Source organism: Podarcis pityusensis (genome assembly GCF_964106645.2).
Source record: "Podarcis pityusensis genome assembly, chromosome: 5".
NCBI lineage: Eukaryota > Metazoa > Chordata > Lepidosauria > Squamata > Lacertidae > Podarcis > Podarcis pityusensis.
Genome location: NC_138032.1, coordinates 74,269,523 through 74,377,540, shown reverse-complemented (window position 1 = coordinate 74,377,540; position 108,018 = coordinate 74,269,523). Strand labels below are relative to the sequence as shown.

At 41.7% G+C, this 108,018-nt stretch overlaps 1 protein-coding gene across 2 annotated transcripts; it reads left to right on the top strand.

Moving 5' to 3' along the window:
• Window positions 1-43,328: 43,328 nt before the first annotated feature.
• On the top strand, window positions 43,329-97,587 carry CABCOCO1 (ciliary associated calcium binding coiled-coil 1). Of its 2 annotated transcripts, none has more exons than XM_081005069.1 (8): window positions 43,329-43,597; window positions 53,931-54,031; window positions 54,599-54,768; window positions 56,887-57,031; window positions 63,354-63,426; window positions 91,874-91,996; window positions 92,997-93,131; window positions 97,290-97,587. In XM_081005069.1, the coding sequence occupies exons 1-8, from the start codon at window positions 43,424-43,426 to the stop codon at window positions 97,362-97,364; spliced, it is 996 nt and encodes a 331-aa protein (XP_080861195.1). In that variant the 5' UTR covers window positions 43,329-43,423; the 3' UTR covers window positions 97,365-97,587. The 2 variants fall into 2 exon arrangements, with proteins under 2 accessions (XP_080861195.1, XP_080861196.1); XM_081005070.1 differs by lacking the exon at window positions 43,329-43,597 and adding an exon at window positions 50,563-50,698.
• Window positions 97,588-108,018: the final 10,431 nt, after the last annotated feature.

The window sequence follows — 108,018 nt, the reverse complement described above, 5'->3', positions numbered from 1 at the left end:
CATAACCACATGTAGAGATTTCTCTGAATCCTTCAACTTCCCACCTTCCCATCCATGGGTCTTGTTGTCAGCATTTTCACCTGCATATCATTACCTAACCCATATTTTATATCTTTCCATGTTAGCCATTGCATTTGTTACATTACAAGTGTTGCTAAAATCCTCCTAATGTTTTCATCTGCTTACAGTGGTCTCCTAAATACATTGTAATTTTTCCTCATTCTTTCTTGAAGTTGTTGTCTTCTTGGTTCCTGAGCTTTCCGGTCAGTTTTGCCATTTCGGCATATTCTAGCAGCTTAATTTGCCATTGCTCTCTTGTGGTGACTTTGTCTTCTTTCCATCTTTGGGCTAGTAGCATCCGTGCGGCTATTACCACATACATGAAAAGTCTTTTCTGCTCCTTTGTAATGCTGGTACCTACAATTCCTAAAAGAAAAGCTTTGAATTCTGCTCAGAATTCAATGTAGGTCTTTCAGGACAGGTGTTATATGGTCTCGGCAGTCACTCCCAGTCAGTCACTGCCGCATTCAGGATGCTGTTTTGTTGCCGCAGCTCCAGTCAGATTCAGCTGCCAGATTGATAAGCTTTTGTGTATGAAATGGTCTGTGCATGGAAAGGGAGTGCCCTTGCCACAAATTATTTGGGGCCATCCTTGGGAGGGATTCATACAGAAACACAGGATGTGGGCTCCTCTGAGGACAGAGAATTCTTCCTCTTTCAGACTCCAAAACAAGCCTCTCCCATGTGCCTCTAGATTTAATTTTGGGGTGTGTACCAATGCTGTATAAAGTCTGGGAAACGCTGTCTTAAGTACCCACGGCAGGTGGTGGAGGGGGACATCAGTGTTGGAAGTTTTTTCCTGAGGATTAAATTTTAATATCAAATAACTTGTTTGAAGTCCTACCGTTTCTCTGCCATTTGCAGCCGAGTTAATAACATATGTTCCTGGAGGATTACAGTCAATGATTAAGAAAATTAGGTTTTGTTTGAATTTAATTTAGTTATATAAAGCTGCTACAATAATTTACAGCTTTGATATTTAATATTTAATAAGCTGGTTCTTCAAAGAATCCTCACAGTAATTGTGTCATTACATATTGAAATATTATCCCCATAAGTCATTTATATTTGCTAGTTTGAGAGGCACGTTCATCAACTCGATTGGCTCAACATGAACTATCTGATGAAGGAGCCTCAGCCTTATAGGTCGGGGGGCTGTTCCCATTCCCAATGCTCAATATGTCATAAGCCACTTGAGAGGAATTTTGCAGCAAACACTTATTGCAATAAGACGCTGCTGCTCTGTTTCCTTCGCCTCTAATCTCCTTTAATTGTGGCCTCGTTTTCCGTGACCACTAGAACACGCTGTTCGTTTGTCAGTCTGCTAACTTCTTTTTCTTTTTCACTCTCAGATATCTTCCCCATAGAATGCAAGTGGAACAAACGTTAATATATACCGTCTTTTTTGCTCTATAAGACGCACTTTTTCCCTCCTAAAAAGTAAGGGGAAATGTGTGTGCATCTTATGGAGCGAATGCAGGCTGCGCAGCTATCCCAGAAGCCAGAACAGCAAGAGGGATCGCTGCTTTCACTGCGCAGCAATCCCTCTTGCTGTTCTGGCTTCTGGGATTCAGAATATTTTTTTTTCTTGTTTTCCTCCTCCAAAAACTAGGTGCGTCTTGTGCGTCTTATAGAGCAAAAAATACGGTATTTGTTTGGCTTGTTCTGGGCATTTCAACAGTCCTCAGGTGAGTTACTCATGAACACCAAGGGTCACCGCTGAGCTTCCAGTTGACTAGCCCTTTTTCCAGCGGTTGCTCACCAGAATCAGAAAGTGCCAAGAGCGGGGATGTTTGAGGAACCAGATCTTTGCAGATTTTTGATATGAGCTGACCTAATCCACAGATCCTCGGCTAATGTACAGATAAGAATGCAGCTGTCCTTTGGGTTTTGTGCAATGTGGTTTGCTCGAAACAAAGCAATACAAAGTACCAAAATGCATATACGGATGTTTATTTAGGATAAAAAAAATTTATAAGTGGCTAATTTATGAGAAAATGTATTTAGAAATATACAGGATGTGAGAAAATATGTTCAGAAATGTGTATTTGGCTGCATATTTTTATATGAATGTTCATGTTTCTCCCTCAGACCCATGCCCTTAAATCACAGGAATGTGATGGATTTACCAATGAGTTCATGTTAACCTGACTGGGACCTGAACTAGTAGGTGGGCCACCAGAAACAGCACGTGAAATACATATGAAACTTGCACGGTCGGTTTCTAGTTAAGATCCTTATTTCCATCAGGGCAGCTATTACAGGATGCCAACACCACATTGTAAAATCCCCACACTGTGAATCAGGCAACAGTGAAAAGACATCCCTTTATCACTGCCTACTATAAAGCTTCTGGATCTGCTGGACCCCCGTACTCTGGGGAACTCGTTTCTGAAGGCAGCCCTCAAACTATGCCAGATTATCTCTGTGCTTAACAGATGCCTGTCTATCTGTATCTGCCATCTTGCGCTGGACAGAAAAGTGCCTGATTTAACACTAGATGCATAAACCCTGGCCATATGGCTCATACCAAGAGCAGTGTGTTTGTGTGTGTGTGTGTGTGTGTGTGTGTGTCTTTTGAAAGTAACTGTTGAATAGCTTTTTGCAAAGATTTGTCGAGATGTGATGTTAATGCTTAAAATTAGGAGTTTGGATTCAGTTATTTTTTTGTGCATCCAGACAGGAGAATTTTGTGGCTCATAGCTACTGCCATGATGTTTTAAAAAGGCCAATAGCGCTTTTTTTAGAGGGGGAGGGGTGCACAGCATGTAACCTGACGGTGCTAAGATGCTTTCTCTCAAAGTGCAACTCACATCAGAATGTGATTGAATTCATAAACCTACAACACACATGGTTGCAAATACAATTTGATGAGGAGCCTTTAAACAAACTTCCCATGAAATCTGGAGAGACACCTCTTGAGGATGGTGGAAGTGGCGGCGGGGGGGGGGGGGAGAGAATATTGCTGCATGAGCAAACCTCATTCTGCACATGCAGCAACTCAGTTGAATCCCACCCATAGTATTTTAGAGAAACAAAAGCATTCATACTAATGCTACATAGGAAATAGATTCTGAAAGCTTGAAGCAGCAGGAGTAGCTGAAGTCAATGATAGTGGCAGTCCTTCTCTCCCAGGCCACGTGGAAATGGGTCAGATAGACAGCAGGACCCAAATCTTGACACAGCCTCATCCACAGCACACACTGCCACTTAGGCCTCTCAGTGGCACCTGCAGCCACCAGCCTGCCCCTTGCAGGCCAGTGTGCTGAGAGCCAGTGTGGTGTAGTGGTTAAGAGCGGTAGACTCGTAATCTGGGGAAACAGGTTCGCGTCTCCGCTCCTCCACATGCAGCTGCTGGGTGACCTTGGGCTAGTCACACTTCTCTGAAGTCTCTCAGCCCCACTCACCTCACAGAGTGTTTGTTGTGGGGGAGGAAGGGAAAGGAGAATATTAGCCGCTTTGAGACTCCTTTGGGTAGTGATAAAGCGGGATATCAAATCCAAACTCTCTTCTTCTTCTTCTTGGGGTCTTACATGAAAACCAACAGTGAGCATGACAGCCTGGATAGCTCAGTTGGTTAGAGTGTGGTGCTGATAAAGCGTGTTCTCTTTCATAGAGAGCACATGTTGCAGTGGGGTCTGACAGGCCACCCCTCTGTTGCTGGGCAGGTTAGTATGGATGACCATCCGCAGTGATTGGGCGGTTGGGTTACTGGGCAAATTTTGGTGTTGCCATTTAGGGGGACAGACCAAAGGTTATAAAATCAAGTCACGCAGCACTGACTGGGCTCTTTTGCTGCGTGCATCGGCTCACCCGCCCACCCTCCCTAATCTAGGGCTATTGAGTTGACCTTGCTATGGCTGTCATGGGGTCGCCTGCTTTGGGGGCAGGGGCCTGGTAAGAATTTTGTCGATTTGGCTGATTGGCTGGTGCCATTTGGTTTTTGCCTACTGTGTAGCAAATCGTCACAACTTGTAAGGTCGCGGTTAGGCATTGGTTTGGGAATTGGTTGGTGGAGGGGTAAGGATTGGCGGTGCCTGCCCCTCCAATGCTGCTGCGGAAAGGGAATTCCGTTAAAGGAATCCAGGGGCTTGCCATTCTTTCGTCCGTACCCCTGAATGGGGCTTAGGGCCGCACAAGCCCCCGGGAGCATGGGGGGGGATGAGGGTCTGGTGCCCGGCTCCATGCTCTCCTCAATATTGTTTTCCCTTACTGGCTTTCGCTGGAATCCGGAAGTCAGTTCCGTCCCTGGGCGTGGGGGACAGATAGTCATAACCAATGCCTAAGCAACCACTCACATTTATGTATTTTAATAAAGTTGTGGCCAAAATTATGCCAAAAACATTAAACAAAAATTATGTGTGAATTGTGAATTATTTAGGGGTGGCTTGGGGGACCTCGACACGCAAGGCTGCAGATTCAATCCCCTGCATATTCCTGCATTGCAGGGGGTTGGGCTCGGTGATCCTCAGGGTCCTGTGATTCTAAGAGTCAAGGACAAGCAAATGTAGTTGTGGCAAAAGACAACTGCATGATTCTGCAGCTTATTGCTGCTCACGTAGAGATACAATGTCGAATTGGTTCACTATGAGCGCAGTTTGATCAGTACTGATAAGGCCACGTCTCTTATCCATGCTGATCGCTGATGCCACAATTGCTATGAGTCCGTCCAAGACCATTATATATGCTGATTACTTTTGAAATCTCCACTGTGAGCTGTAAATTATCAGCTGCAACACCAACAGCCCACAAATCCTGTATCCTATGCACTTCCTCACACAGGACATGTGGGATACAGGATACTGCTTGGAAGTGACCTTTGGTTCACTTTGCTTCCAGTGACTGAATACAATGGAAATAACTGTGTGCATTTTTTTAAAAAAAAGGCAGCCCCAACAACCAGCATATTGAAAATATTTCAACAAATGTATTAATGTGGTACACTAGTTTTCCCCTGTTACTGGCAGTTATATAGCACATTAATGAGAAAAACACCTTTGGATGCTGTACAGTCGTACCTCGGGTTACATACGCTTCAGGTTACAGACTCCACTAACCCAGAAATAGTACCTCGGGTTAAGAACTTTGCTTCAGGATGAGAACAGAAATCGCATGCTGGCGGTGTGGCAACAGTGGGAGGCCCCATTAGCTAAAGTGGTACCTCAGGTTAAGAACAGTTTCAGGTTAAGAACGGACCTCCGGAACGAATTAAGTACTTAACCCGAGGTACCACTGTACTCTTAAATATCATGGGAGCAAACCAGACAAGGTTAGTCATGATTATAGCCTCATTCATACACACAAACATACGGTGACAAACCTGTTTCTGGACTGCACCAGGTGGGAATATTATAGGTGAAAGCTCACCCATACAAGCAATTTTCCCTCAGTGTAGAAAACTACCATACTGGGGAGAAGGATTCCAGTTTAACCTTTCCAGTAACATGCTTGCTCTTTATATGTGGGGAAAGTTTGTTTGTTTGTTTGTTTGTTTGTTTGTTTGTTTGTTTAAATAAATAAATAAATAAATGCCGGAGCATATGACATCACCGCCTCCCACTATCGGTAGCATAGGGATGGGTGAATCAGTCAATTTCAGTTTTTGCATTGTAAAACTCGAGACAAGTGCAAATTTTGAATGTTTTCTGTGTTCCAGTTTATATATTGTTTCAGTCTCACGTTCAGCTTTTCCTTTTGAGGGGACGCCAAGTGAAGACTGATGGGACCCTCCTTTGTCCTTCAACAATCCCTAAGCTCCTTGAGGGAAGAGTGGGATCCAAATATTCTTGTGATGAGCATATAAATTGTGCTTCCTCGATGGTGGGTAGTAATAATAATAATAATAATAATAATACATTTTTATTTATACCCCGCCCTTCCCAGTTCAGAAAACCAGGCTCAGGGTGGCTAACAACAAATTTAAAACACTTAATTGATGCAACAAAAATCAGCATAAAATACAGTATAAAACGTGAATAACAATAAATTCAGAATTCAAAAATCAATGTGGGGGGGGGGGAATCCATCCAATAAACATTAGATGATCACCAGGGCTAGCTGGCTAAATTAGTCCTATTTGGACCAGCGAGGAGACCAGGGGAGAATTAGCTGTGGGATCCCAGAGCGGGTAATCTTCATAAAAGGGGAGGGGGAGGGAAGGGAGGGAGGGAGGGAGGGAGGGAGGCATAAAAAGAGGCATAAGGTAAAGCAAATCATGAAACAATTAATTATCTAAAGTGGTTGCTAATTCTGAGGTAAGGAAAGAGGTGCCTAATTACCATTATTGAATTATGTGTCATTTCAGGAAGCATCCAATTTCCTCTGAGACAGACGAATACTAGAATTTGATGGAATGATAACATCAAAATTACTTCCATGGGTTGGGTTTTTTTTTACAAAAAACAACAACAACCCAAAGAACGTTTACTACAAGAATATTTGCTTTGTTACCAAGGAGATAAATCAGTTATGGGGAAAGAGAGGAGGAAGAGAGAAATAAATTCATTTTGCTGCATAATTTCCAATTTAGAACTTCAAATTCATTGAGAGAGGTGTGTCCTTTTAAAAATAATATGATAGGGAGCGTGCATATCAATAAAATGCACTGCATATTATTGATAAATAAAATGCATAAAAATAATATGATAGGGAGCGTGCATATCAATAAAATGAAATGCTATGTCCCAGTGGGCAAGAGTTTTTCCTCCAATATCCGTCCTGCATATGCAAAATGCTAGAAATATTAGTTGCCTATTTTTGAGTGCAGGATGAACACTTTAAGGAACTGGAGATATAAATCAATGCCATAGAAAGGACTAGGTGTGAAAGAAAGAGAAATGAAACCGGCATCTAACTTACCAAACAAAACAAATTTGATACTGTGAGAAATATCGGGTACCAAAAAAAACCACCAAAAAAACTTTGACATATTGCTATTGCTGTTTTGGTGGATGGTGTCAGGGAAACAGTTTTTGAATCTGATCTGTATCTCTGTAGCTTGTTTGCCCATGTATTTCAATCTTGCCTTGATTCCCTGTAACCTTTCCTCCTGCCTTTATTTGTCTTCTACGTATTTTGCCTGAGATAAAATAGTAATTCGGTAGATGTCATGTACAAAATGAAAGGGCAGAGTATAAAACCTGCCAGCTTCCCAGAACGGCAATGATTAGAGTGAGGGAGCTGAAAGAAACTGTATTATAAGCGATTATAACATTTATCTATTATTTATCATTTGTTTATGTTGCTCCATTTATATGTCAGAGTTAAAGATTATGCTGGCATTTCCACAGTTGATGGGCTTTCTGCTTTGCTGGTGGATAGATACAATAAATGAGCACAGATTTTGGAGCGATGTATTAGCACATTTCACAAATGTCTTTCAGTCTGTAAACTTATACGTTAATACTGCATTATGGGGAAGTTTCATTAGCGACAGAGCTATTTGTAAAAAATAATTACAGAAAGCACAGTGGTTACAGGCTAGTAAAATCCTTATTAAATGGCCTTCCTCTCTTGCGAAGAAGTATGACCAGCCAAAGAAACAGGCATTGCACAGATCTGGGGCAGCAACTGAGAAGGCCCTGTTTCTTGTGGAGTCCACTTTGTCCTCTAACGGAATCTGAAATATGGCTTACTTAGCTGCTGGATCTCTGGGGAGGTTTTGTGATTTGTGTTACCCACTGCCCTGGCTTGCTCCCCAGAGAGGTCACTTCAGGGCTGCTAATGCAGAAAAAACAACATGGGGTGGGGGCAGCTGTGATTCTCCAGCAGTTTGACTTCATGCCCAGAGGCATACTCCATTGTCTCTTGAGACAGACAGATGCTAACAGAGACAAATTTTGAAATTGTTGCAACCCACCCTGGAACCTTATGGGTGTAATAAATGCTGAGCCTGAGAGCTGGATGAGGCTGGAGGACCTTGTGGCAGTGGGGCTGAGGATCTAATGTTGGGTAGCACATCTACTGCCTGAGAGGCACACATCTTAGATTTGACTTATGTATGTGTCCACAGAGCACATGTTCCAAAAAACATGGCAAGTGCTCCAGTGCTCTCCCTCCTCCGGAAACCAAACCCAGCTCACACTTCCCCTGTTATATCTCCCTGCTCAGGGAAGTGTGGGATGCAAAGCACTATTTTGGGGCACACAGTATTTTGGGTCTTATCTGACACCACTTTCTAAATGTCAGTGAAAGGGGTACAAATCAAAGAGGCTGGAACGAGGCTATTCAGGATTCATAGCCAGAAAGCTCATGATAAATAATCCAAACACGACGTGCTTAATGTTTGAGCCTTCTTCCTGCAATTGTATACACAATAGCCCTTATCTCCATCCTCTAGGACAGGGAGAAAATAGCTGCAGCACTGGCAAACGTCCGGGGAGGTCCGGGGAAATAAGTGTAAGGAAGATAGGCTATGGAAAATTAACGTGTTTTTAACTGTTTTATTTTGTATGTTTCTTTTTATTTTTTACTTTTTTGTTATATCTTAAAAACTTTATACTTTTTTCTGTATTCTGTATTTTCCTGCATTTTTTGAAACTTTAATAAATATCATTAAAAAAAAAAAAGTCTTCAACCAGAGACTCAGTTTAGGTATCTCTCCTCCCCACAATTCCTCCCTCGAGCCATTGCTATTCTTATAACAACAACAATGCTTAGGACTTAGAATGTAGCAGGTTTTTTAATGTTCCAAGTGCTGGGATCATATTATCTCTGAAATTACCGTAGTAAGGGTAGCTCAACATTATTATTGTCACGTCAGAGATAGAGGCTTCGGATGACATTTAAACCAGAGGTGTCCTGCCTCAAGCCTGTGACCCACTATGCTACCGATTTTATATATGTATTACGAAAACCTCGCTGTGCCTTTTTGCTAAAAATGTTTAAAAACGAGGTAACGTGGGGCACAACACGCACCCAATGTTGATGACTGGTGGAGGTTCTGATGGTGTTTTGGTGCCCCCAGTGGCAGAGGGAAGCAGTGCTGTTAAGGGGTCTCCACCACGCCAGAGAGACCCCAACTCCTCCTAGGCAGTAGCAGATGGGGGGAAACCCAAAGAAGGTGTTGTTGAGATGGGGTGCTGGAGGGTTCAGACCCACTGGTTCCAAAGCCCAGCAGATCCTCCATGGATCTTGATCCTCAGAGTCCTCTGTTATACCAGCTTATAGTTGGCATAGTGGAAGGGGCTCATAACCCACCTCCTTTTCTGCCCTGGCCAACCAAACAGGGCTTGAGATACTGCAGTGGATTCACCACTCAGCTCCTCTGCAGCCTCCCTTAGTGGTGCTCTGTTGGACCACAATACGTATTAGAGGCCCCATTGAACACATTGGTCTTCTGAGCATACCTGCAGAGGGCTTTGCCAGTTTCGACTGTTCAAATGAAATACCAATTTTTATTTTTCAGTATGTCCAACTATATGTGGCATTATTCGTGCTTCTTAAAAAGCATGCTTAGCTTGGCTGCTTTTATTCCCAAGAAAAAAACAGTCTTGGAGCCCTGATCAGAAATATACTTCCCTTCTCTAGCAGGAGCTTGTGCCTGCTTTCTGCTGAAAATAGCCCCCCTTTCTTCCATTTGCCCCCTAAATGTAGAAACACACATTGAGGGCCAAACAGGAGCCAGCAAAGGGCAATCTTCAGCTGAAAACCAGCACGGAGTCGCAACCAAGATTGGGAGCATGTTCTGAATCAGGGGCCCATCTTCAAAATAAAAGTGCAGTGTGTAGTTTGTCCCTGTGACACCCACCCACCAGGACAAAAGTGTCCCCCAAAATAAATAAGCATGCCTTTAGCTCTCATCCTCACTGATTAAAATTGCCTCCCCTTGCAGCAGAACTAAACTAAGCTTAAATTGATTAATTGAACAAATTAAACCAATGACATTTGGTAGTGCTTTCTTTTAAATGGTTCAGATTCCATAATGTGCATCTTCTTTGCCAGTTCTAATTGGCAGACAAGATTTCTCCATTAGCCTTCTTTCACGACAGGGACTCAGCTTCAGCTAATTTCATGCGCTGCAAAGGATGCATGGAGTGGAGAGGCTCCAGAGACCACAAACTGAGGAAAAGAGCATGAAAACAATGTGTTCTCATTGATTCGGCCTACAATGTTGATCCTCATCTCTGTACTATCTGGAGAACGTCCTAAAATTAGGCATGAGCTTACTGTTTAATTGTAAATGAAAGCTTAATAGTTACAAGAAATAGCTGGAGGAGATACAGTATTAGTGGAATGGGCCTGAGAACCAATGAAGCTTTTATAATTCTTCAAGGCAATAATCTGCGTCTGTCGTAGTGATATACCCAGAATCAGTTAACAAGCCATCCATATGAGATGGATACTTTTAATGAGCTCAAATGTGCTTTTAAATGCCATTAAGGGGAGGGGGGGAAACTTCTATGCAAAGAAGGATTGCAAAGGATTATGCAATCCTAAACACAAATATTAGAAAATAACATTTCAGCTCAGTGCACATCTACTCAGAAGTAAGTCCCATTGAGTCCAAATGGACTCATTCTTTAGGTATGTGTGTCTAGGATTGCAGCCTTAGCCCATTAGAAGAAAGAGGCTTCTAAGTAGGATTGCACTGTCACAGTGCAGTCTTATACATGTCTACTCAGAAGCAAGTAATTGAGTCCAACAGAACTTCATGGGAAGTGGTAATATGATTCTCAACCTTAGAGTACCAAATTAGCAGCTTCCTGGCATTCTTCATCTCTAGTTAAAATTCTTAATTAGATCGTGGTCACTGCAGGGGAAAGTAGCTTTTAGAAATAAAATCGAAGCATTATGACTAATGCTTTACAAATTACCATAAAGTAGTGGAGATAGAATGATTTCTAGGACTTTGCAATTAGGAGATGCCCGTGATTAGTGGACTTGTGAAACTTCTGCCAAAGAATCACTATGCCTCAAATAGCCAGAACAAAAACTGAATGTTGTGAATCTGAGAAGAGTGATTTATTAGGAGTGACAAAGAGCTGACTTGCTCCATTATTACCATTACTTTTTAGAAATAAGTGTCTATTATAAGTTTTTATGAATGCATAAATTATACTAATGCACTGGCTGTCAATGGCTCTTATTCCCTGTTCAAGGATTCCTTTCTTCGGACTTCAGTTACATAGGAATCCAGACAATGTATGAACTAGTCGGAAGTGAATATTATTTTACGAAGATGTTAAAAAACACACACACCCCAAAAATCTGCTTATTTGCTTTTGGTCTTTGCATCAGTGCAGCCAAGTTGGCAGTGATGTGCAGTGTGAGCCCTTTGAATCAGCTTAAAAACCAACCACCAGTGGTTTGGGCAATCTATCCCACTGCAAAGCAGTTCATACTGTCAAGCGATGCAGGTGGATCAGTTTGTTTCCTTTTTCTCAGGTTCTCGTTCTTCCAATCTCAAATGTGGTTCTCCGCATTTCTGCAGCAATCTCAGAGCAGCCTATCTGGAGCATAGCTGTCAACGTTTCCCTTTTTTTAAAGGGAAATTCCCTTATTCCAAATAGGATTCCTCGCAAGAAAAGGGAAAAGTTGACAGCTATGATCTGGAGCCCCCACCTCCATAGCACCAACCTCTCCCTCATTTACTTGCAAGCAAGCCCCACCTGAACGAAACGCTCAGCTCTCAAATAAGTGTGCCTCTGAGTGCCGCTTCACCGCCTCAGGCTTCCCCCAAAGGATTCACCGGAATAGCAGTGGTCCTTCAAAATGTGGACTCCATCAGGAAGTCAAATTTCTTCAGCAGTTAAATTGCCCAAAGTCTCTCTCTCTCTCTCTCTCTCTCTCTCTCTCTCTCTCTCTTACTCTATCAGCTATTCACTCCAGAAACAAACACATATGGAATGACGGCAATTTACCCAAGAAAAATGAACGTTTCTGAGGCAACATAACGAAAGAGGGGGAAGCTTGAAAACTGCCGTGAAAGGCGGAGACAGGAGGCCAGGTGTCTCCGTACTTTCTGGAAAAGTTACCAATGATGTCATTGTTTGGAAAAGTTATTATATTGAAACTAATACCCCTAGTGCGTTACCGTAAGAACTTTAAAATTTGCAATTTCTTTTCGAACCAAGGTAAACGCTGAATATGTTGTATGCAACATATATACAATAAATGATACTTCTGAGGAGGAATGTAGGAAGGCATCGTTTTCTGTTCTGCCCTTTTCTCTTTGCACGCAGCACCACTTCTCTTCCACTACAGTTCATCTTACACCAAAAACTGTGTTATTCGTCTTGTGGTGAAATTATGTATCTTATGCAATTTATGTAATTATTTACATCAGTTAGGTTGTCACCACAGTATTCCACTCCATTCATTCCGGGGCAAAGAAACCATAATGCAAATATGGAGGGAATAATCAATTATGTTTCATTAGTGGACTGAAAGCAGCGTCAACAGCGAATTCCAACCAAACTCACATGCTTTGCCTTTTGCATTGTCGTTGACCTACCTATATCAAATTCCCCTCCTGCTTAACCCTGTCCCCACACTAAGTTTGAGGGTGTTCCCATTTCACCATGGCTAAACTGTGTCAATTTATTTCATTTCATTTTGCTTTCTGCCCTCTCAGAATGTGTGGACGTTTTCACCCCTGTTTCAAACTTACTCACACCCACAAAGGAAGGGGATGATTTTCACAAACTGCTGCTATTTTTATTTAATCTCATTTGCACAAGAATCCCAGCTTTTAACTTAACCCCATGTGAGCCAAACGAAAGCTTGAACTAAACCTGTTCCCAAGGATAACATTATTTCTTCCTAACCTACTTCCTCAGTTCTGTTCTTCTATTATGGTGTGATATAAAAACAGACATGTTATTGCCATCCGTGATGCACTTCAGTGTCTGAAAATACCTCAGAGGGTAGCCACCGTGCTAAAGAGTTTCTTCCTACACACACACACACACACACACACACACACACAAATTGATTCTTCAAATGATTCATTGAGTGCTTATGTAACACTAGCATACAACACATGGCTTTTTCCATTACAGTACACATGCCTTCAAATTACAGCACATAAAACAATTACAAGACGTTTCATTGAAATTATATTATTTCATCAGAAGCTTAGACTGGAAGCAGGTGAACCTCATACGAATGATGCATGGACCAGTTAATGCTTAGGACCGGGAGATGCTCAGCAATCTTTAAAGAAGAGGTAGCTTGTGTAACACCAAGCAGTGAGAGAGCCATTAATAGCTTCCTCAAGTAACACATCAAGTACAGAATGTCTGCTTAATGAAATGGAATGTGAATCAGAGGATTTGATAAAGCAAAGAAATGTGTACTTTCAGCAAACTGCAACAGAAATTATTTTATGACTTTCACATTTGCACTTCACAAAGGGGCCTAAAGATTCAATCCCTGATTCAAACATGAGAGTAATACAAGCTCAACAACTCTGTAAAGCCAAGTTTTGGGGGTTTTCCCCCACAAAGTGCTCTGAACACTGTTAAGTGTAGTGTATATAAATGCTAAGCATTAGTACAATTGAAACTTTGGACTGTTCTCTTAGCTGCTTAGTTTCTTGGAATAGTCTAATGCTCCATCTCCTTACGGCCGGGCCATAACATTAGGCAAAGTGAGGCACCCACCGCAGGCAGCTGGTTTTGGGGGGTTATGAAACAGCAGCAAGTTTCTACTTATTTAATGTACTATTATTGCATGTTTTACAGTGGGGGGGAGGGGCATGTGGGCCTTTTCCCCTCAGGTTTTTTGTAAGGTCCGCTTGATGGAGCTGGGTATAGAGCTAGGGAAGGGTGGAGCTTGATGTGTTGAGGGCCATTTTCATTCAAACAACAACAATTTATTATTTATACCCCACCCATCTGGCTGGGCTTCCCCAGCCACTCTGGGCAGCTTCCAACAAAATATTAAAATACAGTGGTACCTCTGGTTATGTACTTAATGCCTTCCGGAGGTCCGTTCTTAACCTGAAACTGTTCTTAACCTGAAGCACCACTTTAGCTAATGGGGTCTCCCACTGCTGCCACACCGCCACCACACAATTTCTGTTCTCATCCTGAAGCAAAGTTATTAACCCAAGGTACTATTTCTGGGTTAACGGAGTCTGTAACCTGAAGCGTATGTAACCTGAGGTACCACTGTACAGTAATGCATCAAACATTAAAAGCTTCCCTAAACAGGGCTGCCTTTAGATGTCTTCTAAAAGTCTGGTATTTGTTGTTCTCTTCGACATCTGGTGGGAGGACGTTCCACAGGGCAGGTGCCACTACCGAGAAGGCCCTCTGCTTGGTTCCCTGTAACTTGGCTTCTCACAGTGAGGGAACCACCAGAAGGCCCTCGGTGCTGGACCACAGTGTCCAGGTAGAATGATGGGGGTGGAGGTGCTCCTTCAGATATACTGGACTGAGGCCATTTAGGGCTTTAAAGGTCAGCACCAACACTTTGAATTGTGCTCAGGAACGTTGGAAACAAGAAAAAGTGCATCCTTTCATTCATAGTGGTGGCAGACACCGACACTGAGAAATCCAGAAGGCTCACTGAAATATGGTCTGATGCACTGGACAAATTTGCTTGCTTCGGTCCTCAGCCTTAGGCTAAGCAAGAGCTCAGAACTGAGGTTGTGATGCTCCTTGCAACATGTTTTAGAGACAGAGAGGGATTATGATGCATCTGCAAAGCTGAGCAGATGTTTCTGGATGACTAATGCATATCACTGGCTCCTGACCAGGCTAATGAACTGCTGCATTCTGTAAGCAGCTAACCACTGAAAGGCTTGGCTAGAGGCCAGGTATATACAGAGTTCATCTTGATAAGGCCTTTGTGGACATGGGAATGGCATTTGGGGAGTGAACTGGCTCTTGAGATCCTATTCTAAAAAGTTTGGACTGTTCTGTAGGCTCAAGAAGAGGGGCCCTGGAAAGTGGTGTTCTCCAGTATGGTGCAATCGTCTGTGAGAGACTGTTCATGGGGAAAGCTGGTCAGTTTCATGTTTCTAAACCGCCTCGAACATTTCATGAGAGGGTAGCCATTGAATAATGTGGCAGTTTTAGACTTTGAGACTTTGCCTCACTTCATTATCAAAATATAACAACAACAACAACAAAAAGACAGTCTATGAACAGTAGCCTTAAAAGGTAGCCTGCAGATTGTATATATTTTTATGGTTAGTTTCCAATGAGCACAGTTTAACCAACGCTGGCTATACTTTGCCAGGACAAAAGCCACTGTATTTAAGTATACACTGCCACCAAGCCTAGCTGGAATAACTTCAGACACTCGCCAACAGCCTGCAAAGTTATGCAGGTCTAGGACTACGGAAAACAATGGTGGTAAGGTGCATGTAAGCATGCACAGGATTGGGCTGTTGGTGTTCTTCAGGTGTGCAAACACATCCTGCCTGTATCCCTTAACTGCTGTTAAAAATAAATAGTGTTAAGTTGTGGGTGAACATATCAGACGACACAGCAATTCTTCAAACAGCTCTTGTTTATTCACAGGCCAGAACAGAACTGGGCTGATGGGTTCAGCCAACCTACTTATATAGAGCTCAACTACAAAGCAACAGTAACAACTTTCTGTAATTATCCAATCACTGAACGTCACTTTCAATTCCTTATTTGCATATGCGGACCTGAGTGAAAACTATCTACAGTATCCCCCTGCTGGCCCAGGGTGAGAACTTCAGTACATAACAACAACAACAATAATGACATATCACTCTGGAATGCAAGCATTGCCTATATTTGGCAGGTTCAGGAGGTTATAAAGCTGAAATAATAGAACATGGATTGTTCTCCTATTTTTTCCCTATTTACAAATCAGTCCAAGGAGCATGTGCTTCAGGTCAGTCCTGAAGGTCTGGCAAGAGCAGAGTGCTCTAGGTGGGGCTTCCAGGCACTCTCCGATACAAAACAGTGCTTGGCTGTGCATTTAACAATTACCAGAAAACAAAGAGTTACCAGCTTTTGATTCTGAACGTTCTGCTACCTGGACAGAGCCCAGCAGGGCTGAAGCTCTGGGTCAGAATGAAGGAGCTGTGCAGGAAAGCAGCTTGCTTTGCTCCCACCATTTCCTTTTCCTTCTGGATCTTAGCTACAATCTCTACAGAGCCTGTGTGACCAAACTACAGAGGAACTACACACTTAGCTGCTGCACTCAGAATGTGAAACGGTATACTGAGAGATGCCCCGCACACCCTCATTCCTTAATACACCGACCTGGCCTCAAACTGGTGGTTTCTCTCTCACACACACACAGTCTCTCTCCTACACCAACATCTGCTCATACTTTCTAATAAGGGTGGGAAACCCTGTGGTCCTCCAAATATTGCTAAACTCCCTCTTCCATCATCCTTGGCAATTGTCCTTGCTGGCTTGGGTTGATGGAAGTTGGAATCCAACAACATCTCGTTTCGAAAGATGCACCAAGTGTCCAAATTTCTAACTTTGGCACAAGCAGTTCTGGCAATTGGTCAAGGGTCACTGCTGTATCAAGAACACTCGCATATGTGCCCTGGGACCAATTCCCCAAACACAAAGGAGAGTTTCAAACCGAGTCACCCCTTTCTTTAGTGCAAAACAGCCCTGCTGTATTTCAGCCTTTCATTAAATGTCTGATATAATTCTCTGCTGAATACAACCACCATCCTGTTCACTGAAATAGGGAACGAAACAGGCCCTTCATTAACAAAAGTTTTATATATATATAAAAAGGAAATTGTTTACCTGTCACCTTCGATCCACTTTATCACAGTGCCCAAGGCCTTCCCTCACAGAATGGAACTCTCCATTTTCTGTGAAGTATATTGCACGATAGCAAAGACCTGGGAGCGACGAATTCAATATGATCAAAACCTTTTATATAAAGAAGAGATATGAGGGTGGTGGGTGTTTTTTTTTTAAGGGTTTTAATCCATCTTTTCAGACAAATGTTGTTTCCAAAATCTCCCATCAGAGGTTTTTTTCTTCTTTTCTCTCTTTTTAAGAGAGGGGTCCTGCCCTCAGGCTTACAAGTTACAAAAACCAGACTTACAAGGAGGAAAGGGAGTGCAGAGGAAAGGGAGGGGGAAAGAGGTCAGTTTGACAATGCCACAAGAGTGGGGTGAATCAGGAGGTGTGCATATCCATTCAGGTCCAGGCTGTTCTTCTGTTGTTGGTTGATTTTCTTTTGCTTGCTTCCTTGCTTGGATGAGCTACTACAGCTGACCCAGCAGCCCTTGCTCTTCCTTGGCACTTGAGTCCTGGACGCCTCCTGCACCCATCCTTTGCAGCACTGAAGAGACTGCGTCCTGTGCCTCCCCTACCACAAGTAGGAATGGTAGTGGGGAAGGCCTCAGAGTTCACCCTAAGTACGCTCTTATCAAGTTTGCTGATCATACAAAATAGTTTAGGGTGGTTATATTGCAGGTATTGTGCAGTTTGAAGCAGTTGGATGCATAAAAACTGACTCCTCTTGGAATAAAACATTATCCAGACCCATAATAATAATAACAATAATAATATTAATATTATTTATACCCCGCCCATCTGGCTGTGCTTCCCCAGCTACTCTGGGCGGCTTCAAAAAAATATTAAAATACTGTAATACATCAAACATTAAAAGCTTCCTTAAACAGGCTGCCTTCAGATGTCTTCTAAAAGTCTGGTAGTTGTTGTTCTCTTTGACATCTGGTGGGAGGGCATTCCTCAGGGAGGGCACCACTACCGAGAAGGCCCTCTGCCTGGTTCCCTGTAACTTGGCTTCTCGCAGTGAGGGAACCGCCAGAAGGCCCTCGGTGCTGGACCTCAGTGTCCAGGTAGAACGATGGGAGTGGAGACACTCCTTCAGATATACTGGACCAAGGCCGTTTAGGGCTTTAAAGGTCAGCACCAACACTTTGAATTGTGCTCGGAAAGGTACTGGGAGCCAATGTAGGTCTTTCAAGACCGGTGTTATATGGTCTCGGCGGCCCCTCCCAGTCACCAGTCTAGCTGCTGCATTCTGGATTATTTGTAGTTTCTGGGTCACCTTCAAAGGTAGCCCCACATAGAGCGCATTGCAGTAGTCCAAGCAGGAGATAACCAGAGCATGCACCACTCTGGCGAGGCAGTCCGCAGGCAGACAGGATCTCAGCCTACGTATCAGATGGAGCTGGTAAACAGCTGCCCTGGACACAGATTTGACCTGTGCCTCCATGGACAGCTGTGAGTCCAAAATGACTCCCTGGCTGCGCACCTGGTCCTTCAGGGGCACAGTTACCCCATTCAGGACTAGGGAATCCTTCACACCTGCCTGCCTCCTGTCCCCCAAAAACAGTACTTCTGTCTTGTCAGGATTCAACCTCAATCTGTTAGCCGCCATCCATCCTCCAACCACCTCCAGACACTCACACAGGACCTTCACCGCCTTCACTGGTTCTGATTTGAAAGAGAGGTAGAGCTGGGTGTCATCTGCATACTGATGAACACCCAGCGCAAACCCCCTGATGATCTCTCCCAGCGGCTGCATGTAGATGTTGAAAAGCATGGGGGAGAGGACAGAACCCTGAGGCACCCCACAAGTGAGAGCCCAGGGGTCTGAACACTCACCCCCCACCACCACCACTTTCTGAACACGGCCCAGGAGGAAGGAGCAGAACCACTGTATGACAGTGCCCCCAGCTCCCATAAATATTATCCGAAGTTTACTAATCAGAACTTCTTCTAAACAGGTACAAAAACAAAAACTCGATACATCCAAATAGTTTCATAAGACATATGGTTGTCAAAGCATAGGCTCAGCATCTTCTTCTTAGAAATATAAAATAATTCTAAACAGACCTAGAATCAATTTTCTCTCTCTCTTGCCGCCTCCATTAGCCTGCATTCCACCCTGTGGTAAAGAATTGGAAAATAAAACTACTGACTTCATAAGGCCAGGACACAAATCTATGATACAACTGCACGTGTACAGTTCTTTGTCACCTCACTTCAGCAAAGTTATTTTAGAGCTGTAAAAGGTTCAGAAAACAACAACCATAAATGATCAGGGGGTGGAGCAACTCCCCTATGAGGACAGGTGACAACATTTGGGGATTATCGTTTGAAGAAAAAGAAAGTAAATTGAGACATGGCAGGGGTGTATAAAATTAGGCATCATGTGTAGAAGGTTGATAGAGAAACATTTTTCTCTCTCTCTCTTTTTTTAAAAAAAATATAATTTTTATTAACAGGCCAATCAAATCACATTATTTCCAAATCACATTAGTTCCAGATTATACAGCCAGATTTTAAAATTTTTGTTGGGGGTACCCATACATCAAGCTCCGAAAGGGGTCCAAACATCACTTATATTACTGCTTTAATTAGACAGTTCTATCCAGTTCTGTCCAGATAGTCTCTTTGTTACTTTCCTCATCTTCTTGTTGTTATCATATATTCCTTTCTTTGCGATCTCTGATAATCTTCACAAGCGGGTTGAAGACAAACATCCTCTGTGTGGGTTTTACACTCTCCAAAAATCATATCACATAAGGACAGACGCCATTCCACACCTCCGTAAAGAACTTTCCCTCAGTCTGTCCGTTGATTTCCCCAGGCTTGCCAAACATATCTCAGAGGGCTCTGCCAGGTCAAGATCACATTCCGAAAATCCTTCGCATTCCGATGACCCTGGTCCTCCTCCCCCCATCCTTCTTAGACAAGCCCGTCTTAGCGAGACGCCATTTGAAACTGCGTCATAAAACTTTCCTCCATTCTCCGATGTTTACCAATCCTCTCTCTGAACAATAATTCACTCCACACAGTTCTTAAATTCCTGCTTGTGATTATTTTTCTCCCTCTCAATAACACTGGAACTTGAGGGTTTCTGATGAAGCTGAACGTTGGCATGTTTAGAACAAAAGAAAGTAGAATATACTGGACCCCATTGTGTTTGTTTAAAAAAGGGCTATCTAAGGCATCTAACTGTTGGAGATGCAATAGGGATAATGCTTCTCTAAAACATATGTTTTTTCATTGTTCTATATTGAAAGATTTTTGGCAGAAGGTAACTGAAACCATCAATAGAACTGTATGGAACACAATATCCTCCTGAATTATATACGCAGCACATGAATGTGCCAGCTCGAATGGCTTTTAAAGAGGATTACGGAAATTAATTGGGGTAGATGCTATCAGTGGCTACTAGCCACCATATGTCTAGGTTCTGCTTCCACTGTCAGAGGCTGTATGCCTCAGAATGTCCAATGCTGGGAATTGCAGGTCAGGTAGAGAGCTCTTCCCCCCAGATCCTCCCTTCAGGCTCCCTATAGGCATCTGGTTGGCCACTGTGAGAACAGTATGCTGAACTGGATGCTGGCCTGGTCCAGGAGGCTTTTCTTATGTCATCATTGGCAAGCCTAGGTGCTGCTACAAATGTTTAGCTTATCCGCAAAGAGATGATATTTTGAACATCTTGCAGCCATCATCTTCGGTAATCTCTTAGTACCTCCTACCTGGTTGATACTGCCAGCAGCATATGTTTGTCTCAAATATTAAGTCATGCGTGTCTAAATATACACAAGCATTACAGCGAAACTCCAAATGGCTCATTAAATCAGTTATGATTCCTTTGGCCTTGGCTAATCTGGTCCCCTTCCCCCCTCCCAAATTAATTAATACATGGGTGTTTCAGACCACCAAACGCATCGCTAGTGGATTTGCTTTGAAACCCCTTTTCATGAGTTGATATTTATTGTGTTAAGCTAAGTGTCAGTTATGTGAGCCAGAGAAAGGGTGCAGGGAAAGAATTGTTTTTGCACAATAAACCATTAATAACAGTAATAACAAAACCAGCTGCGTCTGGTCACCATTTCTCATTTCATAGGGTAAAATTAAAAAACATGGACCACTTTTTAAAAAGAGAGAATATCACACAGCCTGCAGCATCACATAGGTACATTTTTTATCTTTCCTTTTTACAGCGAACTAGCTTGGGACTCTTTCTAACAGGAAAAGGTCTGACCTCTTTTTTCTTTGTGAATATGATTAATTTATCACCCACCAACATAACTGTAGAGCTAGAATATGTGTCCCTGAGCAAGAAAAATCCTTGCTGTTGATTTTTGCACAATTTCAGTTCACGTCCCCTGTAGAAACATTCCCTCAGATGCAGGATTGTCTGTATTGTATCGCATTTTAAAAAATGATACATCAAGTTCCTTCAGAAAGAAAGGAATGTCTGCAAAAGATGTAGAGAACACAATGAAACACATACCCGGACTGAAGTATTTCTGCATCTATGACAAACGTCTGAAGGAACTGGATCAAGCAATCCTTTTAAAGTTCAGATGCTGAAACTGATACATTTTCATCAACCTACTAAGCCAAATAATCATTATAATTTCTCTACTTCATATGCCCAACATTATCTAAATAGCACAGAGTACACTGGGCTGGGCTGATTGGTTCTAAAAGAAACAGTGTATAGAAACAGGAAAAGAAAGTGACAAGAACACAATAACGAGAAATTCCAAGGTGACATTGTGCTTGTGAGATAGTACCATTAGGGTGAAATAGATTTGGAATCTGTCTAGATTGACAGGAGAGCCAGTGAGATGCATTGGGTAAAATCCTAGAGTCTGAGTAGGGAAACCCAAATTCAGATATTCACTTTGGGCCAATCCACAAGTTACAGCGGCATTGTAATTTCACATTGGATCAATAAAAGCAGAAGCTGGAATTGAAACGTTTCCCTCACTATGAGCGAGGGTCGCAGAAGAACAGGATGCTACAGCCCTTTCCCTTTTGCCATCACTCAAATGCGTCACCGACACTTCCCTCTGTAAACTTCCTTTCAGGCCAGACTGTGGGCTCTGAGCACTGTTTAGACAAGCCAAAAGAGGAAATTATTCTGTCCATTTCTCATTGGCTACCAGATGAGAGCTGTGGAGAACAATGGGATGATTCTGACTGAGACAGAGCGAGTGAAGAGCAGACATGACGGAATAGATTCAGTGTGGCATCTCAGGATTAAAGAATGAACTTTTGAGCTATGTAGTAGTGAATCATAATCTCAGCTGACAGAGTCTTCCGGAAGTTTACATAAAACCATTAAAGAAAGAAGGGGGGGTGGAGGTGCAGAGGAAACGGGGTTGTATCCAACGATGATTCACTCACAATGTTAAAATTAATGGATTCAAATTAGTCATGTACATTATTTTCAATCTGTCTGCTCTGAGTAGGGCTAGCACTGGATACAACCCAGGTTGTTATGAAGGTAATGTTGTACAATTGTGCAATTACATATTGTGGCCAGACGTCGCCTCTGTTACATGCCATCCCAGTCTCCGAAGGTGTTAGATTCCGGGGTACCAGGTGTGTTTACCACGGTCTGTGTTTCCTTTTGGAACAATGAGGCATTGTGGAGACTGTTGTGTTTTTATGATATATAGTTTATTTACGCGTAGATACAATCTGTGCCTAGATTGAGAGAGTGCAGAGCATTCACAGCCCAAAAGGTCCTGTTCCTTTAACTGCTGTAGCCTCAGATTCCAAGCAACTCCAAACATTGTTTCTGACCCTCTCTGTGGCATAAAACAGACTGCCCACCTCATGCTCTGCCCCCTCCTCCAGCGGCATTAGCCACTCCTCCAAGTTTGGTGTCATCTGCATTCACGGGTCATTCCTTCACCTGTGTGAAGACGCTGAACAGCAATGGGCCCAGGACAAAGCCCTGCAGTAGCTCAGTGGAGCTTTGCTTTCATTCACATGTTATGTTCATGATGGGGAACCTGTGACTCTCCAGATGTTGCTCCACTACATCTCCCATCATCCCTGAACATTGGCCACACTGCCTGGAGCTGATGGGACTTGGAGTCTGACAACAGCCTAGTATGCTGAGGTTGAGCTGTAGAAGGTTCAGATTCAAATTTTGGCTTGGCTCGGCTCAAGAGAGCAGCAACTCTTCACCACAAAAGTTGTCAAAATGAAATGTGTTTATTGTACATAACCTTCAGTCCCTTGTGGGGAGAAATCAAAACTGGCCAGAAATTAAAATAGTGAAAATAAGTAAAGACTAAAGTGAGGTATAAAAAGAGAGATGCATATCTCTTTAAGGAAAGATGAATGCCCTGGTTTGTCTGGGTGCATTTGTGTGTGCCTCTGAACAGAAATGTGGTCCTTAACACACCAGAAAAGGACTTCCTATGTTTTATTCTTCTCTGGCAACCTAAGATGGCTACACTGAACAGAATAAAATGATTTTTAAAAAGAGGGGAAAGCATTCCAGAGTGTTTTCATGCACACACAAAATGGCAATCTGCAGCAGAGCATAGAAGCATATCATGGCCAGCAGAGGACTCCCAAGCCACAGTCACAGTGGGGGAATTCCTTCAGCGAGATCCAGCAGCAGAGAAGGGAATGGGTTTACTGCAGCAAAGGAAGAAAAGCAAAGAAAGTAAAGAAAGAAAGTTGGGAAGCTGAGAGGAAGAATGACAAGAACATGGGTGCTGCAGTTGGAACTTGCAACTTTCAAGCCAGGGCAGAAATTCAGGAAGATTTCCAGTTCTTTTAAAGACAAAACCACACATAGTAGTCCCAGTTCAGAACTGTAGGATGCATTCCTGGCAAAGTTTTTCCTTTTTCTTTAATAATATCAGCACATCAGCATCAGGTAAGTAACTATCTGGTTATGTTGACTGTCATCTCCATCACTTGTGTGTATATAGGGATAGAGAGCCACTATGGACCGAAGTCTCCCCCAGCACATGTGGAGACTGCAGATGATACCCCAAATAAATATTGTAAGCATGACTCCTCATGGCCTTCTCCAAAACCCTGTCGCCAAAATGTATCTAAAAATAATTGTTGAAAGTGAATGTGGAGGTTCCCATCAGGCAAAACCCCTGAGAACTTTCATATGGATCAAGAAGAATATCAAGAAGACTAGTAAAATTTCTCAGGGGTGGGGTTACCACATAACACTATCCTAAACTGATTGTGATGGTGTAGAGTAGAACTTTGGTAGAATGCATCTGTTCCTCTCATTGTTAACACTGAGTTGGAATTTAAAAGCCTTCCTGTTCACCTGGGCATTTGACGATGGCTAAAATATATTTCTCCTGGAAACCTTGAAATGACTAAGCTGTGGGTCTATTTGATTTTCTTTAAATGTTTTCAAAGTCCTTGTACTGTTTTCGCAGTTTTGCTGTTTGCTCCCTTGGTTTTCTTTGGGAAGAAGGGAGATAAAACAGTATAATGGATATATTATAATATAATATAAAGCTGGGCTGTGGCACACAGGCTAAATCTCTGCACGGCACCCATCAGGTCCCGTAATTAGGACCAGCTTTGCACTTGATTCCTAGTCAAAGCAGAGAGGCATTTGCCCCAGGCATCTGGGCAGGCTTGGAAGTAGTGGCAAGGAGAACAGAGCTGCGTATGTCCATGTGGTCAGCCTTGCCTCCCCTAAGTTCCCCTGCTGCCTTTCATAGAATTGTGGGATTTGGGAGGGACTCTGGGGGTCATCTAGTCCAATGCCCTGCAATGCAGGAATCCTGCCCACAGTTGTCCCTGAGTGGGTTCGAACCACCAATCTTCTGGTTAACAGCTAGGCACACTGACCCATCGCGCCACTTGGGCCTGGTGGGAGATTCCGCCTGTCACCAGCAGTGAGGTAAGCTTCAGCTGCCGGTCCAGTCGGCTTCTGTTTATGGGGGTGATGATGCCTTCTTGGCCTGCATCTCAGTCAGGAAAATGTATTGGGCCTGCACGTGCCCCAGCTGAAAGAAGAAGGAAGTGGCAATTGCGATCTCAGTATTCACCCACCCACAACATCATGGGTCTGGTGTGGATATTACACACACACACACACACACACTCACCACCCACACACCATTGCCAGGATGGCCTGCAGCTGTTTCTATCTGTTCTCAAATGGACGCATGGCAGGGTAATTCAGGCTATTTCAAAAATTCAACCAGCTGAAAATGCAACCCTTGAAAATTTGCCCCTCCCCAAAGGCACTTGATCTAGAATCAAAAGCTGTGTTTACAATGCCAACGATGCTCCATCAACATGCACATTGCCAGTAGCAGAAGCATATCCCAGCATCTGGCTTCTTTCGTGTTGTCCTTTCCCATTCTTTGAACGCCATTTGCTATTTCACATACAAATTGAAGTGCCTAATCTTATGATACAGTTAAATATTCGTGACATTATTCTTTTTTTTTTTTTTTGGTAAACCAATATGTGGATGTGAAAAGACATGGAGTGAAAGAATGTCAGCCGAATCGGAATATTTGTCGTGCTGTGCGTTCTCCTAAGAGTTGAGTTGTGTGCTAATGATTTTTAACATCTCAGTTTTCCCTACCATCAATTATTTGCTGAAAGCCATCCAGATTGGCTTGTACATGCCATTGTGTGTGCAGCATGGAAACATGAATTAAAACTGTCAGTCTTTTGATCTGCATGCCAGCTCAACAGTGTAAATGCTTATTGTAAGTACTTATAAAGACCTCTCTGTGTTCTTCAGAGAACCAATTTTTTTTTGCCCCTGTGCCTGTTTTTATCATTTTTCCCTCTAACACTCCTTTTAAAAAATGACATTTATTTGTCAGTAGGAGAAATAATCTTGTCAGATGTAGTTCTTAATTATAGATTCTGAGCTATGTGTTTTATTCCTCACTTCAGGATACAATCAAACAGCAAAGAAACCATGTGTAATATAAATTAACTATTAGCTTCAGCATCTTTTAAATCCTCTGCAATTACTATTAAATCTCTTTTTCACTTGAGGGTGGTGGTTTGCTAAATTTTATGGCTGTGATTTGTGCTCAGACAACCACTTTTTAAAAAATGAGAAAAAGTATTTTATTATCATAATGCATTTGCCCCCACAAAACACATTCTGGTCTTGCGTTATTACACTGAATATTCCACCACAGAATAAATGGAAGGCATTTTCCAGCAAGTTTCATGGTTCCTCCTAAGCCATTCCTTCATCACACTTCATCTGTCGCTTTATCCATCTCAGCGATATCTAGAACTGAACTGAACCATCTTCCCCATGATGAGATAATACAATTTTTCACAGCAGCTAAAAGATTGTGCAACATTAATAGCCCCTTGAAAGTCCTCTTCCAAATAATTCAGAAAGAACATCGCCACACCAGAGCTTAGCCTTATATTTGCTTTTCGAAACATTAGCCCTACAACTTGAGTCCAATAAACATGAACACATCTCACCAAACGAGATTAAAAAACAACCCTGCTTGACAGTTACAGCATCTTCAAGGGAACCTATTTACCAGGGTGGCTAACCTGTGGTTCTCTAGCTGTTGCTGAACTACAGTTTCCATAACCTCTGACCATTGTCCATGCTGGCTTGGCCTGATGGGAGTTGTAGCTGGCGGCATATGGAGGCCAACAGGTTAGCAACCCCTGTGATGCTCAGCCTGGAATGTTGGGGCAACTGAAAACCACAGGTGGGGAGCATTCTCTTGCACTTGACTCCTACAGGCATCTGGTTGGTACTATGAGAACAGGATGGTGGACTAGATGAGTCATTGGCCTGATTCACGAGGCTCTTATGTTCTAATACTATAAACTAATAGCAAACTCAGAAGTTACTCCCACATGTAGAATTTTACCTGTAGAATGCCCTTTTCAGGCAGCTCACCTGTTGCCAGCCTGATCTCTTTTCAGCACTGGGCAAGGACCATTTGAGTTGCCCATTTGTATCACCTGAGCTGGCTTTGTTGTTACTGAATATTTCTTTATCACTCTGCTGGTTTTCAAACTTGGGCTGTTTCATTAGCTGGACTGTGGCCTTGAATCCTGACTCAGATTCTGAAAAGAGCATTAGGGTGCCACCAATGAAAATGAGAAAACATTAATCTGTTGGTGCAATACCGGACATTTTCAGAGATCCATCTTCTGATCCAGAAATGGTCTGTCCATTCCAAAGTTCTGCAGGGTCCCAATGTGCACATGGAACTCTGTTCAGTGATGTGTCATGCAGTGTCCTATGTGTGTACCACCATTGTATCTTAAGAGCTTTCTCCAGCTTTGAATGGCACAATGCAGCCTGTATTTGCCTAGAGATCCCTATTGCACTGAAATCCTGCATGTCCAAACAGAATATTTTGAAAAACATCAGCGATACATTTATCAAAATATGCACTTGCCTATTAAGAACTGGCTATTCTGGGATCTTCATGTTAATTTATCTGGTTCCCCCTCCCACATAATATTCCAAGCCAGAACAGCAGGTACTAAATAGTTTTCAAAATCCTTGCCTTGGACACTATACTATTTTGCCTTTTATAGGAAAAGTAGAGTACCCAAAAATGCAGTTCGATTATGAATGCTGTCTCTTGCTCAGTTTATTGCAAGAGAAATGAGGTCTGGTAGTTCTGTTTAATACAAAATTCTCTTGTAATTCCGTCGGCCAACTTCTTTTGATCCCAAAGATAACTTGCTCTGGAACATTTCAGGAGAAGAGAGGAGAATGGCTCTCTTTTTTTGGAAAATTCAAAAGCTAAACAGGGTGAAAGTATCCCTCAGCAGTTTCTATTCTTCTATCACAGTGGGCCATGATTCACTAAGATTTCATGTGCTGGTGAATCACTCAGGAAACCAGCCTCTTCTGAGTACTGTATATAAAATTGTTTTAGTGGTGTTTCTTGTCCAAATTTAAACAAAGAGAATACAAACGATCTTCATAAGATCTGGAGTGTATAATTGCATGTCCGATTCATAAGCTGGGCTTTCCATTTTGAAAGTTTTAATAAACTTGCAAAAATTGGGCTTGTAGCTCAGTCATCATCATCATCATCATCATCATCATAATTTGTACCCCACCCATCTGACTGGGTTGCCCCAGCCACTCTGGGCAGCTTCCAACATATATAAAAACATAATAAAACAACAAACCTTAAAAAGCTTCCCTATACAGGGCTGCTTTCAGATGCCTTCAATGGATCCAAAGAGCTATTCAAAGGTTTGCAATCTTCCTCTGACCCTTTTGAATGGCAGATCCCTGATGCCATATCGCAAACTGCTTTTGAAGCTTCCCTCATATTTGAAATACATTTCCATGCAGCGCGGGGGGTCCATTTGCCAAGAGCAAAGCGAAGCAAGGTGCCTACTGGCTTTTGAAGATGCACCTGTTTGCACAGGCATTCCCTTAAATTCTCAACCCGATTCTCCTCTTTTAATTGCTCTTTTAGTTTTATAGGATTCTTTTATTGTGCACTTTAATTATGGGTGCTTATAGTTTAATTTTTTAATTGGATTGTTTGTGTGTTTGTGTTTTATTTATGGATGTTTATATTCCAATGTCTATGTAACAGGTTTTTATACTTTGTAAACCACTTAGAAGCCTGTTTTGTGTTAAGCTGTATATAAATTACCGTATTTTTTGCTCTATAAGACTCACTTTTTCTCTCCTAAAAAGTAAGGGGAAATGTGTGTGCATCTTATGGAGCGAATGTAGGCTGCGCAGCTATCCCAGAAGCCAGAACAACAAGAGGGATTGCTGCTTTCACTGCGCAGCGATCCCTCTTGCTGTTCTGGCTTCTGAGATTCAGAATATTTTTTTCTTGTTTTCCTCCTCCAAAAACTAGGTGCGTCTTGTGGTCTGGTGCGTCTTATAGAGCGAAAAATACGGTAATTAATACACAACATTATTATTTTACTACTACCAAAGGGACATTCCTTTTTTCTCTTGACTTGAGTCTCCAGTTTTAATTGCTGTGCCGTTTTAATGGGATTACTTTATTGTGTGTTGTAATTATGGGTGCTTGCGTTTTAATGGGAAATATGTTGTGTTAATGCTTATATGTCTGCGTAACTGCGTTTTTATACTTTGTAAACTGCCTGGAAGCCTATTTTGACATTTGCAGTACGAAAATAAACAAACAAGGCTGTCTCTGGTGTCAAGGGAAGAGCAGTGGGCTGGCAGTCAGGAGTAGCACCAGGGTGTCAGGGCTGAGGAGCAAAGCCTTGACACCAAAACACACCAGAAGCAAGAAAAACTTTGCTGTTCAGGCAGACCCCCAAGCCAGACAGGAAGACTTGGAAGCTCCAAGTGACCAGCCTAGGTGGTTGAATCCAGTGCATAGCTGAGGAATGCTTCACTGCCCTGGAAAATACGCCAGATGGCAACTGTGGGACATACATTATCGAGGACTCCAGGGCTAGATCTACATAGCTATTAAAAATGCTCTGAAAACGCCCTGCAAAAAACCGCTGTGAAGCTCACAATTGAAAATATCATTGGGTTGCCATTTCAGCTCTATAGCATTTCAGCTCTGGTGTCACAGTGTTATAACGCATTTATAACAATGCATTTTGACTAATGTAGCTGAGTCCCGGGTTCCTGGCCACTTGCACATCACCCCAAAAGAGGACACATTTGCTCAAAATTTCCAAGTGTATAGATGCAAGTTTAGAAATATCTGATGCAATTTAGAGAGAAATACAACACATCTCACCATAGTCGGCAAGACTGTGACCAGGTGACCTGTGTGCTTGCTCAATCTGCAGTCCAACTGCTAAATGTTGATAAGACACTTTAAGGCTCTTAACCTCCCTGCTTATGAGTCTTTATCGTTAAACTAAACTTGGACCAGGCAGTCCTTCAAACAGAGAATGGTCTTCCATAAGGTAGACACCTAGCGACTGTAAGCCTGACAGGTGGAAGTTCTTTCTTGTGCTTTTTAAGAACAAGGACCTAGATGTAAGAGAGGCAGATCCCATCAGATCAACACTCCCTTAAGGGACAGATCCATTCAGCACCTGATCAGGGGCAGAGTGCGGAGGAGATGCAGAATGGGTAAGGTGCCTTTGTGAATACAGGCAAATCCCATATGTCTGGTGTTACATTCTGGGCCATTGTGCACCTGCGTGAAATCGCATATAATTGGAACAACCATTGAAAAAGCCTGCAAACACCCCATTCAATCTCCTGCCCCATCCCCCATCCCACTCCTTTGTGATATTTTTGTGACATTTTCGGGTCACTTCCAGGTAAGGCGTGATGCACGTGTGTGTGGTTGTCCCCATATCAGACACGATGCCTGTACCTCCTTCTGTATTTGCCTCCTCATATTAAAGTCTTGCCCCTTGGCTGGAATCAATAAAATATACAGCAGAGTCTTCTTTGTTGTAGCCCCCATCCTGCAGAACTCCTAACCCTAGGAAATCAAACTGGTTCCATCCTTTCCTAATTTTCAGCCCAAGATTTTTGCCAGGCTCTAATTAGCTGGCTGTGTTTTACACGGCACTGAACTTTGGTTTTAGTCTGATCTTACCAAAGGAGGTTTTCAAAGATTTTGTTTATAATGTTGCCTATTCTTCTGGAAAGGAGATTTAAACATTTCAAAATAAATAAATAAGATATATTTGAGCAAAGCTCTGTTTTTTTTTTTTTTTTAAATGCACACCATATACTTGTTGCTAAGCCTTTGCAACATTTTTAAATAGATTTATGCCCTCATAGGTGATTCTGGTGTTGGGTGCTGTTGCATTCCTTCTGTGGCAGTTAATCCTGATGAGAAGGTTCTGGCACAGAAATGAGAGCCTATTACATAGTCTGTCGAGAATTATATTGTATTGAACCTGGTGTCTGATGCAGAATACATTAAAAATCTATAGGAAGCAGGTAATTGGGAGGAAAAATTAATCCTCCATCAGCCTTTGGTTGCTCTTCTCGCAGCAAGTGTATTGTTCCCCTTCAGAAGTTTATATGGGCATAAGTATTTCACTTTAATGTTTCAGAATTCATTGACTTTTCAATAGCATTTACGATTCAACATGACTGATGTTTTCTTCCTAGCTGGCATTGTATTTTTTAACCACAATGGCTGCAATCCTGCATAGTCGAGCATACAAAGACCACTGAAATCAATTGCAATTAGGTTTATTAAGTTCCTGTAAAAATTTTAATATGACATGTTTCTTAAGGAGAGAGGTCATTAAATAATAGTTTTAGTACGCTGCCTCATTTGTAGGAACAACTCGCCATGATTAAATTCTCTTCCATCTGCATTTCCACAGTCTCCTTTCTCTTTTTGTTTCAAAAAGCACACTGTGCTAGCAGTTCTGATTTTTAAGCAGATTTCGTCACATGATCTTGGTAAGTAGTTCTGATTCATTCTGTAATGACTCAGATACTCCTGATTCCGTGGAAATTTGTGAAGTTTCATGCTTGGGAAGCAGTTTTCAACACATGAAACACTTTCTGCCTTTTATCCGTACCCATGCCAGTACTTCATGGATCACTGCCTTGCCGTGGCGAAGGGGCTTGAATAACTCAGAGAAGCTATGAACTATGCCGTGCAGGGCCACCCAAGATGGACAGGTCATAGTGGAGAGTTTTGACCAAACGTGATCCACCTGGAGCAGGAACCGGCAAGCCACTCCATTATCCCTGCCAAGAAAACTCCATGGACAAAGGCAACAGGCATATAAAAGTTATGACGCTGGAAGATGAGCCCCTCAGGTTGGAAGGCGTCCAACATGCTACTGGGGAAGAGCGGAGGACAAGTACAAGTAGATTCAGAGCTGATGAAGCGGCTGGGCCAAAGCTGAAAGGACGCTCAGTTGCGGATATGCCTGGAAGCGAAAGGAAAGTCCAATGCTGTAAAGAAGAATATTGCATAGGAACCTGGAATGTAAGAACCATGAACCTTGGTAAGTTGGATGTGGTCAAAAATGAGATGGCAAGAATAAATATTGACATCCTGGGCATCAGTGAACTAAAATGGACGGGAATGGGTGAATTCAGTTCGGACGACCATCATATCTACTACTGTGGGCAAGAAACCCATAAAAGAAATGGAGTGGCGCTTATAGTCAACAAAAGAGTGGCGAAAGCTGTACTGGGATGCAATCTCAAAAATGATAGAATGATCTCAATACGAATCCAAGGCAGACCTTTTAACATCACAGTAATCCAAGTTTATGCACCAACCACTGGTGCTGAAGAAACTGAAATTGACCAATTCTATGAAGACTTACAACACCTTATAGAAATGACACCAAAGAAGGATGTTCTTCTCATTATAGGGGATTGGAATGCTAAAGTAGGGAGTCAAGAGATAAAAGGAACAACTGTCAAGTTTGGCCTTGGAGTTCAAAACGAAGCAGGGCAAAGGCTAATAGAGTTCTGCCAAGAGAACAAGCTGGTCATCACAAACACTCTTTTCCAACAACACAAGAGACGACTTTACACATGGACATCACCAGAAGGGCAGCATCAAAATCAGATTGATTATATTCTCTGCAGCCAAAGATGGAGAAGCTCTATACAGTCAGCAAAAACAAGACCTGGAGCTGACTGTGGCTCAGATCATCAGCTTCTTATAGGCAAATTCAAGCTTAAACTGAAGAAAGTAGGAAAAACCACTGGGCCGGTAAGATACAATCTAAGTCAAATCCCTTATGAATACACAGTGGAAGTGAGGAACAGGTTTAAGGATTTAGATTTGGTGGACAGAGTGCCTGAAGAACTATGGATGGAGGCTCGTAACATTATACAGGAGGCAGCAACTAAAACCATCCCAATGAAAAGGAAATGCAAGAAAGCAAAGTGGCTATCCAACGAGGCCTTACAAATAGCGGGGGAGAGAAGGCAAGCAAAATGCGAGGGAGATAGTGAAAGATACAGGAAATTGAATGCAGATTTCCAAAAAATAGCAAGGAGAGACAAGAAGGCCTTCTTAAACGAGCAATGCAAGGAAATAGAGGAAAACAATAGAATGGGAAAAACCAGAGATCTGTTCAAGAAAATTGGAGATATGAAAGGGACATTTCGTACAAAGATTACCATAATAAAAGACAAAAGTGGAAAGGACCTAACAGAAGCAGAAGACATCAAGAACAGGTGGCAAGAACACACAGAGGAATTATACCAGAAAGAAATGGATGTCTCGTACACCCCAGGTAGTGTGGTTGCTGACCTTGAGCCAGACATCCTGGAGAGTGAAGTAAAATGGGCCTTAGAAAGCACTGCAAATAACAAGGCCAGTGGAAGTGATGATATTCCAGCTGAACTATTAAAAATTTTAAATGATGATGCTGTCAAGGTGCTACACTCAATATGCCAGCAAATTTGGAAAACTCAGCAGTGGCCAGAGGATTGGAGAAGATCAATCTACATCCCAATCCCAAAGAAGGGCAGTGCCAAAGAATGCTCCAACTACCGCACAATTGCACTCATTTCACACGCTAGCAAGGTTATGCTTAAAATTCTACAAGGCAGGCTTAAGCAGTATGTGGACCGAGAACTCCCAGAAGTGCAAGCTGGATTTCGAAGGGGCAGAGGAACCAGAGACCAAATTGCAAACATGCGCTGGATTATGGAGAAAGCTAAAGAGTTCCAGAAAGACATCTACTTCTGCTTCATTGACTATGCAAAAGCCTTTGACTGTGTCGACCACGGCAAACTATGGCAAGTTCTTAAAGAAATGGGAGTGCCTGATCACCTCATCTGTCTCCTGAGAAATCTCTATGTGGGACAAGAAGCTACAGTTAGAACTGGATATGGAACAACTGATTGGTTCAAAATTGGGAAAGGAGTACGGCAAGGCTGTATATTGTCTCCCTGCTTATTTAACTTATATGCAGAATTCATCATGCGAAAGGCTGGGCTGGATGAATCCCAAGCAGAATTAAGATCGCCGGAAGAAATATCAACAACCTCAGATATGCAGATGACACAACCTTGATGGCAGAAAGTGAGGAGGAATTAAATAACCTTTTAATGAGGGTGAAAGAGGAGAGCGCAAAATATGATCTGAAGCTCAACATCAAAAAAATGAAGATCATGGCCACTGGGCCCATCACCTCCTGGCAAATAGAAGGGGAAGAAATGGAGGCAGTGAGAGATTTTACTTTTTTGGGCTCCATGATCACGGACCTCCAAACTAATTAAGTTCTTAACCCGAGGTACCACTATATAGTTACTTACCTCCTTGGCTTGCGGGGAGGGGCATGCCACAGAACTTCATCCCCTCAAACATTTCTCTGATCTAAATAGGGACGTCCTAAGGAAAAGCAGGAGATTCTGGGATCAAATCAGAAACCGGGATGGCTTCTGTAAATCCGGAACTGTCCGTGGAAAATAGGAACAATTGAAGAGTCTGTTATGGCATTAGATTGTGTGGCCTAGAATAAAACACAATATATAAGAAATGAAAGCAGCAATGGAAATACAGTTTAAAATCATACAGCATCTAGCACCGCTAACAGGCAGAGAAATCACCATGTGGTCCGCCATTTTCAAGTCATCTGTGGAGAGGAACATTTGGGAACGAGCAGCATAGACAATGTTAGGGAAGATGTGAGCTGGAGTGCTCCTGCTTTCCTCCCTCACATAATTAGTACTGTGTGGTTCTAAACAGTGCTAGAAGGGTTTGTTTTAGACTGGGTAATGAGTTCCTGGCAGAGGTGAGATTCAAATCAAAGACTTCCTGACTTCATAGTTTCTTAGCTGCTACGCTACACCAGTTTCATCAACGGATGAAATACTTCATGTACTCAGTTTAATTGGAATTTCAGGAAACATGCCTGATGCCATCTTTCTTGCTGTAGAAGAGTATATGTCTCTTGTATAAAACAGACAGTGCCACAGTGGCAACAGTAAAGGAGATGCATGGCATGCTTCTTCCTGAATTTGAGAAGCAATGCCGTCAAGTGACACCCAAGTTAGGGATGCTGCAGTCTCACCTTGTACAAATTTATTTTCATATGCCACTCATTTGGAATGAGATCAGTGAAATCAATGCCCATAATTGCATGAATGCAAAGGGCTTATTAGAATTGGTAAAACCTGTTTGCAGTATAGGCACCGATTCCTAGGGACTGATGCAGTTTTGGGTGCCCAAAATATATTTTTTGAAGGAGCCGGGCCTCCTCAATATTCAGAAGACAGGACATCGTGTGACGTTGCGTTAGCCCACCCCCAATTTTTTGAAGAAGCTGGCGCCTCTGAGTGCTCACTGGAAGGACAGATCGTGAAGCTGAGGCTCCAATACTTTGGCCACCTCATGAGAAGAGAAGACTCCCTGGAAAAGACCCTGATGTTGGGAAAGATGTAGGGCACAAGGAGAAGGGGACGACAGAGGACGAGATGGCTGGATAGTGTTCTCGAAGCTACCAGCATGAGTTTGACAAAACTGCGGGAGGCAGTGGAAGATAGGAGTGCCTGGCGTGCTCTGGTCCATGGGGTCACGAAGAGTCGGACATGACTAAACGACTAAACAACAACAACACAGACATGTGGTTGAAGACTGTGTGATCTGCACTGCCTTATCTCATTGCATGGATGCAAAGGCTACCTCTTGTAACAGCAGCTTCAACATCCCGCTTGATCTGGATTCACATGCAAAATAGTGTTTGATCATTTGGGATTCTTGTGAAGCATTCATAATCTATATACAATAATCATAATCTGAGCCTGGCTTTGGATGGGGAGGGCAGGATATAAATAAAAAATTATTATTATTATTGCAACAAACAGGTGCATTGTAGGATTAGGAGCTATTCTTTGCTGCCTTTGAAATATCCAGCTTGAATTAGGTTCACGTTCTGTAAAACCGAAAACCGAATGGTTACAGGGTGGGTTACAAAAATATCACAATTAAAACAAGAACAAATGATAAGAACAAAAAAATAAATAAATCATAACATAAACCACTAAACTTCACCACTGGCAAAGTTAACAAAACAAAACAGCTGCCATCCTTTGTCTATTTGTAGCTGGAACTTGTCTGCATGCATCAACGGGGGCTGAGACAAATCTATTTTGTCCTGGGACATCAACTCAAGTTCGGTTTAGCAAGGTGTTCTGAAAACAGGAAAAGTGAGAAACTAAGGCTGTGTACACAATGTAAATTTAAAGCACATTGCTCCCTGCCCCAGTATCCTTGGAACTGTGCATGTCACAGAGCTACAATTCCCAGTTTTTCAACTACAATTCCCAGGATACTTTGCGGGAGACGGAACTTTAAATGTATGTTATGTACATGACCTCAGTTAACTAAATGCATGAAGTACTGGGTTGTTGCTCCTGTCTAAAATGCAAAAGTGTGTGTGTGTGTGTGTGAGAGAGAGAGAGAGAGAGAGAGAATATCGACCTGCTATGTTCAGGAGCAGCTACTAAAAATATCTGAATAATGTAAAACTTAATATGACTCCTGTACCTATATAGCTAAATTATATTTGCACGTTGAGAAGTGACATCCTTTTCAATATTGTTATTAAAAATCATTGGAATGATGCCACATATATCCCATCAGAATCAACAGGTCTCGCTGTAAAACTAATGATATAATCCATTATGGAAGATAGGCTGTGAAATTCCGTTCCTGAATTATACTCACAAATAGAAGATGAGATAGAAAAAATATTCCTTTAGGAAATATCTCGTCATGACTGAACAGTTTCCTATTTACATTTGGGGTAAATCAGTCTCTGCTGATCTTATATACATACCTATGAAAAACGAAGGAGGGTGTCTCATACTCACACTTTTAGAGAAATTTATTTACTTATCCTATCAAGAGATAGGCAGATCCGTATCACACTGCTTAATGGCCTGGAAAGATTACAATGGCATACGATTTTTGCCTCTGGCCACATAATTGTGAGTTATTGTTGGAGAAGCATTTGCTTGACACACAATAATAGTAACCATGCTGAAAACAATTGGCTATCACAGCATTGTTTAAACTACATTTTAATCGCACAAGGCAAGCAAGTTCTCTTAATAGCTAGTTAAAAACAGAATAAGTGTAGCCAACAGGGCTGTTGTTGAAAGGCTGAAGCTTTGAATGGGTTGCTGTAAGATTGGAAGGATGACAAGTCATGTTCCACAAAAGTGTTCAGCATCACCAAACTATGTATTACAATAAAATTAGGAACATGGGAAGCTGGTATAGGTAAGGTAAAGGATTCCTGGACAGTTAAGTCCAGTCAAAGGTGACCGTGGAGTGTGGCACTCATCTCGCTTCAGGCTGAGAGAGCTGGCATTTGTCCATAGACAGCTTTCCGGGCCACGTGACCAGCATGACTAAACCGCTTCTGGTGCAATGGGACACCATAATGGAAGCCAGAGCGCACGGAAATGCTGTTTACCTTCCCGCGAAACTGGTAGATACCAAGTCAGACACATTGGCAGCAGCTTTCCAGGGTTTCAGGCAGAAATCTTTCCCAGTCTTACCTGGAGACACCAGGAATTGAACCTGGCACCTTTTCTATGTAAAGCAAACAGTGTACCACTGACTATACAGGCCATGATTTGTGTATATTTTAATAATGGTTATTAAAGAAAAGCTCATAATGGCAGAGAAGCAATGGCATTGATGCTGCTGCTTACCTGAGTCTCCACCCCACCCCATAGGCATGGAAGCCACTTTTGGCAGTTCAGTTTGTCCTCTTCATGCCGACTACCAGAGTTAAAGGACATGAAGGGCTTAAAGAGCATTTGTTAAACTGACACAACTGTTCATGTGAATGTGACTCTAGAATGACATGATTGGTATGCAGTGTAGAAAAAGAACAAGACGTTCACTTTGTGAGAAGGAATGTCAAGGAGCTAGGAGAAAAACTTTTAAGTAATGACTCTGATAATGAAAATGTTTTGCTTTTTTCCAGTGATTGACAGTTTACCTCAGAGACACAATACCCTGCATTCAGCAAGGGTGTGTGTGTGTGTGTGTGTGTGTGTGTGTGTATCACGGTCTCCTATCTACTTCCTTTCATCAAATAAATAATACTAAGGTGACGTTGAAGATATTTACAGCAGCTATGAATTTCTCCATGCAACCCTTTCTGACAAGACTCTCTCTAAGTATTTTTGTCACATACAAGTTCCTACGGCACTGAAATGAGGCATGCTAAGAATAATATCCCTAGAATATCTCAATTGGCCCCAGTGTTCCTAACCCAGAGATGAATTTGATCCTATGACAGTAAATGTACTAAATCAGATTCCATACCAAACAGATGACTCTTGGAAGAGAAGATGAAGAAAAGTGCACTAATTGACAATGACATCACCCCACTCTGAATCAAAATTATGGCTTCTAGATCCACTTTACAGCTAGTTTCCTTTTCCCAGACATCAGTATTGCTTCTTTATGAACTATCTCCATCATTTACAAACCATCAAAGGAAGTTTTAATAGGACTTTGCTTTTCAGTTTGGCAACTGCTGCTGTTTCCCCCCATAGTTGCACTGTTTGTAGCTGTGGGGGTTTTTTTTGTTTAAATAGTAGTTTAAACATACATTTTAAAGGCATTTGCATGAGCCTCTGCACTTGCGTCCTGAGACTTGTCACTTTTCAGCCAATAAAGTTCTCAGAGGACTCTAGACTCTGTCCTGCTCCGAGAACCTTTAACAGAAGAGTTGGGTGTGGGTTTAGAAGAATCAAGCTAGTTCACCATGAAAGACCACAGCAAGCAATAGCATCCAGCTGTGGCTGCAAATCTACACATTTGTGGGAGTGTCTTAATTACCGTATTTTTCGCCCCATAGGGCGCACCAGCCTATAGGGCGCACCTAGTTTTTTTGGGGTGAAATAAAGAAAAAAAATTATTCCCCCCCCCCCCCAGGCGCGGGGCTGGGGCTGGGGCGGGGGAAGCCCGAGCTTCCCCCAACCCCAACCCCCAGAACAGGCTGCTATCCGCAAGCCTATTATTATCGTGCCAGTCTCCCTAGGCTTGCGGAAAGCTTCCTGAATCTGGAGAGCGAGAGTGACCCCTCTCGCTCTCCAGGCTTCAGCGAAAGCCTGCATTCGCCCCATAGGACGCACACACATTTCCCTTTCATTTTTGGAGGGGAAAAAGTGTGTCCTATAGGGTGAAAAATATGGTAATTCAATGAGCAGAAGTGCCCATTTCCAGTTACAGCCAATCAGATGCCTCTTGAGGAGCCACTGGTCTTGAGAACTTTAAAACACACTCGGAAGATATAGAAGCAGCAAAGTGAAAATAAACAATAAAATTATGAAAAAGTTAAAATACAATGATTATATACACATATATTATTAAAATAAAATGTTTATATACACATATATTATTGATTATATAAAACTTCTGACAGAAGTTTAAAACCCAATTTCCACTAAAATTGAACTGAGTACAGCTGGGCTGGATTTTGATAGCCTCAGGTCCACTCAGGAGCCAAATGTGTCCCTCTTGCCATAGCAGAAGTCTGGAGCTTCACAGCAGAATGAGTGGGAGATACTCAAATGTAGCTAGGCTGGCTTGCCATGTTCTGAAGTTTTGAAGTAATTGATATGAGAAAGGGGACTCTGTAGGACCATTAAGTCCAGAGGCTAACATTAGCCAACTGCAAAACTTCAGCCAGTGTGGTGTAGTGGTTAAGAGGGGTAGATTCGTAACCTGGGGAACTGGGTTCGCGTCTCCGCTCCTCCACATCCAGCTGCTGGGTGACCTTGGGCTAGTCACACTTCTCTGAAGTCTCTCAGCCTCACTCATCTCACAGAGTGTTTGTTGTGGGGGAGGAAGGGAAAGGAGATTGTTAACTGCTTTGAGACTCCTTAGGGTAGTGATAAAGCGGGATATCAAATCCAAACTCTTCTTCTTCTTCTTTGCCCACCTTCTGGCAAGCGGATTAGTGCTGTTAAGGGGAACAGCTTCAGTACCATCTCCTTCAATGTGGCAAGGGGGTTCTCACCTTACCCTTGTCAAGAGTGGCATTGCAACAGCTGGGATGCTGTCAGTGCCAGGCCTAAGGTGTCAAATACAAACACTGCATACCTGGGAAGTGTTGTCTCTTACATCTGTTAACAATGAGGACAGAGATGAAAACTTGATTCCATATGTGCTTCTTTGAAACTGATGACTATGCATAATGAGGAGCAAATCTGTGTTGCAAAGCAGCCAAATATTGTCAGCATAACGTAATATTGTTAAATATTTTCCATTCCGTTAGCATCACATAGCTGCTTAACACAGAAAGAATCACACACCTTTTACCTCGGGAGTACCATGTGTCACTGGGATGTCTTCTGCTCTTCCAGAGTCATGGGATGGGATGCAGAATATGTTGGTAGAACAGCCCCAGGAACCTCAGTCAACTACTAAGGGCTCATGTCTGCTCCAGATTGGGTTTAACTTGCCACCTACTCTTCCAGTTCAGTTTTTACCTATTAGTGAGCATCATTTGAAATTTCCCACAATGCCCTGATGTAGCATCACTCTGGGGAATTGTGGGAAATTCTCAATGGCAGACAGCTCATGGGTGACCGTTGAAGAGGCCATGGGGAGCCTCTAAAGCAGGAGTGGATAACCCCCAGTTTGGGCGCCTGATATTCCCACCAGCACCAAAGAATCTTTCTACCCCCACCACACAGATTTTGGCGCAAGCAACAAAAAGGGGAAGGGAAGAAATCAAAGTAGAAACAATGTTCAGATTGGTGGAGCCCAGCACCCTGATGGGGGTGCAAATTGGCTTTTCCCCGGTCATCAGATCAATCATTTGAGTGGAAACAGAACAAAAATCCACTCTCTTCAACTGATCTTTGTACGGACCTGTGTGTGTGTTTTCTGTGTATACATGCAGTATGAGGTAGCCATATCCAGTTTTGGTCATACCCACCACTGGTATAAGATTCCATAGGGGGTTGGCTAAGGGCAAACAAAGCCCTTAGCCAAGAAAACGGTGAGTCATCCCTACTCTAAAGCAGGTAGACCCACCAGGGGAGGGTGCAGAGCAGGGTCAATGAAAAATGTGGGTTGGGTAGGGGCCCAAGGGCTGGATAGGTAGGCCTGGATTTGGCCCCCAGAGGCTGAGCTTTTCCACATGACAGGCATTGGGATTGTGTATGGGAATTAAAGAAGCCAGACAGAGGATCAATAAGCAAATGGGGAGTAGCAGAAGAAGGCAGCATCAGGACAGGAGTGTTGAACAGAGTCAATAAAGGAATGCCTCATACTTCTGGAACAATTCAGCCCTCAGCCATGCAATTTTTAACTAAGAAAGACTACCTTTTTTTCTTCTCAAAGGTGAGAGTCATCGTCTGCAATTTTGTCTAACAAAAAATATATCCCGCAGCCACACTGGATAGACTTCTCAGGATCTCTGCAACTCCTTCAATAGCTGCCATTGTTTCTGAACAGTGGGCCACTTTCTGAAGGTTGTCATCAGAGGCTCCATCCTGTGCAAAATGCAAGAACTGTACGCAGAGCCCTCCATCCCCTCAAATCCTTGTCACAACAAATGAGCAAAAGCCCATTTCCTTACTAGCAAAGGCTGTGATTTAAGGTTTGAGAATCACTGTGTGCGTTGTATCATCTCTTCTTCCGCTGCTCCAGAGATTCTTTGACCTCTCTGCATCCCTAACCACCAATCAGATTTTCCCCAAACTAAGTTTGTCCATTAGAACAGGACACAGGGTACCAGATCCTGCGGTGTTTTGTAGAATTAGTTATAGCATTTTCGAGAACTGTTTAGACGGTGCAGATGAAACCCCTGTGAATTTTTATATAAATTCCCTGCAATGCTTTTACAGCTGATGCTGGCAAAGCTGCAGTTATTTCCTCTTCTACTAAATACACATATATTATTGTCAATTAAAGTTACTATTTTGAGCTGCAGACGCAGCTAGCTGTAAGACGGAAGAAGCATGTGAGGAATTAGATGTAACTGTTGGAGGATCTCCCAACATTCTCTGTATCCTTCTGCTGCTAACTATGTATGAATATAGTTGAGTATATCTGGGGATGTTTCTAGATTTCAGCAAAATATTCTTGACGTGCATTGTGTGAACTTGAGAGCATATGGTTGAGCTGATTATTAAACAGCCCTGTGGGCATAAACTGTGTGATTACTAGTAAATTTAAATTGTCCTTGAAGAATTTTCTCACCACCCGTTTATACAACCAAGATAGTTAAAGGTAATTTATAACGCAAAGAAATATTAGTTAAAAGTGTGTGATCATGTACAAAAGATTGATATTACATGATAGAGCAATGGGAGGGGGTTGGTAAAAGACACCTGGGGGACACATTTAACACGCATGACATAGATAACATAGCTTTCCCTTCTTGAGCCACCTTCATAGTCACAGAGAGGATAATGAGCGGTTCCTTTTCCTTTCGCTCCCATTTTACCCTTGACCATTACTGTGTGTATGGAACCAAGAGTGATAGTTATTCTGATCAGCAGCAGACTAGTTTTATGTTGCACCACTGGAGAAACATGATTATCACAGGAAGAAGGCTCTACTCTTCACAATATTGTCTAATTTGGATTTACTTTTGAATAAGGTGGAAAAGCCTGGCTAGGAAGGGCCTGCCAGAAGTACAGCTGTTTCAAAACACAGCCGTACCATCCAAACTAAAACAGAAATCACACCTGTTGCATAAAATTATTTACACCTTAACCATCGTGGGGGTCTTTTCTTATTCTCTTTGCCCGGCCTTCTCAATATGCACACTCTGCATAATCGATCACAAAACATGGCACATGTGCAACATTTTAATGACAATACCCAGGACTGCCAACTTGAATAAAATATTGGGGGGCAGGTAAGCCCCACCCCCTCATAATTGATCGCATGACGTGGCCCACAGACACAATTTGAATGGTAATTCCCCTCAACTATAGGAGGCAGCCCCCCGCAAATATTTAATTGGGGGAAAGCAGGCAGCGAAGCGACCTGACCCTTTAGGAGTTGGCTCCTAATGCCTGGCCCTTGCATCCCCACTCCCAGGGCTGGATTTAGGTTTGATGAGGCTCTAAGCTATTGAAGGTAATGGGGCCCTTTATATGGGATATTTTAGGGAGCAAGCTAGCAAGTGGGGCCCATTACTTACACCATAGGAGCCTAGACAACACAAAACACTGTTGCTGTATGTAGGTTGTATTTATTTTGTTCCCCCCCCCCCCTTATATTTTGGAAATGTACATCAAGTGGTTTTTTTCCTTTACATTTTTTGGGGGCCCCCAAGAGAGTGGGGCCCTAAGCTATAGCTTGTTTAGCTTATACGTAAATCCGGCACTGCCCCACCTAGAAACGTGCCCCCCCCCCTTTATGAAAAGGGAGGCCGGCTATAGGATGGGCGCTGCTGTTGCCACCTGTGAACGGGAGCGCAAAAACATCCGGAGTGCGCCACGTTGGGGAAAGGCAGGGTGAAGAAGCCCACGTCTCAACCCACCACCCAACTTCGGATCAGATTCTTCCCCGGGTCGAACTGAAACTGGAGTTCGCTTTCCCCTTCGCGAAGCGGACGCGTAGCCCCAAGAGGTAAAGGGAAAAGACCAAGGAAGGAGAAGCGTCGCCCTCGTTCCGCGGATCAAGGGTCGCCGCCGCCTCCGGGCAGAAGGGGCTCCGTCGCCCTCGGAACCCGGCGCGCTCCGCTTGGAACGCGGCCGGCCTGGAGGAGGAGGAGGAGGAGGAGGGCGGGACGGAGACATGTCGGGCTCGGCCCGCCCCTCGCACCCCAAGGGGCATCCCGGCTCGTCGCCTAGGTCTCACCATGTCCCCGCCCGCAAGATTTCCACGGGCAGCGCCGACATGCTCAGGGCAGTCGTTATGGCAGCCAAGAAAAACAAGGCGAAGGAGAAAGAGAAGGGAGCCAGCCGGCAGGTAGGAAAAGGCGAGCCAGCAAATAAAAAGCCTGCCTTTCCGCCCAGGGCCCCGGCCTGGCCCCCACTCGAGCCCCGCCGCCGCCCTGAGGCCTCGCCAGCCTTCGCTCAGCCGCCCTCCTTGGTTCATTCCTCCTCCCCAGTCTGGCTTTCCCCCCCTTTTCCCACCTAAGGGTGAAATGCTCTGTTCTCCCCATTCCCTAAAATATTCTCTACCCTTCCAGTGTATTGAGGGGCTGTAGTAAGGCTCAAATCCTTATATTTATTCTAATGGTCAGTAGTAGTAATTTTATTTTTATTATTTATACCCCGCCACTCTGGACGGCTTCCAACACTTATGGGTCTTAATAATAATAATTTTCTTAGTGTTGTTCCGAAGGGTGGTCATATGTTACATTTGCCTTTTGAAATAATAACAACATTACAATTTATTTATTTATTTATTTATTTATTATTGAATTTATATACCTGCTGCTCTATACCCGGAGCTCTCGGGGTGGTCAACACAGAACAAAATCAAAATATAAAACCACTGTGTTTTATGTGTGTATGTGTGTGTGTGTGTGTGTATACAAAAAATGCAAACAACTCAATGACTACAATTGTTTTGTAGGAATATGACTACAATTGTTTTGTAGGAATATATCGTAGAACTGTAGAGTTTGAAGGGGTCCTGAGGGTCATCTAGGTCAACCCCCTGCAACACAGGAAACAAAGCTAAAGCACTGATGGCCATCCAACCTTTGCTTAAAAACCTCCGGGGAAGGAGAGTCTACAACCACCCAAGGGAGACCATTCCACTGTTGAACAGCTCTTGCAGTCGAAAAGTTTTTTTTTCCAAATGTTTAGTCAGAATCTTCTTTCTTGTAACTTGAAATCATTGGTTCGAGACCCACCCTCCAGGAGAAAACATATTATACACATACATTATAACTGTTTGAAATTGTTATTATTATCACCCTTAAAATTGCACATATCAGGGCACATTAAAAATAAAAGAAGAGCCTGCTGGATCAGGCCAGTGACCCACCTAGTCCACCATCTTGTTCTCGCAGTTGTCACACAGATGTCCGTGGGAGCAGAATCCAAGCACAAAACCACTATCCCCTCCTGTGGCTTCCAGCAATTGGTATTCAAAAGCATTACCACCTCCAACCATGGGGCAAAGCCATCATGGCTAGTAGCCATTGATTAAAGCTAAAGGTATTGTTAGACTACAGTCATGCACACTTACCTAGGAGTAAGTCCTGCAGAGGTCAGTGGGACTTCCATACAGCACATATGTAAAAATCCTTGCACCTGTGTCATGTCTCTGTCTGTCTCTTCAGCATCCAGCCCACTTTCTTCTGTTTTGCTTACAGTGCAGTCCTATGCATGTCTACTCAGAAGTAAGTCCCACTAAGTTCATTGGGGCTTACTCCCTTGTAAATGTGCATAGCACTGCAGTCTTAGGTGCATATAACATGTAAATGAGCCTTTTTTTGTTCATTGTGGGATGCTGTGTTCTGTGTTTTTCATTATATAAACGAATATTTCTTAAAGCATAAAAGGAATTTTAAAAAACCAGAATGAAAATACAATAATTTCAGCAAAATCTCTAGAACAGCAGGGTAAAAACGGCATGATTTGAAACTCCCTCAGATGGCAAAAAACCACAATAAGAAAGGCCTTTCCCTGTCACTGAAAATACCTGGAAGTAAATAGATGTTATTTCCCACCTGCTTTACCTGAGATGGCAGAGGTACCCTGAAGATGACCTGAGTACATGGGCAGGTTGGTGAGGAATAATAATGGTTAGTATTCATATGGCCCTTCAGAGTTGTGGCTTCTCCTGCTGCTGCTAAAGGAGCCCTGCTAGCAAAAGAATGGCAACCAAGATTCAGATGTGATTCACATTGTGACATAGCTGATGACAGTGGCATCAGCTATGTCATAAGGGGATGTAGCTCCATTATGACATAACTGATGACATAGCTCTCTTTCAGCCTTCCACACTGTTATTTCCTTCGCTGTACTACCTCTCCACTCTACACAAACACGGGAAAACCTTTTCATTTTCACCAAGATGCACCTCTCTGGATTCCGGTAGGGAAACCATAAGTTTTGTCAGTATATACATGTTTGCATTAGCACTGGTGTACATAGTGGTTTTTAGATTAAAACAAATTGCCATACTTTTCTCCCACCTTGTTAGTTTCCCTGAACTTCAGAGGCAATGGAATAAAGAAAAGGAAATTCGCATCTACAAAATTGCTAATGATTTCCCTATCTCTTATTAATTTTATGAGAGGCCAAGGGATGGGAACAGTAAAGAAAATAGCTGTGTGGCAGATGTCTTCTGCCATATTAAAAGAGGAGGAATCTGGGGTCCATCCTATACCAGTTAGCTGTGATCAAAGAGATTTACATAGACAAAGATAATGAAAATGTGACAAAGCCATCCCAAATTGGAATGATTTTGTGGGGGGAGATGGTGTGTTGAGAATTAAACATTCCCTCCAGATAGAAAGCATTTGTATACAGGTGGTGCAAAAATGCAGAAAGATTGAATGTAGTTATAAATACATATTGCTAGGTGACCATAAAAACTGATGCAAGCACATTTAGTATTGCAATGTTTTATGCGTGCATACCAAGAATGGGAAAGAAACTCGAAAGTGCTTCCAAGGGGATCATGTGAAATGAGTGAAAAGGGCAGAGTTAGCATGGTGGAAGTGTTGGAAGTAAGCTTTAATTGTTAAGAAGAAGGAGAAGAAGAACAGAAGTTGTGGAGTGCCAACCTAGTTGCTAAAAATAGTGTACATGCAATGCCAAAGAGCTTTAGCTAAACACCTGTCAAATGCGGAAGTTCCCAGATTCATGAAAACATGGAGAAGTTCTTCCAATCAGCTTAGAGACAATAGCAACCTAAAAGGACAAGTGATCTAACTTGGTATAAGGCAACTTCCTATGGTCCTGTAGATTGGTAACTGACATGTTTTAATGGTATAAATGCCAAGAGACTTGTGCTGCTTTTAAAACCTTTTGACCAGCCAGTCACTTTAACGATCACTCTGTTCTGTTTTTAATTGTGTTTATATTTTATAGTATACATAATGTACACCACCCTGATATTTTATTAGAGGGTGGTATATAAATACTTTTATAAATAAATAAATAAAAGACACAAACTTTTTTTTAAAAAAAAAACCCCAAAACCCTTGATGTCAGTGTTTTGAAGCAATGTTTGGGCCATGACTTGGAAATCTGACAGCCTGATCCTATGCATGTTAATTTTGGTGTTTGAGACAGTTCAGTAGGGTTTTACTCTTAAGTAAGCATGTGTAGGACTGAAGACTGAGTAAAGCTGGCTTGCTTTTTAATATAATTTATTTGGCAGTGTACAAAAATCAAGAAGAAACAGGCAGTGCCCAAAGGCTTACAATCTGAAGTTAGACAGAGCACATTGGGGAGAAAACCAAAAAGGGAAGGAAGGTCAGTCAGGAGAAGCCTGTGTGAATCAAATGTATGAAGGAAGAGCTTTAATTCAGAAAGTAGACTGGCATGAGATGTAAAGGAAATCACTTTTCTATTGCTGCTGGTAGCTGGGATTAAACCAGAAAGATGTATGTGTGTGAGATAGATTTTAATAGTCTGTGTTTTATCTAGAAGCTCAATTACACCTCTCACTAATGATTTAAAAAAAAAAAATTAATTAAATTTGTATACCACCCATTATTTGTAGATCTTGGGGAGGCTTACAACATAAAAATACAATGGAAAAATATTGCATCTAGTAGTACAGGTATGGCATTTTTATTCTGCCAGGCTTTCAGTTAATTTTAATTCATAGCTGCCTGTGGCATAAATTTGTTGGTTTGTTTTAATGCTCTCTGGTTTTATAACTTTTTAAATTGGCACTTTAATGAGGACCAAAGTGTGGTATAGAAATTATTTTATGAATAAATGGATAAGTACATATGGGAAAGAGTTCAGAATCTGATTTTTCGTGATATCCGAACCTTGGCTTCTGATTTGTTATCCCCCAAGAAAAGTAAGCCAAGAACAAACCTTTGTTACTACTTACACTTTATTGGGAGAGAAATGAATCACAAGCTAGGATTTGAACATTAAAACAAAACAAACTCTGACTTGTTTTCTGGCATTGTGGCAGAAGCAGAGACGTAGTAAGGCACCAGCCTGCTGCTGCCCATTCACATTAAACCATTTTTAACTATGGTTTGAACCAGACCAATGGTTGTGATATGGTGAAGTGCATTAATTCAGACTGTGTAAGAATTAAAATTGTAATTCATTGGAGTATGGTCAGGTAAAGATTGGGCTTGCATTTCCTTGCATTCAAATGCTCTCTTTTGTCAAAGATGGGAAAGATCGATCCATTTATCCTTACCTGGGTTTCCATCATTTTGGGAACAGTGTTGTAGAAAAGGGTCAGTTGCATTTACAGGTCACTATCCAGATGTGGCATCCCACTTGTGCAGCAGACTTCCTCTTACAGGACTTCCCCTTCCTCCTCTCTCTGCAGCTCCCTCCTGTGTACCCCCAAAATCAGCTGTAGGGGGTTTGGGGATCCCTTGGAAACAGGTTGGGGCCATGGGTGGGCTGGAAGGGGCAGGAGGAAAAGGACCACTGTGTCTGCTGGTGCAACATTGGATCTCACCCATAATACTAAGATTGGCTCTGTCTATAGACATCTGTACACTTAAAAACTGGGGCAAAATCTTTACCATATTTTCTTTCCTTCTGAGATGGATTTGTTTTTTTTTTTTATGAAACACAGTATTTTTTCAAAAGATGGCTTCAGAAAATCACCTCAAAGTAGTAAAGCAGTATTGTGACTGTACCTAAATGACATGTCTATTTTTCCTGGATTTTTTTTTCTATTCCACAAGATTTCTGATATGCCCATTATACCTATGTTCTCTCTTAACAGTGTGCAATCCCATGTCTCTATCTTGAATTGTTCTAGTACTAGCCTGTAAGTACCTTTACTCTGTGCCCCTCTCAAAATTGTCTCTTTGTGTGCAAGTTGTCTTTGGCCTCTTCAAACAGCTGTCATTTCTCCCCCTCCCCTGTATGCTCATTGTCAAGTTTTACCCTATTGCCACTTTGATGACTTGAAATATTTACACCATCATCCCTAAAGGATGAATTGTCCTGAACCCAATGTTCCACAGCTCCTGTCAGCTTCCCCCCAGAAATAGGTTTAAAAGCTGCTCTGCGGCCTTTTTGATGTTAAGCACCAATAGTCTGCTTAACGAGCAGAGTCAAGGAAGCTATAAAAGGCAAGAAGTTTTCATTTAAAAAGTAGGAGTTTTGTTGAAATGGGGGAAATAAAAAGGAGTGCATACTTTGGCAATAAGGCAAGGGAAAAAGAACTTGGGGAGTTTGTTGCTGAAAACATTAAAGCAAAATTAAATAGTCTAAATATATCAGAATCCAGAAACCAGCCCTGGAGGCGGTTGAATTGTTAAATGACCTACGTACAAAAGGATGACTGAAGAAGGATTGGTAGATTTTCATAGAGTCCTGCTGAGGATACTACTTTGAAAACTAAGTCAAATAAAGGTGACAAGTTTAATTATCTGAGGTACCATATTTTTCGCCCTATAGGACACACTTTTTCCCCTCCAAAAATGAAGGGGAAATCTGTGTGTGTCCTATGGGGCGAATACAGGATTTCGCTGAAGCTTGGAGAGCGAGAGGGGTCGGTGCACACCGACCCCTCTTGCTCTCCAGGCTTCAGGAAGCTATCAGCAAGCCTGGGGAGCCCGCAGGAGTTCCCGCAGGGCTCCCTAGGCTGCGGATAGCAGCCTGCCGCCCTGCGTGTGGGGCGCCCTGAAGCAGAGCACCCCGCGCACCAGGCAGACATCCGCAGCGTGGGGAGCCCAGCCCCACAAGCTCGGGGGGCAGCGGGGAGACGCAGCGCCACCATCCCGCTGTTCCCCGACCTGGTTTTGGGGGGGGAATAAAGGGGGAAAAAATTCCTTTATTTCCCCCCCCCAAAAAAAACTAGGTGTGTCCTATGGGACGGAGCGTCCTATGGGACTAAAAGTACGGTAATCAACAAATAAAAAATTAATGCATGGCTGGGTCTGCATGGGTTAGGAATAAGAGTTCTTAAAAGTGAAATTTCTGATACTTTATTTAAAAATATATATTTTATTAATACAGTGGTGCCCCGCAAGACGAATGCCTCGCAAGACGGAAAACCCGCTAGACGAAAGGGTTTTCCGTTTTGGAGGTGCTTTGCAAAACGAATTTCCTATGTGCTTGCTTCGCAAGACGAAAATGTCTTGCGAGTTCCTGCGGGGGTTTTTTCCTTTCCCCCCCCTTTTTCCCAAGCCGCTAAACCGCTTATCAGCTGATCGGCTAAGCCGCTTAACAGCTGATCGCTAAGCCGCTTATCAGCTGATCGTTAAGACGCTTATCAGCTGATCCTTAAACCGCTTAACAGCTGATCGCTAAGCCGCTTATAAACTGATCCGCTAAGCCCGCTAAGCCGCTAATACTGTTGCGCTAATCCGCTAAACCGCTAATGGGCTTGCTTCGCAAGACGAAAAAACCCGCAAGACGAAGAGACTCGCGGAACGGATTCTTTTCGTCTTGCGAGGCACCACTGTACTTATATCCTGCTTTATAGTCTCAAAAGGCAATCAAAGTGACCTACGAAAGATTCAAGCCTGTTACTAGGACAAGAGAGCACATGGTTAATCTGATTTTAAGCTGTATTTCAGTCAATTGCTGAATTTTATGTTTTAATGTATTTATATTTTGATGTTAGCCGCCCTGAGCCCGGTTATGGCTGGGGAGGGCGGGATATAAATATATTATTGTTGTTGTTGTTGTTGGCCCTATGGCACCAGGATTATTCAGGAGGTATTTCCTACCTTCATCCCTAGTTGTTTGTGGTGTTGCACTACATCTGCTGCCTACTGGGCAGCAGAGCCCACTGATGTCCTCGCTGGATCTCACTCAGACCATGATGGAGAGAATCTTCCTTTGTTGCCTGTTGGCAGTTGCCAAGCAACAGTTCCTATTGAGATCTTTGAGACAAAGGAATGAGACTGAGGAGCTGGGTCTTGTCTAGGTGATGATGGAGGCAAGTATTCCCTTGATAACATTTGGCAGGCAACAGCTTACAGTAGGCATGGGAGTGGGTCTAAGCAGCTGGGTCTCGCTCATCTCACAGTAAAGCTAAGTCTTTGTGAGTAGTTGCCACACAGCAGCTCCCACTGTGTGTTCTGAGGCAAGGGAGTGCGGATGAGTGGTTCTACTTTACTCAGACCTTGATTGATCTTTGCACTGAAATTGGCCTTCATGTTGGAGGATTTGAATGCTGCTAATCTAATACCAGTTTTTAAGAAGAGGTCTTATATCCTACTGTCTGTTCCAGGTATATTGATGGGAAGCAGAATTAAACACATGAAATAACAAACTCTGCTGAGGAAGAATCAATGTGGCTTCTGAAAAAATAAGTTCCGTCTTACCAACCTCTAGGAGTTCTTTAGAAGTGTCAACAAACACAAAAATATGGGTGTAGACATTATATATTTGAGTTTCCACAAAGCTTTTGGCAAAGGTCCACATCAAAGGCTCTTGAGTAAACTTAGCTGCCGTGGATTGGTAACTGGTTAAAGAACAGGAAGCAGAGATTAGGAGTATGCAGACATTTCTCACAATGAAGAGCAGTAAGAAGTGAGGTTTGTTGCTATTGGATATAAAATGCTGGCTTTTATAGGAACTAAGTCTTCCCCAGCAGAACCTCACATTGCTTTCTACCAATTTGCTGAGGGATATTAGGTTAATTGTAGTTGCTGCTTCAGAAGTTGCTGCCAGATGATACAAAAACCTCAGAAGTCCAAAATACGGTAGCAATTTCTCCCAATACAGTGATTGCTTATGAACATATCCCCAATGAGACAATTGGGAATCTCTAGGTAAGGAAGATGCCAGTTCACACATTTCAGTGTTGCGGGCAAACCACTGCAGTTGATAAACCAGCAGTAAAACTATGGAACCCTTTGCCACAGAAAGCAACGATGATCCAGCAGGCCATTATGTTCTTATACATGTACAGCTGAAGCAAGGGGGCGGTGGGGCTTTTCACTTCTTGTTGGTAATAAGATATGAATTGGTAAACAGCGGTATTTGGTGTTCGGTACAAGTAAACAGGTGCACATTTCATAAATTGCTAATAATTCCTATAGTACTACAGTGTGATTTACAAGCCATGGTTTATTTTCCCTTTCCTTTTTTTAAATTGCTTTTAACTATTAAGCACTGGTGGGGTCGGGGAGGGGGCTCCCTCCTTGCATTGACTTTGTCTTCTAGGACATGGCTTGCTTCTATTTTGAGTGGGATTGTAAATCAACATGGCTATTTTTGGTGTGCTTCCTTGCTTAAGAAATAGAACAGCTCAAAAATAGATGCTATTGCACTTTACCTGCCTGGTGATAGCATGGATAATTTGAGACTTTCAGAAATTAATGTATATTTAGAAACAGTGAGTCTGTGTGCTGTTAGACTATGTCAGTTATGTGCAGGACAAGTTTGGGGTCTAAGGCACTGGCTAGCTTCTCTACCAGTGAATGTTATGTAAACCCTCCCCCCAAAGCCTGATGTGGTATCTGGTACATAAAGATTGTCCAGCTGCAGAAGTACTTACTCATCCCCAGCCATTGCTTTCTTTTGAAAGGCAGTCTGCTTCCTCCTTGGGAAGACATTTGCTTGTGCAGTGGAACTTCCTCTTCCTCTCCTCCTCATGCCCTGCATCTGTTCTGGGGGTTCCCCTTCCTTGAGCAGATTTGGAAGGGGCGTAGAGAGTGGAAGTTCCACCATGGAAGCGGATGTCTTTGCACTAACAGGGTGATTCCATTGGATACAACCAATTATCTTGATCATTGATGCCTCTTTTCCTTTATAGCAGGGGTGGAGAAGCTCCGGCCTGGGGGCCAAATGTGGTCATCCAGGCCACTCTATCCATTCCTCAGGACTTTGCCCAAGCCAATTCCCAGGCCACTCCTCCTTATTTATTAAATCTATATACCACCCTTCATCAAAAGATCATTGGCCATGCTCCATACCCTCCTTGAGTGCTTTTATGTGTCAGGGATGTGCTGTTGAACCGTGATAATCTCTCTTGCTTGCCTTCATGGAGGTTGTAGAAATGTGTTTGGGTGCAGAAATGTTTGCATGGTGGGATGTTGGAATTGCATTATGCTGCTCTACCACTCTTACCCTGGCCCAACCAACTTTTTGTTTCTGGCCACACCTACTTCTCTCTGACCCTACCTACCACAGGCACCTGATCGAGGGTTGCCAAAACTCCAGGTCTGGCCTGAAGTCTCCAGGTTTGCTTGGCCCCCTGCAGGGGCCAGGTGGAGACCTGCATCTCCAAGTGGGCAAGAGTGCCTTTAATAAATAAAGATTGCAAGCTTCAGCCTGACAGGAGTTCACTGCAAATTATAGCATAGACAGTTAAGCTCCATCTTCAGGACCTGCCCCCATGACATCATCAGGGGCTGCCCCCTAGGTCTTGGGTTAGGGCCCTGATATCACAGGGTCTCCTGATCTGTCAACCCTAATGTGCTCCTCTGCAGGTTTCCCACAGGAAAATGCTGGCCTAGGGCTGAAAAGGGTTCCTCCGCCTTTGCTTAATCAATATCTATATAATCAAATTTAGGTGATGCATTTTGAAACTAGGCAAAATATTTCAATGGTTTTTTTCAAGAAGGAAAAAAAAGAAGTTGGAGGGGGAAAGATAAGAGGAGACACCTTATAGGAATTGGATAGGTCAGGCATCCCCAACCTGTGGCCCTCCAGATGTTTTGGCCTACAACCCTATGCTAACAGGACCAGTGGTCAGGGATGATGGGAATTGTAATCCAAAACATCTGGAGGGCCGAAGGTTGGGGATGCCTAGGATAGGTTATTATTTCAGTATGTGAAAGAAGCTTCAGGGACGTTCAGCATTTATTGTCTATTTTCATTACCGTCTTTGTGAAGTCCCTGAAAGGGTGGTCTGTGTTGAACCTCTTGTGGTCCTTGGACCATAGTTTAATAACCTCTGGGATAAGAGTTTCATTCAAATTTAGCTTGTTAACTAGTATGAACTTGAATTTCTGCTTTGCAATGTTGCGTTCTCTGAGAAGTATTTCATTTACAAATGTAAGACAAATTAATTTCCACTTATCTGTCTATTCCCAAATCAGCTAAGTTAGCATTGGCAGCTGCCATTGTTTCTTTTTATGCATTGATGAAGAGAGATCCTTGAAATAAATAAGTTGTGTGTGTGGCTGCTATTGTAATGTAATGTAATTTGCTTTCTACAGGATGAGGATGCTGTTAAAGAAGAAGAGGCAATGGCTTGGAAATTGCTTTCCCTTACGCAGATTAATATTTTGTTGGAACAAGATATAGCAGGAGTTCAAAGGTAAGTCTGTTGAACTTAACCATAAGTATAGATTGATATTGTTCTTATTTTTATTCTCTGTTGAGTTGAACATCTTATACCAGTTTTTGCCAGATTCTTTCCAAAGGACAGAGCAATGGAATCCTATACTGATTTAGGATCTTTTGACTAGTAGTTATCCACACACTCATGCTTTCTTGTGTTTGATTGCCATTGTAAGGGAATTTATCGTGTTACTCCACTTGTGGGTTTATTTAAAGTGACTACATAATCAAAGTAAGTTAATTACATTTATTAATTTATGCCCTGTCTTTCCAAAGCTCTGGATAGCTGACAACATGAAAATGTTATCGTAATTAATTAACGCTTATTTGCACTAAATTAGGCCTGAGCTCATGGTACAGTGCTTACAGTGAGGAATCACATGATAATGGTTTTCTATCAGGTCAACAGGATTTACGCAGATTACTAAAGTCTGGTTAAACTGCTCTTTTAAAAGGAGGGTATGGGAAGCAAGATTGTTGTAGCTACATGTCCTAGCTTGGTCTTAATGCTCCAGTTTTGGATAATCACAATTTTTAATTGCAGTTATATGGAAATGTTCCTAAATCTGAAAGAACCTTTGACATCTTTGAAACAAGCTGCATTACTGGATTATTATGTCTCTGGATTTTGGTGGGCTAAAGCATTAGACTTCACACCTGTGCAACTTGGAGGACTCCTGACTCTGTTAAATATGCTGATGAATAACATTGAGAGTAAGTTTTGTTGTATTTTGCATTTTGGGTTTTCCGTTTGAGCACTTTAATAAATTAATTTACTTTTTGTTAGAAGTAGTTGTTTTCTCAACCCTGTTTTGTTTTTGAGCAAGAATGAGTTGCAAAAGCATGATTTTTGAGCATCCCAAGTTTCAGCAGGTAGTAAGTTTATTTTTGATACAACTCACTAGCCATTGTTATTTTGCTTAGTAAATTGAAAAGATGCATGGAAGCTAGAAATTGCAGAGTTAAAGGCAGTGACATACTGTGTAGGCCTGACCATGGTTTCATGTTGTTTGAAGCCTTCTGCACACCTTCTCACTAATCAAATACAGTTGATGTATTTTGTAATTAATTTATTTGAAAGGATCTGAAAATAGAATTAATTTATATGTAAACCAGATAACGACCATGATCATCATATTGTAAACTTGCTGCACTTTTAGACATGTGTGTGTGTGTGTGTGTGTGTGACTGCACCCCTACTTGCTCCAATCACCAACTCCCCTGTCATTCTGTTCACATTAACCCCTGGAGCTTCCCCTTCCCTCCTCATGCAACTATTACATTCACTTTTCACCCTCCCAACTCAATTTCTGAAGTCACTGCTTTGCACACGTTTTCGCTTTCACCCGTGTCCATGTGCTCCTGCTTTTGTGTAATCCACCTTGAGCACAAACCATTCCCATGATGACCTTCTGCATCTTCCTCCTGCCACACAGTGCAACTACCAAGCATCCTTTCCACGTTCTGCCCAGTTATGAAGCCACCATCCTTTCCAATTCTTCAGACCCTTTCATGTCCCAGGTTTCAAGCTCAACCCTACAGTGGTGCCCTGCAAGACGAATGCCTCGCAAGACGAAAAACTCGCTAGACGAAAGGGTTTCCCTATGGGCTTGCTTCGCAAGACGAAACGTCTTGCGAGTTCTTGCGAGTTTGTTTCCTTTTTCTTAAAGCCGCTAAGCCGCTAATAGCCGTGCTTCGCAAGACGAAAAAACCGCAAGACGAAGAGACTCGCGGAATGGATTAATTTTGTCTTGCGAGGCACCACTGTATTTCCATGCCACCTACTCCCCACTTTTTTTTTGGAACCTCCTTTTCACCCTTATTTTCACATTTACTCCCTTTTTTCCTCCACCACTCTTCATATTTTTCTCAACTCTCATTTGCACACAGATTATCCCCCATTTCCATACCTTCTCCTTTCATTCTGAACCCCCCCCCCTTGCACACACCATGATTACCTTTTCCCCCTTTTCCCTGCCACCTCCTTCATTTTTTTCAACTTCCCCTTGCACACAGAAACACCCCCCACCCCACATTTCTTTGCTTGCTCCTCTCTCCTTTTCTATAGCCACCTTTGTGCATAAAAACTAATCTTGACATGGGAGTATTTGAAAGCCAAAGCTTTGCAGATCTGTTTGCAATATGAAACAGTTCTCTGAAAAAGAGCTTGACATTCTTTTCAGTAGACTCAGTCCAAAGGTACAATCTGCTCTTTTGTGGGAATATTTTCCCAGTTGGTTCTTCCTGATGTTCTTCCAGAGGTGGCTGCCTCATAATTGCTTTTCTGAATCAACCACCTCGTTTAGATTAACAAGGAATTCCATGCTATTTGGGGCTGGCATAGTTATTTATTTATTTTTAGATGTATATGACCTCCATCAAAGACTATACTCTGGGATAGCAGTATTGTTCACTGTCTTTGGTAGTTCGAACTAGAGTGCATTCTTACAGGACAATTCACTCATCCCAACTTTAATATCCTGAAGAAAATGGCCATTATCTGATTTTGCCTTGGTTATTTTTTTGCCTTCTCTTAGTTCAGTATCTGATTCATCTCTTGAACACCAATCAAGTGAATTTAGGAGTGATTATGCCTGGAGAATTGCTTGTGCAATTTATTTCTTAATGTGGCAAATACATTGAGCTTTGAAAGCCATGAGATCTGGGTGAAATCTAGCTGAATTATCTAGTTGTTTGTACGTAAAAGATTTGCGACATAATGCCTTTCCAGCTAATAACTAGTTGTCAGATCTTATTTTCCACACTTGATTTAAAACCTTCAGTGTTAAAAACGAGGGTGGGTTGTGTGGTTTTTTCTGATATGCATTGCAGCTCAGCATATGACACTGGAAGATAACATCCAAGAACTCAGAAATGCAATGGCTGGAATTGGGCGACGTAACTCGGAGAAAAGCGGTGGCTTTGAGTTCTTCACAGTAGAGCAAGCCAAAGCCATAATCAATTATTTGAAGATCAGGTATTTATCTTACATGTTCATTGTTAAGAAGCACTCTGTGATGCACCGTACCAAATGCACGCAGTGTTCAGATGTCATAGATGCCTCTTATGAATAAGTATAGCTTCTTATAGATAAGAGAAGCAGAGTGGTGTTGGATTAGGACTTGGGAGACCAGGGTTCAAATAGACTCTCAACCATGTAGTTCAGCGAGCAACCTTGGGCCAGTTAGTCTCACAGCACAACCTACCTCACAGGGTTGTCGTGGCATAACCTACACCACAGTATTGTTGTGTTGATAAAATGGGGAGGGGGAGAGCCATCCATGCCCCCTTCAGCTCTATAGAGGAAAGGTGGGATATAAAAGAAATGTAGTAATAATAATAGTCATTTATAATAATAAGCCCTCACACCACATCAGCTAATAAACCATGTTTTGGGTTACTTATGTGACATACATCTGTATTTTCTGAGGGTCCTGATAGGTATCATACAGCCATTAAAATATAAAACCAAGTTAAATGGGAAAAAGAGGTCCTTTTAAAAATAAAAACTAATTTACTTCAAAATATCAAATTCACAGGATAACAAAATATGATATGGGTGCATATAACAGTGACAAAAAAGCACAAAGTCAAGGAGGTCTTGATGGGAAGAACCTCACATACAATTTCTCTCTGATATTTATATCCTTACTCACGTTGATTAGTAGCAATGTCCAATGTCTTGAATCACGGTGAGCTGTCTGAAGTTCAGTTTTGGCGTCTACATTTCAGCATTTCCCAGATGATGTGTTCCCACTACAGTTCAAAACAAAATGCTTGACTTTAGGTCAGGCATGAGTTCCCTGCCTGTGAACCCTAATATAAATGTTTGAAGCTTCAAAAATATCTCCACTGTATGTTCATCTTGCCACGTTAGTAAGCAGTATTAACAATATTAGTTTGACCCAGGTTCCTTCAAAGTCTTTCTTTGCTCTTCCAGAGATAGGAATAAAGTTGGTGAACAAATATCTAACCACACTGGCAGATACTGGTTAGAAAATACTGAGCTAAGAGGAAATACAGTAACTACCTGAAGAGGGCAGAGTGGAGAAAGTAAAAAACTACAAGTTAGCTCTATCAAGGTTAATATTACAGTGACTATAACACTCCTCCCCCTCAATATTTTTGTGAGATAATAGACAGCAATCTCACCAGAAGGCAAAAGTCAATAAGCAAGCTATTTGTAAAGTTCATCTTAAACTAAATGAAATCTACTAAGAGACTTCTGGGATCGCCATCTAGTTAATACCTCTTATGCAGATTCTTGCCACAGTTTCTGGCCAACGAAACATGGGGGGACTTTACACATTTTAAATTCAGTCTATGTTTAAGGATGACAAAGAAGAGGAGACAGGGACAAGGAGACAAGGGTGTGTACAGTTTTACTTATTTCGTGCATTGGATTAGATGGAGATACCCAACCTTTGTAGTAGTAAACCTCCCTGAATCAACTCTGAGCTTCTGGGAGGTTCACAACTAAAGAGTAAAGATTGGGAACTCGGGCATTAATTCTTATAGTACAAGCAGTGGCAGCATCAGATTTTTTTTCTTTGGAAGAGCACAGAAGGGGCAAAGTATATTTCTAGGTGGGAGAGTGGTGTAATCTTAATCAATTTATTACATTTTTGTTGTTACATTTTTGTTGTTACATTTTATTCAGATTATTACATTTTTGATTCTTTGTTTTCTTTTATTGTTACATTTGCAGTTTTTGTTAAAAAAACATGTTAATCATCAGGTTGTTTTTTTAATTAATTGGCTTTTTAATTATATTTGCATGTGTCTTAAATTAATATTTTCAGGTGTGGGGGGGTGTCCCTTTTTATTTTTTACTTAACTGCCCACTTGGGGTTGCAGTCCTCCTTTGTGAAATCAAATGTCATTAACAGTTGCAATTAACAAAGTGTTCAGTTTCTCCCAAGAAGCATCTATTCAGAGGTATACTAGCATTGGTGCAGGGCAACTAATGCAAATACAAAATAAATGTCTGGCTGGATCACAACTGCAATAGTCCCACTCTATTCTGCCTCGGTCAAACTGCAACTAGAGTACTGTGTCTGGTTCTGGGCACCACTAAAAAGGATATTGACAAACTGGAATGTGTGCAGAGGAGGGCAACCAAGATTATACAGGATCTGGAAAGCAAATTTTATGAGGAATGGTTGATGAAATTATGTTTAGCCTGGTAAAGAGGAGACGGAAAGGGAAATACAGTAGCCATCTTCAAATCTCTAAAGGGCTGTCACATGTAGGATGGAGCAACCTTGTTTTCTCCTCTAGGACCCAAACCAATGACTTCAAGTTACGAGAAAGTAGATTCTGGCTAAATACAGTGGTGCCTCGCAAGACGAAAAGAATCCGTTCTGGGAGTCTCTTCGTCTAGCGGTTTTTTCGTCTTGCGAAGCAAGCCCATTGACGGATTAGCGGATTAGCGCTATTAGCGGCTTTTAGCGGCTTTTAGCAGCTTATCAGCTTATCGGATAAGCAGATAAGCGGCTTAGCGACTTAGAAAAAGAGGGGGGAAAGGAAAAAAAAAACGCAGGAACTCGCAAGACATTTTCGTCTTGCGAAGCAAGCCCATAGCAGATTCGTTTTGCGAAGCACCTCCAAAACGGAAAACTCTTTCGTCTAGCGAGTTTTCCGTCTTGCGAGGCATTCGTCTTGCGGGGCACCACTGTATCAGGATGAACTTTTTGATAGTAGGAGTTGTTCAACAGTGGAACAGACTCCCACGAGAGGTGGTGAACTCTCCTTCCTTGGAGGTTTTTAAGCAGAGGTTGGGTGGCCATCTGTCATGTTAAGATTCCTGCATTTCAGGGGGGTTGGACTAGATGATTCCCTGGGTCCCTTCCAACTCAGCAGTTCTGTCATTCTCTGAAAGACAAATGTTCCCAGGAACGTCACATGCAAAGGCAACAACCTCTCCCAGGTATTTGGAGGTATGCTGCTTTTGAGCACAAAGCCTCCAATCAGCTGCCACATTTTATTTATATATAGGCCACCTTTCGCAGTTTCCTTCACACAAAGTGGCTCACAACCTGTTAAAGCACAATTTATGACATATTACAAGCCATAAAAAAATGAAAACATAACATGAAACATAATCACACATTGCCACAACAATACTGGCAAAAGAAATGTGTTTGATGTAAACGGACATCGAAACTAGCAATTTGAAAAACAAACCAACAGAACATAAATGTCTAGCATAAATATCAGGGTGAAAGCTGTTTGGAATTGTAAAAGAACAATGAAACGGGGAACTGCGTACAACAGCAGACTTGATAGATGCATTTTTCCGGTCAGGAAAACTGGTCAAGAGCTACTTCCTGAGGGAGAAAAGGGGTGGACCACTCCCACCAGCTCTCTCACTTTGCATCCTTCCATTTGTTGCTTGTTTGCTGCTTGTGTGCTGTCCAAACTGCAGGAAAATTATCCCATATACAAACAGCAGAATGTATCATTTGAGGTAATAAACTAGAAATGGAAACTGAGGGAAGTCAACGGGGGGGGGGGGAATTGAAAATTAGTATTGATATTGGAAATTTCTTTTGAAAATGTAAAAGCAATAAAAAATATAACAGCAAAAAACTGCAGGAAAATGATCCCAGGCCAGTCCCTGAACTGGCTTGGGATTGGATGTCTCTTGAAAGACAGCATGCCTTCCTTCACTAGAAGTTGCATCTGGATCACCAGGGCAGTGGAGTAGCACCTGTTCTGGGCCTGACACGGATGCTTAAGTGGAGATTCCTGTACTGCAGGGGGTTGGACTAGATGACCCTCTGCCCCCTTCCAACTCTACAACTCTATGATTCTATTCCACCTCTGCAGCTCTAACAGTAAGGTGGCTATGGCCTGTTTTAACCTTCCTGTTCCTTCTCATTGCATTTGTGCTCAGGAAGGTTAAAACAGGTCATAGCTACCTTACTGTTAGAGCTGCAGAGGTGGCATAGAATCACAGAATTCCTGGTCTGGGGTCCATCATTTTAATTTCCTACAGTGGCCTGGCCTGCTTCTGCATTGGGGTAATAATGTGCTGTTAGAATGGAGTCCCTAATGCCGAACAGAATGTCAGAAATGAGTTTAAGGTCGACAGTGGGTTCTGCCAGGACACTTAAGTCATCAACAGCTGCCAGGGATGCTGGATGCAAAGGCTGTACTTCTGTATATATTTTCAGTGATGGAGCTAAGGTATTTTTCCTTCCTCAAAATGAGTATTTGGTGCTTCAGCTCTTAAAACCTTTTTTTCCCCCCTGGAGGAAGCTTTGTTATAAACATCTGAGAACTGTAATAAAAACAAGGAGAAATGCCTGAATATAGAGGCACAATCCACACAGAAGCTCTGATGATGCCTTCACGTCTGCTAAAATATGACAGTGTTTTTCTTTCCCCCCCTTTTTTCATCTTGTCTCCGGAGGCAGGCAAGCAAGCATCAACATATCTCTTGACATTTTCTTTCAGGAAACAGTTAAGCTGGGGAAACATGTTGGCATTAATCACTTTCAGATCCTTGCAAGGTGTCATAAAAAGCCCTACCCTGTAACTTCATTCACATGTGTAACCATTTGTCTTGTCGTGCCAAAAGTCTAACCATCAGTAACGGCAGAAAGGAATGCCAAGTGTATTCCATTGTGTCCCTTAAAAAAAGAAAGGAAAGGAAATTTTGTACTGTTTTGGAGGAGAAATATGTATGTTGTCCAAGTTACATGATTTGATAGAAATGTGGCTCGATGAAGCTCCTTGAGAACCAGGACAGTAATAATTTGGCCTACACATACGCATTCCCCTCGCCTCCCTGAATCCAAAAGGGTGTATTCAGTTACACAAATGAGCATGTCTTTGGTCTGAGAGACATAGCCAAGGTATAAAGTATTTCTGTAGCGGTAATTTTCAAAATCAAAAAACTAGGACCAGGAGTTCATGAGGGGTTTTAATATATATACATGAAAGTTCTTGTTATAATAATAAATAAAACTTAATAAAAGTAAAGCAATTCTATCCTACCTTTACTCCAAGGAGATCAAGGTTGTGTAGATGGCTGAACCGTGTGTGTGTGTGTGTGTGTGTGTGTGTGTGTGTGTGTGTATATAAAATCACAACATTCCTATGAGATAGATTAGTGCTCATAGATGGTGATTGGTTCAATGACACCCAGTGAACTTTCATGGCTGGGTGGGGATTTGAACTGGAGTCCCCAGTCCTAGCCTCTCCACTGCATCCCCCTGGCTCTGTGATGTTCACAAAGGGCTTCTGTTTCTTTAGAACTCTGCTGTATGTTCCATTCTCTGACTTAGAGGTACGAGCTATTTCTAACTACACTGCAGTGTCCCTGATGCCCGCTATTGATGCACACTATTGAAAAGTTTGCCCATCAAGCTTTTCTTTAAGTCGTGCTTGAGGGAAAGCATTCACAGGTGGTGTTGTGTTATATCATCCAGAGGGAGCAGTGATAAGGATTGCAGAAACGCACTGTGACTGCTGCTGACTGCATTGCTTCCATCAGTACGTCCAAGTGAGTCTTCTGGCCATGCATCTGCTGCAACTATTTTCACACTCTCTGATGTCATAATGTTTTCATGTTGCTATGGCCGTGAGTCACCTTTTCTTAGCATTGTGATCTCACCAGAATAAGTCCCCTACCCACAAACAGATGGACTATAATAGAAAAAGACAATTTGTACCACTTGATCACCGAGAAAAACAGCAAAGACTAAAAAAAAAAATAATGTTTGAAAGTGAGGTATATCTCTCAGCATCAGAATTAATTTAAAATAACACTTGTGCTAACATTCCAAATTTCAGTATATTGGAGACTATGACCTTTGATACATTCTTTGATTGCCTTGCTAGGTTTGTATAGAAGAATCTATCTAAATAAAGTTGGAAATCTGTCCTATCTTGAGTTCTGATATTCATTGTTGTTGCTGCTGTTGCTGTTGTTGTTTAGTTGTTTTACTTACGGAAGTGACCCAGAGCAACGTACAGCACAACATATACAGTAAAGCCAATTACAAAAACCATAAGAAATCTATTTTTAAAAAAACCCACACACATCTTTACAAATCAAAGACAGAACCTGCCCCACAAAAATTTTGTAAAGCAGGAATATGGTGGGACAATGGAAATGTAAGGGGGGAAAACCAGATATACTTCCCAAAAATCTAGCTAGAAGAGTACAGTCTTGCTAGGGCAATGTTTTCCTTGTGAATCAAAATGGCCCTAGTTTCCTCCCAAAATATATTTTCTAAATGGATTCCCCATCCCCCGCATAATGAAGTGTCAATGTTCTTGTCTTCCAGCATATTCCAACATTATACACTATATGAATTTCTTTTCTACACTCCCAGGGAAGAAATTGTGTTGGGAGATGAGGTAAGTAATTTGTATGACTGGAACTGATTAAGTGGAATGTTTTAATGCATGTTCGCTGGCATCTGTTTTCTATAGCTCAAAGCAACTTTGTGTCACAATAGCTCAAGTGTTAACAGCATAGAATTGCAGATGAAAGAATAAAAGAGAAATGCAGTAATGCCTGTCTCCTCAGAAATTTGAAATTTAGAAGACTAAATACGCCATTGTTGGCTAGACTTCTTGCTGTCTTGTCAATAATATCTTCATTGACATCATTTATAAGGGAGATGTATGGAATTTTAGATACAGCTTATGGCTGAGGGCTGCTCTGTAGAGGTTTAAAGCTAATGTGTATGTGACTGTTTTCATGGATAAATCAGCATGTGGAAGGGGGTCAATAATAATATTGGTTAATTTCTAATTCCTCACTATTCCTGATGTGCCACTCTTCCAGTCTTGTCTGTCCATATCCCTTTCAGTTACCCACATCTTTTGTCTGTTCATTTCAGCAGTGTGATCACTGCCTTAGTGTGGTTAGTCACAAGACTGACCACAATCGAAATGGGAAAGTAGAATTTGCGCAGCTTGCCTTTTCTGCCACAGGTGCTCCCACTGCTGAGGAGGCAATCCATTTCTTAAGAGCAGCTAATATCTTTGGCAGTGGGAACTGATATGACAGAAATTGCAAAGAGAGCTCCAACTGCATACATGGGTCTGTCCTGTTCACATATCACACCTTTGGACCGCACTTCTATTTTTAGATGATAAAGCTGCATATACTTTAAATATGTGAAACACATGATTCCCCCTCCCCCACAGAGACTTTTAAAATGATCTCTTCCTAAAAATGATGGCTTGAACTATTTTTTAGCCAATGAGAAGGCAGTTTTAAAGGGAGCGGGCAAATAATAAATGTCACTACTACCCTGCTGAGCGCTAACCATCATAATTCAGTTTGTCTAACGAGGAAAAAAAAGCCATTGCAAAAGAAAACTGTCAGACTATGAATGTCAAACTCTTGCGAGAAGGTATAACTTGGCATTTAGCTAGCAACAGGTAGCATTTGTCCAGTAACCGTCAAGTTTCTTTAATGGTTTAGCAGGGAATGCTTTATAGAAATAATTTGCCATTGAAATAAATCCAGTGGGGGTTTTTTTGCAGGCGGGGACCCAAAATCCAATCTGGACGGTGTCTCTTATTTGGCTAATTTTACTAAAGAGCAGCTAGGGCTTTGAGGGGAACACCTGCCATATCAGGCAGAAAATCCTCCAGAATCCTCAGGAATCCATCAGATTCCATTAACCTCTATGGCAAACCATTTCAGTAGCTTCAACACCCATGGATAAAGTCACTAAAATACTGATCCTCAGCTGGAAATTATCTGAGCTGTACAAGGGAATATAGCCCCCACTTCAAATTGTCAACATCCTGTACAGTTGAGAAAAGCACATTCAAGAATGTGGTCTGGTACATGTACTCAGCTGATGGCATGTTATGGTAGTGATGAAGTCATGAGCTCTCACCCCACCCCATAAACAAGGTGGCCTAAGCATGAATTTTGTAGTCCCCAGAACCAGCATTCTGGGGGTCTACAGCATCAAATCCAAGATGACCTTCATTAGATCAGTCAGGACAGTGGGGTGGCAGAATTCCCAGTTTCTGTCCCAAGTGCTCAACACAAGGCACAAATACTCTGGATTAGTACAGTTGTACCTCGGAAGTCGAACATTTAAATAACTTAAGTAATTATGTGACACATGTAACTCACATTCATTTCCATGCAAATGAAACTTCTAAACAATGTAAGAAAGTCATTAATGACATTTCATTTACGGACTTAAAACAATGGACACCAGTCATAGTGATTTGACTGATTTCCATTCTGGACCACAGACAAACACGCCAACTGTAGCAGTTTCCACTTCCTTTTCAATTTCACTGGAATTCCCTGACACCCCTGTCTCCCAGTGCCTTACAATCTTTTAAGCAGGTGTAATTTAACATCGCTACAGATATTTTTTGTCTCTGGACCAAATTCTAGTTCTTGGAGAGGGGGGACTAACATTTGACAATCTCATAAATTGTCGGGGCAGGTTGACTGCAGGAACAAAATGGTTCATCTTCACATTTTCTGGGATATTTTAAGCATGTAAATACAGAAGACCTCTGGGGATCCAAAGAGCCCATGGACTCTAAATGTAGGCCGTAGTCCTAATCACACAGTGGGACTTACTTCTGAGTAAACATGCATAGGATTGCACTGCACACTGAGAATAACTGTTCCGCCTCTACCCCAGGAAATGGTTGCTTCGAGCCTTGGCATTCATTTCTGTCTCAGGTACAGAATTTGCTTATTTAATATAACATTGGCTTAGCCTACTTATTCACAGAGCACAAATGGAGGAATGCTGAATGCAGAAATTCAGCAAAGCAATTTCCATTAACATATGTCAGATCTCATAACAAATGTTTACATTGCTAAGACATTAATTGCATAGAAGCTTTTATTATTTTCTGTTGGGGGGGGGCTCAGCTAATTTATTTTACTTAGGGTGATGTATTACTGCGTGCCTGGGGCGGGGGGAGTTTTGGGAACATTTACAAATGCAGCCTTGATGGTTACATGTTCATGCTGTTCTTGAATGGAACAAGCCTTTAAAAAAAATTGGAATGGTGTTTGCTTTGAAACATTTCCTAATAAAAAATAATGTGGTTGGTAAATGTAGTTTTATCCCTTCTTGCTTCAATCAGTGTGATGGAATAATCAACCTTTTACGGCCCAGCTGACTGGATTTCTGAAGGAATTTCATACCTTGGACACAGTCCACAGAAACCTCTGTGCACAAGTTCCAATGATATGAGTTTATTTTCAAACTCTCAAGAGCAGAAAAAGTTTCCAGAGCATTCTGCCCAGGGCTTAGAGATGTCATAGAGTCAGATTGCAAGGGGTGTGTGTAATTTTTTATATATAATATTACATGTGCTCTGTCATTAAATTTATAGTCACCCGATATCATACGCTGGAGTTACCTTCACAAAATAGTAACTATTTACATTAACTTATTTCTGTCTTGAGTATAACCATACTTGGACTCTCCCCAACCCTGATTTTATTTCATTTGGAATATATCACTTGTTCATGTGAAATTGTTACAGGAAAAGTTGTTCCCCCCTGCCTGTTCCCCAAATTGGCTGATTAGAAAGCCTTACTTAAAAGGAGTTAGTTTGAAAAATTAGAAGCTGAAGCTGGGTTGTTGTGGGTATTATCCGTGTGTTGCTTTCAACAAGTCTTCATTTGGTACGTTTTTCTTGCGCAAGAACTCTTCATTAATTTTTTTTAATCCCAATGTATGAACTGAGATCTTCTGAACTGGGTTGTTGACTGATGTGCCTAGCATGCAGCTGGAAATATGCATACTTAACATTGTTCGGACGAACAGAAGCAATATGGCTAGGTTGTGTTTAGTTGGGAAGTAAATGAAAATTAGAGTGTGGTGATAAGCACCTCCCAGGGAACACCTACGTAATAAGCTACCAGCCCCCAAAATATTCTAACTGGTTTCCACACCAGCAAAGACTATGGAAATATAATGGTTCATTTTTACTTAAATGATTATATGTGATAAGAGTAAACCCTGATTTAATGTAAAAACAAATACATTTTGACATTTTGATGATGAGATCATCTGCAGGGTGGGAAAAAAAAGCTTGTGTACATGAGCTGTGCTAATTCTACAGTAAAGCCACATCTTGGGATCACCCTAATTTCACCCCCCCCCCAAAAAAAAAACACCTTCTGGTATACACACATTGTTCTGTATTAATATTCACAACAGTTATGAAATATTCACTTCAGCATATACATTATTTTTACAAACTAGAAAATACATTTTTTATCTTTATATATCAGAAATCTCTCTGATAATTAAAATCAAAATTAATGGCAACCGTTCAGCAAAGTTCTGTGCAGGTTGCCAGAGGAGGGAGTCAGGCTGGGCCCTGACCAAAGGCCTGGTGGAACAACTCTGTCTTGCAGGCCTTGCGGAAAGATGTCAGGTCCCGCAGGGCCCTAGTCTCTTGTGATAGAGCATTCCACCAGATTGGAGCCGCAGCCGAGAAAGCCCTGGCTCTAGTTGAGGCCAGCCTAACCTCTCTGAGGCCTGGGACCTTCAGGATGTTTTTATTTGCAGACCGTAGGTTCCTCTGTGGGGCATACCAGGAGAGGTGGTCCCGTAGGTACGAGGGTCCTAGGCTGTATAGGGCTTTAAAGGTTAAAACCAGCACCTTAAACCTGATCCTGTACTCCACCGGGAGCCAGTGCAGCTGGTATAGTACCGGATGAATGTGATCTCGCAGCGAAGACCCCATAAGGAGTCTCGCCGCGGCATTCTGCACCCGCTGGAGTTTCTGGGTCAGTCTCAAGGGCAGCCCCACGTAGAGCGAGTTACAATAATCCAGTCTGGAGGTGACCGTCGCGTGGATCACAGTGGCTAGGTGAGGGGCAACCTGCACAGAACTTTGCTGAACGGTTGCCATTAATTTGATTTTAATTAATTTTTATAATGAAATGTTTTAGAATGTTGGATTATTTGATTGTTTGATTATTTGTTTGTTGTTAGCCGCCCTGAGCCTGGCTTTGGCTGGGGAGGGCGGGATATAAATAAAATTTATTATTATTATTATTATTATTATTCATTGTTCTCATAACAAAGTCTCACTTCAAGCTATATTTACCTACAGCTGTGGGTGATTCCAGAGTAAGCTAGCTGGTATTGTGCTATCCAATTACGTGCAAGTCAATGGACATTTTCCCATATTAGCTGAAAATTATTGTACCAGCAATGAGTTATATTTAATGTGAAAATAGAGGTCATACCCACTGAATAACTACAGCTGGGAAATGAGTGTGTGTTACTATTTAAATTGCTACCATATGGCTAGCCCTGTAATATACATCTGTATATTTATGAAACTCTACCTAAGGAATTATTTATATTTCAATAAAAAAGATAAGATATATACAATGAGAACACAGACTATTAATATGGGCTCGCTCTTTGAAATGAAAGAAATATTCAGAGTTAAATATTTGTGGTTTGTTAATCCGGGTACATTTGGCATAGGGTTTGGACTGACTGAATAATCAAAACATAAGACAATGGAAATATTTAGCAATGCCAAGAGAAGGAGTGGCATGTAGAAACCCATGAGTTTCAAACCCGCTTTGAGCATGCTCTTAAATCTCAGAGCAGAAACTCTCCTCCATGTTTGTCTTCCTTCTAATTAAAGAAATGAATTTTATACAAAGGTCAGTGAGTTCAGAATTTGAGCTGACTTTTCCTGTGTTTGTAGTTGACACAGTCTGGGAGAGAAAGAAGAGGCCATGATATTGCCAGTGTCCTAGTTTTGAACTGCTCATCCTGAAGCAGAAAGGATGCTAATAACACTGTGCTATTTTGTCTCCACCTCTGCTCACCAAGGGCAAGATGGTTTGAGCATATAATGCCAATCCTAGCCAGACTGCACTGGCTGTTTCTGGGCCCAATTCAAAGTGCTGACTTTGACCTATTAAGCCTTAAATGGCTCAGGTCTGTAATATCTCAAGGACTGCGTCTCCCCATATGAACTAACTCAGACCCTGTGATCAACATCTGAGGCCCTTCTTCATGTGCCTCCTCCACAAGAATTCTGGAAGGCGGCAACACGAGAATGGGGCTTTTCTGTGGTGGCTCCCCATTTGTGGAATGGAGGGAGGCTCACCTGGTACCTTTGTTGCATATCTTTAGGTGCCAGGCAAAAACATTCCTCTTCTCCCAGGACTTCAGCTAATTAAACAATGTATGATCTTTTAAATTGAGAGGTATTGTTTTTGTTTGTTGAAGGGTTGTGTAGAAATTGAATAAATAATAATAATAAGTTGGAGATGTGTCTGTCAAGGAGAATGGAACATGTTGTAGTTAATTCAAGTAGTTTTGGGGCACTAGATGTTTGGCCGTGGGGAGACATGCAATCAGATGGGCTGGAAGACCACCAAGGGCTCTCCTTGCTCCTGATTTCTTTCCCAACTTGAATGACGTGGCCTCCACATCTGTCAGCTCCTCTGTCTTGGCCTTGCTGCTGGTGAACAAGAGGTTGACCAAAAAAGAAAGACTGCTTTCTTCCATGACTTGATTCTGATGAGGCACACAGACTTGGCCTGCACTACCAAAATTTGGCCAATACGCAGGCCCGTATAGTCATACCTCGTGTTGCGTTTGCTTCATGATACGTTTTTTCAGGTTGTGCCCGTGGCAATCTGGAAGTACTGGAAAGGGTTACTTCCGGGTTTTGTCGCTCACGCATGCACAGACGAGCAAAATGATGTCACGCACATGCACAGACGCGGCAAATCGCAACCCGCAGATGCAGGTTACGTTCTGCTCATGTTGCAAACGGGACTCCGGAGCGGATCCCGTTCGCAACCAGAGGTACCACTGTATTGATCAGCTGGTTTGTTACCCGAAAGCCATCTTGCATAAGTAATTGGGCAGTTGACATGGAAAATTCTTCTGTATTGAGTCCTTTGGCTTTCTTAGTACATTTGGTACAGTGGACCATGTTTGAGGAAAGCTGAGCTACGGAACTCCTTGCAATACGGAGAACTCTGTGGCAAAGAATTTAGCAATTTTGAAAGGTGGATTAATTAGTAGAAAGGTGATACATGTAATTGCCAGCTGTTTATGCCTCCATCTGCTGCCATTTTGTGACGGGCACCACCGTTTTGTGACTGGTGGGCTTCTGTAATTTACAGCTCTCTCAGGTGAACTCTGAGTAGAAAGGAACCCTAAGGTAGGTAGAATGCTGCTGCTGTGCATTTTTAATTTAAAATAATGAATTTGATGGTGCAAGTATTGCTTTTGCACTTGTACATATTCTTCAGGTCTCCCCCTTTATACAAACGGGGGAAATGCAGGTGAAGAGGTCACTTGTCCATAGTTCTTCAAATTCCTGTTTAACATTTTCATGCAGTTTTCCTCACTGCATTATTCATGGTGTCCATTTATCATTGTAATTCTTCAGTGTTATTCATGCAGTTCCCTTAATGGTCCTTCATTTGTTCTAATAGAAACCACTTGTTAGCTTTTGAATCTCTACAGGATTTTGGATTCCTATTTCAAGCGTTTACATAGAGGAAAGACTAAATTAACCCATAATGATTGTTCTTCAAAGAGAATATTTAATGGAATTATTCTTTCACCTGCCTCTGTTATTGGAGATCTGTAGGTGTGTGTACGTGCTCATTTAAATTTTGAGTACAGTCGAAATTGGTTTAAAAAGTGATATTGCATAAAGATTAAGTTGCTCTTCAGACATTTCTTACCAGAGGGCACTAGAGTGCCCTCATGTGGGAGTTTCAGGAACATCTTTCTCATTACTCTCTCTGGAAATGCTTTTCTGTCAAAATGCCCGTCAGATACATGCCTTGAAGATATTGTATTTGTTTAGAAATTTACTCTTTGGAAAAAGACAAAGCGTTCATTCCAGAGCAATGGGTCAGGAATCTTACTTTGCTTATAATTCTGTTTCTTAAAACTCTTCTATCTGGGTATTATAATTACTTCTGAATCAGAAAATCATCCTCCTTACAGAGATGCTCAGGATGAATTAATTGCACGGGGGGAACAATCAAAGGCATGCTTCAGTCTTATATCTGCTTTTCCTAGCTACTGTTTAATACAACTCATGGCACTAAAGTGGCAAAAAGGACAGGTTAAATTTGACTTGGCATTCCAAACGAAGAATTTCTGTTGTTTGGGAATAATCCTCGTTGGGACAGGTAACTAATAAAGGGAGTAACGATTGCATGATTAAAAACAATTTTTCAGTAATAAAATGGGCTTGGGATTGTTTTGATTTCATTTATTAGACTCGCAGGTCACTTTAATATAGACTCAAAGACATTTACAGCCTATATACAGTGGTACCTCGGGTTACATACGCTTCAGGTTACATACGCTTCAGGTTACAGACTCCGCTAACCCAGAAATAATGCTCCAGGTTAAGAACTTTGCTTCAGGATGAGAACAGAAATCTTGCTCCGGCGGCGCAGCAGCAGCAGGAGGCCCCAATAGCTAAAGTGGTGCTTCAGGTTAAGAACAGTTTCAGGTTAAGTACGGACCTCCAGAACGAATTAAGTACTTAACCTGAGGTACCACTGTACTGAAATGTTGATGTTGTAGAGGTGGTTGAAAATGGGTTAATGCTGTGGTCGTAGAGATTGTGAGGGAAAAGCCAACTAAAGTTGCTTGTGACACTGAAAACAATAGGATTCCAGTCAGTTATGGTCCACAAGCTTCACTGACTAATAATAATAATAATAAGCATTTGGTAAATTTTATTAATTTCAGCTTCAGGCAGTTTATATTAAGGAAGCTTATAAGCACTAAGGGAATAATCATGTTTGACAAATGCAACTTGAATTTATTTATTTTTTTGAATATTTTAAATCTGAAGTGCAGTACAATGGAAAATAGTATCATTGCCTGGAGTGATTTATGTTGTCGTGTCCCCCCCCCCCCGCCTCGGCCCAACTTGCAAGATACAAAGCAAAATGCAATGAAGGTAATAAATGTCAAGGGCATTCACTAGAATTGTAGAGTTGGAAGGGTCATCTGGTCCAACAACCTGCAAGGCAGGCATTTGAAACTGGACAGTCTGGACAGTCTGAGTGGGCTGGGCTTGGGAGAGGACTGAAGTGGAGCAGGCTTCACTCCAGTCTGTCCCTATCCTATAAAGGGCTGGCTGCGCCAAACCTTTGGACCACAGTTGGCCAAAGAACAATCTGCCCTTCCCACCTTTTTTATGCTGTGGTTTTTGTATACTAACCATCCTTCCTAGTGCATTGTGTTTCTTGGCCTTGCTGTAGCTTAACAATGGTTGCCGTTTTCTGAGCTCTGTCCCAGCTTCTGCCAACCTAGCAGTTTGAAAGCATACGAGTGCAAGTAGATAAATAGGTACTGGGAAAGATTTCTGCCTGAAACCCTGGAAAGCTGCTTCCAGTCAGTGTTGACAGTACTGAGCTGGATGGGCCAATGTGTCTGACTTGGTATATACCAGTTTCGCGGGAAGGTAAACGGCATTTCCGTGCGCTCTGGCTTCCGTCAAGGTGTTCCGTTGCGCCAGAAGCGGTTTAGTCCTGCTGGCCACATGACCTGGAAAGCTGTCTGCGGACAAACGCCGGCTCCCTTGGCCTGAAAAGCAAGATGAGTGCCGCAACCCCATAGTCGCCTTTGACTGAACTTAACTGTCCAGGGGTCCTTTACCTTTTACCTTTTTTTACCTCAGATGCAATGTTACCTTTTTTCATTGGGTTGTATGTCAGTACACCAAGAGGCATGATTCATGGAGAATGCAAATTCCGTCTAGGAAATCTGCTCCTTTGTAAAAGCTGGATAAAAGGGAGGAAGTAATCGGTGATTAAATTTGAGAAGAGAGTAGAATGTTTCAGTCTTAAGTATTTACATTGTTTCGCAGGGTAGAGTCCCTCACGAGGTCAAGAACAGAAGATGGAGCTGAATTGTTTTGGTTGCTAGCTTCTGTCTGATAAAGGCAAGAGTGATGCCTTGAAAAACATTTCTAAAGGCGAAGTGTAGGGATAAAAGTTATTTAGTAGCCTGTTAATGCCTGCTCTGCCTATCGGCTCCTTTTCACAGAAAAGAGGATGGGGCATCAGCAAATTCAGTTGTTCAAGTTTAACAAGAAGTTTAATCTCTCGCAAAAAAAAAATAAAAAATGCTTTGTTAGGCTACATTCATTTGCTACATTTTGAATTCAGTATGAAAATTCCGTTCAGAGGGTATGCTTTTATGTTTTCCCGGTGAATATTCATGAAGCGTACGTGTGAGTATTTTGGATTCTTCAATAAAGGGATTTCATTTAGAGGAAAGGGCTTCTGATCTTTAGAAACAAAATAAACTTGAGAAGATGTAATATTGGGATGGCAGCTGGGTTTCTCAGTTAACAGTACAATTATACATGTCTGAAATAAGACTCTTCGAGTTCAGCAGGACTTATTCCCAGGTCAGTGGGTATAGGATTGCAGCAAATATTGTCACTGACTTGCAACTATTTCCAAAAATGACTGATTCAACAAAACGAGTGGTAGAATTATGTTGCTTGGGGAATTATGTTGTTTGGGTAATTGCTACAAGGGCACAGGATTTGGGGTCATCCATAAAATTATATTTTGCATTGATTGATTGATTGATTGATTGATTGATTATTTCCCCCTTGCTTAATATACTAAAAATATTTCTAAGCAGCGTACTGAAGCAACAACAGACAACTTACAGTATTACAAAAATGCACAGTTACATATAAAAATGTTACATCATTACAAAGTTACTAATATATATAAATCAATATCAATCCATTTGCCTTCTGACACACCCTCCCTCTTGTCCTCTGGGTCCAAACTTTTAGCTCACCCACAAAAGTCTCGCAACGAGAAGAGTTCCTGTAAACAGCGGACATCACTCTAGTCTCTCAATCTAGATTTGTTTTTTGTAGGCAGGCCCAAGGTGGAAGGTACTTCCTCATACTTCCCACAGCTATGTCCCATTCAGCTGCAGTCTCCACTCTCAGTTCCAGGTATAGCAGGTTTGTTGAGTTTCCCATGGGCTCCACAGGATGGGGAAAGGGCCACTGCTCAACCTGCTCCACTCGCAACTCTTTCTTCACACTCTGTCCTTTTCTCCTCCTCCAGATGCTTAGATGAGGGAGGCATCAAGATTATGACAAAATATTGGGTATTAGCTGAAACCAAGCATAAGATGACAAGGGGTTGGAGGTGCTGTTTAAAAGAGCTTCAGTGTGTGATAACGTTTTATGGATGATCTCATTTCACTGTTAGGACCTCATTTTGAATTTCTCCTGTTTCGGTTGATTTCAAGGGGGTGGCAGCCAGAAGACAGCTTGCTAGCTATGCTAAATGACTACAGATGCCAAGCAGGGTCATTTTGTGAACAGTTCAACTCCCTTAAGCACTAATCTGTGAGCTGTCTGCAAAAATAGGAAACAATAGAATTGGTGAGTTTTAAATAACTTTTATCTGCACTGACTTGTAGCTGCTCCCCCACGGTTTCAGTTAGGGGACATTCCCAGCCTACGTACCTGGACCTGTGGGCGACTGAACCTTCTGTATGCAGAGCAAATATTTTCCCCCTTTGCAACAGTCCAAATGGATCAAAGCAGTTTCCCGTGTCTCATAATTTTCGCTAAGGAACCGCATTGTGTGAGACTCAGTAGCCCTCACAGTGTAGCTCTAGTGGTATACAGTGGTACCTCAGGTTACATACGCTTCAGGTTACATATGCTTCAGGTTACAGACTCCGCTAACCCAGAAATAGTGCTTCAGGTTAAGAACTTTGCTTCAGGATGAGAACAGAAATGGTGCTCCGGCGGCAAGGCAGCAGCAGCAGGAGGCCCCATTAGCTAAAGTGGTGCTTCAGGTTAAGAACAGTTTCAGGTTAAGTACGGACCTCCGGAACGAATTAAGTACTTAACCCGAGGTACCACTGTATCTGTAAAGGGGCAAGTCTCAGTCTGTATTGCAGTCCTTGGTGAGCAAAATAGAGACAAGAAACAGTAGTTGTGCTCATTACTGTAACTATGGTTAACTTTTTCACAAAGTTCCAGTTTATTTTCACTTTGGCTTTAAGACTGTATGAAGGATGTGTGCTTGATCCTGTAATTTTTACAGTGCAAAAAGTAACATGAGCCTCAATACTATGGGCCCTAACTTCCTTCAAGTTGAGGTCAGGCAGGCCCCCTCCCTGTTGAATGTCTGGCACTTACTGAAGACTTGTTTTTATTCCAGTAGGCAATTTTTAATTGAATTCTGATTTTGAGTTTTAACTCGTTTTAGCCTTATTGTTTTGGGTCTTCTGTACACCACATAGAGATGACTGCGATCAAGTACACAAACTCATGAAATAAAATTATTAACCGTGGAATGAAAACTAGCAGCCATATGGTACAATAGTTCTCTACACTTTGGTACAATATATTTCAAATAAGCTGGCAGTAAAACTTTAGGTTGTCAGGAAAGGGGACATTTCAAAATATTACATACAATACTTTGCCAGTACTTCTTTGCTTCTGGGCACATCCACCAACAGTGAATGACGTTTGCCTTCCGCATTCCCCATTTCCATCCTCTTATCATCAATCAAATCTTAATCGCATCCATGATTTTGCAGAATTCTCACAATGATTCAGAACAAACTGCATAATTGTTCAGATTTGCCCAGCTAGAATTCCAAACTTCTTGTGGCAGCTTTCCCCTCTACCTCCAACATTTCTTCCCATTCACAAACATCTTCAGCTTGCCTATTTTGCCTCTTATCACATAGCATTTGATCTTAAGACGGCATAGTTCTTGGTTTTCTCCTATGTTTAAGTAGCAAAAAGAGAGTAAAACTATTCCTCATACAGCAAGGTTTGCTTTCCATCACCAGCACCCTTTCATGGAAGCAGGATAAGATGATGTAGCTAGCACTGAAACACTAAGAACAAGGATAAAATCACAGCAAGTCTCTTTGGAGCATTCTGCATTCATTCTTCTTCTAAGTTATTTCAACATCACTTATCCTTATTTAGAGAGAATTAAAATTAGCCCAAAGCTACACTTATCCATTATTATTTCTTCCACAAAAAAGGATTCATAATTTATAATAAATTAGCACAATTGCTGTTGGTACACATCAACTCTTATTTTTTCCCTGTTCTCACAGCTGAGCATCTCACTGGGCTGTCACATTTTCCATAAAAGCAGCCTTTATGCAGTAGATCTGCTTCTGATTAAATCTGACATTTTGTTGGTGCACTAGTTGAGGTCATACTGCATGTATAACAATTGCAATTACACCAGAGTCCCTTTAGCTGAACTTCTTACAAAGTAGTAAATGTCTTTTCCAAGTACAACAAAGAATTGGATATGGAAACCCACTCTCATACTAAAAAAAAAATCAGTTACAGTGATTCATTTTTTGTAGTAAATCAAAATAAATGTCTTATTTAAAAGATATCGGGTTGGTGGGGCTTACTGCATGCGTGAATCATAGAGTTCTCATAGACATTCATGAGAAAACATTCATTATGTTCAATTTTTTCAGCAGCCACAACATTTCTTTTAAATGATATGTCTACAATTTACTTTGAAGATGGACAGGGAAAACTTCAATTAAAAGATTGCAGAGATAACTTGCTACGTGGTCTAGATCAGGGTTTCCCAAACTTAGGTCTCAACTGGTTTTGGACTACAATTCCCATCATGCTGACCACTAGTCCTGCAAGCTAGGGAGAATGGGAGTTATAGTCTGAAAACAGCTGGAGACCTAAGTTTGGGAAACCCTGCCCTAGATTCTTCTTCAGTGCAGACGTTGTATCTGGGTCGTTCCATGCCAAATCACCTGATTTTAATACTCTACCATGCTCTCACGTCTCAGATTTTGTTCAATTTTTTGTGTTTGTACATACCTATGAGATAACCTCAAATTAATTTTTAAAGATTTTTTTGGTCTCAGGAGAATTTTTTTTTAATTCCAATTTTCGCGTGATTTAGGCTAATCCAATTTCTGCGTCAAGTTTAGGAAAAACCTCCTGTTCTGCATATTTTTCAACCAATTGGGCTTATTTGGGTCTCAAAATAAAGCTAGTTTTGGTCTCTTTCAAAATAAGGTATAAAAATGGCATTAAGTGCCGCAGAAAAGGGTCACCGACCATTCAAAGTGAATTTTAGTCATTTTCTACCTTGGTAGGTTCGATACGTCATAGCGCGCAAACCACAACTAACACATGTATCATACTTTTTTTTTTGTAGAATGGGCTAACCATGAACTGGTTGTGTTTTAAAAATAAGGGGTGTTTTTGATGGTTATAAAATATAAGTTTTATTAATTATTTAATAAAAACAAAATACGTCTTGGAACCTTTGTTCCTTTTATTGTGTAAAACACTTCTCCTAGACAGCTGTGTAGAGGAAAGGGATACTAAAGTTCAGTTCATGTATCCTCCTGGTCCTTCACCAATATATTTTGGGCCAACTAAGAATGACTCCTGGGTGCCCTGTGAAAATATAATCAGAGATGTTCCAGTTCCTTCATCATCAACTGTAAGCAAATTATGCTTCAAGTTGTGTTGAAGTGTCGACACTGGAGCCAGGAACACCCAACTCAGGATTAAAGCAGTGGAGGAAGACACCCCAACCCAACAGAAACTCCTCATGCCTGATGATTAAAAGGCACATCTACTGAGAGACCCGTCCTACTTTATCAGCTGAGCTATGTGAAGTAACTCCATCCCTGTAGGCTGTCCACAGTCCATAGCTGTTATGGAGGAAACCTCTTGGGTGATGGGTTCATCAGATCTGACTTTTAGGACTCTGCACCTAGGGCCTTGTGGGTCAGATTTGAGCTCTGAGGCATGTATGCTGTTCCCTGACTACACCAAACATCGATTCCTAGGCAGGCCCATTCTTACTCGCAAGACAGAATTCCTACATCCAAGTTTGCACATAAACTTCTTGAAAGTAGAGTAGGAGGTCTATAAGGAAAACTTATTGTGACGAGAAGAAAATAAAGACAATCTAGCATGTCACTCTTATAGTTGTTCGGGTTATTTAGTCCTCTGTTTGATAACGTCTGAGTGAAGCCTGACAGCCTTGGTAGAAGGAAAAAGCGTTACACTTTTGTTCATGAAATTTAAGGTTAAAATGCCCATGTTTCAACTCAGGGAACATTCCCAATGACCATAGGGATGCATCCTGGTCTCCAATAACTTGGGGACAAAGTGTTCCCCATTCACGGTTTGCTGTGCGTTGTGTTCTGATGTGCTGAAATTGAAATAAATGCAAGCTTATGAAATCTGGTTAATACCCTTTATCTTGAAGACTTGGCTCACACTTGCTTAAAGCCATCCTTTTAAAGTCCGTGTCATACATAAAGTTGTTGTTGTTTTCCTAGAACACATATTTCAGTCAAGATGCTTGAGTTATTCCTCAATAGATATTCCCCAATTATTAGTATTTTAAAATTCCACTCAGCTTTTCTCCTAAATGCGATTGATCACTAGATGGAGACAAAACAATTTACCTTTACACATTAGAAGATTTACAGATGGTAATCAAATCCACCAGCTGCTGCCCACTTTTTTTCTGGGCAGTTTGCCAGCTTTACTGGCAGCATGTTGACTTGGAAGCTGATAGTGTGACTAAGTTTGATTGAGATCTTATGCGATGATTTTTATTATAAATTTTGGTTGTAATGTTACTGGGTTAGGTGGGGGTTTTTTTTTTGGTTTTTAAAAAATCATAAAGTAGATCCAATATACGTATAATGACCAAAGGGTGCTGCTGCTTTCCTGCAGGAAATGTCTAATTTTAAGATACCAGATTATACATGGAATGTCATCAATTGTTGGAGTCTGCTCTGACTTGTCCTGTTCTTATCAAGCTGGAATATTGAGGAAAAAATCAGTGGGAGAGGAAGGGTTGGGAGAGTCAATGGAAAAAGATTCTTAAAATCAGCAGCTCTGAGTAAATTAGAATATTGGTGGCTGAGTGGCTGTTCATTTTAAACATACATGCATTCAAGTGATGTGATGTTCCAGGAGTTAAGGGACAGGATAAGGCGTTACTTTGGTGTCTATAACTCATTTCCATGAGGAAGGAACTCATTTATCATCTTTAAATACAAAGCAGAGCAGGGGTTCTACTGGACATGATCTCAGGCATAGGGAGCTCTGCATCCAGTTTGGTTTACAACATACCATACTTTTCCGTCTATAAGATGGAATATAAGATGCCCCCCTATTTGGGGGGGCTCAAATTTAAGAAAATGAGCCATTGGGGGGGGTGGAATGCCGAACCAAATATCACTCACCCAACTGGCAAACGCTAACAATCGCAAGCAACACAAGCCAAATTGCGGAAGCGGCAGCCAATCCAAAGCAGCCCTTGATGCATCCTCTAATAACCCACCCATTTGACAAAGCAGCCCTTGCAGCAGACACCATTCACCTACCCAAACGCTAGATCCTGCTTGCAGATGCAACCAATCACTCGTCCCCACTCTGCACTACCTATGCATAAGATGACCCCCATTTTTTACTTTATTTTGGAGTAAAAAACCCTCATCTAATACACGGATGATACATCTAATACAGTATGATAATTTATTGGCGGAGTATACCTATAGGTGTAAATAACACAGAAGATAATATTTGCATAATCAGATGGGCAAGTTTTTTTTCTTTAAGGAAAGCTTTCTGTCAGTTGAAGCATTTTTGTTGCTCATTTAGTTCTGCATGAACCACGTATAAGAGTGGGACCCATAAATTTTGCTCCTGTTAGGGAGACACAGAGTGAAGCTCCCGTTTTATTGTTTGTATGGTGATGATGTGGCATGTACTGGGGTTGCATCCAATAAATCAGGCCAATGTAAAGTGGAAATCGCATAGCAGAGCACTTGCCAAGCTGATGTTTTTGCATGTTCTCTTGCTCTGTTCTTGTACCTTCTTTGCTGTCCCTTCCTTGCTGGCTCTTTCTTCCATATTCAGTGTTGCCCCTGCTTACAGGTTCACAATTGCTGATTTATGGTTGGGCAATTCCCGATGTCCTTGGAGAGCAATGCTTGCCCAGATTCATTTCAGTGCAATTTCAGATCTGTGTTTGACACCCAAACCATTTTAATTTATTTTGTCTGTCTCACAATTTTTAAATGCACAATCCCTTAGATACAAGTCCCATTGAAATGTTGGATTATTTCAGTGTGAAAATGATTAGGGTTAGACCCTGTGCTAACTGCTTCTTCATCTCACCATGTCTCCTTTTCTTCACACTTGTGGCCTTGATGGGTTGGCATACCTGAGCAGTGTAGCTGTAGCTGTAACTAGCCTCATGCAACTTCCGGTTGTCTCACGAAGAGAACACAGTAACTATTTTTGTTGGGCTAGCACACAGCACTCTATTCATGATCTTTATCCAGTTCATATAGTCCTCAATAGTAGGACTGGTTTCCTGAATTACATATTTTTTTGAAGGACAAGTGAGACCGGCAACAAAATGTTAAATGTGTGGAACATCCCTGTTTAGGATCCAACCAACCAGCCATTCCGTTTTCCTTGGGTATCCAATTCCCATCCCATTCACCTGCTTTTTTGTCTCCCTGCCCTCCTGGTCAGATTTGGCTACTGAGCATGCTTAGTCCTCACTGGATTATGTTTGAAGTTTTTTCTTCCTTAGGATTTTCCCCCAGAGCTGTGTTTTTTTCTGGTCCTTCTGAAAAACCTAGGGTGCTGTCAAGCCTCCCTCTTCAGCCTGGATGGTACCATTTTGGCTACATAAGAATCAGCAAGCACTTGAAGAATAACCTCTCTTTCTTTCATTCAGACATCCATATGAATGTAAAATCTCTTTTAAAAAATTAAAATCACAACTCCTGCCTTAATATCATCCATGGTGTTGGTCAACATAAATCTTAAATCCTTATCCTATTTGCTATGGAGGTGAAACTTGAAACATTGAGACTCCTAACAAGCCTGCAGAGATTAGTCCGAATTATGTGGAACATTTGGCTCCAAACAGAATGTCAAAAAGAAAAATCTTTCAGCTGATGTTCCCTCCGGAAGAATGGAAAAAGAGTCACAAAGCAGAGAAGGTTGAACACAAGCATTCAAACGCTCTGTTTCCTCACCCATTCCCAATTGCATCTGAAGCTTCATACTGTTTTTCTGCAGCACAGAACCTTTTCTCATGAATCTCAGCTTGAGGTTAAACCCTTCATGATTATGGGGATCTTGTTTAAACAAATGTCATCTCTCACGCTTTTAAGAAATGGAAATTAAATTACAGATGGCGAGGGATAAGGAGTAAAATGGCTGTGTTATGTAACAATTCACTTCAGGGGGAAACTATTTGGTTGAAGATGGTTATTGTTTCTTCCCACTCTTAGTTAAACACATTTTAAACACTCTGATTTAATAACATGATTTGCTGGCAGTTTTCAAAGCAAGTCACAGTAGAAACTATTTCAAGCCCAACAACGCTTGGAAATAACACTTTCCTATGCTGTCTAAGGCCTAATAAAAACAACACTTCTGGCTTCTGAATATATCACAGTTCCCATTTTCCCAGTTTTGCAGCTTCTATGGCTTGCCTGGTCTGGGGAGTTAGTTTGATAAGTTTTCTGTTGTCCTGCCTTGTTTAGCACCCATTTAACTGAATTTCATCCAACTCACATGTTGGTCTTGTTTGATCTAAAATTGTTTATAATAGAACACACAGCTGGTTTGATTCATGTGTTACACTGGAGGCCACTAGTTCCTTGAGAAAAGTGGTTCATTTTAGATCTTCAACTGTGATACGGCGCTAAGGCTTTCAAACATTTTGTTAGCGAGCTGGCTGGTTTTTAGAAAGAACCCCCCACCCGGCCCCAGATGAGCTTATATTTCCCTTACTGTGTTTTTACAAACACAAGTAACGCATAATTGGTATAACAATGCAACGTGAATTTATGCCGTATTGCAGTAATTTTACCCTGGAGTTTATGGTTGCCAGATTCCCCCAGTGCTTTCACATTCATTGATGAATCGGGGTTGAGGCCATTGTGGTTTCTCCTGCCTGCCTTCCCCTTACCTGCTGTAATGAACAGGATTGCACATAACTTCTGACCAAGAATCTCGGGAACTGTAGTTTTCCCTACAGTTCCCAACACCCTTAACAGATTACAGTTCGCAGGATTATTTAGTGGAAGTAATGTGCTTTAAATGGACGGTGTGTATGTAGCTTCTATCTTCCAATGTTGTGTCCCTTGGCTATTCCTGCTCTTGGTTTGAGGCACATTAAAATCTTCTAAAATATGGGTGAATAAATGGAGAATCCTGCCTGAATGCACAGCTTAGAGTATATTTAATTTACCTTTACTGTATTGATTTTTATTCTTTGGTAGTGGGGGTTCCCTTGACCTTTAAACCACACCACAGAAAATGTACAGTTTTTCAGCCTAGGCCTAGCCATGTTTATTCAGAAGTAAGTCCCATTTATTTCATTATCTTAATTCATTGGACCACAGAGATGTTCAGAGCCCTGTCAGCCTTATGATCCTATGATTATGTTTTTTGAAAAACTAGAGCAAGCGTCGTATCAGTCAACAGCTTGTCCTCTGTATTTTCCTTCAAGTGACTAATGAGCAAAATCCCATGTTATATATAAAGGGGATAAGAGACACAGCGGGAATAAACATATCAATCATGGGCAGCTTGTTCAGTCCTAAAAGCTACAGTGAGAAATCAGTCAAAAGAGAGGAGGACCTTGGTTAACTTTCATATTTTCTTTTCTTTTCTTTTTTTCCTTGCATGGGCTACATCATCAAAGTAGATTCTAAGCTGCTGTTAAAAGGCATGTGACAATTACAGGTGTCCAAGAGAGGAATTGCCTGTTTGTAAGAAACATGAAAAACTTGCTACCTATGTCCAAGTATCATTATACATTGCAGGAGGGGAGAATTGAACCTGGCACAGGGCTGTATAGTTTTGCTATACAGTGGTACCTCAGGTTAAGTACTTAATACATTCCGGAGGTCCGTTCTTAACCTGAAACTGTTCTTAACCTGAAGCACCACTTTAGCTAATGGGGCCTCCTGCTGCTGCTGCCGCACCGCCGGAGCACGATTTCTGTTCTCATCCTGAAGCAAAGTTCTTAACCCGAGGTAATATTTCTGGGTTAGCAGAGTCTGTAACCTGAAGTGTATGTAACCCGAGGTACCACTGTAGTTTGAATTGTTAACCACCAATTTGGGCAGGGAAGGAGCAACTCAGTGCCTCAACAGTCCTGAAATGAATACAGTGATACCTCTGGTTACGTACTTAATTCGTTCTGGAGGTCCGTTCTTAACCTGAAACTGTTCTTAACCTGAAGCACCACTTTAGCTAATGGGGCCTCCCGCTGCTGCCACGCTGCCGGAGCACGATTTCTGTTCTCATCCTGAAGCAAAGTTCTTAACCTGAAGCACCACTTTAGCTAATGGGGCCTCCCGCTGCTGCCACGCTGCCGGAGCACGATTTCTGTTCTCATCCTGAAGCAAAGTTCTTAACCTGAAGCACCACTTTAGCTAATGGGGCCTCCCGCTGCTGCCACGCCGCCGGAGCACGATTTCTGTTCTCATCCTGAAGCAAAGTTCTTAATCCGAGGTAATATTTCTGGGTTAGCAGAGTCTGTAACCTGAAGCGTATGTAACCCGAGGTACCACTGTATAGATATTCTAAGCCTCCATCACACATTGTTGATGTACTTTAGTTGTGCAACCCTGGGGACCAAAAATAAGTATAAATTTGGAACACGGCTTTTTTAAAAAGACCCACCTAGCTCACAACAATATTGTTGAAGAGGAAAGAAAGGGCAACTACATACAACTTATGTTCTCCTAAGTTTGGAATAACGTTCTTCAAGCTTGGCTCCCCAGATGTTGTTGGACTCCTGGCAACATTCCCAGGCAGATTTGTTTAGCCATTGATCAGGGATTCCAGCAGACACTTGGGGCCCAGAGTTGAGGAACACTGATTCATGTGATAAGAAGCTTCCTTAAAGCTTTCCCCCTCACCTAATCACTGTAGATGCCACTGTAGAACCTGGGACCTGCAGAGAGCATGTCGTACCTCTGAGCTATGGCCCCATCCCAGATAGAACCATGAGTGTGCGGGCTGCAGTGGATGCTGTGTGGATACTTCTGGAGCACCTCCACCTGAGTGTTTGTTTGAATGAGGAGAAGGCGTTGGAATGCAGTGGCAGGAAGGAGGTCACATGGGATGGGGGATATTAGGGCAAATAATCCCTGTCCTGCTCATGCCATTGACTTGGCTTCTCCACAGCTTGAGGCACAAGGTGTGGGGATTTAGACCATTTAGAAGGGTGCTGTTTCACTTTAAACATTCCAGAGCAGGGAAAGTGCATGCTAATAACCTAATTCTAATGATGCAGGCATGAAAACTAACAGTCGCTCAAACAATCTCTAGTCAATTTTCTGATAAAGTGAATTTAGTGTTCCCTCCATTTTATGATTAAAGTGAGCTATGGTACGAGTTTATTTTTAAGTAGGTGTTAATTAAAAATATGGAAATAGGTTGGAACACATTGCTTTTCACAGGCAAGGAATAATCACAACCAATTTGTTCACACAATCGTGCCTGTTTGGGAATGTTTTTAAAAACGGCTTGAGTTTCCGCTTGGTTCTCTGTGTGCTTGTTTCCGCAGCGGAATATGATTCCAATAAAATCAGTAATTGAATTTGCAGTCCAAAGAATAAATGGTTATTTTAACAGAAAGTTGCACGCTTTGTGGAAAAGACTTAAGCTCTTTGTATATTGTATCTAATGGCAGAGGACACAACATTACTGCCTTTACGTCTCCTTACAACCCACACATTTAACTAAATGCATAGTATTTATAAAATAAACTAGTACGGTTTTTGTATCTTTGAACAACTTTGTGTCCTGCTGTTTCTGGATTAAGACAAGTTTATTTTTAAATGCCAGTTACTTTGAACTAAAAAAAAAAAGTGGTTCATACATAAGCTGGAAATGAGTTGGGTTTTGGCAGCTTTAGTATATGCCTGCAAGGACTCAAAAGAACTTTGATACACATTCTTCAATGGCCTCCATACTGTTAGCTGTTGTGCAGTATTTTGTCTCTAATGCATTCACTCTGTGACAGCTCTTCCACAAAGAGATATGAGGTAACTGGAAATGACTTTTGAAACACGGGGTGATGGAGAAAGATGTGTTTTATAGAGTATTGTAGGGCAACACTAAGTATTTTTTCACACTGTTAGTCATTTAGGCTACCTCGGCGCTGTACATTTAAAGCAGTATGATACCAATTAAACAGCCATAGCTCCCTGCCCACCCCCCTTGCAAAATATCCTTGGTTATAGGTGCCAAGAGTTTTTAGGAGATCCTTATTCTCATCACAGAGCTACAATTCCCAGAGTTCCCTGGGAAGGGGCAGGTGGCCCTATTTTCAGAAAGTTGGTTTGCCGTTCTGTTCTCCCTCAACAAAAATCTACAACTTGTCAGTCTGTCCCCCTCCTACCAACATCCCATCTAGTATTGTGGAGGGGGCTGGTTTATCTGGATAGGGGTCCAGTCTGTTTTCTGCTCCTTGCGGAGTGCTTTGTTATACTTGACAGCCAGTCATTGGGCACTCTCATGAAGTACTCGCTTCTCTATGTTTACTTGCCACGCTTAGTCATGCTGGCCACATGACCCGAAAGCTGTACGCCGGCTCCCTCAGCCAATAAAGCAAGATGAGCGCCACAACCCCAAAGTCGGCCACGACTGGACCTAATGGTCAGGGGTCCCTTTACCTTTTTTTATTGTGTTTTTAAAAAAGGAAAAAATACTTGTGGCCTCCATCTTTTTATGGCTACATGTGCCTGGTCAGAGATTTTGCTTTATTCCACATCAGCTGCCAGTGCTGAGATTAGCACGTATGCCTCTTGCAGAGATCCCTGCATGCTCACCTGTAGAGCATACGGCTGATGTTGGATTGGGAGGCCCTAGAAGGTAGAATATTCTTCAGGGGAAAGTGAGATGAAAAATGCTAGCATAAGGCAGCCATGGTGTTGATCTACATGGGATAAGGGTTGTGAAATTTGATAAGTGAGGAGGGAACTGATAACTGACGTATCTCAGTTATTTGGACCTTATTTTATGTTGCGTCATGCATTTTTTAAAAACTGAGGTGTCAATATGTACATGGGAATTGGTTGTTTTCTGCCAATAGTACTCTGACTGGTTGACTAAGTAGACAAATCAGCAGCATTCATTGGTGTAACAAGAAAATTATCTATGTTGACCTGCGGGAGAGTGTTTCAAAACTGTTTAATAGTTTGAATCTAACGGGAAATATTTGTGTGTTTTCTGTCAGCAATTTGTGGATTAAATGTAGAGGAGCTGAAACCATAAAGCATTGTGCTGCTGCTAAACATCATTTAAAAATTCCATGTTGATATTCATTAGTATAGATTACTGCGTTTCAGATGAATCTCATGTCCTTGAGGCCAAGTTGCTGCTAAAGTGATGCACAGCTTCCTAGATTGTCAGTATAATTCTGCCATTAAAATGTTTTGCTGTCCAATATATGCTTCATACTTGTAAAGTAGCTTTATGCAGATATTTTAATATTTATTAGAAGGACAGGGAAAGCCAGGGTGCACTGTATATAAAACACCATCCCAGGAGGAATAACAGATGGCCCATAGGCCCCACAGCTGGATGAAGGGGATGGTGTCTTCCAGATGTGTCCATCAGGTTCCCAGGCAACCCCACCACATGTGAAGCAGTGTCCCTTCTGCCTGTTTACACCTCCAGCAAGTGTTAGATCTCGTTTTATACATTTTGGATAGTTTGGTCCCGTGCCTCATTCTCTGTTTTTAAATGAACCCTAAAGACCTGGATACTTTATTCTGTTTTTAATTGAATAATGCTGCCCATCTACATTTTATGAACTGTAGTTTTAACTTTGGCTGATTTTTTTTAAATATTGAAATAAGAAGGTTTTGGCCTGTTCTTTTAATTAATAGTGTTTGATGTTTTTATTGTTTTGTGGCTTTTACTTGCAAACTGCCTTATTAAAAGTATTTTTGTACTGCTTTTGCTTTGAAAGGCCCTATAAAAATGTTTTTTTAATCAATACAAAACATGGCTCAGTCATATTTTTTGTGGCCTCACAAGCTATCACCTAAGTCCTGGAGATCTCATTTTCCCTTTTAACAAGTTTCTAGCTTTCACTGTTTTGAAAGCAGCTTCAAAACATGATGGCGATGTGTTTGGAAGGCTCAAGTTATGCAATTATTTGGACCTCAGCCAAGGAGTACCATCTGGAGTCAATCGATAGGAGGCAAAATTTGGACATGAATCTAAGATACAGTTCAATTCAGGGAATAACATGCTTTCTGTCTACAGAACAAGAGCAGATTTTAATATTACACAAACAACTCCTTTGTAACCTATTAGTCATAGCACTTTACTCTTCAGTTAAACAAGCACAGGCACATCTAATGTGTGCTCTTTTTATTCCCCAAACCTGAAATGCACAGCTAAAGATGAGAGTATTGAGTGAGCTTTAGGCTTCCTTAACTTAGCTAAGTGATTCACTTTACAAGCTTGCCTGTGTCAGTTCTGAGAAATGAGACATGTTTGGCTATGCCTATGGTATGTTTGTGTCCCATACGTGGTAGAGAATTTTGTGGACATGGCAAGCAAAAAAAGAGAGGAGAAATAGAAATTCAGTGTGATTCTGGTTTGGCCCAAACTCTAAGACAAGGATATAACTCCTAAAATGTGATTAAATATTTGGAGAGGTATGGCTAGATTTTATCACCACGGTTCTAATGTCATCCCTGCTGTTTGAACATTTCATTAATAATGTGTTCACAATATGGATGTAAACATGGGTGGGGGGATTGAGGAGAGAGGAATGAGGGGAGCTTGTGCTGCAAATATCCACTATTTTTAATGAAAAATTAAGCAGTATTAGATGATAGATTCTGATTTTCTGGAGGCATATTAGTAAAACATTCTGCCCTTGCTGAGAGCCAGTGTGGTGTAGTGGTTAAGAGCGATAGACTCGCAATCTGGGGAACCGGGTTCGCGTCTCCGCTCCTCCACATGCAGCTGCTGGGTGACCTTGGGCCAGTCACACTTCTTTGAAGTCTCTCAGCCCCACTCACCTCACAGAGTGTTTGTTGTGGGGGAGGAAGGGAAAGGAGAATGTTAGCCGCTTTGAGACTCCTTCGGGTAGTGATAAAGCGGGATATCAAATCCAAACTCTTCTTCTTCTTCTTCTTCACTCCTCATTTCCAGTTATTGCTCAAGTAGAATAGGTAGCTTTTTCTTCTTCTGCAAAGAAAAATGCTGCTGGAGTCTCCTGCGGTTGGAATTAACTGTCACAAATAAATAGCTGACTTTCATCTCTGTAATATTACATGAGCAGGCATTCTGTGCCGTGGCTAATGCTATGGAGCCATTTGTATAATATTAAATGTTTTTCCACCAATCAGCTCTCCATTTATACAGCAGTAACTGTACCTTATGTATAGATAAACGGTGCAATAATTTTCATATTAAGAGAACTTAAGTAGCAAAGCATCTGGGGGGACGTGGAGTTTTATACTGGTAGATTGCACAATGTTAATTTTGTAATAACTACCACATCTGCGCAACTCATTCCTTAGGCCTTCTTAGCAACCCCTTTCCATTCGTTCTCCGGAATATTTGTTATTATTTATGCCGTTTTAATGTTGCCGTCTTGCACACTTTTGTTAAAAAAAAAAAAAAAGCAAAGCTGCTGGACGTCAACCACAAACAGCATATGGCAAACACATGGTGGGAAGTGGATCTGTTGTACCACTTCCTATTCCCCCCCCCCAATGAAAATTGAAAGCATATTTGGAGGCTAACTTTTAGACTGCAAGGCTGCACGCTAAAGAACCCACTTTAGGCACACGCCAGGGTTCTCGGCAGCAACTTGACTGCTGTTCTGCTTTGAAAGGTTCTTAAGACGTTTTCCCAGATTTCAGGGGTGGGTTGACAGGTACCGTATTTTCGCTCTATAAGACGCACCATAAGACGCACCTATAAGACCATAAGATGCACCTAGTTTTGGAAGAGGAAAACAAGAAATTTTAAATCCCAGAAGCCAGGACAGCTAGTGGGATCACAGCGCAGCGATCCCGCTGGCTGTCCTGGCTTATGGGATAGCCGCGTGCAGCCTCTCCCTGGCAAGGGGAGCCTTCATCCCCTGCCCGGAAGAGGCTGCGCACTGCTAAGGCTCCCCCAAGAGCCGTGCTCCATTTAAAGAGCGCACGGAGTGTGTGTGCGGCTCTTGGGGGCTTTTCCCCAAGCAAAGCCCCCAAGAGCCGCACACACGCTCCACACGGCTCTTTAAAGGGAACGCTGAGCAGAGCCTCCCGCCTGCATTTGCTCCATAAGACGCACACACATTTCCCCTTACTTTTTAGGAGGGGGAAAGTGCGTCTTTATAGAGCGAAAAATACGGTACATGACGAGGGAGGGCACTTCTAGAAAAGTTGGGTTGCACACACAGCGTTCTTCATGCGGTTTTCATAGCCTACCTCAAGGTAACAGGTGGGTAATAAATTGAGATGGTGATGATGAGAAACACTCTTGTTTGATGGACTTTCCTTCAAACCAGCTTCCATCCAATTAGAAAACAGAAGCCTCAATTAAGCAGAGGTGTGCACATTTCAGGCAGCCAGTGCGCATGCGCAGTTAACAGCCGTAGTGAAGTTCAGCGTGGGAAACAAATCATGTTTGGGGCATCGGGTGAAGACATCCCTGCCCCCTCTCTGGTCCATATAGCAATATAAGAAAGTGTCTTGGGCTGCAGGGGCTACCTCACCATGTTTCAAGCCATTAATATGTACCTAGCCAGAGTGCCTTATAGAGTCCTGGTTCAAAATCCTTTTGCATCGCTGCAGTCAAACTGCGGAGGATCTGACTTTGTAGAATGCCAAATCGTTACAAGACATAGGTTTGCATAATCACTACTTTATTCTTTTTAAACTTTTTTGTAATTCAAAGATGACACATTGCATAGGGAAGTGAAAAACATTCTAAGAAAATGTAAATGTTCTGTAACTTAGAAAAAATAACAATCCGGTTTTTTTAAATTTAAATTCATTTGTGGACCTAATTCCCTTGAAGCCTGTAGAAGCAAAACGCCTTTATTCTACATTCTTAAGAAAGCTGTAAATTTTTTCCTTGGAAAAATTGCAACTTTAAAAAGAGGATTATAGTACTGACCTTGTCTCCTCTATTTTTAAATAGATTTTACTGCATAATCATTGGTAATCGTATACATGAGGTTTTGTTTAAAAGAAACACAAAGGCTTAATTGTATTTTTTTAAAGGAAAGTATTGCATCAGAAGGATTCATTTAAATACATTTGGCTCTGGGCTCTCTTCACAATTCATTCATTCTGATTTTCCCCTGGACTTGTTAAGAATGCAAAATTTAGGAAGGACTGAGCCAAATAACGCTTTTTAGATCACTACATTCTGGCTTCAAAGCATAGTTCAGCTCAAAAACCTCTGTTACTAAAGAAAATACTTCATTTTAATTCTCTGTTTGCAGTTGCATTTTTTAAAAAAGCTATTGTCTAAATGTTAGGGCTGTTGTGACTCACAAAAGCAGCTAGTTCTGGGATAATGTCAGTATAATTGGCTGTTTGAAAGGGCGACAGCAGCAGAGAAAATGCAGGGAGAGCCACTGTAGGTATACAGGTCACTGTAAAGACATGTGTATACATGCAAACATCTTAATGGCTAAGGCTTGAATAATTTTGAAATTCTGAATGGCCAGTAATGCATTTGTAGTGCGTCGTAAAGGCATTCAATAATATAGCCTGGGAGTCCCAACCCTTTTGATCCTAGCAGCAGATCTGAAAACTTAAGAAACTGCCATGGGCACCACGAAATGCCCATTTCGCAAAAGAAAAATTGGGAGTGCTCAGAACCCCCTCCCTGCCAACAGCAGGCAAAACACTGCACAAACTCCCCAAACAAAACATAAGAAAATAAAGTAGGCCAGTTGCACAAACACACCAAAAATGCAACCCTACCCATCCAACAGTCTCAAGCCCCCTAATATAAAAAAGAATTGGGGGGCTAGGAGCCTGAGGCCCCCAAAGCACCACATTGGGGACCCTTGTCTAGCCAGCTTTTTCCAGCCCAGCAGCAAGTGATTGGAAAAGCTGTTTTTTCGCCCTTATAGCCAGTCAGCTTTTCTTTGCTTTACAGGAGAGAATCTTTCAGGTTTTCTTTTTTCCTTTATTTTTATTTTTTTAATCTTCCTTCCGAGTACAGGAAAAGATTGTCGGCCACAAATCACTGGCCTGGCAATGAAAGGGCAGCTATCTTGTGCTACAAGAGCAGCACAGTAGTAGCAAAAAAGTTGTGTTGGTTTATGTACTGCACGCCAGCAGTTTGGGCTCTAGCATCATTCTGCAGACCAGGAATTGAAAACCACTCTTTTATAAACTAATAAAACTATGCCCTGATAAGGGCAGTCCTTTTCTATAATGTATATATATTAAACGGTAGTGATATCCATAATCACAGGTCCTTCTAATGGTGTAATATTCCATGCTAAGTAATTGAACAGAATTCAGCATCTGCTGACAGATGAATGCTTTTTCAGCTTTAAGGAGGACCCCTGGAAAAAACATACGACTAGAAATTAAATACAGATCCGGAAAGGATGACAGGAAACTGCCCAGTTCAGAGTACTTGGGAGAGTAACAAAAAGTGTTTTTGGTTAACAGCCTAAAGTGTGTTGAAAAACCCATCAGCGTATTATGAGCATTAAATACATCTTTGTTGTATAAGCTTTTTCGTTTTGTTTTCCAAACAGAATGTTGTAGAACTGGTCAAGCCCGCTGATAGCCCTTTCCCTGCTCCTTTGGAAGAAGGTTTGGCAAACGATATATATTCCAAATTTATAGCACAGATCCCAGGTGAAGAGGATGCAACTAAGGTAAAGGAGAATTTTCCCATTAAAGCTATCTTGGTCAAGGAAATGATATGCTCCTTAATTATCCATCAAGGTGAGGCTTTTGGGAACTGCCGCCATATAAATTTTGCTGGTCTTCTAACACAGAAGCATAGAATTATAGAACTGGAAAGACCTTGAGGATCATTTAGTCCAACTTCCTGTAATGCAGGAATATGCAACTGTCCCTTACGAGGGTCAAACCTGCAATCTTGGTGTTACCAGCACCATGTTCTAATCAACTGAGCTATCCAAAAAATTCAAGAGGAGCTGGTGTATTGCATATATTTTACTTCCTCTGCAGAAGCAGGCATAATTAAATGCAGTTTATAATTACACCCACTTTAAGATGAGAATTTGTTTCCTCTGTTACAGAGGTCCCCAGTGTGGTTCCCATGGAAACCCAGCACCCACAGAGTCCCCCCCCCCAGCTGAAATCAGACTTGGAAGTAGTATTCTGCTTTTGGGTTGTGTTTGTGGCACTCCTCTAAGAAAGCAGTACTGCAAATAAATCTGTTTTCATTGATGAAATGTTGGGCACTGCGTTCGTTGAGTTTGTGCGCGCCATGATTTTGCAGGATGAGATCAAATGCTTTGTCACCAATTTACAAGGACATGGCTAAGATTATCAGCTGCACATTTTGTGTCCAACTGCACACTAAAAAAAACAAACCTGGTAGATAATAGAAAAGGTGGCGTGTGATGGTGCTCATCACAATTTCTCTGGTTTGTAGAAGCCCATGGGCCCAAAATAGCTGGTGACCTCTGCATCTACTATACCAGCTGGTAGCAAGGCACTTGCTAGCTTTGAGGCTCTGCTCTTCTGCTCAGTTTCTTAAGTAATGTGACAGCCTTCCGTCCACTGGCTAGGCCAAAACAACCTCCCAAGTTACCTCTTTTACGCCAATACTGTACAGCAATGCCGCTTTTGCATATGATGCCGAAACGAACACCTTTCATCTAAGATTTCCTTCCACCCTGTTAGGAAATGGAGGGAGGCGTTCCTCTGGAAGAGGAGGCTGAAGCCGAAACCATTGTGGATCCTTTGACAGGTTACACCATCGAGGACGTTCAGATGGTACTGGGCCAGATCACGTGTGAAATGCTCAGCGGTATTCAGGTATTTTCGGAGGGGTGGCGATAGCACTCTGTTGCAGCAAAACACAACAAAGGATCTTGTGACTTAAAAAGTTTCTTACTGCAAAGAATTTTGTGGACTACAGTCCATTGGTTTGTGAAACCTTATGCCATAATAAATGTGTTAGTCTTCAGGGTGCCACAAGATTCTTTGCTGCTTTTATTCTGTATGCATGATGCATACAGAAATGTGCATTGATGCAGGATCCTGCACACAGCTCATTATAGACTCAAGTACAATACAGTGGTACCTTGGTTCTCAAACTTAATCCATTCTGGAAGTCCGTTCCAAAACCAAAGCATTTTTTGTTCATATTATTTAGTCCCTGCCCATTGACCTTAGAAATATACTATTTCTGTAATCCAAGCAATGCCTAAATTATTTGGAATTGCTTCTGCACTCAAGCCCTTTTGGATTGCTGGGATGTTTCTTTTCCGTAATTAGCTGGAAGCAGAATTAAAATAGAGGTCCTATATTATGATCCTTGTATAACGCTTACCCACAAGTTAGCCACATTCATCAGAGACACTTTCTAACATTAGTTAAAAGTTCCTGTCTGCAGGATTTGGCCTTTTCATTGTTTTGTGCTGATAGCTTCTGGGGATTAGTCTCTTAATTGCTCCAATATCAGTTCCTGTTCATGCCATAGGCAGAGTTTTAGTGACTTGTTGACCTGAATTTTTGGAAAAAATAATAATGCCATTTTACTATTAAACATGAAAAGAAAAAATTAACATGAGAAACTCAGTAATTAAAGCCTTCGGATAATACTCTGCATAGAAACAGAAACTGAAAATGGAGCAATTAAAGACAGGCATTTCCCAGGGCCATTAAGAGCCTGTTAATCACTAATCCCTAGCTGCAATCAACAGGAAGTGACACAACAGGCAGGTCCTACAAACTTGAAACCTTTAATTAAAGGCACAGGAACTCAGGAAAGCTGGAATAGTGCTTTGTCTGTCCCCAGTGGGCAGGCTGGTGCTGCCGTTGCATTTTATTGCTAAAAACGTTTTCAAAAGTTACAAATCATAAAATATGCCGGAGGACAATACATAACAGCGAGGATTTGGCAGTGGTGTCCCCTGGATTCTCTACAAAAAGTAAGTGAACAAAGAATAGCAATTCCAGAAGAAAGGGCTGGAGTGGAATGCTAGATAATAATGCATAGGGTGAAAAGTGTGTTTCATGCAGCAGCATACAATTTTCCAATATAGAAAATAAACAAGACTAAAGGTTGGTGTGTGGTTTGTTTCAGTCGTTAGTTTATTGTTTGGCAGATGCAAGGACAGAAGAACAAGGCAAATCAGGACTGCGCAGAGTAGGACCTACAAAGCTTTAACAAACCCCACCAGCCATGTGTTGTGGCCTACCAAGTACACAACAGCTCACCCACTGCTATTTTTTTGTCCTAGCTGGGCAGGAAAAGCTGAAAAGCCTATATATGGAGAAGTGCCCTCCATAGGTAGCAGGCAGCATCCAACATGATACATTGTAAGGTGTGTAGGTCTAGGTTAGATAGTACCATTCTGCGAGAGTCTGCATATTCAGCTTCAGGAATAACCATCATACGACTTCCTTGGTTTGTAAGTCTACTGTGTCATATAAAGACGTTTGCATTCTTGCCCTCTCATGCAGCACTAGGAAACAGTTGAAGGACAGTCAAGCTAACCTCACATGTTTGTCCTCTTTTTCAATAATTGTATAGAAGAAACACAGTTCTCTTCAGTGGATTTGCAACCAACAGTTCCCTCTAACGCAAATCAGGGGTACTTAATAAAATCTCTATAAACACATGCCTTTAGGATGGGCCTCTTCTTTCTCCCTTCCTCCCCATCTTCTGCCCCCGGCACTATTGTGAAAAGTCAGACAGCCCCCCAAAAGATACATTTAAAATAAAGCAATGTAGGTATTTTTATTTGCATGTCGGCAATTTGCAAAAATGTGTCAGTGGGCAAAATAAGATTTGGTTATTTTGATGTGTATCTATCTAGTGCCTGCCATTACTTGAATATCTTGTGGTTTAATCCCAATACAAGGACTGTCTCTCTCTCTCTCTTTGCCCCCACCCCCGCCTTGTTTCTCACGAGGCTTCATATCTTTTTGGAACCAGTTTTAGACTTGGAACAATTAAGCTGCTATCCTGTTTGCACTTACTGGGGAGTGGTAGCATTGAACTCAGTGGTGCTTAGCCATGCATAGGATTGCAGTATTTTAAAAATGTTAAGTGTAAGACTCTCTGCTTCTATGGCCCAGCTATAGCTCTTTTCTCATCTCTCCTTCTCCCTGCTCTCTTCATCCTGTGTGAGCCATTTGCTTTTTGCCCTGTTTCTGGAGCTGCTGTCTTGCTCAGCATCCCCACATATGATAAGGAGAAGGAGAAGTTCATCCTGTGATCGCTATAAAAGTGAATCTCTGGAAATCCATCTGTATTGTCTATAGCCGTGAACCATTTCATTGTAGTGGGTCTTTGTCCGATTGAACAGATAACCCTCCTGCCAAAATCAAGGAGAATACTCATCAAGCCTCAGGGATTTTGGATGTCGTCTTAGGGGCAAATTCAAGGTGCCCTTTTGTCTTTATGTTCCACTGTCTAACTCCCCCACTCCCTTCCTTCCTTTTTTATTCTGGAGGATTTTATTAATCTGGGCCACGTATGAGGAACATGATATGATTCTAATCTGTATTCATTTTATTTAAGATGCATCTTCTGCCACCAAAAAGGGACCCAGAGCAGGGTGCAAACATTACACAATCCATAAAGCCAACGATTAAAACAATTTTACAACCTAGTGTACATCTTTTGTTGCGGTTCGCTATTAACACTGTCTCTGAAACAAATTGTTTCAAATTTGGCTTATAAAAATACTGTGTGGTTTTAACTAGGATCCCTAGGGGCCACCAATGGGGCTTCAAACTTAAATATCAGAAGAGCACCCTGAGGATCTCTTAACAGTGAAGGCATAACTAATCTGTGTTAAATTATTCTGTTCTTATGCACTCATGTTCAGAGACATGAGAAGTATTTAACTGGGTGAGTACAAGGTCCTTTTTCGTCCATCATTTTTGTCAGAATCTCAGCAACCATTATACATGAGGCCTTCCACCAAAAATTGGCTAAAATGGGCCACAATATGCCTGTGCCATATTTAAAACATTGCCTACTAGTTCTCTTTCACAAAGTGATTTTTGAGCTAAATTCCGTTCCAGTTCACCAAGACTTCAACAACATCATTTTGAATTCAGCAGAGAATTTGGTATTAACTCTTAGATGCATTTAAACTATGTCTAAAGTAGCAGAGAGAGAAAAACAGTTCTTGAAACCTTCATTTCTGTTGTATTCTGTCCCTTTGGGAGCTGCTTTTGTCAACCATATTCCCTCCACAAAAACAGGAAATTACAGAATGCACAAAAGTATACATTTCCTACAAAAGAGATACACACATCCACCTATTTAAAAGGCTACATAAATTCCAAGGCCATGGATACATTCAGCCAGCATTTGTACAAAGTTGCAGAAACAAAACAAAATGAAAGTTGCAGAAACATACTATCACTGTCAAGGAATATTTGTTGCCATCCTTGTGACATTGTTCTGAATACTGCAACGAAATCCAAGCATTCTGTTGCATGTTTGTATGATGTTCATTTGCAATGAAGCTTTAGTTGAGAGAGACAAGCAACATCTAATAAAGTAGTTCCAGCTTGTTGTTGTGCACATTGCTTCATTACATTTCCAGTAATGCACTCTTAAGTGCAATAGATCTGCTCTAAAGATTAAACATCTGCTGTGAAGGGAGGGGAGAATGGAAAATAACTCAAATGCCAGAGGATTCCACCTCCTCTCACCAATTTAGATTTATTGGTAAAATTCATCTGAGAAGGCAAGGTTACTGGTCGGGTGGATTGAGAGATGGTTGTCACTTCCTGTTCATGACAAGCATATATAGTGCATTGAACTATGCACACAGCAATGAAATAAAGTATTGTTGTGCAAGTACAGGCTGGGGCATCGTAACATCTGCAAAACAGGAAGATGTCCAAAGAATAATGTCTGCCTTTGCTATAGTGAAACCATGAAGACAATGTGCAGTAGCTGATAGCTCAGTTACATCTACTTCTTCTTTAAAATTGTCTTTACAGACTGAGATTAATGAAAGGCTACAAACGCAGCAAGAGGCCTATTCTGCAAGAATAGACAAGCTGAAGAAGGCCTGAAAGAACTGAGCAAGCAGAGGGATGGTGGTGTCTTACACTTGCTATATAAAACACAGGACAGCAAGCCCTGTGATGTGTTTCTATTACCTATAGTCAGCGTAATTGGGACGCTGTTTCATCATCCAGAAAGCACTGTTCTTTACCATAGCACATCTATTTTTATATTATTTGAGTGTTCTATGAAAAGATAAATAAAATTAAACTTTAATTTTCCTCTGTTGAAGGTTGTGTTTGTTTGTTTGTTTGTTTGTATCTGAGAGTCATCAGGGTTGTGAAATTTTCCCCTATATGTGTATTGGTGGAAGATATTCAGAACATCCAAGGGCATAAAAATATTGTAACCTTTCGGGGGATCATAAACAAGCAGCCTCTTACCTAGAATAGTTACGTCATCCCTTAGGGATGGATTGATCGGTCTGTTTCAGGCCCATGTAAGTTTTGCATGTAGCCAGTCATAAATCCATTCTGTCCCATTTCTCATTTATCTGTTTTAAAAAGAATGAGAACATGTTATTTAAAGCCATACTTTATGTCACTGGGTGCATTTCTAAACATTTTTTATTATAAAATATGCTTTTTTAGCATTGTTTTTTGAGACAAGGACCCTATCATAAAATCCAGAGAAATCTGAAGGATAGTTAAGTTCCAGTGTTTGTACTAGTCTGGGAGGTACAAACAAGGCCAGTTAGGGCAATGAAGCAATATTGCAAATGTAGCCATAGCCTATATCTGTATAATAGTATTATGTTGTTGGCAAGTTTAATTTTCGGTCCTTTTCTTAATATTTCTTAGCATTTCTATTGCCAGACTCTCCTAAATCAATATTACCAGCTATTCAGACCGTTATGCACTATGCTTGAGATCATAATGCAAAGCCCATGTTTGTCTTTTTATGGACTAGGCCTGACTTTGATTTACTTCAGCGAACTCTGAAGATCAACTGATACCCCCTGCCACCTCCCAGGTTTTATGGAGGCCCTGGGAGCTCTATAAAACACTTTGAAGATGAAAAAAGTGCTATATAAGTGTGCAACGATGCTGATTTGTTCGACTTCACACATATGCTGGACATCTGTGCACTTAAAAATTGTCTAAGTGATGCCCAAGTCCTGTATGATAAGAGGCCCACTGAAGTGAATAAAATTTAATTGTGTTGATTATATTAAGCACACTTGGGACTTGATTAGGGTCTTAATGGGAAATGGAAACAAGGGACAAAAACCAGCTGGAAAGAAAATGAGAATGCATTATAAATGCACACGTAACATTGAAGAGAAGGGTACCTTCTGGTTCATTGATATGTAGGTAGACTCCATTTGGCTGCTCTTTTAATGGCTTGCCACAAATGAGACACTTTTGAAAAGTTGTGTCAAGGGTGGTTGGTGCCTAATGACTCATTCAGACTTACCAGTCACCGCTTGGTGCTGCAGTTTCATTTGGTAAGTAAGATTAGGCATTCGCCAGGGTCCCAAGGCTTGTGAGGGACCAACACCCTGAAGGAGCCATCATTTGGACTTTGTATGGAGCACCCAAGAAAGCCTGAGGCAACATGAGAGAATTGCCCATCTGCATGACCTACCTCTTCCAGGTTAAGGAGGCTGGGGTAAGGGTGGGGAGATCAATGAGGTTGCCCTGCTTGAAGAACTGCACACTGCTGGAGCCAGCAGAAATCCCAGTGCAGTCACCTTGTGATAAACCTGCCAATATGAACTATTCCAAATGATCCAAGACTATTAAGTCTGAGCTACAGTGGTTCTCAAACTTAATCCATTCCAGGAGTCCATTCGACACCCGAAACTTCGAAAACCAAGGTGCGGCTTCCGATTAGGAGCAGAAGCTTCCTGGACTCAATCGGAAGCTGCGGAAGCCATGTCGGACATTTGGCTTCTGAAAAACGTTCGCAAGCCGGAACACTCACTTCTGGGTTTGCGGCGTTCGGGAGCTGATTTGTTTGGGAGCCAAGCCGTTCAACAACCAAGGTACCACTGTGCTGTCTGAATTTCCTAATTTATCAGGTTGTTCCCTAGCCCAACCTGCTACGTCAGGTTGATGGAGCAGAGGGATATCAAATATGAGTGTTCCATATGTATTTCTTAATGATGCAAAATACTGTCCTGTATACAGCTAACAGAAATTCCACACTTTTTGTGCCACTGTCATTCCTTTGAAGGCCATACTACTCTAAAAAAGGACAAGGTTTGTTTTGTTTTTTATGGCTTGCAACCATAGTCTCCCAGTTCATGGTTTGCGAGTGTTTGGATTTGGTCCGTTAGTTTGACCCCAAGCCCATGCAGCCTTAATCTGGTCAGTGTGAAGACGGATGGGGCTGAGACTGCAAGAAGCCTGTTATTTCCATTGCCTTATTATGCTTCCTTGAATACCTTCCTTGTGCCCCATTCGAGGTCCCTATCCCAAGAATGAACATGCTCAGTTGACTCATCTGGGGAGATTTAATCATGTTTTCTGCATCCACACTAAGACTTGGGGAAGTTGTCTTGACCAAGCTTAAAAACTCCTGCCCACACTTCTGATAGGCTAAGGTTGTTATTATTGTTATTGTTATTGTTATTGTTATTGTTATCAGCAAATTTTCATTATTTTGGGGGAAAGTAACCAGCTAATGTGGAGAACGGAACTTACAACTAGAAAACTGAGAAACTAAGAAAAGCAAAAGTTGATGGATTTTTCAATGGCCTGAGCTTTTGTCTAGGTAATATTTGCCCTATTATACTAATTGTTCCAGTTTTGCCCAATTTGAGTTCCATCAACTTATTTAGATAATTTTAATTTTGATCATTTATTAACTGAATGCAGTGATTTTATAAGCAAAAGTTGCTTTGAGCTCTCTGTGACCTTTCTGGCATGCACAATATTGCAGACTCCAATAATGGGTAATATGTGTATAACAATTGTTTACATCCAACCAACATTTACAATCAGACTGCCAAAGCAGCTTCTTTCTACTGCATAAAATAACCTGTGTGACATTGGGAATCAGACACCACTTGCTCTTTTTGTTTGTAAATTCAGCGTATAATAAAAATATGTCTGTACACCAAACTAACCTGATTTCCCCCTTCTTCTCACTAGTACATGGATTCTTTGTTAATATTATATTTTTAATACCTTTTTTTCAACGTTAAAAGCAGGACAAAGTTTGCATTCACTTAACTTTAAAATTCAGTGATTGCCAAGAATGTCCCATACAGTAAAGTCTGCTTTCAGGTTACTAGAATATTTTTTAATAGTTTGGTGCACATTGCTGCCTGCACATGGTCAATTCACACATGATGTTTCTTTGGTGTGCACGTAAGGTTTTGTAAACTATCCCACCCCTCGCAAAAATAAATAAATTATGGTACATTCATCAGAGAGCCAAGTTTGAGTGCAGTTCCCTATCAAGAGCATTTTGAGTTGCAAGCCTACGTTTGCCCACCATAATGTGTGAATGGGCTTCTCAAAAGACTTACTTTAAATGAGGGTTTAAATTAAGTTGGAGTGGGGGGAGAGAAGGCAGGAGCCACTGCTGGTGTTCCCAGAAACCAATTTGTCTTTTAACAGCTGGCAACTTTCAGTGTTCCATCATGACTGCCCAATAGTGCCCTCTGGTTGTTACTATTTGCATGCCAAGGCAGGACAGGACAGCTCAAGACTGGGAATTAACACTAGATTTTTTTTCCCATTCCAGAGAGCTAAAAGCAGTATGAAATGTGTACACTTGTGATGCTCCCCCAACCCCCGTCCCGATAACATCTTTTCGCCAGATATAAATAATGAGTCCCATTATTTCTAGGGGGTTGGATAGGGTTGTGGAAAGAATATTGCTGGAAATCATACATTAAACCACAGATAGCAAATATGTGTCATTTCCACCATCTGTAGTCTGATGCACCAACACTTTACCACATGAAACTATTATAATACCTTATTTCGTTGTTTGTGAGAGAGGCAGCAAGGTTAAGATAATAAGACGGTTGTGAGCTTGAAGAGGTGCCGCGTCTGTTGCATTTCAGCTACCTTGAATTTTCATCTGGATATTTTACAGCACTTTTGGGGTCCACAATGCTGCCCTCCGTACATAAGGATTGTTTTGCTGAATCAGACCAAAGCACCGTCTAATCTACCGTGCCATTTCCACTACTAGCTGCCGACAAGCTGCCTCTGGGCACTTGCAAGCATAGCCTCTCCAGCATGTTGTATTTAAGGGAAAGCCACCCTTTATATGTGGTAATTCTATTTAGAAGTCATGATTGATAGCCATTGGAAAAGCTCCTTGAGATGGGAGAGGCTGTAAAATCAATACCGTCAAAATTGGAATGAAATCTCTGCGGAGCAAGGCTTTTATATTGTGCAACTCGTCATAAAAGATCTATGTATGCAAACATGAGAATTCCGCCTTCTAATCCTCTCCTTTGTACTATCTGGTAGATATCAACTCCAAATGTTCCAGTCTGCCTCATGCTCAGATTCATAATCTTCCCCAGAGCATAATATTCAAGAATTATCAAGACTACTCACAGGGAATGATTTTGTCCCTTGATTGAGTTCCAGCGAAATGTTCTCAGTTCTCCCCCTTGCCAAATGCATGGTGTGGATCATACAAACCACTTTTTCCCAAGCCTTATTGACCCCCCCCCCCAATCCTCGCCATAATAAACGCATTTCTGCTAATGGGTCAGGGGAGGGAGGAGGGATTTGGCAGATGTTTGCAAACGAAGGTCTACCACAAACTCTGTTTCTGCATTGCAAAACATTCCTGTTTCTAGGAAGTGGTTGCTTATTTTTCTAATTCAAGGAATACAGTCAAAATACCATGCATAGCATTCCTTAATATAATACCAAGCAGCATTGTTTGCAATACCTCCTTGTAACCACTGTAGTTTTGACAGATCAGCTTAAAACATACAGCACCAAGTTTGGAAACCGGGCCTTGGCTTTGGAATCATATTGCAGAGCTGGAACAAATCTGCCCAGGGTTTTGGGAGGAGAGAGCTATTCATTTGTGTTGGAAATTAGCTCTGTGGGTAGTGATAGAATCACGTCATGCAATGGCAAATATAGACGCAAGATTGTAAACGCTGTCATAAGGGGATTCTCATCCGCAATACAAACCTGACTTCCCAACTTGCATTATTAGCATTATTTTCACCTTATTAGTTGCTTGCCATATTAGGAGTCTCTAAGCAACTTGCAAAAATTTAAAAACAAAAAGTAAAGCATTGGGGGTTTTTTGCGGGGGAGGGGAGCACATTACAATAGAAAACATACCAAAATCCATCAAAGAGACCTAGTGAAACAGCAGCAAAAGCAGCGCTGGATATAAGCCTCCAATTCCCCCCACCCCGACCATCATGTGGACTATTGACCTGATGGCAGCTTCCAATGTGATCCTTGCTGTGGAACCATCTCCCTGTTCTGATATCTCTTTAAAGTGCCTTTCTGTTTTCAGGCCTTTCGCTTGCATTTAATTTCAGTGGGTTATTTAATTTCACCTTATTTTAACGCGGCCTGGGCAATCAGCTACAAGTGATGTTTAAATGGTTGTACACAGCCTCAAGGCTCAAGTAACAGGCAGAAGAAAATAATTATGTTGGGACTAGGTCAATGTTTACTCACATTTATGCTCCATCATAATAAGGAGCAGGATTTGCAAACTTTTTTAAAATTGCAAATCTGTGCTGTTGATGGTAATGTTACAGGCACTAGCCAGTCGGTGCCTTCTACAGCCATTCGTTCCTCCATTCAAGCTAAAACATGCCCCAAAGCATCCCCACCTCATGAATTCACCAGAAGAGCACACATGTATCTGTTCACTCAGTAAACTTCTCAGAGTATCGTGTTCTTAATCAATCTCCATCACTTTTAACATGTTAAATGTCTTGACATACTCTGCATAAGGTGCTGCATAAGATAATTTTTGGGGTATGATGCACTTTGTGACATAATTGAGGAAGGACATATCTCAGAAGCAGGGCATCTGCACTGCATGCACCATGTCCTTATTTAAGTCCCCGGCATCTCCAGGTAGGTCTGGGAAAGAGTGTTTCCTGAAACCCTGGAAGGCTGCTGCTGCCAGTCAGTGTAGGCAATGCTGAACTAGATGGACCAATATCTGACTCGTTATAAATAGGCTTCCTGTATCCTAAATGCATCCCACTGCATCATGGACAGTAGAAAAGGTAAAAAGGTAAAGGACCCCTGGACAGTTAAGTCCAGTCAAAGGTGACTTTGGGGTTGCGATGCTCATCTTGCTTTCAGGGCGAGGGAGCCAGCATTTGTCCACAGACAGTTTTCCGGGTCATGTGGCCAGCATGACTAAACCGCTTCTGCTGCAATGGAAGTCAGAGTGCACGGAAATGCCGTTTACCTTCCCACCACAGCGGTATCTATTTATCTACTTGCACTGGTGTGCTTTTGAACCGCTAGGTTGGCAGGAGCTGGGACAGAGCAATGGGAGCTCACCCCATTGCGGGGATTCAAACCACCAACCTTCTGATCAGCAAGCCCAAGGGGCTCAGTGGTTTAGACCACAGCGCCGGACAGAGCTAAAACTGGGCCTAAACCTTGCAGTGCATGTCCTGCATCTCCTCCCCTCTCCCAGCATCCCTGCGATGTCTGGGTGTGCAAAATAATACCGACACCCCACACTTTCTTCTAATAACTTGAGCAGCAAGATGTTTGTGTTATTTGAAAAAAATATTATGCCTGCTTTCTGGGTGCACAAGATGACATTCAGATACCGAGCGTTGATTGCTCATGGTTTATTCAGTGCCTTTTATAAAGTCTGAAGAGGTTTTCTTCCATAAGAAAATGTCTCTTTTGATTAATCAATTAAACTTGATGTTCCCCCTCTCCTCCCCAACAGTAAACACACTGGGAAAAGTATGCCCTTTGCCACCTGCCGACGAGCAGCACCTTCTTGCAACAGAGCGGAGCAAATTTTCTTCCAAGGGAAAGAGATGTGATTAGAAGTGGTAATAACAGGGCTTCGGGGCTTTAATCGATTTTGTTGGTAGATTAATCAACTAAAGGTTTGGCCTAGTATTGACAAGTACATATAGGTGATGGGCACTTGCTGTTGTTTAGCTGTGGTGTTCTGCTGTAACAGAACCAGAATGCACCTCCTTCAATGTTAACGCAGGAATCCCAACTGAAGCATCTCTGACAGATGGCCATCCAATCTCTGCTCAAAATCCTCTGAGGGGAGGAGAGCCCACCACCTTCCGAGGGAGCCAGTTCCACTGTTGAACAGCTATTGCCACCAGGAACTTCTTCCTGATATTTAGTTTGAATGAGTTTCCCTTCTTGTAACTTCAAGTCATTAGCCTCCACAGCAGGAGAGACAAGTTTTCTCCATCTTCTATGTTTATTATTTATTATTATTATTATTATTAATAATAATAATTTATTATTATTATTATTATTATTATTATTATTATTATTAACCATCCTTTATCAAAAGATTCCAGGGCAGTGTACAACATTAAGGACACATTTTATGGAGCACAATAACAAGAAAATAATAAAAGGCATAAAAATAGACAGCATAATTATAAAATAATCATAATAGTCTCCTACCAACACCCGCCAGCTGATTATTTAACAGCCAAAGGCCTAGGTTAAGAGGAATGTTTTTGCCCAGCACCTATAGACATATAATGATGGTACCAAGCAAGCCTCTCTTAGATATTCAAAGATGGCTACCACGGAACTAAGGTTAAGTCTCTTGGAAATTTAGGCTGCAATCCTACACCCAGTTTCCTGGGAGTAAGCCCCATAGAACACAATGGGATTGACCTTTGATAATAATTTTTAGGAGGCTATTATTGGACTGTAATTGAGAACAATGGGATTTACTTTTGACTAGAACCATATACGATTGTGCCATTAATCATGGGCTTAAATTTCTTGCATTTGAATGAATTGGGATTTTAATGCCTCTGTCTTCCATGGGATTGTCCTTTCTGGTTGGAACCCAACATGAAGCAAAGCACTTCTCAAGCCCAACAAAATAAATGGACTGATGTTGTTTTAACTCATATATTGGCTCATGGGGACATTAATATTTTCTTTTTTGTCCATATGGGTTCTTTTGCCTGTGACTCGTTTTCCAAAGCATCACTGAATCTATTTGGTCGTTTAAGCGTGGCTAAGTTCCATTGAGCCCCTATTATGATTTCTTAAATTTTTCTGTAGAACCTGCCGCTCATTTGTTAACCCCTTGCTATTGTTACAGATCTCATTCACACAAAGGCCTTTCTTCTGTTTGAATGCTGAAGTTTTGTAAGGAAGTCATTCCGCTGGAAAGAAGTTTACAAGATCCTCAGACAAACGGTTTTAACAAAGATCAAACTCCCTCTTTTTTTAACATTGCCAGTTGAATTGAAAGATGGAATGGCCTAGATATAAGTCATGAATAATTTGAAAAGACTTCTCTCTTTTCTCTCTCTCTCTCTGAAAGCTTCTCTCCCCCCCCCCCCCTTCTCAAGGCATTGAAAGCTGAGGATTTTAGAAAAAGAGACTGAGGTGAGAAAAGGCAGTTTAATTTTGAAGATGATTATATAGGGTGTGAGTTTCCAACCCGAAGGATTTCATGACATGTTTTTTTATTATTATTATCACACATACCACAATATTCCTGCAAGGTGCTCAGTGGGACGTAAAGATGGTTTCCAGGTGCCCCCATCCCTTCAAGCAGAGTACAGGATCAGGCCTGATTCAGGAATAGAACTGTATGGCAATGCTTTTAATTGAGACTTTTCCCTGGGCCAATTGAGAAATTTGGGTATGTAGGTCAAAACAAGCAGAGAAAGAAAATGTGTGGATTGTCGCTTTTCATATGTATGACTGCTCTTTTCCTGTGCGCAGTGCTTTTTTCGGGGGGGGGGTAACTTTTTAATATTGTGTTGTAGTGTTGAGTTTTGTTGGAGTGTCCTGCCCCGGGACCTTGGGGTGAAGGGTGGAATAAGAATAAGAATAAGAATATCAGTGCTTTTTTCTGGGGGGATGGGATGTGGGGGGGATGCATACCCCTAAACATTTTGTGAATCTAAGTTTGGCCTCATTGAGAGGCAGTATTTCAATATGAATAGGAAAATGAGAGTACCCCTAGACATTTTGGGGGGGGGACACTGCCCGTGTATGTTAAGAAAAAGACACACTAGAAATTTACAGTTTCAAAAATCATACATGCAATGTTCAAAAATCATACATGCAATGTAGCCTGAAGCAGTACAATCCAGGAACATGCCTGCTCTGCTGTGTAGGCCAGGCCCCTTGATCATAATGGCGGGTTATACTACATTGGCTTCTTCTACTGGCACTTCCAATGTAGTGACGCATCACAAATTTGGCAAGGATTCCCTACATCTCTTCATCTGACAAGTCACTGATAAAAAGGTTGGCATGTACTGGGCCCGGGAAAGAGCCTTTCAGCATCCTCACTCAAAGCATCCCTCCAGTTTGTTGAGAAAACATTGAAGAACACTCTTTGAGTACGTCTCCCCAACAAATTCTGAATTCACCTGATCCATATTTAACAAAAATAAAAAATAAAAAAATTGTCTAGTAGCACCTTATAGACCAACACACTTCAGCACACTTCTTCAGGTTATCTGAAGAAGTCTGCATGCACATGAAAGCTTATACCAGAACAAACTTAGTTGGTCTCTATAAGGTGCTACTAGACAATTTATTATTTTTTTAATTGTTATTTCAACTGCATCAGACCAACAACACTACCTACCCATATTTAACCAGTTTGCTAACGCAAATATCATGGGGAACACTGTCAAATACTTTGCCTGAAATAAAGATCTATTATGTCCATAGAATTCTCCCCATCCTCTAAGCCAATAACCGTGTGTGTGTATGTGTGGACGACTTAAGTTATTCAAATGCTAAATTTCATTTTATTTATTTTAAACTTGAAAATATGGCAGTATGGTAAAACAAATAGGTAAAGGTAAAGGACACCTGGGTGGTTAAGTCCAGTCAAAGGCGACTATGGGGTAATGCACTCATCTCGCTTTTCAGGCAGAGGGCGCCAGCATTTGTCCACAGACAGCTTTCAGAGTCATGTGGCCAGCATGACTAAACCATTTCTGGCACACTGGAACACCATGATGAGTTCCAGAGTGCATGGAAATGCCATGTGTCTTCCTGCTGCAGCAGTACCTATTTATCTACCTGCACTGGTGTGCTTTTGAAGTGCTAGGTTGGCAGAAGCTGGGACAGAGCAATGGGAGCTAACCCTGTTCCATGGATTTGAACAGCCGACCTTCCGATCAGCAAGCCCAAGAGGCTCAGTGGTTTAGACCACAGCACCACCCGCTCCCCTTGGTAAAGCAAATATCAGGATATTAAAATGTTTGTTTTAGGTAATGAATTAGGGTTTTTTAAATTCTTTTTTGTATTTGAAAAATAAATACAATTTTTTTAAAAAAGAAACAAGATTAGTCATTAATCCATCTTAGCAAATCCATGTTAGCCTCTTACCGATCACCGCATATTGATTCCTTTATAATCTGTTTTAGTATTTTTCCAGGTATCAATTTGTCTTCAATCCTCAAACAACTTTGTTTTTGGGAGTGGAAGAGCAAACTTGTCCCCTTGTCTGTACAGATGGTTTTATTTTGTTAACATATTTTCATCC

Bases quoted from the DNA above. Each gene is read 5' to 3' on its own strand.
- CABCOCO1 (XM_081005069.1), top strand. From the start codon at position 43,424: ATGTCGGGCTCGGCCCGCCCCTCGCACCCCAAGGGGCATCCCGGCTCG. The intron at 54,769-56,886 runs GTAAGTTTTGTT...TATGCATTGCAG, and splicing joins GCTGATGAATAACATTGAGA to CTCAGCATATGACACTGGAA. The intron at 63,427-91,873 runs GTAAGTAATTTG...TTTTCCAAACAG, and splicing joins AAATTGTGTTGGGAGATGAG to AATGTTGTAGAACTGGTCAA.